The sequence below is a fragment of the Budorcas taxicolor genome, chromosome X (genome assembly GCF_023091745.1).
Source record: "Budorcas taxicolor isolate Tak-1 chromosome X, Takin1.1, whole genome shotgun sequence".
NCBI classification, from domain to species: Eukaryota; Metazoa; Chordata; class Mammalia; order Artiodactyla; family Bovidae; genus Budorcas; species Budorcas taxicolor.
In genome coordinates this window covers 24,046,500-24,190,678 of record NC_068935.1, presented here as the reverse complement: position 1 = coordinate 24,190,678, position 144,179 = coordinate 24,046,500, and the positions used below count along the sequence as shown (strand labels likewise).

Below are 144,179 nucleotides of genomic sequence, written 5' to 3'. Positions count from 1 at the left end.
CATAGCTTTTCTTCCAAGCAGCAAGTGTCTTTTAATTTCATAGATGCAGTCACCATCTGCAGTGACGTTGGAGCCCCCCAAAATAAAGTCTCTCACTGTTTCCATTGTTTCCCCATCTGTTTGCTATCAAGTGATGGGACCAGATGCCATGATCTTAGTTTTCTGAATGTTGAGTTTTAAGCCAGCTTTTTCACTCTTCTCTTTCACTTTCATCAAGGGGCTCTTTAGTTCTTCTTCACTTTCTGCCATAAGGGTGGTGTCACCTGTGTATCTGAGGTTATTGATATTTCTCCCAGCAATCTTGATTCTAGTGTGTGCTTCACCCAGCCTAGCATTTTGCATCATTATTAATATCAAATTTATGACTATTTTATTTTTTCCAAAATTCATGGTGCTTGTCCTTCAGTTTATCTTTATTGCCTTCATTTGTAAATGAAAATTTTCAGTATAGCATTTGGTTTGTATTAATGATATAGTTTAAATTTTATTTTCTTAGTAACTATACTAGGACTTTCTGTATTCATATTAACTTGTTAGCTCTACTTTATATTTTTACTAACTTAATGACAGTGAGAATAATCATCAACATCCTCAGTAACAGTGAACTAAACTGGACAGGAATAGGTGAATTGAATTCAGATGACCATTATATCAATTACTGTGGGCAAGAATCCTATAGAAGAAATGGAGGAGACCTCATAATCAACAAAAGAATCCTGATATGCACTACTTGGGTGCAACCTTCAAAATGACAGAATGATCTTGGTTCTTTCCAAGGCAAGCCATTCAACATCACAGTAATTCAAGTGTATACCCCTACCACAGATGCCAAAGAAGCTGAAGCTGATCAGTTCTATGAAGACCTAGACGACCTCCTAGAACCAACACAAAAACAGATGTTCTATTCATCAATGGGGATTGGTATGCCAAAGAAGGAAGTCAAGATATACCTGGAGTAACAGGCAAGTTTGGCCTTGGAGAACAAAATGAAGCAGGGCAAAGGCTAACTGCGTTCTGCTAAGAGAATGCCCTTGTCAGAGCAAATACCCTTTCTCAGCAACACAAAAGACAGGTTTACTCATGGACATCACCAAATGTTCAATACTGAAATCAGATTGATTACATTTTTTGTAGTCAAAGATGGAGAAGCTGTATGCAGGCAGAAAAAAAAAAAACAAGACCTGGAACTGACTGTGGCTCTGTTCATCAGCTTCTCATAGCAAGTGAAGTGAAGTTGCTCAGTTGTGCCCTACTCTTTGTGACCCCATAGACAGTAGCCTGCACCAAGCTCCTCCATCCATGGGATTTTCCAGGCAAGAGTACTGGAGTGGGTTGCCATTTCCTTCTCCAGGGAATCTTCCCGACCCAGGGATCGAACCCAGGTCTCCCACATTGTAGACAGACACTTTACTCTCTGAGCCACCACAGAAGTCTAATAGCAAAATTCATGCTTAAACTAAAGAATGCAGGGAAAACCAGTAGGACAGCCAGGTATAACTTAAATCCAATCCCCTATGAATATGCAGTGGAAGTAACAAATAGATTCAAGAGATTAGATCTAGTTAACAGTGTGATTGAAGCACTATGGGTGGAGGTCCATAATACTGTACAGGAGGCAGTGAACAAAGCCATCCCAAAGAAAAAGAAAAGCAAGAAGGACAAGAGGCTATCTCAGGAGGCTTTAAAATAGCTGAAGAAAGAAGAGAAGCAAAAACCAAGGGAGAAATGAAAAGGTACATCCAACTAAATGCAGCGTTCCACAGAAAAACACGGAGAGACAAGAAGGCCTTCATCAATTAACAGTGCATAAAACCAGAAGGAAACAAGAGAAGGAGAAAGAAGAGAGATCTCTTCATGAAAATTAGAAATATCAAGGGAAAATTTTGGCCAAAGATGGGCACAATAAAGGACAGCAATGGTAGAGACCTAGTAGACGCTGAAGAGATCAAGAAGAGATGGAAAGCATACACATAAGGACTGTACGAGAAAGATCCTAATGAACTGGATTATTATGATGGTATAGTCAGTCACCCAGGGCCAGACATTCTGGAGTGTGAAGTCAAGAGGGCCTTGGGAAGCACTACTGGTAATAAAGCTAGAGAATGCAACAGCATTCCAGTAGAACTGTCCAAAACCCAAGAGGATGATGCCGTCATGGTGTCACATTCAATATTTCAACAAATCTGGAAGACCCAGCAGTGACCACAGGACTTCAAAAGGTCAATCCTCATCCCAATTCCCAAGAAAGGTAGTACTGAAGAATGTGCTAACTATCGGACAATTATACTCATCTCCCATGCTAGTAAAAGTCAGGTTTAAAAACTTGCATGCTAGGCTTCAGCAATATTTGAACCAAGAACTTCCAGATGTCCAAGCTGGGTTTAGTAAAGGAAGAGGCACCAGAGATCAAATTGACAGTATTTGCCAGATCACAGAGAAAGCAAAGGCATGCCAAAAATCATCTATGTCTGTTTCATTGACTATGCTAAAGCCTTAGACTGTGTGGATCATAACAAATTAATGAAAGCTCTTAAAGAGATGAGAATACCAGACCCTCTTACCTGTCCCCTGAAACACCTGTATATGGGTCGAGAAGCAACAGGTAGCACCCTGTATGGACCAATTGATTGGTTCAAGATTGAGAAACAAGAGCCTCAATAAGTCATACTGGGAAAACAGACAGCTACATGTAAAAAAAATGAAATTAGAACACTTCCTAACACCATACACAAAAATAAACTCAAAATGGACTAAAGACCTAAATGTAAGACCAGAAACTATAAAACTCTTAGAGGAAAGCACAGGCAGAATACTCAATGACATAAATCAAAGCAAGATCCTCTATGACCCACCTCCTAGAGTAATGGAAATAAAAACAAAAGTAAACAAGTGGGACCTGACTAAACTTAAAGCTTTTTCCAGCAAAAGAAACTATAAGCAAGGTGAAAAGACAACCCTCAGAATGGGAGAAAATAATAGGAAATGAAACAACTGACAAAGGATTAATTTCCAAAATATACAAGCAGCTTATACAACTCAATAGCAGAAAAAACAAACAACTCAATCAAAAAATGGGGAAAAGACCTAAACAGACATTTCTCCAAAGAAGACATACAGATGGCTAACAAACACATGAAAAGATGCTCATTATTAGAGAAATGCAAATCAAAACTACAATGAGATATCACCTCACACCACTCAGAATGGCTATCATCAAAAGGTCTACAAACAATAAGTACTGGAGAGGGTGTGGAAAAAAGGCAACCCTCTTGCACTATTGGTGGGAATGTAAACTGATACAGCCACTATGGAAGATAGTATGGAGATTCCTTTAAAAAAAAAAAAAACTAGGAAGAAAACCACCATAGGACCCAGCAACCCCACTCCTAGGCATATACCTTGAGGAAACCACAATTGAAAAAGACACATGTACCCAAATGTTCACTGCAGCACTATCTACAATAGCTAGAACATGGAAGCAACCTAGATGTGCATCAGCAGATAAATGGATAAAGAAGTTGTGGTATATATACACAATGGAATATTACTCAGCCATAAAAAGGAATGCATTTGAGTCAGTTCTAATGAGGTGGATGAATCTAGAGCCTATTATACAGAGTGAAGTATGTCACAAAGAGAAAGATAAATATTGTACACTAATGTATATATACAGAATCTAGAAAGATGGTATTTATTTGCAGGGCAGCAATGGAGAAACAGACATAGAGAACAGACTTATGGACAAGGGGAGAGAGGAGAGACTGAGATGTATGAAGAGAGTAACATGGAAACTTACATTGGCATATATAAAATAGATAACCAATAGGAATTTGCTTTGTCTCAGGGAACTCTAACATGGACTCTGTATCAACCTAGAGGGGTGGAATGGGGAAGGAGATGGGAGGGAGGTGTAAGAGGGAAGGGAAATATGTATAATTATGGCTGATTCACCTTTAGTTTTGACAAAAAACAACAAAATTCTGTAAAGCAATTATCCTTCAACTAAAAAATAAATAAACTTAGCAAAAAAACAAAAACAAAAACAAAAAAACTACACTGATTTAGGGCTTCCCCGGTGGATCCAGAGTAAAGAATCTGCCTGCAAATGCCAGAGCCATGAGTTTGATCCCTGTCTGGGAAGATCCCACATGCTATAAAGCAATTAAGCTTGTTCTCTGGAGTCCAAGAACCACAACTACAGACACCATGTGCCACAACTACTGAAGCCTGCATGCCCTAGAGCCCATGCTCCAACAACAAGAAAAACTACCACAGTGAGAAGCCTGCACCAAAAGAAGAGAGTAGCCCTGCTTGCTGCAACTAGGAAAAAATCCTCAAAGCAACAAAGACTCAGTAGAGTCAAAAATAAATAAATTTAGATTTTAAAAAACTTAATTGATTTAAACATAACAGAGAAGGGCCATTAGAAGTAATATAAAGTCTGAATTAGATGATATGGTTAGATAGCATCATTGATTCAATGAATATGAATTTGAGCAACCTCGGGGAGATAGTGAAGGACAGTGAACCCTGTGTGCTACAGGTCATGGGGTTGCAAAGAGTTGGAAATGGCTTACCAACTGGGCAACAATAACAAAGCCTGACTTGTAGGATACTTTTAGAATAACTATGATAAAGCAAATGCAAATAACTACCACTAAAAAAAAAAATTGAGAAAGGAGTACAATAGGGTTGTCTGCAGTCACCCTGTTTAACCTATACACTGAGCACAGCATGAGAACTGCCAGGCTGGATGAGTTACAAGCTGGAATCAAGATAGGCAGGAGAAACATCAACAACCTCAGATATACAGATTATAGCACTCTAATGGTAGAAAGTGAAGAGGCACTTGATGAGGGTGAAGGAGGAGAGTGAAAGAGCTGGCTTAAAACTAAATATTAAAAAAACTAAGTTCATAGCATCCAGCCCCATTACTTCAGGGCAAATAGAGGGGGAAACGGTGGAAGTAGTGACAGATTTCCTCTTCTTGGGCTCTGAGATCACTGCAAATGGTGACTGCAGCTATGAAATCAGAGGGCAACTGCTTCTTGGTAGGGAAGCTATGACAAAATTAGACAGTGTGTTGAAAAGTAGAGACAATACTCTGCCTACAAAGGTCCGTATAGTCAAGGCTATGGTCTTTCCAGTGGTCACATATGACTGTGAGAGCTGGACTGTAAAGAAGGCAGAACGCCAAAGAATTGATGCCTTCGAACTGTGGTGCTGGAGAAGACTCCTGAAAGCCCCTTGGACAGCAAGGAGATGAAATCAGTCAATCATAAGGGAAATCAACTCTGGATACTCATTGGAAGGACTGATGCAGAAGCTGAAGCTCCAGTCTTTTGGTCATCTGATGTGACGAACCGACTCACTGGTAAAGTCCCTGATGCTGGGAAAGATTGAGGGCAGAAGGAAAGAGGGCATCAGAGGATAAGACAGCTGGATGGTATCACCAATGCAGTGGACATGAACTTGGCAAGCACTGGGAGATGGTGAGGGACAGGGAGTCCTGGCATGCTGCAGTCCATGGGGTTGCAAAGTGTCAGACACCACTGGGTGACTCAACAACAACAATGACAGTGAGATATAGAAATGTTACTCCTATACAGCTCCATCTCTTCTGCATTTTTGTTGTTTCAGTTCAGTTCAGTTTAGTCGCTCAGTTGTGTCCGACTCTTTGCGACCCCATGAATCGCAGCACGCCAGGCCTCCCTGTCCATCACCAACTCCCGGAGTTCACTCAGACTAACGTCCATCAAGTCAGTGATGCCATCCAGCCTTCTCATCCTCTGTCGTCCCCTTCTCCTCCTGCCCCCAATCCCTCCCAGCATCAGAGTCTTTTCCAATGAGTCAACTCTTCGCATGAGGGGGCCAAAGTACTGGAGCTTCAGCTTCAGCATCACTCCCTCTGAAGAAATCCCAGGGCTGATCTCCTTCAGAATGGACTGGTTGGACCTCCTTGCAGTCCAAGGGACTCTCAAGAGTCTTCTCCAACACCACAGTTCAAAAGCATCAATTCTTCGGCACTCAGCTTTCTTCACAGTCCAACTCTCACATCCATACATGACCACTGGAAAAACCATAGCCTTGACTAGACGGACCTTTGTTGGCAAAGTAATGTCTCTGCTTTTGAATATACTATCTAAGTTGGTCATAACTTTTCTTCCAAGGAGTAAGCATCTTTTAATTTCATGGCTTCCGTCACCATCTGCAGTGATTTTGGAGCCCAAAAAAATAAAATCTGACACTGTTTCCACTGTTTCCCCATCTATTTCCCATGAAGTGATGGGACCAGATGCCATGATTTTCGTTTTCTGAATGTTGAGCTTTAAGCCAACTTTTTCACTCTCTATTTTCACTTTCATCAAGAGGCTTTTTAGTTCCTCTTCACTTTCTGCCATTGTTTGCTCAGCAGCAAAACCTGCACTTCTTACAGCACTCTTAAACTTGAACATCTTCAGTCTCTACTCCAAATAATGTTAGTCTCTTCAGGAGAGCTATGCCGCTCTGTTTTTATGGCCTGACTCTCACCCTCTGCAGAGTCTCTGTGCTACTGCTCCAGAGATGGAACAGGAACTTTTATTCTTGCAGTGTTATTCCCATACAAGCAAGACTCTAGGCTGGGTGGTGGGGGCAGGAGGGTCTTCTTGGTTTGTCTCTCCCAGTATGGAATCTCTGCCCTACAGGGAACCTGGTGTGAAGATTATTGAAGCCTAGTACTCTCAGCTTACTGTGCCTAGGACAGAGTTTCTGTGTTATGGAAGTAAGCTGGGTAGAGGAAGGGAGTCTTGGAGCTCTCTTGCCTGGAAAGAGCTTTTGCAATAAAGCTGAGAAGGATAGAGAATGCTGGAGCCAACCCCTTATGGGGAGAAATCATTGTCTTGAACTGAAGTCTGGAAAAAGAGCAAGTCCTGTGTAATTAGCTATAACCACGTGGAATAGAGCTTCTGTTGCACAGAGCTGGGCAAGGTGGGAGGTGGGGAATAGGTCATAGTTCAAATGTCATAGACTCTAGCTCATCTTACCAAGATTTACTAGATTTTACTGAATAAATGTTTCCCCAGGGCCTTCCCTGGTGGTGTTGTGGATAGGAATCTGCCTGCCAATGCAGGGGACATGGATTTGATACCTGGTTCTGGTCTCGGAAGGTTCCACGTGTCATAGAGCAACAAAGCCTGTGCACCACAACCATGGAGCCCCTGCTCCAGAGCCCATGTACTGCAGCTACTGAAGCCTGCATGCCACAACAAGATTAGCCACCATAATGAGAAGTCCAAGCACCACAACAAAGAGTAGTCCCTGCTCGCTGTGACTAAAGAAAGCCCTGGCACACAATGAAGACACAGCCTAGCCAAAATAAATAAATAAAGTAAAAATAAATAATTTCTTTTTTAAAAATGTTTCTTCATTTGCTGTAGGCTTTAGAGTAATTTCTAGATATATTAAATATTTTCTTAATTGCCAGTTATTGCTGTTTTGCTGATAGAGGGGATCCATGGAGCTTCTCATGCCATGATTCTAGAAGTGCTTTTTCAAATAACTTATTTGTAGAGTGAATGAACCTAGGACTGTTCTGAGCATGAAAATAACAATGAGTTCCCATTCTAGTTTTAACACTTTGAATGTATTACTTAACCTAACTTTTTCCTCATTTATACATGGGCACCTTGTATACCTCTCAGATTTTGGTGAGGATTGAAAGACTACTGAAATAGTGTTATATAAAGCACCAAGCATAGACAGTGACTCACAGTAATCACTTAATAAATGTCACTTCTCTCCCCTTCAAGTAAATGACTGTCTCAGGCTGGATAGCTATTTTGGGGACTATCACAGTGTCTCTGCTTAGTCACTCAGTCAAGTGAAACTCTTTGTGACCCTATGGAGCCCTCCAGGCTCCTCTGTCCATGGGAATTCTCCAGGCAAGAATACTGGAGTGGATTGCTATGCCCTCCTCCAGGGGATTTTCCCAACCGTGGGATCAAACCCAGGTCTCCCTCATTGCAGGCAGATTCTTTACAATCTTAGCCATGAGGGAAGCCCTCACAGTGTCTAGAATATGGTCTCTGTGTTCATATATACTCTGAGTTCAAAATAAAGGCTAGGGCAGACCTAGATGGCAGGAGACAGATGAAGGGGGCCACAGGTATTGTGTATATACCAAGAATTTGGGAAATATTCAATATGCTAAAACTCTGTCATAATGCAAAACAAATTAAAAAGGTGATTAAAAAATTCAATTTTAGAAAATTTAGGATGACTGCAGTTGGTGACTAGGAAATCAGAAGACGATTACTTTTTGGTAGGAAAGCTATGACAAACTTAGTGTGTTGAAAAGCAGAGACATAACTCTGCTGAAAAAAGTCCATATAGTCAACGCTATAGTTTTCTCAGTGGTCATATATGGCTGTGAGAGCTGGACTGTAAAGAAGGCAGAGTGCCAAAGAATTGATGCCTTGAACTGTGGTGCTGGAAAAGACTCCTGAAAGTCCCTTGGACAGCAAGGAGATCAAACCAGTCAATCCTAAAGGAAATCAGTCCTGAATATTCACTGGAAGGAATGATGCTGGAGTTGAAACTCCAGCATTTTGGTCATCTGATGTGAACAGCTGACTCACTGGTAAAGTCCCTGATGCTGGGAAAGATTGAGGGCAGAAGGAGAAGAGGGTGTCAGAGGATGAGATGGCTGGATGACATCACTGATGCGATAAACATGAACTTGGGCAAACTCTGGGAGATTTTGAGGGACAGGAAGGCCTGGCATGCTGCAGTCCATGGGGTCAGAAAGAGTTGGACATGACTGGGTGACTGAACAAGAGCAACAAGTACTTCATATAAGTGGAATCATATAATATTTAAAAATATTTATAGCCTTTGTATATTGTCACCCTGCTTATTTAACTTAGATGCAGAGTATCTCATGCAAAATGCCAGATGGATGAAGCACAAGCTCCCGGAATCAGGATTGCCGGGAGAAATATCAATAACCTCAGATACGCAGATGACACCACCCTTATGGCAGAAAGCAAAAAAGAACTAAAGAGCCTCTTGATGAAAGTGAAAGAGAAGAGTGAAAAAGCTGGCTTAAAACTCAACATTCAGAAAACTAAGATCATGGCATCTGGTCCCATCACTTGATAGCAAACAGATGGGGAAACAATGGAAACAGTGAGAGACTTTATTTTGGGGGGCTCCAACATCACTCCAGATGGTGACTGCATCTATGAAATTAAGACACTTGCTCCTTGGAAGAAAAGTTATGACCAACCTAGACAGCATATTAAAAAGCAGAGACATTACTTTGCCGACAAAAGTCCGTCTAGTCAAAGCTATTGTTTTTCCAGTAGTCATGTATGGATGTGAGAATTGGACTATAAAGAAAGCTGAGCACCAAAAAACTGATACTTTTGAACTGTGGTATTGGAGATGACTCTTGAGAGTCCCTTGGACTGCAAGGAGATAAAACCAGTCAATCCTAAAGGAAATCAGTCCTGAATATTCACTGAAGGGCTGATGCTAAAGCTGAAGCTCCAATACTTTGGCCACCTGATGCGAAGAACTGACTAACCCTGATGCTGGGAAAGATTGAAGGTGGGGGGAGAAGGGGATGACAGAGGATAAGATGGTTGGATGGCATCACCAACTCAATGGACATAAGTTTGAGTAAGCTCTGGGAATTGGTGATGGACAGGGAAGCCTGGCATGCTGCAGTCCATGGGGTCACAAAGAGTCAGACACGACTGAACGATTAAACTGAACTGAACCTTTTTGTCCAGCTTATTTCACTTAGCATACATACTTATTCAAGCCCAGGGCTAGGTCATGAGGATTAGACATCATTTGTCTCTGAGCCATCACACTAACACAGCAACCTGAGAGTCAACTTCTAGAGGATGCAATTAACCAAAGAGCCACATTGATTTTTCTAAAGTAGAAATCCATAAAATGAAACCAGGACACAAGTAAATATTTGGATGTGGAGCCAGAGTATGGTCAATAAGGTTCTAAATAGACAATGGAAAGACCATGTTCAAGATCAAATGTTGTACCAACAAAAGACAGCTGCGTTTGTTTGGAGAGCCTATCAAAGTATATAGGCTTGGTGATAAGGAAATGCTCAAATATAGGAATGCCAAAACAGCAAAAAGTATCCCTTTGGAACTTCATGTATCCATTGGCCTGTACCTGGTGGTCAGTGTACATGTCAAAAAAGAGAGGGGGCAAGGAATGTGGCCCATTGATACCAGAAACAAACAGAGAGATACAACAATGAACAAGGGGTTGACCTGCATCAGAAGAAAGAGTTCTTTAATAAAAGGGACAGCAGTGGATGGTATGAAAGGTGAGATAAGCAAGTATGCCAGGAAACCAAGGTCCAAAGAGGCTAATTGCATTTGTCGTTGTGAACCAGGTTTTCACATGATAAATTCACACATGTGGGGTACTCATGCTTCAAATTAATTGCTCTCTCCATGCTATAAATGGACTTTTAATTTCATTTCTTCTACGTTTCTAGGCTCTTCTGGCTGTTTTACAAATTAAATTGGCATGAGACAGATTAATAGGAGAAAATCAAAGATTCATAATATATTCATTGGAAAGACCCAGAAAAACTGAAAACTTCACTAAAATTGCTGAAACCCTCAGATTTAATATCATCTTCAGCTAAAAACAAAAGAGAATGTTTGGGACTTCAAAGGGGGGATGGCAATTCACATGGAGCAATTCACACAAAAAGCAAGTGTTTGGTAAATAAATGTATGCTGGGTCAGGCAGAGACAACCAGACACTGAGAGGAATTTTACCAAACAGACTTGGCTAGGTTCCTCCCTGTCTAGTCCATTTTATAATTTTCTATGGTCATTCCCCTTCCTGGAACAGATCCTCTATCCACATTCTTTACAGGAAAGTCAAAATTTCCTGAGTCTTTGAGGTCTTCATTTTTTTCAGCTCAAAATAATCTGCAGGCCAAAGAGACATTTGGGGTGGCAAATTTTGTTCCCCTACAGAGTGGAGACCAACTTGACCTGCAAACTTTGTAACACTTGATACTTCTATTAATAGACCCCAGCCTCAGCTCCAGCTCCAATTTCCCTTCTCTGGGTCCACCCAGTTTCAACGCCAACGGAAATGAGTTTAGTTCCTTTCTCAGCCACAGGCCAGAACCATCCTGACCTGATTTCTGGCTTGCTCCTGTTCTCTCCAGTTTTGCCTCGGCTCCGGTTCTCGAATATTACTTCCCCTCAGGGTTTCTGCTCCTGCCTGTGGAAGGATTTTTATTTACAAGTTCAATACTCAGTGCATCAAGCTTACTCCCCTAGTCCCTGCATTCCCTGGAACTCCACAATTCTCTCTGGCCTTCTGGTAAGATAGGAGATGGATGGGCTCCAGGTTAGACATTTCCAACCAGCCTCCTGTTTATACTTTGAGACAGGAATAATAATAGCAACCAGGTAAACAGGTAGACTTTGTCTCCTGAGGACATTGTAAGATAACAGTAATGGCAGGGGCAGAGAGGTGTTAAGCCTTGCTTGGATAAAAGATCAAGAGGTCACATATTTCTGATCCCTGGAGTTAGGGAGACCTCAACTGCACATGCAAAGAAAGGATCCTTGGAGGTGATGAAGGAAGCGGACACCAGACAATGGTAAGTCTTGCTAACTACCCAAAGGTCCCTAGGCTGAAATTCATCTTGGCTAAAGGATGTGTGTGCACATAGGGAAGGCCCTGAGGCAAATCAGCTATTTGGTCCAAACAAAATGATTGGCCAGAGGAAAACAGAGACCCAGAAGACGGCTCCCTTATAAATGATTTAAATGTCCCAAAGTCACGACTTCTCTGAGTTCACCTGTGTGTCTGTCAGCATGTATTCTGTTTTCTTAATAAATGCCTTTTCTTGTCTACCTTCTGTCTTTTTGTCAATTTTTTTCAAGGCAGACAAGAACTGGATTGCAGACTCTAGTCTCTGGCCCTCATGGTCTAGTGGCTATGATCTCGGGAAGCCTCACCCTGCAGCAGCTTGTAGCAGGGTTTCTCTTCCCAGCCAGAGACTGAGGTCAGGCCGCAGCAGTAAGAGCACCAAATCCTAGCCAGTGACAAGGCCTTCCTTGGCCCCTCAGCTGTATAGAAATGAATTTCCATAGAGATGGAAAGTAGTGAAAGAAGCAGTTCATTAAGAGGAAAAAGAGTACATGTGGATAGACACACAGGCAGGCTCAGAGTGAGAGAGAGACGCGCCCTTGTGGTGGTTTAAATTACTTTTATGGAGCATTTCTTCTGGGTTTCCTTTGGCCAATCATTTTCATTTCTCTGGTTCTGAGCCTGAATTTGGTTTATCTCAGGATCTTCCCATGTGTGCATGTGTATCTTTTCAGTTCAGTTCAGTTCAGTCACTCAGTCGTGTCTGACTCTGTGACCCCATGAATCGCAGCACGCCAGGCCTCCCTGTCCATCAACAACTCCCGGAGTTCACTCAAACTGATGTCCATCAAGTCGGTGATGCCATCCAGCCATCTCATCCTCTGTCGTCCCCTTCTCCTCCTGCCCCCAATCCCTCCCAGCATCAGAGTCTTTTCCAATGAGTCAACTCTTCACATGAGGTGGCCAAAGTATTGGAGTTTCAGCTTCAGCATCATTCCTTCCAATGAACACCCAGGACTGATCTCCTTTAGAATGGACTGGTTGGATCTCCTTGCAGTCCAAGGGACTGTCAAGAGTCTTCTCCAACATAGCCAAGATGAATTCTAGTGAAGAGGCCCATGGGGAGGTTAACATCACTGACTATGAGGTGACAGCGCCCCCTCCCTTTTGACCTCCAAAAAGCCTTTCTGTGCCTATGTAGTCAGGAAGGTCTTCAAGAATGAGGAATATATGGTCTTTTATCTCTTATCTGGGCAGGGCCCAGCCTCCCCCATCATCCAACTTTTATGAAGTTTCTGTCAATAGGGGAGAAACTGTTCAGCCTGGGCCCATCTATAATCTGCCTCAGTTAGGATTCAGTACTGTCACCACTGTGACCAGGGTTCAATATCTGCTCAAGGAACTAAGGTCTCACTCTAAGCTGCTGCTCACTGCTATCTCCCCAAAATCATTGGGATAGAAATTGTGGCCCCTTCATGCTTTCTGCACCCTTGTAGGGGGCAGGAGAGGCCTAGGCTGGCAAATATTTTTCCTGAAATCTACATAATTACCTATTTTGCTCTCAGAATCTTCCTGCCTGAAATATATCCCATCATGATTTCAAGATAAATACCCATGTGCTAAGTTGCTTCAGGGGTGTCAGACTCTTTCTGACCCCATGGACTGTAGCCCCCCAGGCTCCTCTTTACATGGGATTCTCCAGGCAAGAATGCTGGAGTGGGGAGCCATTTCCTCCTCCAAGGGATTTTCCAACCCAGGGATAGAACCCACGTCTCTTACTTCTCCTGCATTGGCAGGCATATTCTTTACCACTAAAGAAAGTGAAAGTGAAGTCGCCCAGTCATATTTGACTCTTTGTGACCCTGTGGACTGTAGCCTACCAGGCTCCTCCATCCATGGGATTTTTCAGGCAAGAATACTGGGGTGGGTTGCCATTTCCTTCTCCAGGGGATCTTCCTGACCCAGGGATCGAACCTAGGTCTCCCGCATTGTAGGCAGACGCTTTACCGTCTGAGCCACCAGGGAAGTCCTCTTTACCACTAGCGCCATCACAAATACCTGCACACATGGTCATATGTAGCTAGGATTAAAGGGAACCTCAGCTTCAAGGTCAAGTCAAAATCCTTCCCTTATTTTTCTTCTGAAGACGTAATATTTCCCCAAAGTTTAAAGCTCTCCTTGCCTTTAGTTCAATTTTTAAATAAGCAAGTTGCATTATGCAATTTAACGACTAGATGGCAGGAGCTGTTCAAACTGAGTATAACATTAACTGCTCAGAACAACTTCAGGTGGTCACAGGGGGGCGCCCCAGACAAAGCAAAAGGAACTGACCAAGTTTGGGTGAAAGAAGCTTTTCCCAAGCATATCTTGATAATGTTAGCAAGTGTAATTTTTATTATTAACCTTATTTCCACATTGGTAAATCTGTCCTCTTTACATGCTCTCTCCACATTTAAGAACTTTTTTAAAGAAAACCACTTTAATCAGGAAAGAATATCTGAAACTTTTAATGGAAATACAGGACAAACACAGAGGCTCCAGTTTTGTTGAAAATGTATTTAAAAGGAAGTCTGTAGGAATCCACAGCAAGCTTGCTGAGCAGAGGTCCTTTCAAACACAGAAAAACTAATCCAAATTTCATTCAGTTATTCACAGATCTTTAAAAGTAGTTTCATGTTAAGTACTTTGAGCTCTTTCTAGGGGTGAAGTAGGTGTGTTGCAAAATTATTTTCCTCTTTTTTGAAAATAAAGCCAGAGGAAATAAGGCAGTGGACTGAAGGAAAACTGGAGACAAGGACACCAGTTCTGGGTATGTGAGTAGAAGCAAAACTTAAATGCACTTTCTCACTCTCCTTGCAAACAACCTGAAGATGGAGGCTGTTGCTTCCTACATTAACGAACACTAGGACCATCCATCCTTGTAATGAAAAAAAAGTGAGATTTCTTATTTATTGAAGAAACCATGGATGACCTCCATAAATGGTTGTAAGAAATGACTTAATATGGGGTTTTAATGTGTATTAGATGGTTTACAGAGGATTGAAAGAATCCGTGTTTTGTTCTAGATTGTATGCTGTGATATAATAAAAAATAAATATTTGGTCCTGGTTGTTGGCACACAGATTGTAAAACTCTTGGAGGGAATTCCCTGGTAGTCCAGCGACTGGGACTGTGTACTTTCACTGCAGGGTGTGTGGGTTCCATCCCTAATCAAGGAACAAGGATCCCACATGCTGCACAGCACAGCAAAATAAATAAATAAAGTAAAAAAATAAAACTCTTGGAATCTCTCAGGGAATAAGAATGTGTTTTTTATGCTAATGAGATGACTGGTGTCTGGGGGCTGGTCTCAGAAGGATGAAGGCATGATTAGAGGGTAAAACTTTTCAGTCCCATCCTCTGACCTCCAGGGAGGGGAAATGGACTGGTGATTGAGTTCAATCACCCTCACTAGTGTAAACTGGCACCATCTAAATTGTTGAGGGCCCAAATAGAACAAAAAGGCAGAGAAATGGGGAATTCTCTTGTCTATCTCTCTCTTTCTCGAGGCAGGACATCCAGCTAATCATGCCCTCAGACATTACAGCTCCTGGTTCCTGGGCCCTGGGACCAGGACTAACAGCAGTAAATCATCTCTCAATCTGAAACCAAGCAAGACCTGTGGGCCTAGGCACAAAAAGCTTTCTGTGTTCCCCCTCCCCCTATTCCTTGTTTGTAGGAAATAGGCTTCATTCAATCTCCATGACCCTCCTTGAGTTCCAAAGTGAAAGTCTCTCAGTCAGGTCTGACTCTGCTGTCCATGGAATTCTCTAGGCAAGAATACTGGATTGGGTTGCCATTCCTTTGGACTCCAAGGGATCTTCCTGACCCAGGGATCGAACCCAGGTCTCCTGCATTGCAGGCAGATTCTTGACTGGGGAAGCCACTAGGGAACCACTAGGGCAGGTTCAAAGAGTTGTTTATCAGGGAACAGAGAAGATTCAAAGACAAGAGAGGAACAATCAAGAAACAACAGTGCAACCTTGAGGCAGAGCTCTGATTCCCTTTCAAGGGATATATTAGGATGTACATAATTATCACATTTAGCATCAAACTTCATACCCTCCCCCCTCAGTTTAGTTCAGTTCAGTCGCTCAGTCGTGTCCGACTCTTTGCGACCCCATGAATTGCAGCACGCCAGACCTCCCTGTCCATCACCAACTCCCGGAGTTCACTCAGACTCACGTCCATCAAGTCAGTGATGCCATCCAGCCATCTCATCCTCGGTCGTCCCCTTCTCCTCCTGCCCCCAATCCCTCCCAGCATCAGAGTCTTTTCCAATGAGTCAACTCTTCGCATGAGCTGGCCAAAGTACTGGAGTTTCAGCTTCAGCATCATTCCCTCCAAAGAAATCCCAGGGCTGATCTCCTTCAGAATGGACTGGTTGGATCTTCTTGCAGTCCAAGGGACTCTCAAGAGTCTTCTCCAACACCACAGTTCAAAAGCATCAATTGTTCGGCCCTCAGCTGTCTTCACAGTCCAACTCTCACATCCATATATGACCACTGGAAAAACTATAGCCTTGACTAGACGGACCTTTGTTAGCAAAGTAATGTCTCTGCTTTTCAATATGCTATCTAGGTTGATCATAACTTTTCTTCCAAGGAGTAAACATTTTAATTTCATGGCTTCAGTCACCATCTGCAGTGATTTTGGAGCCCCCAAAAATAAAATCTGACACTGTTTCCACTGTTTCCCCATCTATTTCCCATGAAGTGATGGGACCGGATGCCATGATCTTCATTTTCTGAATGTTGAGCTTTAAGCCAACTTTTTCACTCTCCTCTTTCACTTTCATCAAGAGGCTTTTTAGTTCCTCTTCACTTTCTGCCATAAGGGTGGTGTCATCTGCATATCTGAGGTTATTGATATTTCTCTTGGCAGTCTTGATTCCAGCTTGTGTTTCTTCCAGTCCAGCGTTTCTCATGATGTACTCTGCATAGAAGTTAAATAAGCAGGGTGACAATATACAGCCTTGATGTACTTCTTTTCCTGTTTGGAACCAGTCTGTTGTTCCATGTCCAGTTCTAACTATTGCTTCCTGACCTGCATACAGATATCTCAAGAGGCAGGTCAGGTGGTCTGGTGTTCCCATCTCTTGAAGAATTTTCCACAGTTGATTGTGATCCACACAGTCAAAGGCTTTGGCATAGCCAATAAAGCAGAAATAGATGTTTTTCTGGAACTCTCTTGCTTTTTCCATGATCCAGCGGGTGTTGGCAATTTGATCTCTGGTTCCTCTGCCTTTTCTAAAACCAGCTTGAACATCAGGAAGTTCACAGTTCACGTATTGCTGAAGCCTGGCTTGGAGAATTTTGAGCATTACTTTACTAGCATGTGAGATCAGTGCAGTTGTTTGGTAGTTTGAGCATTCTTTCGCATTGCCTTTCTTTGGGATTGGAATGAAAACTGACCTTTTCCAGTCCTGTGGCCACTGCTGTTTTCCAAATTTGCTGGCATATTGAGTGCAGCACTTTCACAGCATCATCTTTCAGGATTTGAAATAGTTCCACTGGAATTCCATCACCTCTACTAGCTTTGTTCATAGTGATGCTTTCTAAGGCCCACTTGACTTCACATTCCAGGATGTCTGGCTCTAGATGAGTGATCACACCATCGTGATTATCTTGGTCATGAAGATCTTTTTGTATCACAATCACAGAACACTAACCAAACTAATCACATGGATCAGGCCTTGTCCGACTCAATGAAACTATGAGCCATGGCATATAGAGCCACCCAAGATGGACAGTTGTGGTGGAGAGTTCTGACAAAACGTGTCCACTGGAGAAGAGAATGGCGAACCACTTCAGCATTCTTGCCTTGAAACTCCATGAACAATATGAGAAGTTAAAAAGACATGATACTGAAAGAGGAGCTCCCTAGGTCGGTAGGTGCCCAAAATGCTACTGGAGAAGAGTGGAGAAATAGCTCCAGAAAGAATGAAGAGGCTGAGTCAAGTGGAAACAATGCCTAGGTGTGGATGTGTCTGGTGGTGAAAATAAAGTCCAATGCCATAAAGAACAATATTGCATAGGAATCTGGAATGTTACGTCCATGAATCAAGTTAAATTGGAAGTGGTCAAACAGGAAATGGCAAGAGTGAACATTGACATTTTAGGAATCAGTGAACTAAAATGAACTGGAATGGGCAAATTTAATTCAGATGACCATTTTACCTACAACCGTGGGCAAGAATCCCTTAGAAGAAATGAAGTAGCCCTCATAGTCAACAAGAGAGTCCAAAATGCAGTATTGGGTTCAATCTTAAAAATGACAGAATGATCTCTGTTCATTTCCAAGGCAAACCACTCAATAGCACAGTAATCCAAGTCTATGTCCCAGCCAGTAATGCCAAAGAAGCTGAAATTGAACAGTTCTATGAAGACCTATATGACCTTCTAGATCTAACACCAAAAAAAGATGTGGTTTTCATTCTAGGGGACTGGAATGCAAAAGTAGGAAGTCAAGAGATACCTGGAGTAACAGGCAAATTTGGCCTTGGAGTACAAAATGAATCAGGGCAAAGGCTAACAGTGCTTTGCCAAGAGAACGCATTGGTCAGAGCAGACACTCGCTTCCAACAACACAAGAGATGACTCTACACATGAACATTACCAGGTGGTCAGTACTGAAATCAGATTGATTATGTTCTTTGCAGCCAAAGATAGAGAAGCTCTATACAGTCAGCAAGAAACAAGACTGGGAGCTGACTGTGGCTCAGATAATGAACTCCTTAATGACAAAATTCAGACTTAAGTTGAAGAAAGTAGGGAAAACCGCTAGGCCATTCATGTCTGCCTAAATCAAATCCCTTATGATTATATGGTGGAAGTGACAAATAGATTCAAGGGATTCGATCTGATAGAGTGCCTGATGAACTATGGACGGAGGTTCATGACATTGTACAGGAGGCAGTGATCAAGACTATCCCCAAGTAAAAGAAATACAAAAAGGCAAAATGGTTATCTGAGGAAAGAAGAGAAGCTAAAGGCAAAGGAGAAAAGGAAAGATATATCCATTTGAATGTAGAGTTCCAAAGAATACCAAGGAGAGATAAGATAGCCTTCCTCAGTGATCAATGCAAAGAAATAGAGGAAAACAATAGAATGGGAAACAATAGAAATTAAAAGATGTTTATTCATTGTAAGAAAAGCTATGACAAACCTAGACAGCCTATTAAAAAGTAGAGACATTACTTTGCCAACAAAGTTCCATATAGTCAAAGCTATGTGTTTTTTTTTAGTAGTCATGTACAGATGTGAGAGTTGGACGATAAAGAAGGCTGAGCGCCAGCCAGAAGAATTGATACTTTTGAAGTGTGGTGTTGGAGAAGACTCTTGAGAATCCGTTGGACTGCAAGAAGATGAAACCAGTCCATCCTAAAGGAAATCAATCTTGAATATTCATTGGAAGGACTGTTGCTGAAGCTCCAATACTTCGGCCACCTGATGTGAAGAGCCGACTCATTAGAAAAGACCCTGATGCTGGGAAAGATTGCAGGAGGAGAAGTGGTCGACAGAAGACAAGATGGTTGGATGACATTACTGATTCAATGGACATGAGTTTGAGCAAACTCTGCGAGATGGTGAAGGACAGGGAAGCCTGGCGTGCTGCATTCCATGGGGTTGCAGAGTCTGACACGACTGAGCAACTGAACAACAACATAATGATATGCTCAAAGATATCATGGAGAATTAAAAATCCCCACCAAAAGGAAGATGTTAACTACTCGAAGAAGCATTCTTCATTCCAGAGAGACGGTCAAAGTTCAATAACATCAAGAATCACAAAAGCCCATCATGAGACCATCTGATACCAGATGATCTCTGTATTGAAAAAATGCGAGCCCTGCATGTACCCTTATCCTTATCATCAACTCCACTCCTTGGCTATAAGACTCCTCACAACTCCTTCCCACCCCAGGTTGGGACACACAGTTTTGAAGGCATTAGCCCACTCTTGTCCCCTTTGCTTGGCAAAGCAATAAAGCTATTCTTTTACATTTAACCCAAAACTCTATCTCCAAGATTCAATTTGGTACTGGTAAACAGAGGGTGATTTTCGGTATCAACCCCTACCCTGGGTTCTTAGGCCTTTGGACTGAGAGTTATACTATTGCCTCCCCTGTTCTTCAGGTCTTCAGACTTTGAATTATGCCACCACTGGCTTTCCTGGGTCTCCAGCTAGCAGATGCTAATTAGTGGGGTTTCTTGGTTTCCATAACCACATGAGCAATGCCAATTCTCATTGGTTCTGTTTCTGTAGAGAACCTTGCTTGAATAATATAACCACCAATGGCCAATGATTTAATGAATTGTGTCTACATAATAAAATCTTCATAAAATCCCTCATCCATAGAGTTCAGAGAGCTTCTGAGTTGGTGAACACATCAGGGTGCTTGGAAGGTGGCATGCCTGAAGAGATCATGAAAGCTCTGCATCTCCCTGCCCCCGCATACGTGTCTTCCATTTGGCTATTCCTGAGTTGTATTCTTTATAATAAAGCAGTAGGTATATGCATTTTACTGAGTTCTGTGAGCTGTTCTAGTAACTTAACAAACCTGAGGAGGGGTCATGGGAACCTTTGATTTATAACCAATTGCTCAAAAGTACAAGGAGTAATCTGAGACTTGTGACTGGTGTCTGAATTAGGGGTAGTTTTTTACATTAGCGTTCTCTAGGCTAGCAAACTGATAAACATTATTTACAATTTCTAAAATTCATGTACTTTCTTATAGAAAACGTATCAGTATGGCACCAAACATATTTATTAAGAGTCCTAAATATCTTTAGTTTCTCTGTAAAAGGAAGCCTATGTTCATTAACTGTTTCAGTAGCTTATTTTGGAATAATACAGATATTCAAGAAACTTCCACATTTAACTTAATATAGCAAAACTCAATATCTGGAGAAATATTTTTAAATAGATAGAATATAAAACATTTATCCTTAGAGTTCACCTAAAAACTCTTATTTCATTTACATTTAATTTACTTATGAAAATAGCATACCAAGTTATTTTTCTTGCTAACAAATTATATAATAAATGTGATAAGATGTTATTTGACTTCTATCAAACCTAGGTATAATAAAGGTATTATATATTTAATGTTTATAACTCTAAAGACATGTCCATATTAATTAAAATCAAACTAAATTTAATACCAAATATTACTTTAATCTGAATGTTTCCAGGATCATGTGACCCTGAAATTCATTTGCGTTAGTTTCTCTATATTTCTGAAAACTTACTTTAAGCAAATTAAATAGAGCTCATTTACAAATTAATTTTGGCAATACCATTTGGAGATAGAGGCATATCATATCTATAATGTACATACAGACACACACTAGAGATCTCATAGCTTTGTTCTGAAACTGAGTCATGAATCAGATATTATAACATAAACTCACTAGTTTATAAATAACTTGCCTGACTTCAGAAAGTTTCCCCCTACTATGCAGAACAGTATAGAGATTCCTTAGAAAACTAGGAATAAAACTACCATATGACCCAGCAATCCCACTACTGGGCATATACCCTGAGGGAACCAGGATTGAAAAAGACACATGTACCCCAAAGTTCACTACAACACTATTTACAATAGCTGGACAAGAAATCAACCTAGATGTTCATCAGCAGATGAATGGACAAGGAAGTTGTCGTACATATATGCAATGAGATATTACTCAGCTATAAAAAGAAACACATTTGAGTCAGTTCCAATGAAGTGGATGAACCTAGAGCCTAAGTCAGAAAAAGATAAATATCATATATTAATGCATATATATAGAATCTAGAAAGATGGTACCGATGATCCTATGTATGATCCTATGTGCAGGGCAACTAAAGAGACACAGACAAAGAACAGATTTTTGGAGTCAGTGAGAGAAGGAGAGGCTGGGATGATTTGAGAGAATAGCATTGAAATATATACATTATGATATGTAAAACAGATGGCCAGTGGGAGTTCGATGTATGATACAGGGAACCCAAAGCCAGTGCTTGGTGACAACCTGGAGGGATGGGGTGGGGAGGAAGGTACGAGGGAGATTCAGGAGGGAGGGGACACATGTATATATATTGATGTATGACGAAAACCATCACAATATTGTAAAGTAATTATCCTCAAGTAAAATAAGTAAATAAATCTTAAAGTTTCCCCTTTTTCTCCCCTCAGTCTCAGAACGTAGAGATGGTCTAGGCAAAAGTAAGGTAAAAGCTCCTGAGAGCCTTGGTAGAACATTTACCTCTCAAAGGCACAGGGTTTTGTTTGAGTTCCTCCTAGAAGTCCTTTGTTCCTGTAGCATCAGAATTTTGAAAAGAGGTTTTATCAAGCTGGCTTTTTCTAGTTGCATAGAAAAAAACCAGTTTTGGAATGTCAAAAAGAGCCCCATCTTGGCCATTGAGGGGCAGAATTTCCTAAGTTCCCAACTAAGTACAGACTTCTGTAGAGTGGCCAAGATGGTGAAGTGAAGACCTTGAGCTCACCTCCTCTCACAAGCACACTAGAATCACAACTATCTTCAGAACAATCATCAGTGAAAAAGACAGGAACCTACTGGAAAAGATCTCCTACAACTAAAGACATAAAGAAGGAATCACAATAAGATAGGGGGGATAGGAGGGATGGACTTGTGATATAATCAAATCCCAAACCCCCTGGGTGGGGGACCCACACACTGGGGAATTGCAGAATATTGTAGAATTTCTCTCACAGGAGTGAGAATTCTGAGTTCCGCATCAGGCTCCCCAGCCTGTGGGTATAGCACTGGAAAGAGGAGCCCACAGAGTATTTGGTTTTGAAGGCAAATGGAGCTTAATTGCAGGAGCCCCACAGTACTGGAGGAAAAAGAGGCCCTCCTTCAAGGGTAGATATGAGGGTATCTGTAAGGCCATTAACCTGGCAGACTTGAGTCCCTTCAGAGTTGAATGAATTGATAGAGGATTAGTAGACTGGATACTCAGGTAAAGGAGAATAGAGTAGTAGGAGTCATGTCAGTCTTAACAGTCTTGTTTTAGATACTTCTTGTGTCTTTAATGTTTCCTGGTCTTCTGCAATGAATCATCCAAAAGCCATTTTGGAATTCTGAGGCCTTTTGGAGGCTTCTACATGCCAGTTAAAATAGGTATCCCATTGTGTATGTTTGACTTGGGAACTCTTACTTTCAAGTACACTTCTTAAATGAATGACCTTGTCTAATTGAAGTGTACCCCACAATGACCACTGTGATTCTAGGTGGTCTTAGTGAGATTCTGCCATTTTTGTAGATAGTGATAGCTTCAGAAGGGAGCACTTTACTTAGACACAGAATTAGTAGGTGTGCCAGAAGGTGGTGTGCTTAATTCTTTGAAACTTGAGGATGCCATTTCTTTAGCTAAGTCTTAGGTCTCTCAGAGCCAAATTAATATCTAAGAGGAATGTGCTACTGGGTTGGGGATTTTGTGGTGTTTTACAGCATACCTCTTTGTATAGACCTTCACCTGCCTGCTAATGCAGGAGACATAAGAGATGCAGGTTCGATCCCTGGGTTGGCAAGATCCCCTGGAGGAGGGCATGGCAACTCACTACAGTATTCTTGCCTGGAGAATCCCATGGAGAGGGGAGCCTGGTGGGCTACAGTCCATGGGTAGCAAAAGTTGGACATGACTGAAGCAACTGAGCATGCACACGCTTCTTGAGGTTGGCAGGTAAGGTTAGAGTTAGGTAGCAAGCACTCTTAACAGCTTTTTAAGTGCTTCACCTGTAGTCACCAATTTTGTGGCTATGGTTTCCAAGATTCGCATTAGCAATAGATCTATTTTTCCTTTCACAAGATTTCTTTACCGTGGCAGACATCCTAATGGTTTTAAATAGTCCAACATGTGCCTGCTTAGATTCCGATGTACCATTGGTCAAAGCAGTTAGAATTTCTTATCTTAATTTGTTTCCCCAAGTCCTCCTGTGGTTTATGCTGTGGACTTCCCTTGAAGATTTGCAAAGCCCCTAACAGTGTCTATCTTGCTTTCTTAGATTGAAGAGTATCCATTATTTTCCCTTGTCGAAATAATCCTCCCTAGTTCAATGAGACTTATTGTTCTGGCTGCCTGTGCATGGCTCATGAGACCTATCAAAACCTCCTGAAGCTGGCTTACGTGGTAGGTGAAGTTGGCAACAAACTCAAATGTTGTGGCCCAGTAAGTCTCACCTAGAAAAGTCTGGAGTCTTTCACACCCAAATTTTCCACTCAGAAGGATTAGGACAAACTCCCAAAACTCAGAACACAAAATAAGCAGGGATAAACCTGAGACAAGCTTACCAGAGATCCCAGAGAATGGCTGAAGAGGCAGCAAATCAACAGGGTTTTGTGAGTATCTTCACCCATGTTTTGGAGCGGTTCATGAAATCTTCAGTAGCTCTTTTCAGGACTCAACTCATTGCCAAAACTGTCAGTTGATGAAATAAAACAACTTGGTTACGAGTTCGATGTCCATTATGTAGGGGAAAACCGTCCCTGGATGGGGAAGTACAATGCCTCACAAACAATGAAGCACTCTTCCTGAGGGATTTTGGGAAGAGCAAGTTTTATAGAGTTAGACGAGGCAGTGCCAAAAGAAGGCATGATTTGCTAGGAGGTCGGGGATTTCCTTCTAAGGCTAGTAAGCCCTGTTTTCTAACGTAAATCACTAAAGCAGAGTTGGTGCATAGTTATCAGTGCGTGAGGATTCCTTGACAGGTGTTTCCTATAAGTGCCTGCTGATTTAGGTTTAGATTTGTGATGTGGGCCTGGCCACTGGGGTGGGCTTCACTTTGTGGGTCCTGATATATAACTCACCTTTATCAATAGGTATAGCAAGGAGTGTTTGCCATAGCGTAAATTCCACTTTGGCTGGTTAAGACATTATCAAGGCCTGCATGATTGTCCATAGCAATCCTGATGGGTTTAGACTAGTTTGTCTTTCAAAGTTGAAATTGGATTACTTATGATTTATTAGGGTCTAAGGCAAGTTTCGGGCCATGCTTGTCAGTGATATTACCCCTAAGAGGAAATTGCCACTTATAAAGTATGCATTTAAACAGAACTTCTGGAGGGGTTATTTTTTAATGAGCCTTGGTGCACTGCATTTTGCAGGTTTCTAGGTAGTATTTTTTTCCACATGAACCACAGGAGCAATGGTACCTTTAAATACGTAGAAGTGTCTCATAATTATCCTGCGTACACAGAATAAATCAGTGCGTGGCAGATTGGTGGAAGCCTATCCATGCAAAATGGAGTACCCTAGTTGGAAGTAAACTATACTGGGAGTGTAAGTATCATTTATCACAAGGGGAGGCCAGCTTGGTATCCTTTGAGGAAGATACTTTTTTTCTTTCCAGAGTGCATTTTTTATTTGTAGTTGTGGTAGAATATGCCTAACAAAATTTACCATCTTAACAATTTTTAAGTGTATAGTGCAATGGTATTAAGTACGGAAGACATAGCTTTTGAGTGGAATTAAATAGGTCAGCAAAGCAGGGTGTTTTCTGAAGAGGGTGAACTGACTGTCATGGTCAAGAGGCCTCTACTACTGACTGGCAGGTCTTGCTGATGGTATTATAAAAACCTTAGCAGAAGTGTTCTGATAATGTAAGGTCAAGGTACAATTTTATAAGGCTGAAGAGTGGGATTAATATGAGGGAAGCTTAAGTGCCAAAAGGGGCTTATAAGAGCATCTTCCTTCCAAGATGTTTAAAGGAATTTATATTAAATTAGTGTCCCCAGGGTCTGGTGGAGGATATTAGATCTAGCAATCAGATAAATTCAGAGCAGCACCTATGACTGGGAAAAATATATAGGAGAGTTTTGTTTTCCCTAAAGTAGCAGAAGAGGGCAATAAGGGGTTTAAAACTGACTGGATGGTGATAGAGTATCTAACAGGAGATAAAATATAATAGGATGAAATTTAAAAAAAAAGATTTAAAAAAATTTTTAAAGGATAAAAATAATCGGATGAAGATAAGCTTTAAAGAATACTGAGTGCTGAAGAATTAATGCTTTTAAATTGTGGTGCTGGAGAAGACTCTTGAGAGTCCTTTTGAGAGCAAGGAGATCAAACCAGTCAAACCTAAAGGAAATCAACCCTGAATACTCATAGGAAGGACTGATGCTGAAGCTGAAGCTCCAATACTCTGGCTACTTGATGCAAAGAGCTGACTCATTGGAAAAGACCCTGATGCTGGGAAAGATTGAGGGCAGGAGAAGAGAGTGACAGAGGATGAGATGGTTGGATGGCATCACCGACTCAATGGACATGAGTTTGAGCAGTTTGAGCAATCTCCAGGAGATAGCAGAGGATGGGGAAGCCTGGTGTGCTGCAGTCCATGGGGTTGCAAAGAATTGGACATGACTTAGTGACTGAACAATAGAAGGGAGATCACAATAGTGTTCTGGAGGGTGTAAAAGTGTCATAATAGGTAATATTAGTAGAAGGGTAAAGGGACAGAAAGAGTGTTAAAAAATGAGAAAACTAATCTCCATTCTGTCATCTTGGGTGTAACCTATCCAGTTCTGAAGACAGAAGCTTTTGTTTTCTCAGGCAGGAGCTGCCTACTTCTGCAGTTAGCAGCTTCTGGAGGATTCCTACAAATCCTCAGTTTAAGGTCTTCTGATGAAATGAATGTCCAGTAGTGTGGGAGGAAATGATGTATATCTTTTAAGGTAAACATTTGATATACTTTAAAAAAGTCTAAGTATCAGTATCTTGGAGTTTTACTGATATATCAGTTGTTAACAGTACCAACTAGATACTTTTCACTAAGGCTCAATGAAGTTTTATCTCTGTTGCCTATTTCAGAAGACCAAACTTCCAGGTGGCAGATCTCACAGAAGATGTTTAGGTAAGTATTTTGAAGATGTGCCTTATGTCCATTAGTCATAAAGTTGGAGATATTCTATAAGTTTCCTGGAGTACCCAGTCACATTAGTCTGTAAATAAAGTAGAATCTGGAATTGGAAGTGAAATTCCCAGATGCACAAGGCAGCTTTTTATGAACATACAAGGATGAAAATTGTGGAACCTTGAGTGGCCTGAGTTTATCATCATAGGGCTAATGGCAATAATTTAGGCCTGGGAAGTCCAAGGGTTTTTGAGAGTTTTAATAACTAAAATTCTAGAATTCTCTTAACTTTATTTTTTGAGATTGAATATGGTATGTAGAGAGGAATTTCTGAGTAAAGTGTTAATAATTTAAAGGATTTGAAAATAATGATATTAGTAAAATGTGTGTCCCTGTTACTAGAGACACCTTGGGATTTCTGACATCAGGAGTGGGAAATCATTTCACCTGGCTCTCCAGCAGAGAGGCTTCAACCCACCCCAAGAATATACAGTAACCAGAACCCAGTCATTGCCCACTTGGAGATGTTTAAAAGGGACCTTGAAGCTTTGGTTCCTATTTCCTACATTTACAGACTTTCAGGATTTGTGAAATGGCAGGTAGGACATGCCCTGAAAACACCCTCAGCAATACTTCTGACCATGTCCCTGACTGTTAGTTCAATGTTGTGGTCAAACTAGCTCTGCTACTCAATGTGATACCATGAAGTATTTTTGCTAAAATCTGTTTTTATCAAGGTTATCTTCTTAGATAATGGCCAAGTATCTCAAGGTCTGTTAAGTCATTGTTAATTTTATAGGGGTTCCTGGAGAGGTCAGGAAATCTTTGTTTCTACACCATGTATACATCATGTAATTAACCTAAAATCACCTGTTTACTCTCAATATAAAATATCCTCTTAAACATTTTGTTGGTTAGTCTGAGCACAGACAATTAATTGAGCCATAAGAACTAATTTAATTTCTATGAGAAGTTTTCAACATTTCAAGAGGATATTTAAATCTGTAATAGCAAATAGGAAAAGGAGTATGTCAAGGCTGTATATTGTCACCCTACTTATTTAACTTATATACAGAGTACATCATGAGAAATGCTGGGCTTCACAAGCTGGAATCAAAATTGCCGGGAGAAATATCAATAATCTCAGATATGCAGATGACACCACCCTTATGGCAGAAAGTGAAGAGGAGCTAAAAAGCCTCTTGATGAAAGTGAAAGAGGAGAGTGAAAAAGTTGGCTTAAAGCTCAACTTTCAGAAAACTAAGATCATGGCATCCGGTCCCATCACTTTATGGGAAATAGATGGGGAAACAGTGGAAACAGTGGCTGACTTTATTTTTTTGGGCTCCAAAATCACTGCAGATGGTGATTACAGCCATGAAATTAAAAGACGCTTACTCCTTGGAAGGAAAATTATGACCAACCTAGACAGCATATTAAAAAGCAGAGATATTACTTTGCCAACAAAGGTCCATCTAGTCAAGGCTATGGTTTTTCCGTGGACATGTATGGATGTGAAAGTTGGACTGTGAAGAAAGCTGAGTGCCGAAGAATTGATGCTTTTGAACTGTGGTGTTGAGAGTCCCTTGGACTGCAAGGAGGTCCAACCAGTCCATTCTAAAGGAGATCAGTCCTGGGTGTTCATTGGAAGGACTGATGCTAAAGCTGGAACTCCAATACTTTGGCCAGTTGATGTGAAGAGCTGATTCACTGGAAAAGACCCTGATGCTGGGAAGGATTGAGGGCAGGAGGAGGAGGGGATGACAGAGGATGAGATGGTTGGATGGCATCACCGAGTCAATGGATATGGGTTTGGGTGGACTCCGGGAGTTGGTGATGGACAGGGAGGCCTGACATGCTGCAGTTCATGGGGTCACAAAGAGTCGGACACAACTGAGTGACGGAACTGAACTGAATAGCATATCTTATGTAGCAATTTTTTGGTTTTACTTTTTCTGTTGACCCATTAACAAATACAACTGCATCACAGTTCTTTGAGTCTCTATGAGGTGTGTCCAGGGCACATAGACAATCTCCTAAAAGCTATAAGCAACCATAGAGGTTTTCCGTTTCAGGTGAAGGAAGGCATGTGACTAGCTCTGAAATATTGCAATATTTCTTAGGTGACTAGCTGAAAGGTGGTGAACGCTTTTCTTTCATGGAAGAGTGTATACAGCACTAGAGCCATTACATTTAGTGAAGACTTTAGAACTAAGTTATTGAAGTTTTCACATATTTTGTTGTTGCTGTTACACCTTGCAAAGTGGGTATATCTTGGTTATTGAATCTAAAAAATAGACTTTTTACAAATCCTATGTAACTGAGTCAGTACCTCCAGTGCCTACCCACAAATATTTTGAACAAAAAAAGAAAAATAATCAGTGAATCCAGAATGGCTGAAAAAATACTTGGCAGAGTCAGTGCATCATTCTTGTGCTTAAATGTATGTTTCTTTTAACTTGAAATATATTCAATCATTGAAAGACATAACTACCATACTTTATACAAAATTAATATAGGAATATAAACTCTTAATTTGTCAAGTTTATCATCACTATTATTTTTTTTTACGGTTTGGACTTGATTAAATGGTAGAAAAATTTATTCTTATATAGAATTGAGACTCAAATCTTCATATTCTCTAGTGGCCACTTCAGGACAACCAAAGATTTTTTAGGCATAAAAGATGTGTTAGTAATTTTATGATTCTGAATTTGGAGCCTGGACTTGAGAAAGGCAAAATCAAGGCTAGTTGTCAGAGAAGACAAGGTGTAAGTCCTAAGTATCTAAAGACAAGAAAGATTTATAATCAACACCATAAAACCACACTAGATTTTATCAAGGCTAAAGCTGTATTAGAGAAAAGATAGCAGCAGTACCTCCTATCAGCGAGGAGAGGATGTTTGTTCATTACTGAGACTTAGAGGACATTCATGTTTTGTCTGTGTTCAGACAAGATTACCCAGTGGTCTTATCTTGGTCTCACTTTGTCACCACCTCAGAGGGGCCTTGTCGGATGTTGGCACGTGAATTTTTCCATGCTCAGGAGAGAACAGACTGAGCCGTGAACGCTAGGCCCGCTCCCATAGGCCAGGGGCTATTTTCCTCTTTCTCATCGGTGACACAGACTCTGAGAGGACTGTCTTATCTGTATTTTAAGTCTCGGCTGTCAAGCCTTACAAGGAGCTCCTTCCATAAAATCCAGCGAGTTGTAGCAGTTTTGAAATTAAGATTTTGAAACCCAGGAGTTAAATATAGGTCAAATCTGAACCTCAAGTAGGATTTCGAAAAACCTATCTGGGACCCTTTATCTCCCATCAAATTTGCAAGAAATAAATCAGCAGCTAAATCAGCACTTTGCTTTGTGGATTTTGCCAAGTACCATGACCCCAAGCCACACACATTGTTTACCCGTCCAAATTTACCCTTTTTGACTTTGTGCTCTGGATACAAACTTCCACAGTCACACTTTGACATAGTGGTAAGTGTTCATATCCCAGATCTGCAACTGTTAAGCTCAAGGAAAAGAACGGGTCTCATTCATCTTATTCAGGCCTTAGACAAAAGCCTGAAATTAAGCAGTTGCTCAGTATTGTTTAACTGACCGTTTATGAAAAATATTTTAACAGAAGACTCAAAGTAAAATGTAACTTGGAGAACTTCTCTAGGCATAGGAAGTATGTTAATAAAAGGTGACAAAAGAGGAAGACTGAAGTCCTAAGTTCTTCCCTGAGGGACATTTCACAAAGTGGACAAAATCTGATAAATTTCTCATGAGTTGCTGCAAGTTCCCTTACCTAGTGTTTAATGGTTTTACTTAAAAACCTTTTACCAATATTATTTGCTTTCCAGTAAGTGATTGTCATCCCCATCTTGCTGATCCTTGAAATAAACCTTCCCATGCAGTGTTTCTGGGAAAGTATATGAAGGACAGAGGACCACTTCCCATTAATTTAGCAATGATTTGTTTTTATCTTTAGGAACACTTAACATGAGATCTACCATCTTAACAAATTTTTGCTGATGACATGATTTGTCTATGTAGAAAATCCCAAAGAACTTAGCCAAGAACTCCAAATAAAATGAAATACTTAAGTATAAACTTTAAAAAATGTACAGAATCGGTATACTAAAAAATTTTTAATGCTAATTAAATAAAGAATACCTAACTAAGTGAAGAGATAAGCTATACTAAATGTCCAGTGACAGAGGAATGGGTAAAGAAGATATGGTATACGTATACAATGGAATGCTACTCAGCCATAAAAAACAATGACTTAATGCCGTTTGTAGCAACATGGATGGACCTAGAGATTATCATACAAGCCAGACAGAGAAAAACAAATATCATATGATATCACTCACATGTGGAATCTAATTTTTAAAAAGATACAAATGAACTTGTTTACAAAATAGAAACAGACTTACAGATATTGAAAACAAACTTATGGTTACCAAAACAGAATCGTGGCAGGGAGGGATAAATCAGAAGCTTGGGATGAACACATACACACTATTATATATAAGATAGATAACCAAGAAGGACATACTTGATAGCAAAGGGAACTCTATTCTTCAATATTCTGTGATAACCTATATGAGCAACGAATATAAAAAGAATGAATATATGTATAACTGAATCACTTTGCTGTACACCTGAAACAAATACAACATTGAAAATTAACTATCCACCAAGAAAAACTTTTTAAAAGATACTTTTGGAATCATCTGGAAAGTTTTAATTTAGACTTTGTATTAGACATATCTATGTTATATTTTGGAGATATCATGACAATGTTGTTGTAGCATGTGGGAAAATGTCCTTATTCTCAGATTTATGATGAAATATTTAAGAGTAAAATGTCACAATATCTACAACTTACTTTCAAATGGTTCAGCAAAAAACCACACAGATATAAAACAACTATGTCAAAATGCTAACAACTGAGGAATATAGGTAAAGAATATATACATGTTCACTGTAACACTCTTAACTTCATTGTAAGTTAAAAAAGTTCTGTTATTTGACTGATTATGGTAATAGTGTATTTTAATCTTAACCTTCTGATATTATAGAAATATGTAATATAAAAAGTAAAAACCCCTTGGTATCACACTCCATCTCTCCAAGTATAACTATACAAATATATTTATGGAATTTCTAACACTTTTATCTATCTATCTATCTATGTATATATATACACTACCATTTATTTTTCTAAAATGGGATTAACACAGGGCATCTTTCCTTGTCATTATAGAGCCACAGCCATCTTTTTTTTTTTCAACTTTTCATTGGAGAATAGTTGACTTACAATATTGTGTTAGTTTCTGCTGTACAGCAAAGTGTATCAGTCATACATATATCCATTCTTTTTTAGAGTCTTTGCCCATACAAGTCAGCACAGAGTATTGAGTAGAGCTCCCTGTGCTACACAGTAGGTTGTCATTAGTTATCTATTTTATATATATAGCAGTGTGTAAATGTCAATTTTATATATAGTAGTATGTATACGTCAATCCCCTCCTTTCCTCCGGGAGTTTTTGATGGACAGGGAGGCCTGGCGTGCTGCAATTCATGGGGTCACAAAGAGTCGGACACGACTGAGCAACTGAACTGAACTGAACTGAACTTCCTTGCAGTAACCAAAAATTTGTTTTCTACATTCATGACTCTACTTCTGGTTTGTAAATATTTGTACCCCGCCTTTTTTTTTTCAGATTCCACATAGAGAACGGACTTTTGGACTAAGTGGGAGAAGGTGAGGGTGGGATGATTTGAGAGAATAGCATTGAATGTATATTACCATATGTAAAATAGATGACCAGTGCAAGTTCTGTGCATGAAGCAGGACACTCAAAGCCGGTTCTCTGAGCCACAGCCATCTTTTTAATAACTACATAAATATTGCACTGTGTAGATGGACCACATTCATCTCACCAGCCCTTTATTGTATTACAAGATGTATCATGGCACACTGCTGTACTGATGGCTGCAGAGTTGAAGGATATGTTAGTTTTTGGTTTCTCTATAATTACCAAATTGCCCTCAACAATCTATAAACGGATCACTCTTCCATCTGTGGTGTCAGAGGATGCTTGTATGCTCATACCTTCATCAGCATCAAATACTTTATCAATTACATTTCAAAAAAATCAATGGCAGGCAGTTCATAAAACAGGCAGTTCTATTAAATGCCTATTACTCAGTGAAAGAAAACAATCTCAAAAGGCTATAGTGTATGATTCTGACATTCTGGAAAAGGCAAAACTATGGAGATCATAAAAAGATCAGTGGTTTCCAAGGGTTAGGGAATAGGGAGGGATGGCAAGGCAGAGAATAGAAGATTCTAGGGTAGTGAAAATCCTATATATTTTACTATAAAGGTAGATTTATGTCATTACACATTTTTAAAAATCCATAGAATATAAAAGGTAAGCTATGGACTTTAGGTGATTATGGATGTGTCTATGTAGGTTCATCAACTATAACAAATGTACCACTCTGGTGGGGGATGTTGTTAGTGAGGGAGGCTCATGCATGTGTGTGGGCTGGAGGTATATGGAAAATCTTTGTACATTTTACTCAATTTCACTGTGAACCTAAAATTGATCTAAAAATAAAGTCTACTAAAAAAGGCAGCTCTTTGTTGGTTGGAACTACATAATCCTTGTTACTTTTTGAGAATCAGCATTCCCTTTTAATGTCCTTTGTTTAACTATAGGCTTTGAATTGGATATTGATCTCCTTTGCTCATTTTTCTAATGGAACTTTCTCTTTTATAGATTTGTTAGATTTCTTAATATATTAGTGATTTTAGCCCTTTATTTGGAGGAAAGAAGAAATGGTGTGTTCAGGCCAACTGTTTCATGTGAACACTTAAGTAACCAAAGGTGCATTCCTACAGATGGTGGGCTCTGTACAGTGAACTACCCAAGAAACTAGCCCCTGTTTTGAATAAAGGGCAAGATGGAATAAGTCTTTTTATTACTATCTTGCTTCAAAGCACTTCAAGGCATTACTTACAGTGAATTTTTGTACCTGGAAGGAAACAAATGTAGATAAGCATAGGAAATACAAAGTAGGAGACAGGTCATAAGATACAACTGTCCTGTCTTATCAGTTACCCTGGTATATATTTGCAGAGACTCATCTTTTAGCTTTATATTAAGAAAATCCATCATACGGGTACTATAGACTAAATGTTTCAGGCTCCTCCAAAATTCGTATGTTGAAACATAATCTCCCAGTGTGATGGTATTAGGAGGTGGGACATTAAGTTATAAAGGTGAAGTCGTGAGTAGGGTTAGGGCCCTTATTAAAGAGACTCCAGAGCTTCCTTGTCCCTATCACAATGTGAGGTTACAGCTAAAAGACAGCCATCTATGAACTAGGAAGTGTGCTCTCACCACACAGCAAACCTGCAAGTGCCTTGATCTTGGACTTCCAGACTGCCTAAAATAAATAAATTTGGTATTTATAAATCACCCAGTCTATGATACCATGTTACAGCGGCCTGAATGGACTAAGACAATGGGACCAAACTTTTTTTCTTAGTCATCTATATTCTGACTTTGCTTACTCATTTATTGCAAAAGCAGAATTGTCACATTTATCTTTCTTTTATGTCTCTGGGGTTCATATCATATTAATAAAGGTTTTTCTTATTCTTAGGCTATAAATAAAAAGTATTTTATAGTTATCACCATGTAGTTCCTTAAAGGACTGCATTTCATATTACTCACTCACACAAAACGTTAAAATGTTACCATAAACAACAGTTTGTCAACTAGAGATGATTTTGCCCCCATCTTGGAACATTTGGCTAGTTCTGGAGACATATTTGGTCTACACACTGGGGGTATGCTACTGAAATCTAGTGGATAGAGGCCAGGGACACAGCTAAATGCCCTGCAATAATACACAGGACAGCTCCCTCCCACCTGCAACAAAGAATTATCTAGCCCAAAATGTCAATAGTGATGAGGCTAAGAAAACCTGTCATAAACCACCTCTCCTCCCTGGTTGGATCCCCATTGTTTTGACCTTCTGTGTATCATAGAACAGGCTTCCCTGGTGGCTGAGCAGTAAAGAATCACCTGCAATGCAGGAGTTGCAGGTTCTATACCTGTGTCAGAAAGATCCCCTGGAGAAGGGAATGACAACCCACTCCAGTATTCTTGCCTGGAGAATCCCATGGTCAGAGGAGCCTGGCAGGCTACAGTCTATAGGATTGCAAAGAGTTGGACAAGACTGAAGTGACTTAGCACACATGCAAACACATATCATGTCATTACTGAACACTGAAAAGATTGAGTGACATGAAAAAGAAAGAAAAAGGGAGAAACTGGATAAGGAAATTTTAGTAAGTTGGAGAAAACCATCTTACCTCATTGATGATTATAACCTTAATCTGTCCATCCGTGTAATTCAGCTCCAAAAGCATAAATTTAACAAACATCATTTTATAAAGTACATCAGAAAATGAGTTAGAATATTGGAGAAAAAAACCTGGCAAACATTATAGGCATACTATGAAGGGACAGAGGCGTGAAGAGACTAATTATGTAAATGCCTTTATTTGAACTAATACATTGCTACCAGATTACATCACTTTTCAGAGTTAGAGTAACATTATGATCTTAAAAACTATAGCAAACAGCTTGACAAAGCAGAGTACATTAGAGTACATTAAGTCCTACATACATGTTTATTTTTTAGTGACCGCATCTCCTCATCTTAGGTGTAAAATTAGAAAATTTAATATACACTTAGCATACTTGGCCTACCATATCCTTCCTAAATTCTGAGCCCACTCTCTCCTCAAAAGTGTCATATTCAACAGCATTTTAAATCTAAAGAGAGAGTTTGATGGTACATGTTTTAAAACAAAGAAGCATATATTGAACCAAGTGTTTCAGGACAAAATATGTCAAGTGTTTACAGCTTTAGTGTGGGAGGGAAGATGGAAATTCAAGGTACATTTCCCTCTACCTATACTGTATGTTTTTTACTTACTTGAAGACCCCTTAAAAAAAGTAGCAAAATCAGCAGTCTTATTTAATGTAATCAAAATATTCTTAAATGTACAAAAAAGGATCATGTAGAAAGAATACTGTAAAAAGATACTGATTTTAAGAATAAAAGAATATGAAAAGCTTCTATTACATTCTGCACAGCCAGTTACTTCTGTCAAGTTTCAGTACTAGAAAGATAAGCAAAGGATACTCATATACAAATACCCTCTGACCACAGTTCTTGAATAAGAACTAGCATACTGGATGGAAAGCAAATTATTGTCTAATACCAATAATATTCATATTCAATCATCTAAGCAAGTCCCAGGAGGTGGACATTCTAAGAAAAAAACAGATACATAGAAATAGGTACAGCAATGGGAAACGTCAAGGGCAGCGATCTAGGAGCGAGTAAATGATTTGACTATGGGCACATTTCAGGTGGGCCTGACAAATCCACCTTGACTATGGGAAAGAGGAATTGTTGTTACTAAAACTCTTTCACCTGAGGGCTCCCATGATGAGCTTAGTCTTGTTAAAACTAAAAAGTCCTTTCAATAACCAAAAGTTTCTTAAGCCATGAGCACTTCAGCCAGAAATTGCTGTACTGCTAATCATGCACCTGGGAGCAAGGTTGTTTTTTATTCAAATTGGTTATTTTACACTCTCTTCATACCCCTGCCCATCAAGCATGCAAACACAGTCATGACCATCTTGGGCTTTACTTCCACAAGGTCTTCTGGTAGAGCATACACCCTGGCTCCAATTCTTCTAGCCATCGACACTGCATACCTATTTTTTGGAGGAAACAAAAATTGAGGTTCAATTCCCGTTAGCCAAGGGCACAACATGAGGCATCTATTTCCTCTCATATACTCAATTGTCTGGGATACAAAACTTCTACAGCAAGAGTTCAAATCAGAATGGCTTCATTTTTCATTGTTTTCTCTTTTATTTTGTGAGGTCACTCATAAGTGATACCAGATTTTTAAGCTCTACTATTTGGGGCTGATAATATTTATTCACTCCTTTTCTACAATGTAAAATGAGAACAATTTAGGAGCACTGATATGAAAAAACATTTTTCCAGAATATGTGTGTGTATGTGTGTGTATATATATATATATATATATATATATACCCAGATGTTGAAAATATGTACGTATACTCAGATGTTGATATTCTCATTGAGCATGTAATAAGACAACATTGGCTATCACGAGATCTTAGAGACACAGTGGAAAACTGTGCCATACGCAAAATACAATTTCATAGATACAGTGAATACTTCCAAATATTCAAGGGAAGAGACAGAGTCTATCTGGTACATGCCAGAGTGGCTGAAGCAAGGAAGGAAAAGGGTAGAGAAAGGAAAGGAGTTAAGAACTGACATTTCCAGCTGAGGAAATTTGTAGGAGCACTCTTCTATTAATATGCAAGGTATTTCTATGTGTTCTGTAACAGGAATCTTTAAATATGATCAAGTTTCTGGAAAAATAAGTTTAAAGAGTTCTCTATAAATCTTTGTCATCAGATCAGATCAGTCGCTCAGTCGTGTCCGACTCTTTGTGACCCCATGAATCACAGCACGCCAGGCCTCCCTGTCCATCACCAGCTCCTGGAGTTCACTCAAACTCACGTCCATCGAGTCAGCGATGCCATCCAGCCATCTCATCCTCTGTCATCTCCTTCTCCTCCTGCCCCCAATCCCTCCCAGCATCAGAGTCTTTTCCAATGAGTCAACTCTTCGCATGAGCTGGCCAAAGTACTGGAGTTTCAGCTTTAGCATCATTCCCTCCAAAGAAATCCCAGGGTTGATCTCCTTCAGAATGGACTGGTTGGATCTCCTTGCAGTCCAAAGGACTCTCAAGAGTCTTCTCCAACACCACAGTTCAAAAGCATCAATTCTTTGGCACTCAGCTTTCTTCATAGTCCAACTCTCACATCCATACATGACCACTGGAAAAACTATAGCCTTGACTAGACGGACCTTTGTTGGCAAAGTAATGTCTCTGCTTTTCAATATGCTATCTAGGTTGGTCATAACTTTTCTTCCAAGGAGTAAGCGTCTTTTAATTTCATGGCTGCAGTCACCATCTGCAGTGATTTTGGAGCCCCCCAAAATAAAGTCTGATACTGTTTCCACTGTTTCCCTGTCCATTTCCCATGAAGTGATGGGACCAGATGCCATGATCTTAGTTTTCTGAAAGTTGAGCTTTAAGCCAACATTTTCACTCTCCACTTTCACTCTCATCAAGAGGCTTTTTAGTTCCTCTTCACTTTCTGCCATAAGGGTGGTGTCATCTGCATATCTGAGGTTATTGATATTTCTCCCGGCAATCTTGATTCCAGCTTGTGCTTCTTCCAGCCCAGCGTTTCTGATGATGTACTCTACATAAAAGTTAAATAAGCAGGGTGACAATATACAGCCTTGACGCACTCCTTTTCCTATTTGGAACCAGTCTGTTGTTCCATGTCCAGTTCTAACTGTTGCGTCCTGACCTGCAAACAGGTTTCTCAAGAGGCAGGTCAGGTGGTCTGGTATTCCCATCTCTTTCAGAATTTTCCACAGTTTATTGTGATCCACATAGTCAAAGGCTTTGGCATAGTCAATAAAGCAGAAATAGATGTTTTTCTGGAACTCTCTTGCTTTTTCCATGATCCAGTGGATGTTGCCAATTTGATCTCTGGTTCCTCTGCCTTTTCTAAAACCAGAACATCTGGAAGATCACGGTTCATGTACTGCTGAAGCCTGGCTTGGAGAATTTTGAGCATTACTTTACTAGTGTGTGAGATGAGTGCAATTGTGCAGTAGTTTGAGCATTCTTTGGCATTGCCTTTCTTTGGGATTGGAATAAAAACTGACCTTTTCCAGTCCTGTAGCCACTGCTGAGTTTTGCAAATTTGCTGGCATATTGAGTGCAGCACTTTCACAGCATCATCTTTCAGGACTTGAAAGAGCTTAACTGTAATTCCATCACCTCCACTAGCTTTGTTCATAGTGATGCTAAGGACCACCTGACCTCACATATTATGCTGCAAATATTTTTTTAAGGAGGGAAGAAATGATTTGACACGTATATGATGCCAAAATGAAGTTTTGCAGTAATGCATCTTATCTATCTTCTGAAGCCCTGTTGGGAGCTGATTTTCAGCGTATACTAGGATAGCTTTCATGAGTTGCCCATGAAATCAGATCACAGCCTAGGTCTTTGGGGAAGAAGGGAAGAGGCAGGTGGAAAAGATCTTCTCAATATTGCCAAAATGCAGGAAACTTTCAAGGCATGGTTTCAGCTGAGGGTTTAGCATCCTGCCCACTTAAGGGACCAATATAATAAACTCAACATACGTAGTAAGGTGGGCTATGCACAGTAAGTTTTAAAAATGTTTAAAAAGAGTGTGACAAAAGAAAACCGTATCAAAGGCATGCTTATCCTTTACCCATTTTCCCCTTGTTTTAAGTTGGCAGCTAAGTTGCTTTAACACATACATTATTTCTATAACCTACAAACCAATGGCTGACCGAGCACCTACCTACTAGGTCAGGTGCAACAATGCTAGGCTCTTACGTATTTTACTCATTTCAAAATCTCCAAGGTAAGTATTATTGCTCCCATTTTGTGGATGAGGAATCTGAGGCTAGAAGACGTTTCCCCCCACTGACACCATTCTTAAGTGGCAGAACCTGAATGATAATGCAGATCTGCCTGCCTACAATGCCTATGCACTTATCAGGATATTAGGCAGCATCCCTTACTTGGCATTATTGTGCTTGTCATCTTCTGTCAGAGTGCCACTCTTAACAAGGTCGTAGTTTATGCAGCCTGGCTGGATGGCATCAATCAAATCCACAACTGCCAAACTGGAGCTGATTGTCTTATCCTAGAGTAAAAGGACAATACATTTGAGAATTTCCATGTGTACAAATTAATGCATGATCACTTATATAAAGCTGTCAAAAATAAAGTCTAGGGAATTAAAAAAGAATCATGTCATTAGCCCCACAACAATCTCACTCACAAAGAAACCAAAGGCTAGCCTTCCAAACTATAGATACTTTCTATGGCAAACATAACATTTAATAGTCAAAAATGAAATTCTTACCTTAAAACTCTGAATGGAGGTTGACTTTCCAGCTTCATTCAATGTTCTGTTCACCCAGCTTACAATGATGTCATCATTAGCTTTCTGACCATCACCAAGATCTTCCAGGACATTGAGGGTATATCTAAATGAATCAACAGAAGAAACAGGTGACTAATGAGAAGCTACTGTATAGCATAGGGAACTCTACTCAATGCTCTGTGGTGATCTAAATCGGAAGGAAATCTGAAAAAGACGGGATATATTTAAACATATAGCTGATTCACTTTGCTGTATTGCAGAAACTAACATAACATTGTAAAGCAACTAAACACCAATAAAAATTAATTAAAAAAAAACAGAACAGTTTCTGTTCTGGTTTATTAGAAAAAATACAAATATTAGAAAGATGCTTTATCTTTCATTTCTTTTCCTTAGGTTTGAGAGATTAAAGAAAAGATTTCACGATAAGACATTCACACTATATGGAAAAAAAATTTCAAGTAGTAGTGGCAGGAAGATTTTCAGTGCTCTAAAGAGTAAGTCCACCAGTCTACTGCAGGCTCACTGTGTACTAGGCCAACCAATGGTAACAACTTAAAGTAAGCTGTGCTTTGGCTGGTACCCAGTTATAATGAATTGCTTTTCAGCATTACAGTTAAGAGATCTTCTTTCTCAAATGTATACATGTTCATAATTTTTGCTGTTTTTATTCATGAACACTAAATCTGTCACGAACACTAAGTCTGTGTCAGGCATATTATGAAAAAAGGGAAATATTCACAGTTCTGCTGCCTCACTTTCAAGAAGACATTTCCCATTGACCATCCAACATATATTCATTACTTAAGCTCACTTCATAGTCTAAACACAAAAATTTCAAAGGTAGTCATTGATACGTTTCCTTAGAAATAGTAAAGACTAGATCACAGATGTGTATGATAGTGAAGCTTAAGCAGTTAAAATTGTGTACCATACCTTCTCATCAGCTGCCAGACCAAAGCTAAAGTCAGGGTTTGATTTCCATCATTCAGGTCTTGCCCTCCAATGCCGACCAGGGAGAATTTGGCAGGATGCTTCCCTAATTCAACAGCATAGTTGCAGTTTTCTAGCTGCAAACAAACAAAAGCAAATATTTAAAGATTTTCACTTGTTTAATCTGTATATGCAGGTGCGCACAAAGTAAGACACAGTTTATGTCCTCAAGAAGCTCAGAGTCAAAGAGTTTCCTAAACAAAAACAAATTGAAAATAAAAACAGTCTGTAACAAATATGCGCAGCAACTTAATTTGCTACCTTTTTCATGTTGGCTCCAAGTTTTGGGTATGGAGGTTTATTCACCTTACTCCAGTCAACAGGAACTTTAATTCGTTCATATAGCTGTAAGATTACCAGGGCATCTTGCAGGTCACTGATGATTTAAAAAGAGTTTGATCAGTATTTTCTGAGAGCAGGACCTGTTTCCTTAAAAACAAGGACACTACACTGTCAAAAGATGCATGCATTTTATTAATCTGTGCTAAAAATAGAGCTAACACCATCCAGTTCACTTAAAAGTAGTTATTGAGAGCTTATTGTTTGCAAAGAACTGTTCTAAAGGCTGGGCTCATAGGAAAAAAATCCCAGTCCTTTAGAGTCAGAGAAAGAAAGAGAATAAACAAGTATATGGATAAACGGGTTGCTGCTGCTGCTGCTGCTAAGTCACTTCAGTCGTGTCCGACTCTGTGCAACCCCATAGACAGCAGCCCACCAGGCTCCGCCATCCCTGGGATTCTCCAGGCAAGAACGCTGGAGTGGGTTGCCATTTCCTTCTCCAATGCATGAAAGTGAAAAGTGAAAGTGAAGTCGCTCAGTCATGTCCGACCATCAGCGACCCCATGGACTGCAGCCTTCCAGGCTCCTCCATCCATGGGATTTTCCAGGCAAGAGTACTGGAGTATGGTGTCATTGCCTTCTCCATAAATGGGTTAGGGGAATGTATTTAATTGCTATGAAAAACAAAAAGAACAAGGTTAGGAGTTAGGGAGTGGTACGTGGCGGCGGTTAGAATCTGAATCAGCGGCTTGAATGTAGCAAGGGAATAAGGCATTTGATGTGGAAAAGAACATTCCAGGCTGAGAGAACAGTGAGCACAAAGACCTCAAGGAATCATGGATGGTCTACTTAATGTACTTTCCGGTCTCCATTTCAAAATATAAAGTCTCTGTTCCCTAGGGTGTTAGAAAGATATTTACACATTCTTTCACTTAATGACCATGTAAAGAAATAATCTGGGCTTTTGTGTATTTGGGAAATGATAATGGAAGTCACCACATTTTCCAATAAAGTAATGACATTTAGAAAAGGTTTAGAGCTATAATTATTTATGCAGCATCCATTCGTGATGTTCAAAACTTTACAATAGCATTGGAAGGCTTACGCATAGAGATGGTTTACATGGGGATTAACACCAAGAGAGTTCATCCAGTTACGGAAGGTTCTTTCTTCACGAGTTTCTCCTATTAAAAATATTCACAGTGTTTATATAATCATTAAACATCTTGCATATGTGCATATAACATCAACCCACAATTAGATTAGTTTATTTTTTTTCAGATCTAGAGGCTTTCTCAAATATGAATCTCCAAGCAGTCTCTCTGAATACTCTCTCTTGTTTTTTAAATTGGATGACTTTATTTTAAAAGTAAAAATATAACCTTATTATAATCAGCTAAGAGGTATATGAACTTTTTATAATTTCTTCTCCATCTCATCCTTCTCCAGTATCTCCCCAAATCCCCATACTTCTAAAGTAACTGATATTATCAGTTTAGTTTTTATTAGAAAAATCTGCCATGGTCATACAAACCTCTATACTCACATTAATTTACATATTCTCTCTACCCATTTAAAAATATTGATTCTAAGTTACATATATGTACTTTTTTTACATGCCTATATTAAAGCAACAAATTATTTGAAACTTCAAAAGCATAAAATTTAAAGATTTTATAGTAATCCTAGTATATATACAATGAGCTGCTAATTGAGAGTTCAAAGTATTAGTTGCTAAGTTGTGTCCTGCTCTTTGCGACCCCACGGACTGTAGCCTGCCAGACTCCTCTGTCCATGGATTTCTCAGGCAAGAATACTGGAGTGGGTAGCCATTCCCTTCTCCAGGGGATCTTCCCAACCCAGGGATTGAACCCAGGTCTCCTGCACTGCAGGCAGATTCTTTACCATCTGATTTCATAATAATGCTAGTGGATATGTAATGAGCTACTAATTACACTTGTTAATTTTTAAGTACTATACTTCATGAATATATAATCTGGCAAAGGTATACTCTGCTTTTCCCAAATTAAATGAATATTTACATGCATTTTTTTTTTTGAGTAGGTTAAAGGTGAAAGGAACTGAGAGCAGTTTCAGTTAGTCTGACTATGGAAGAATGAAACAAATACTGCAGATTTATATAGGTCAAATTTTATGCACATGTGCATTTTTTTGGAGGGACGTTTAAAAATAAGTGACCTAAATATAAAATATGAAAATAAAACATTGGTTTACTAAGTGGCCTTATACTAAGTGATCCTAGGCTAGCTTACTTTAAAAGTTCCCACACTTCCTGGGTGGTACAATGGATAAAAGTCCTTCTGCCAAAGCAGGGGACACAGGTTCGATCCCTGGTCTGGGAAGATCCCATATGCCATGGGGCAATGAAGCCCAACTCCTCAACAAGAGAAACCACCCCAATGAGAAGACTGAGCACCACAACAAAGAGTAGCCCTTGGGTGCAGCAACTAGAGAAAGCTGGCATGCAGCAACAAAGACCCAGAGCAGCCAAAAATAAGTAAATTAAAATAAAAGTTCCCTTGTTATCATCCCTTTCTATCAGGTGTCACTTATTTCTCAGCCCTTGGGACTACTTCTAGTAGACAGCTGCTAAATGGATAAGGAAAGTTATTAAATCAAGATTATTAAATAATCATGGCCTATGTATTTCCACTGTGTAGCCCCAAACATAATTTAAGAAACCTTCAGTTACCTTCTAATAGGGTCCAATCAATATCTTGGTTCTCTGGCTTAGTGAGTGCTGGGTATTTATTAAACAGGTTAGCCACAAAGGCTAAGTTCAGTTTAGGGTTCCCACTGACGACATCAGCTGGGGTAACAAACTGTCTGCAACCTAATTTGTCTGCTTGCTGAAGCATACTCTCAGCTCTCTTCAAATCATCTGTTTCCTGTTGAAGTAAAATAAGAACACTTTTTTTAAAAAAAGGTCATACTAAAAATATAGAAACTTTGCCCTACAATGATAGGCTGGGTATACAATTCTATTTTCTCTTAGCCAGCACATGGTACTTATGTTACTGTTTTGAATACAAAAAAAAAAAGAAAAAAAAAAAAAGTTGGCTGTGCTGAATATGCAGTACCTTGAGAATACCCTAGATGGCACCAGATCATGTATCTAAGGACAGAATAGATTTCACTCAATTGAGATTACTTCTCTCATGCCAAAATTCATTTAGAAAAAAGTGAAATCTGTTCAGATTTTAAATTTAAGCCCTAAAGAGGGCGTAAGGCTGAAAAAGATGAAGGAATTATGGGGAAATTTTTTTAAAAAATAATAATCAAGGATACCAGGCTCCAACAATTTTGAGGTTTAAATTGCATATTTCAAATTATCATCTTTCTCTTAAACTATTTTTTGTTTTTACTTTTCCATCCAGGAAGCAAAGTTGTCTATTTCAGTGTAAAATACTTACTTTCAACTAATTCCTAGGACTCCTAACTTCTTCGTTTTGTCTTCTCCCCACCCCAACTTCTTTCCTTTTGGAAAGATGCATGCTGATTTCTTGACTAACATACAGTTTGGTGAGGATTATAAACTATAGATCTTATAATTGCAGACAAAATTAAAAATAGTTTCTCAAGTGCTCACCATTCCCACCTCCCAACAATAAAAGTCAAAAACCTGAAGCTGCAGGAGGAACAATTGCTTTTGGATTATTCGTTTCTAGTGACCTGCCCCCTCCAGACTTCTCTCGGCAGCTACTATAGACATGGCCACCCCAGTATGCCCCAGGGTAAATGTAGCTCTTCTGGAAAACAGTGTCAGGTAAGAAGGGATTTTTATAATAAGGGGGAAATAACAGATAAAGGAAATTTGGGAAATGTTACTTATAAACCAACATAGTTCGGATTCTATAATTTGAGAGTCTTAACTCTGTCTTTAATGGGTGATGCTATCTTTACTTTTTTCATCTCCAGTGAGGTGTCTCGATCATCTAGGTCTCCAGAAGAATGGGTATTTACTGTGTTACCCTTCACTGTTACCATTGCAGAGCAATCAGTAACCACCAGCAGATAGGCAATTGACTGGGATTCAGCCTTTGGGATTCTCCATGAGCCTAGTGAGTTCATCTCATAGAGCCTATTCTACTTCTTTCAATCTGTCACTTGTTACTTTAATGCTTCTGGTTCGTGCTTTTTACTATCCTTATTTTTAAATCCCGTATTTTTTAAATCATCTTGGCATTCTTAAACAAAAAGCACTGATGATATTGGAGGAGAAGGAAACACTGAAATAGCAACAATTTTTAAAAATTAAGATATAGAATAATGAAACAAAAAATAATCAAATGAAAATATATATATGCCCAAAACAACTTCAGCCCATACCTCACATCATATTCAAAATTAACCTTCAATACACACACACATGTAAATGTATGAACTCAAAACTATAAATATAAAGCTAAATATAAAACCCCAACTATAAAACCTCTAAGAGGAGACATAAGAAATGTCTGTGACCTTGTGTTAGGCTAAAATTTCTTAGATACAACATCAAAAGCATGATTTGCCAAAGGAAAAAAAAAAAAGACTAAATCTGACTTTGTCCAAATTAAACAATGTCTGTTCTTGGAAAAACACTGGGACTAAATGTCTGCAAATCATATATCTAATCAAGGACTTATATCCAAAATATATAAAACACTCAAAACTTGATAAGAAAGCAAACAATGCAATTAAAATGGGTAAAGTGTTTAAACAAAGATGTATAGACAGCAAATAACTACATGAAAAGATGTTCAACATCATTTGTCATTAGGGAAATGCAAATTAAAATCACAATGAGACACCTCTACCACTGTTAAAATTCTTAATGTTTAAACTAACCACATGAAAGTGTCAGTGAACATGTGGATGAACTGGAACCTTCATGTGCTACTGGTAGCAATGTGCAATGGTATAGCCATTTTGGAAAACAACTTGGCAGCTGCTTAGAAAAGTTAAATGCACATATACCATTACCCAGCCATTCCACTCTTAGGTATTTACCAAAGATAAATGAATGCCTAAACTCACACAAAAACTTGTATATGAATGTTCAGAGCAGCTATATTTGTAATAGCCCTAAACTGGAAACAATCCAAATGTTCATCGTAGTGAATGGATAACAAATTATAGCATATCCATCCACTGGACTTTTATTCAGCAATAAAAAAGGAACGAATTTCTGATTTATGTAACAACACGGATGAGTCTCAAAATAATAATGCTGAAAGAAGCTTGATTAAAAAAAAGAGCATCTGTTATATGATTCCATAAAATTCCCACAAATTCAAACTAAATTGAAAGAAAGCAAATCAGTGGTTGCCTAGGATTGGAGGAGTATGGGGGCAGAGAGGGATCACAAAGGATCATGAGGAAACTGGATGTTATGATGGAGATATATATCCCTAAATAAGGTATAAGACTGACAAAGATGAAGGACACTGAAAAACAGGGGAAAAGCATGATGAAAGACTCAACAGTAAAATGAGTGTGTGGACAGAGCAGTAGGAAATTGCCCTGGCTAGAAGAGATGGAGCAAGATGGTGTAGCAGGCCTTCACATGCTCAGCAGAACATTTCAGACTGAACTCTTGAGTCAATGGGGAATCCTTAAAGGATTCTGAGGAGGATAGAGACAATGAAGGGAGTGCTTTAAGATCAACCAGGGAGAAGTGACTGGAGAAGAGGTGTATCATAATCAGAATCAGTACACTGGTGTTATCTACCTAGGCATAAGATCACCCGACTAGCCATCCCAGAGAGCTTCCTTCATGCACAGGAGGGTCCCTCATTTGTGCCAAGAGTGACCTGAACTGAAGAATTTCACATTTAAAAACAGACAGAAATATAAGTACTACAAGTCAGTGACAAATTCAGTTCTGGTAAGGGCAGCATAAAAGGTTTAGCAAGTGTAATCCACTCAATCTGAAGTGGATAAGAAATATGCTAGAAATGTGCATTTTTTAAAAATCAGTAGAATCCGTTCCATATCTAATGAGTACAAAGAACAACAGGATCCTAGAAAGTTGAGACTCAATAGTCTAGGCCAACTTGTTACTTCATGTATGAACAAAGGAATTTGTCCAAGGTCATTGAGCAAATAAGTGACGTAACAAGGGAACATGGTCCATGACAGTAATTCACCAAACTGGATTTCAGGGATCAGGAGTTTGTAAACACATTCACATTACTCTCAATATAAGAATATTACAGATGCATATATGAATATGTTTTCATTAAATTTATCATTGTGATTATAATCTAAAAACTCAGAAAAGGTTAGCCTTTCTAGTGCTTATTTCCCCACACTTAATCTGAATATTTTATGCCATCCATAAAAACCAACACCACCATAACTACAGAACTCACTAATAAACTATTAACATAAATCAAAGCTAGTCTTTCTGTCTACAAATTATATCTACAGTAATAAAATTTAAGATAATACTTAAAACTGCCAACATCATAACATGCAATTATAAGCATTCTTGTTATTTATAAGAAATTGACAATTTTGTAAGCTTGTAGAATTCACAAGAACATCTATACTTACATTGAAACCTGACATGTTAATATCTATCCGTGGTTCACCTTCCTTTTGTCCTTTTGGTGCAATTTGATTGAGAAGATGAAAATAGGCTTTGGAATCCTAAAAATGAATTGCAAATATCAGTGAGATCACATTTACAAAGAATGAATGTATCCTATTGTCCCATGTGTGAAAGGATATTTGAATTGGATTTTGTAAGAATGTGACACAAATCTCTATCTTCTAATTTAACAGTTCCTTTTCCCAGAAAAGTCCACCTATCTGGCCTTATGTCTGCCTTGAATATGGATGAACTGGATTTTGTCAAGACTTTACAATTTATTGAAATCATCAATACAATAATGCTAGAAAACATATAACTAGTTCTGTACCTTCACTGAGTTACTGAAGTCAATAAGCTTGACAGATAAAACAAGCACGAGAAACAAGTAGGATAGGAGAAATCCAGGAAGCATAGGGAAAGAGAAGATAAACAGGTTATATCATGACAAAGCATAATATGTATATACCATAACCTATGGAGAAGAGATTAGTTAACAATGCATTAAATTATAAATTGAGATGACAAAAATTTTGAAATGAGTTCTACTTGAGGTGGTAAAATAACAGTAAACCCTTAATCATCTGAATACATTTACCCAAATGAGCTTCTCTTTAAGCCCTTGACCTCTTTCAACACTTGAACACTTTTACTTGGAATCCCAATACCTAAAACAAAAATGGCATTGCTCATATGGGATGTGGGCTGGGTGAATTCAGGCTATGTGGATGCTACACAGAACAAAACCTGAAAACCACTGTATTACTGTAAACATTTAATGAGGGTCTTCAACACACGTGTCAAATACAATTCTGCCTCTCTGGAATACCAGAGGACAGGAACTGGAGTGAAGTTTCTTTATCATGTTGAGGCAGGACATACAGGGGCCCCAGGCTGAACAGTTTCTCCCCTGTGGACAGAAACTCCATAATATTAATAGCAGAAACTCCAAAAAAGCTGGACGATGGAGCAGGCTGGGCCCTGCCCAGATAAGAGATAGAAGAGGTAGCATTACGGTGATTTTGGGTAGCCTCAGTCCACAGTGCCTTGAAGCAGGGCTTTGGTTTCCAGCCAGAAATTGAGGCGACCTCCCTTTTGACCTCCATTGAGCCTTTCTGTGCCTGTGTAGTCGGGAAGGTCTCCTTGACTTCAAGAATGAGGAATACATGTTCTTTTATCTCTTATCTGGGCAAGGCCCAGCCTCCTCCACCATCCAGCTTTTATGGAGCTTCTGCTATTATAGAATTTCTGTCCACAGGGGAGAAACTCTTCAGCCTGGACCCATGTATCTCCTGTCTCAAGCTCATAGTAAGTGATGTCAACCTACCCATAGGCCTCTTCACTAGAATCCATCTTGGCTAAGAGATATACATGCACACATAGGAGGATCCTGAGATAAACCAAATACGGACTCGGAACCAGACAAAGCAAGATGACTGGCCAAAGGAAACCCAGAAGAAATGCTCCATGAAAGTGATTTAAACCACCATGAGGGTGCAACTGTCTCTCTGAGCCCACCCCTGTGAGTCTATTCACATATACATTTTCCTGCTAATAAACACTTGTTTTACTCATCTCAATCTCTATGTGGAAATTCATTTCTACACAGCTGATGGGCCAGGGCCTTGGTCCCACTCGTCCCTGGTGGCCTAGTGGCTAGGATCCAGTTCTCTCACTGCTGTAGCCTGACCTCAGTCTCTGGCTGGGAACAGAATCCCTGCTTCAAGCTGCTATAGGCCAAGGCCACCTGAGATCAATGTTATATCCAAAGATCACCTTCCCAGCTTTGGAAGTTTTCTATTACTGGGCCTTGACAATCCAAACAGATTATAAAGGAATGTTTCCCATGATAACTCCTATGGATTGTGTACATCCTAATCCCCCAGGGAAGTTGCTTAATATGGGGATGGCCAGATGTAAGCTCTGACCTGCCAAGTACAGATCTCTGGGAGAGGCCTAGAAAGCTGTATCTTCAATGAGCCAACTAGGTACATTTGATACAGTTGCCAGAAATTATTCTAAGAATGGGGAGAATCAGGTGAGAGTGAAAGCCACTGCAGAGCAATTCATGGAATGCAAACCCAGATCTTACCATTAGTGGCACAGGGGTTATCTCCTAAGGAGTAGTGCATTACAGTTGTGAAAGTGCTTTCACTTACAACTACCTGCTAAAGGTACAGAAAGAATTTGTATGTGCCTTCTCCCTATGCACTTGAGAAAGACGGGTAAAGAGTAGACCCCAAAGAGCCTGTGACTTACTACCCTGAAAAGGGGCTTTAGGTGAAAATTTGAACTTGAACATAAATTGGAAGTTCCTTTTCACATTACCCAGCAATCCTCTGCTTTTTAAAAATATTAAAAGCAGAATATGTTTTTTAAAAAAATATCAAAGGAGAATTTTTAAAATATTCATTTAAAAATAAGATTCCCTTTCCAAAACAGCAGAATACACTTTTTTCTCAAGTGCACACAGAACACTCTCCAGGATAGATCACATCTTTGGTCACAATCATCAGGAAATTTAAGAAAATTGAAATTGTATCAAGCATTTTTTCTGAACTACAATGCCATGAGACTAGATATGAATTACAGGGGAAAAAAAAAAAAAAAACTAAAAAAGACAAACACATGGAGGCTAAATGACCTGCTTCTAAATAACCAACAGGTCACTGAAGGCATCAAAAAGGAAATTAACAAGTGACAATGAAAACATGACGACCCAAAACCTATGGGACACAGCAAAAGAGGGAAGTTTATAGCAACACAAGCCTACCTCAAGAAATGAGAAAAACATCATAAACAACCAGACTTTACACCTAAAGCAAATAGAAAATGAAGAACAATACAAACAAACAAAACCAAAAAAAACACAAAGTTAGTAGGACAAAAATAGTAAAGATATAAATGAAAAATACATGAAGGAAACAATAGCAAAGATCAATAACTCTAAAAGCTCATTTTTTGAGAAGATAAAATTGACAACCCGCTAGCCAGACTCATCAAGAAGAAAAGGGAGAAGACTCAAATCAATAAAATTAGAAACAAAAAAGAAGTTACTACAGAATACAGAAATACAAAGGATCATAGAAGACTACTGTGAGCAACCATATGCCAATAAAATGAACAACCTGGAAGAAATGGATAAGTTCTTAGAAAAGTACAACCTTCCAAAACTGAACCAGGAAGAATTAGAAATCACAAACGGACCAATCACAAGCACCAACATTGAAACTGTGATTTAAAAATCTTTCAGCAAACAAAGGCCCATGGCCAGATGGCTTCACAGGTGAATTCTACCAAAAGTTTAGAGAAGAGCTAACACCTATTGTGCTCAAACTCTTCCAGAAAATTTCAGAGGAAGGAGAACTCCCAAACTCGTTCTACAAGGCCACCATCACCTTGAGAGCAAAACCAAACAAAGATACCACCAAAAAAGAAAATTACAGGCTAATATCATTGATGAATATAGATGCAAAAATCCTCAACAAAATTTTAGCAAACAGAATCCAACAACACATTAAAGGATCATACATCATAAACAAGTATGATTTATCCCAGGGATGCAAGGATTTTTCAACATATGCAAATCAATCAGTGTGATTAACCATATCAATAAACTGAAAGATAAAAGTCATACAATCGTATAAATAGATGCAGAGAAAGCTTTTGACAAAATACAACACCCATTCATGATAAAAAAAGCTCCAAAAAGTAGGCACAGAAGGAACCTACCTCAACATAATAAAGGCCATATATGACAAACCCACAGCAAATATTATTCTAAATAGTGAAAAACTGAAAGCATTTCTTCTAAAATCAGGAACAAGACAAGGGTGCCCACTCTTGCCACTATTATTCAATCTAGATTTGGAAGTCCTAGCCATGGCAATCAGAGAAGAAAGAAAAAGAAATAAAAGGAATCCAGATTGGAAAAGAAGAAGTAAAACTCTATTTGCAGATGACATGATAACATAGAAAATCCTAAAGATTCCACCAGAAAATTACTAGAATTAATCAATGAATATGGTATAGTTGTAGGATACAAAACTAATACACAGAAATCCCTTGCATTCCTATACACTAACAATGAAAAATCAGAAAAAGAAGTTAAGGAAACAATTCCATTCACCATTGCAAAAAAAGAGAATAAAATACCTAGGAATAAACTTACCTAAAGGGACAAAAGACCTGTATGCAGAAAATTATAAGACACTGATGAAACAAATCAAAGATGACACAGATGGAGAGATATACCATGTTCTTGGATTGGGAGAAATATTGTGAAAATGACTATACTACTCAAAGCAATCTACAGATTCAATGTAATCCCTATCAAACTACCAATGATATTTTTCACAGAAATAGAACCAAAAAAAGTTACAACTTTTATGGAAACACAAAATACCCTGAAAAGCCAAAGCGATCTTGACAAAGAAAATCAGAGCGGAAGGAATCAACATTCCTGACTTCAGTCTATACTACAAATTTACAGTCATCAAGACAGTATGGCACTGGCACAAAAACAGAAATATAGACCAATGGAACAAGATAGAAAGTCCAGAGATAAACTTACACACACCTACGGGGACCTTATCTTTGACAAAAGAAGCAACAATATATAATGGAGAAAAGACAGCCTCTTCAAGAGGTGGTGCTGGGAAAACAGGACAGCCACAAAAGAATGAAACTAGAACACTTCCTAACACCATAGACAAAAATAAACTCAAAATGGATTAAAGACTTAAATATCAGGTCAGAAACTATAAAGCTTAGAGGAAAATATAGGTAGCCTGCTCCTTGACATAAATCACAGCAAGATCCTCTGTGACCCACCTCCTAGAGTAATGGAAATAAAAATGAAAATAAACAAATGAGACCTAATTAAACTTAAAAGCTTTTGCACAGCAAAGGAAACAATAAACAAGATTAAAAGATAACCCTCAGAAAGGGAGAAAATAATTGCAAATGACACAACTGACAAAGGATTAATCTCCAGATTATATAAGTAGCTCATATAGCTCAATATTAGGAAAACAAACAGCCCAATCAAAAAATGGGCAAAAGACCTAAACAGACATTTCTCCAAAGAAGACATACAGATGGCCAAGCAACACATGAAAAGATGATCAACGTCATTAATCCTTAGAGAAATGCAAATCAAAACTACAACGAGCTATCACCTCATACCATTCAGAATAGCCATCATCAAAAATTCTACAAACAATAAATGCTGGAAAGAATGTAAAGAAAAGCAAACCCTCCTATACTGTTGGTAGGAATGTAAACTGATACAGCCATTATGGAGAACAGTATGGAGATTGCTTAAAAAACCAGGAATAAATCTACCATATGACCCAGCAACTTCACTACTGGGCATATACCCTGAGAAAATAATAACTGAAAAAGACCCATATACCCCAATATTCACATGTTTAGTCACTCAGCCGTGTCTGACTCTTGCAAACCCCATAGAATGTAGCCAGCCAGGCTCCTCTGTCCATGGGATTCTCCAGACAAGAATATTGGAGTGGGTTGCCATTTCCTTCTCCAGGGGATCTTCCCAACCCAGGGATTAAACCCAAGTTTCCTGCACTGCAGTCAGACTCTACCGACTGAGCTACGTGGGAAGCTGAATATTCATAGCAGCAATGTTTACGACAGCCATGACGTGGGAGCAACATACATGTTCATCAACAGATGAATGGAAAAAGAAGATGTGATACATATACACCATGGAATATTACTCAGCCATTAAAAAGAATGAATTTGAGTCAGTTCTAGTGAGGTGGATGATCCTAGAGCCTGTTATACAGACTGAAGTCAGTCAGAGAGAAACAACTATAGTAGATTAACACATATATATGGAATCTAGAAAAATGACACTGATGAACCTATTTACAGGGAAGGAATGGAGACACAGATGTAAAGAATGGACTTATGGACACAGTGGGGGAGGGAAAGAGTGGGACAAATGGGGAGAGTAGCATCTACATATATACACTATCAAGTGTAAGATGGATAGCTGGTGAGAAGGTGCAGTATAGCACAGGGAGCCCAGTCTGGTGCTCTGTGACGATCTGGAGGGATGGGATGGGGAGAGGGGTAGGAGGCTAGAGAGGGAAGGGAATGCATGGCTGATTTGCTTTGTGGTATGGCAGAAACAAATACAACATTGTAAAATTATTTTAAATATATTTAAATTTTTCAAATGGGGCAGGGCTGAGGTGGGAGATACAGACATATATAAGAGTATATAACCACCTCCAAGAACTGAATGCCTGAAGGAGGCAGCACATGACAGAAGCGCTGCCAAATAAGAAAGGGGATGGGGAATCCTGAGGCCCTTTCTCTTCTAGGCCTTACTAACACAGGTACACTGAGGACTGGGAAAGGCAGTTAGGAACAGAAGTCATGACTGCCGATCTTTTTGTACAGCATGTTGAACGGTAGGCAGAATAGAAAATGCTAGCACTATAATACTTAAACCCCTTTCCACAAAAGGAAAGCTAGACTTAGTGCTGGTGCTCTTACTTGGCTCAGTCTCTCTACTGAAATCTTCCATCAGGGCCTAGAGGCAACAAGGCTGGGTGATAAACTCTTAGCATATTCCCTCCTTTAAGCTGGCCTGAAGTCTCCATGTTATTATGTCCCCCTGAAGTAAGGCTGTATATTGTCACCCTGCTTATTTAACTTCTATGCAGAGTACACAATGAGAAATGCTGGGCTGGAAGAAGCACAAGCTGGAATCAAGATTGTGGGGAGAAATATCAAGAATCTCAGATATGCATATTACACGACACTTATGGCAGAAAGTGAAGAGGAACTAAAAAGCCTCTTGATGAGAGTGAAAGTGGAGAGTGAAAATGTTGGCTTAAAGCTCAACTTTCAGAAAACTAAGATCATGGCATCTGGTCCCAACACTTCATGGGAAATGGACAGGGAAAGAGTGGAAACAGTAGTTGACTTTATTTTGGGGGGCTCCAAAATCACCGCAGATGGTGATTGCAGCCATGAAATTAAAAGACACTTACTCCTTGGAAGGAAAGTTATGACCAACCTAGACAGCATATTCAAAAGCAGAGACATTACTTTGTCAACAAAGGTCCATCTAGTCAAGGCTATGGTTTTTCCAGTGGTCATGTATGGATGTGAGTGTTGAACTATAAAGAAAGCTGAGCACTGAGGAATTGATGCTTTTGAACTGTGGTGTTGAAGAAGACTCTTGAGAGTCCCTTGGACTGCAAGGAGATCCAACTAGCCCATCCTAAAGGAAATCAGTCCTCGGTTATCTTTGGAAGGGCTGATGTTGAAGCTGAAACTCCAATACTTGGCTACCTGATGGGAAGAGCTGACTCAGTTCAAAAGACCCTGATGCTGGGAAAGATTGAGGGCAGGAGGAGAAGGGGACAACAGAGGATGAGATGGTTGGATGGCATCACCGACTCAATGGACATGGGTTTGGGTAGACTCCGGGAGTTGGTGATAGACAGGGAGGCCTGGCGTGCTGCGGTTCATGGGGTCGCAAAGAGTTGGACATGACTGAGTGACTGAACTGAACTGAACTGAATTGAACTGAAGTATTTAACTAAACAGTTACCTTGATGTCAGCACTAAAATTGTTGATTTTCTGCCAGCCTGAGTTTTCCAAATGAAAGTTTGCCCATCTAAGCAGAAGCTCTTCTGGAGATAATTTCATAAGCTCCTCCAAAGTCTCACCATCTCGAAGTAAAGCAGCCAAGGCTATAAAGGTAAAAAAGAAAAACCCAACCGATATATTACATGGTAACAGTCATTACATGTTTATTGAGTCTTTTGACACTCTGTTAAGTAAGTAACAGAGGTACAAAAAGTACTGTGACCTAGTTCTTGGTTTTCAGGTACTCATAGTCTAATAATAAAGATAAATAAAAGTATACAATTAGTTATAAGATGATACTGATAGAAACACTTAATTACGAGAATACACAGTATTACATATTTTAACATCCTGATTATTCTTCACATTCCAAATACCAAGTAAGTTCTAGCTTTTAAGTTGAACATTGTCACATTATGTCATATATTTATATAAACTGTTCTTAAATAATATTAAAATCAGAGGCTTGGGGGAGTATGTTTAAAACTTTGGAGCCTTTTGATTAAAAGAGTATTCAAACCCTCTGGTATTTATATTTAAGCATAACTAACTCTTGAAGTGTTAAACCTGTTTTTTTAAATTAATTAATTTATTTTAATTGGAGGCTAATTACTTTACAATATTGTAGTGGTTTTGGCCATACCTGTTTTTAAAGAAAAATAATTCAACATTACATTTTCTATAGCACCTAACATGTAAAGGCTTTTTTACAATTTTTTGTTGTTGAATTGAATATGCAGAAGAATCCAAGGGTTTTTGGGTAAATATCCCCAGAGGTAAGAGGTAGAAGCTTGAGCATCTGCACAGAGAACTATATAAATCTAGGCACTGTTTTCATGGTGAAGTTGTATAAGATAAAAGGAGATTTGTATAAGATAAAAGGAGTCCTTGTTCAATGGACTTCAACTCTAACAAGATAAATACTGCTCTGAAGAGACCAGCAACTAGAAAATTTTTATTTGTTCAAATACAGGCCACTTTGAGTGGGCTGAAAATTGTAAGTGTCATAAAGTCTTGGATAAATGTGCAGAATAGAACTGCTGACAGGTATTGTGAGACCCAGAAATACTGAGAACTCCCAATTTATATTCTTCCCCCAAAGTAACTGAAGATTGATATGGTGATTTCTGGAAGAAAATGTGAATATTTGGAGTGATGCTTAATATTTTAAACTTCAAAAGGAGAGGACAATGTAGCACTTCCTAGGACCTTAGGACAATTGTATCACATATGCTTATACATTCTACAAGTCTATGATGTGATATCAAAACCTATGCTATAAAAATGGTGCTTCTGCTAATTCAGGAAATATGAGACCATCAAGGGCAGGTTAGAATATTTTTGAAGAGCCCTAAATCTATAATAGAATAGAAAAGGTATTAAAATTAATAGGAGATGGTGTGCCTGAGGGTGGTAATGGGGTGGGGACTATGTGAGCAGAGCAGAAAAGAACGTTGCACAAATTCCTTAAACTCTCTGGGTTTTCATGTCTTTATTGTGAAATGAATTCTAAAGAGCCAGACAAATGTTAATTACTACTAAAGAAGAAAGTTATGATTAGGCTGTTTTCCTGAATAACACTATAACATTACCTTCTGTTAATTCTAGTTATCATCTAATCACCTCAATTAGGTGAAAGCATGACAGTCTGCATGACTAGAAAAAAATAACCAATAAACAATTTTCAAGATCATGACTGTGTTTCATTACCTTCATTCCTGCTTAATTCAATGTCAGCAAACAAACCGATCTTAATGATCTGCCACAGCAGTCCCAAAACCAGGTGAGGTTTCCCAGCCCTCAAATCCTCTGCACCAATGTTCACAACATGACATCCAATGGCAGAAGCCGAGTTCAGTGCCAAGTTCAAGTTTTCCTGCAAGACAGCCAATTTATAATGCTTGCTTCTTGACCTTTCTGTTTTTTTAGTCTTTTTCTCCCTTCACTGAAATAGCAGTAATGAAATTATGTATTAAGTTTACCCATACATGATCCACAGAAAGCAATATCCAAGCTTTGGTATTAAAAGCATAGCTAAAACAAATCTAGCCTCATTTTTATAGTCTTTTTCAGATTTCCAAGGCAAGTTAAAAGCATTTTTAGTTAGTCCCTATTGAAAGATACCAACCCTAAAGGAAAAGGCTGAGTTAGTAGAGTAAGTATATCCATGTGGGTTATGTGTTAAATTTCTTAAAATGCCTAAATGAGAGGTCTACTGAATACACATGAGAGTTCTATCAGTTCTGAATCTCCTCATCCCAAGAGATGGTCTTGCATAAGGAAATACTGCTATATAACACCCTAATACTAGATGGAAAATAAAAGCTTTCTATTCTTTAAGCATGCTAATTAACTTAAGAGCTTAAACGTGCTTGCTTATTTCTGTATGTTTGAACGCAAAATGTAATAAAAAGAATATAGGGCTTTGCAGTTAGACCTGGATTTGGATTTTAGTTCCAGCATTATTAACCTTGGTATAGCTCTGAAATCTTTCTGCATCTCAGCTTCTATGAAATCTGGAAAATAATCCTCTACTCAGAGCTGTTGTAAGAATTAAATGAGAAGATGCAAACTGCAGAGCCTTCAGTCTGTAAAACAGGTCCTCAAATAATAGTTTCATGGAAGGAGAGGAGAAGAGTGCATACCTGAATGATGAATGGTGTGAGTTTCTTCTTGTTGATTGCTCTCTCATCAATTGTATCAGGAACTGAAAGGTTGATCATTTTACTGAAACAGAAAAATTTAAATATTGACTTATTTTTTAAATACTCCATAAATATTCACAAATATTTTAAGGCTTATTATAACACATATCTCATGTAATCTGAAAAAAAAAGCAATGTATGACTTTAGTCAGGTTGATCAAAAAAACGCATGCATATAAAAATGCAAATAAAGGAAAGACCAAAGTGTTTATAGTAGTTGAATATTTCTGAGTTGGGGATTAGGGCATATTTTCTTATTTAATGTTTTGTACTTTTCACATTCTTTTACAAGAACAAATTACTTAGATATTAAAAACTTTGTTGAGTAAGCGTTAAAAACTGATAACATCCCACATTGAAGCTGAATATCTGTTAGATTATATAATGTATAATTAAAATAATTTCATCTACAAAGAGTGAAAATTAGTTAAGCATGAGATTCTTTCATTCACCAAATATTTATTGAGTAACTAGATGACACACAGGTACTATATTTGGTGCTAGAAATACAGTGATAATATCAATAGAAAGAAAAGTATTAATTAGGGCAGGATCTGACTTAGAACAACCTCATTTGGTAAAATTTGGAGTTAGACTCTAACATTTTAGATGTTTATACTACTGTCCTAAAACAAGTTATTTTTAGAGAAAACCATACTTATTTCCATGCAAAATTTAAATATTAAATAAATAGTATCATGTGAGTCTCTCTATTAAAATATGTGGGCAATTATTTCTTTACAGCCTATAAGTGGCAAGTAAAAGCGTATCTCACATTTTTAGAAATCATCTTTTTAAACAATCAAAATGACTGTATTGGAAAAAAAAATGAATTTTATATATTGTACACTGTCATCAGAAATATACCCACTGCACTGTTCTAAGTGTTCCAACATGTACTTACTTAATGCTCACAACAACTTTCTGAGCAAGCACAATAATATGGGGATCATAATGGATGGATCCTGAAATGCAAAGCAGTCAAGTACCTTTTTTTTTTTAATAATTCTTCCCTGCTATGGTTTATTACTAGAGAAGGAAATGGCAACCCACTCCAGTATTCTTGCCTGGAGAATTTCATGGACAGAGGAACCTGGTAGGCTACAGTCCATGGGGTCACAGAGTCAGATCCAAATGAACACACATACATGGTTTATTACAAGATATTAAATATGGTTCCCTATGATATACAACCTAGATAGTATATTCAAAAGCAGAGACATTACTTTGCCGACTAAGGTCCGTCTAGTCAAGGCTATGGTTTTTCCTGTGGTCATGTATGGATGTGAGAGTTGGACTGGGAAGAAGGCTGAGCGCCAAATAATTGATGCTTTTGAACTGTGGTGTTGGAGAAGACTCTTGGGAGTCCCTTGGACTGCAAGGAGATCTAACCAGTCCATTCTGAAGGAGATCAACCCTGGGATTTCTTTGGAAGGAATGATGCTAAAGCTGAAACTCCAGTACTTCGGCCACCTCATGCGAAGAGTTGACTCACTGGAAAAGACTCTGATGCTGGAAGGGATTGGGGGCAGGAGGAGAAGGGGACGACCGAGGATGAGATGGCTGGATGGCATCACGGACTTGATGGACTTGAGTCTGAGTGAACTCCGGGAGATGGTGATGGACAGGGAGGCCTGGCGTGCTGTGATTCATGGGGTCGCAAAGAGTCGGACACGACTAAGCAACTGAACTAAACTGAACTGATGATATACACTAGGACCTTGTTTATTTTATATATAGTGTATGTCTATATACACTATAAAACACTATAGTGTTTTACATATAGTGTATAGTGTACTTTATATATAGTGTGTGTCTGCTAATGCAAAACTCCTAATTTACCATCCCCCTTTTCCCCTTTGGTAATCATAAGCTTGTTTTCTATGTCCTTGAGTCTGTTAGTTTTATGAATAAGTTCATATTTTAAAATTTCACATATAAATGATATCATGTAGTACTTGACTTTCTCTGACTTCACTTAGTATGATCATCTCTAGGTCCATTCATGTTGCTGCAAATGGCATAATTTCATTCCTTTTATGGCTGAGTAGTGTTCCATTCATCTTCTTTATCCATTCCCCGTAGACTGACATTTAGGTCATTTCTGTGTCTTGGCTATTGTAAAACAGTGCTGCTATGAACACTGCGGTGCATGTATCTCTTTTAGTTTTCTCCAGACATATGCCCGAGAGTGGGATTGCTGGATCATATGGTAACTCTATTTGTAGTTTTTTAAGGAACCTCCATACTTTTTCCTATAGTGGCTGCACCAATTTACATTCCCACCAATAGTGTAGGAGAGTTCAAAGGGGTCAGTGTCTTGATTACAGTTATACAGATACTGAGAGGCAGAGCCTGAAAAGGAACCAGGTAGACTGACTGTAGAGCATGCTGTTAACCACTGTGCTCCACTACCTCAAAAAAGAGGTAAATCTACTGACAAGCTGTTGATAATCTTTTACCTTTTTGGCTGAGACACTGTTGGGTCTAAGGCAGCAGCACTGACAAACATATTTTTCAGAAATAAGTAACTGGAGATTGAAAAGTGACAAGTGGCCTGTTTTTCTTTTTTGGAATTTATGGTACTTGAGAATAAAGAGATACTGACATAAAAGGCTTAACAAAGTTGAAATGCTTAGCTTGCTCAGTGATGAGAAGAAACTGGAAGCTGAAAGCTCCTCTAGAAAGAGGTGTCCAGTCTGAATGACTGAGTTTTAGATTCACCTTTGGTGGCACTTTCACAGACAGACCTGAAGATGAAATGGACAGAACCTAGACAACTTTCAATTCTAGTTTTTCCCCAAGAAGAATCTGTCAGGCATCCAGAAACGACTGTATCAATTACATGGAAGACTACTCTTGGAAATCTTACCAAAGCACAATTCCATCACCAACAGCTTTGAACAGGTCATCGGTATTTGGGTTCATTGGTATGACATGCCGGCAATCTGGATCATTTTCCAAAGCTTTGTTTATCCAGTTAACAAAAGCATATTTTTCTTCCTCTAAAATTATGTGGAATAAGAAGACATTAGTTTATACTTTAGGTTAAATATTTGACTTCTAAAGCCTGAAATAGCTGTTCATGAGCACAGCAGTTAGTGTGTCATAAGCCTGTGTTATCCTCTTTGGAAACCCAAACAATTGAATGCAACACAATAGCTCTTAGGAGCTATAAAATTAACAAAGAAATAGAGCAAGGTTAACTGATCTTTACAGAAATTACAAAATTCTTAGAAGTTAGTTACAAAATTCTTTAAAAATTCTATTTATATTACCATAGGTGGTGCTAGTGGTAAAGAACCCACCAGCTGATGCAGGAGACAAAAGAGACGTGGGTTCCATCCCTGGGTCAGGAAGATCCCCTGGAGGAGGGCATGGCAACCCACTCCAGCATTCTTGCCTGGAGAATCCCATGGCTAGTGGAGCTACAGTCTATATGGTCGTAAAAGAGTCGGACACGACTAAAGCGACTTAGCACACACTGCTATAATAAAGCCTATTATTGTATCATATGTTGTATCATATCAGTATTGTGTACATATTGTATCATGGCTCTTACAAGCTAACAAAGCTATATAATAAATACCTGTAATGCTTTCATGGCAAGTATTAGCCCCAGTCCAAATACAGACCACAACAACTTCAACTGTATTCTTACCTAGGAGGCAGGGTTTTTCTAGAGCCTCTCCTTGACATTGTAGCAGGCACCTTATGTAGTTCACTGTGTTAACCATTACCTGAGTAAGAATGCTGCGTTCCTTCACTGGACAGCTCTGAAGTTCCTCCCAGAGCACAAATCCCTTCTTTCCTGTTGATGGCTTTGCGGAAGGTTTTGGCTATATCACTGCTTTTTACCTCTTGGAAAATCTATTAATGAAAACATGTTGCTGATTCACAATTTTCAATCTGGCACAACCATAAGCATATTGATCTTCTTTTATATGCTGGTAACCTACATTCCCCCCACAGGTGATGAGTGTTAAAAGATAAGGCAAAACTAAGCATGAGTTTTTAAAATGCTAAACAAGTACTTCAATACTGCTACCAAAAATGAAGCACCAGAAATCAACTGTACACACTTGTCAAAAACATTAAATGCCACATGCATTGAAATCTGCTTTAAGCCAAAAACTAGCATAGTTCAAAGGCATAGGTAAATCTATAAATTTCCTAGAACAAGAAAGACTCTGTTCTTTTCCTGCAAAGAAAAGACTGAAGGATTTTCCCCTTCTTTAAGCACGATACACAGTGCAAAGAAATATGGAAATTTTATAGTTCAACAACAACAACAACAAAAAAAAACTATTTCTTATCCTGGAGTAGCTTGGTAACAGCTAGAACAGAATAATAAGGGGGGAAATATGCTTAGTTGGCAGCAGGAGATGAATAAACCCAGAAAAGAGGCTTTTCAGTGATTTTCTCTTCACAAGAAGGCACAATACCAGGATGGAACAAAGCAAATTTCACACCCTACTCTAACCGATTGACTGAATGACTGGACATTTCAAAGGTCTGCCTATGTAAGTCTGAAATACTGGAATTACCTAACCTCCAGTGTGTTCCTGAGCTATCATTGTGCGTGGCTAAATTAGCCACCACCAGAAAAACAAGAGCAAGATGTAGTATTTTGATAAAAACTCTTTTAAAAGTTGTTTGGAACACACCAGGCTTATTGAAAGAAACTTAGAACCCTAATGGAAAAGTCACTAAGCAAATAGAAGAAAACTCAAAGGCCTTTAGCATTATTGACAAGTACATACTCATACACACACCTCAGGAGGGGTAGCCTATATGTGAAGGTCACAGAACAGAGTCGTGGTATTTAGCAGTTCAGGCTGTGTCTGTGACAGCAGGCATGAGCAGGCATGAAATACAGCCCACACTTCCCTAAGCAGGCCTGGGGTCTTGTGCAAGACTGTGGCAGGCAGAAACACAAGTGCCTTTTCACATTTAGTCTTTCCAGGAGGACACCTATTTGTAATTAATTGACCAAGAGAGTGACTTTTGTAACCAGTAGGAAAGTTGCTGTAACCCTGTCACAAAGTCATCTTTTCCTGTTACCATCCTTAAATCCTGGTCTTCCTTGGACTTATAAACACAATTATTTTATTTAGGAAAATGGTAAGCACGAAGTTTTACAAAATCAAGCTAATTTACTTTCTATAGCTGTGATTTTATGCTATGCCTATAATTTCAGAGGTGGACTTTTAGAATGGGTGTGTGTGTTTGTGTGTGTGCACGCCTCCATCTATTATGTATAATATATAGACACACATAAACTGACTACCAATGAAATCACTCTTGTTTCTCTCTGGCCATTATACTGACTCCTATTAAGTATCAATAGTGTGGAGCTGATTCATGTACTCTGGGTAATTTTCAAATTATTAAAATCATTTTTACTCACACTCTGATTTCAATTGGAATTTCATTTATTTCCCTGTACCATCCAAGCCAAGGTTATACAACAAAATGGTTGCTTGGGAATATAGCAGTTTTCATTGTGATACATTTTGTTCTAACAGGTCTCTTTTTGGTAACTATCCATCTGCTCAGTGAAAAAGCAATATTCACTATCCCACCTCATTCTGAACTCTACTTCATTTAGTAGAACAGTGTCTAGTAAATTAAAATCCAAAATCTAAGTCTTTTCCTCAAGACTGAGATACTATAAATCACTGGAATGACAAAAAAAAAAAAAAAGCTCCCAATGTGACTGCCTTGGAGCTACTGCCTCAGAATAACATATGAAAAGTTAATTTTCTTATTACAATTATTTTTGTCTTAAGGATCATTACCTTCTAAAATTAGGTTGCTTCCGTGATCACAATTTCAGCTGAAAAAATCCAAGTTTGCATATATCATGCAAAAGAGGAGTAACACAAATAATAATCATTTAAAAAAAGAATCTCTACAGTGTTCTAATACAATTACATAGCTCTACTTAAACCCTTGATGCTTGAGAATGACATGTTGAATGCAAAGATGCAATTAAATTAGTTACATTTTCAATTGTCTTACAAAATTTACATGACCTTGCTTTTCTAAATATCTTTAAATTCTTCCAGCCAAGTGCAAATTTGCAGTTTCATAGTATTTTCATCTGTTCTTTGTATTTTAAACAAATGTTAAAAGATAGGAGATGACTGAAGATTTACGTATTTGTTCAATGGATTCACCAAGTGAGAATGAACACTTTATTTTCTACTTTAGTAAAGAAATCTCTCCAGTGGATGATAAGACAATTTCAGTATAAGCCTTGGCTTAACAAAAATCTCTGAAATCAGAGAAAACACCAGGCCAGCTACTGTGCTGGAGAGTTGTCAATGAATCTATTCAAAGCTGCCTGTTGTGATACTAATGAGCTCACTGTTTCACGCTGTTTTCCCTCCAGGAGGAGGGACTTGCTTTATCATGTATGAACAAACTCCTGGTGTACACTGCTCTCTCTGGTTCTATACATCTTTTCCAGTCTCTTTTATGAAACATATATGTCCTATACTCCTTTTGAAAGTGTCATCACCTTCCTAGATGAACACTAGTGGTCAAATCAAAGCAATGCAGAGACATAGAGTTTAAGAAAGAAAGATTTCAGAAAGAGTTGCAAAAAAATATGACTGGCTTCCAGTGTTTGAGGTTTGTTTCCAATATAGTAGGTTTGAATTTTTACTTTTTGGAAATCTGTTGTAGGCCTAAACTTAGTAATAATAGGAAGAGGACATTGCTTGTTTAATAAATAGAAATAACTACCAACAACTAATACTTCTATAGTATTTGCTATATACCAGGCCCAATTCTAAGCACTTTGCTTATATGAAGTTATTATCTCTATGATATACTGGTCTTTTTATAGATGTAGGAAAATACCTTACTACAATCTAAGAAGTATAAAAATCTAGTAACTTGGTTTTGAAATACTCAAGAGAAACAAGATCAGCTAATATATATTTAATTTTAATGTGTGAAGTTTACATATAATTTGGGGACTCTTTTCTGCCATATATATATATATATATATATATCTCCTTCTCCAAAATTAATATAGACATTTTGTTGGTAGCCTGGTTTGCAATTAGTACCTTTTAAGCAGCAATTTAAATAAAAACCAAAAATCTAACATGCAAGAACATGTTTATTTCTATTTCCTTATGTTAATCCCTGACAGGAATAATGTGCTTCTGTTAGGGGAAGCACACTGACTGAAACCGCCCACCCTGGCCAGGCACCATAATAACCATTTGCATGAGTTGTTTTATGATAGGAGGTCCTGGTAAGGAACAGGGAACTAATAAGCCACCACCAACCGGAAGAGTTCAGAAAAGGTCAAAAGGAGATACCACATGTCCGACCACCTCGCAGAATCCTTCTCTCCGGCATCCATCTTGACTGAACAAGGTGTGCACCACCAGGAGGGACTCTGAGTCAGAATGATTGGCTAAAGACAACCTGGAAACTAATCCCATCACCATAAAACCCAAGACTTCGAGCCAGGTGGCAGAGCTGTCCTCCTGGGTTCCCTTACCCTACTGTTCTCCACCCAGGTGCCCTTTCCCAATAAAATCTCTTGCTTTGTCAGCACATGTGTCTCCTCGGACAATTCATTTCTGAGTATTAGACAAGAGCCCAGTTTCGGGCCCTGGAAGGGGTCCCCCTTCCTGCAACACTTCCTTTTTCTCAGATAACTAAGATCTACCATATTTTGCCTAATGATTTGTAAGAGGTTTCATTGATGACAAGGCAGATGGGAATGGACAGATGTCTGCTTGGTTAATCATACACCCATCTTTCTTTCAGTACAGTCATGGTGGTGTCATTCTGAAACTTCAGGTGAGTTATTTTACTGTCTTCCTTTCCAAATTTTTGAACAAAGAGGGGTAACTGACAAAGCCATCAGTTCCCTGTGTAATGCTGGGCAAGTCACTTCCTTTTTGAGAAATTTAGGCTTTTTTTTTTAATTTGAGAAATGAAGGAGTATAAACATATTGATTTCTTCCAATTCTCAAACATATATATTTTAACCAACAAGGTTCTCATTAGTATTTTATTTTTTAAAAAGTCCCGGGTGATGCCAAAATTATGAAGCTTATTATTCACTTTTAAAGAAAATATGAGGTTAGTCACAGCCACAAACAGCTGTGTGGAATCAGCAACATTTCAAAATATACAAAATTAAATATTTCCCTAAGATGATTTTTCTCAAAGACAGTTTCATAACCGTCTCCTTAAAAACACTGGCACACTGCACATCTTGATTATTTAAGTCTGTTCTTCCCAGTAGATTAAAAAATTCTGAGCAGCAAACTGTATCAAAAGTAAGCAATCGTAGTTCACCACCACTCTAAGCTGCTTTAAATTCACAATTAAACATGCAGTTACAAGAGGGGCAAGTTATACATCAGAGGACATGCAAGTGCTCACATTGCAAGTCAATTGCAACTTACTATTGAACACAGGATTTAAAACAAAAGGCTTTGGCAATAACTGGAGGCAAAAAAATGGTGGGGAGGAAATCAGTATTGCAAAAGAAGATAGCAAGAACTATAATAACATTATAATTCTGAACCTTGTGCATTTTAAAACAGTAATGCTCCCTTCCTCCCTGCCCCACCCCCAGGCAAATGCTATCTATCAGAAGAGCAGACATCATTACTTAGTCAAATTTGCTTCTGGAACTTTCCAGGTGTTCTAAAGGGGCTAATTCTAATAGGCGAAAATATATCAGAATTTCACTTGCTATATTGAGCTGTGGTTACTGATGGGAGTATATGTTATCATTTCAGGTGTCTTGGGGCAAAAACAAACCTTAGAAAAGATAGGAGTGCTAGAAGTTTGTGATAATATTAGGCACTAATTACTATCTGTACTACACATAAGGAATGCCAAATAAGATCTAGTCAAACTCAGTCTTAAATCAATAATAAAATGATGAAATCTTAAGAGTGTTCTTATTTGAGGAAACAGCTATTCTTTAATATCTATCTCAAATACTTTGTCAATGAATATGGATGGAAAATGTCCTATGTGCAGAAAAATTTTGACCCCACTAGCTAGCAGCTAAAAGCATTAAATTTCAATAATGAGTACCACACACACACTCTTCTAAGTGCTGAGTATGGAACACTAGGTGCTTGGGAGTAGAATTAAGAAATCAGCCCCTAACCTTGAAGAGTATTTGATGATACTAGAGAAGAAAACAAGAACTTTAACTGCTTCTTCCAATGGATTAAAAAGATATGTTTCTAACTTTTAATTATCAAAATCATCATCCTAGGGAAAATGGTACAGTTAACTACTACTGCCACAAGATTAGCAAACATATTTTTAATCAGAAAGTTGAACTCAGGAAGCTTCCAAGACTGTGAGTCAGGGTGTATCATTAACGTTTGGGACCACGCTGTTCACCTATAGAAAGAGCACTTAAAGCATGTGATTTCACACCTTGAAAAATGTTCTTTAATTATGCATCCCCCTAAGGAGACTGTTCACCTTACACAGCAAGCAGAGTGTTATATCTTTTATTCTGTCAGTGTTTTTTTCTCAGTTTTTTTGTTAAGATATTCTAATGGCTAAAAAAATGAGCTAAATATAGTGGGTGAGATGAGAGAAATTTTATTAGTTATAACAATACTACTATGATATATTTAGGAACTTAATAGGACTTATTACTAAGAGACCCCACAAGACAAAGAAGCAATCACTACTTCTAATAAATGGTAGGTTTTCACATACTTACATAAACAAATTCGTCAAAACTTATCTTCCCATCTTTATTCCTGTCACCATCCAGCATGAGTTTTTGAATAATTTCTCTCACTTTATATCCAGGTAATGGCATATTAGCTTCCTTGAAAAGCTCATGAAGTTCATAGTCACAAATGAATCCATTGCTGTTGAGGTCTTTTTGATAAGGGAAAACAAGCAAAAAAGGAAATAAATTAACCTATAGAATATTTTTCTTCATTTTAGACTCAGTTCTTAAAGCTTAAAGTTTATTAGCTCACCTAAATACAATATTATCCTTTCTTATTGTTTGCTACCTAAAGAGGTCTGAAAGGGAAATGCAAATTTTAACTGAAAGGGCATGGCTTGTATCATGTTTCTTGTATTTTGAACTGTATAAGTAGCTTTGCTTAAAAATAGCATCCCTCATATTAGGAAAGCACAGTTATCTAATAAAATTATCATTAAATCATAAAGCTGAGAGACTTCAGAATAGATTATATACCAATAAAACACTGCCATGCTATAAAACAATTCTTACTGTAGCTATTTAGAAGTTTTATGCCCCTTATTCTCCCCTTTGTCAAAGATAACAGTTTGTGATTAATGCTAATTATATTATATAGAACACCTGAAATATGCTATCCTCTTGAGTGCCAATTTTTTCAAGAGTTAATGTAAATAAATGTTAATACAAAACAAATACAGAGTTCATAAAAATAAATGCAGTCATAAGTAATGCAAATGTTTAAATGAAGTCTACAAATAATTTTAAAATTTTTGTGCTTTCATAATTTTAACAGGGTATCTAAGTGCTGATAATGCTTATTCGGAAACAATTAAAAATGGAAAAAAATGATCAATGACTAAAAGTTAATTTATTGGAAAAGAGGGCTAATGTCCTAAGGTGTAATTTTTCAGTAAAGACTGTTGGACTTTGACCAGCTATTTCATAAACTTAAATGTTCAGAAATGCTTTTGATTCCTTAGCTCCTACACTGATTTTCATATATAAATTTAATTATAATAGAGGGAAACAATCTGAATAGAGAAATGACTCAAGATGATGCCAACACCATTTAAGAAGATATACTATGAAGTTAATCTGTTTGATATATTACTTAAAAACTGTACCAAAACAAAAAATAAAACAAAATTGCACCAGATACTGTTCCTAAGATTGGAGATACTGCAACCAATGAAACAAAGCCTTGCTAGACAAAAGCTCACCTTCTCATGACAACTAATAAGCAAGTAACATATAGCATAAATGCTATGAAGAAAAATAAAGTGGGGTAAGGGGTTAGAATGGGGGCTATTTTGCCCTCCAGGGAACATTCAGTGCATAAAGGCCAAGAATGCTACTAAAAATCCTCCAGTGCATATGACCCCCACTCCCACTCCTATCCTGCAACACAGAATTGTGCAGCTCAACATTTCAGTAATGCTGAAGTTGAAGAACCCTGGGTTATAGTGACAGGTGGGGCTATGGGTGATGGTGGGAGTGCTATTTAGAGAGAATCATCAAGGATGGCCACTTTGACGAGGTAATATTTGAATGAAGACTTAACCTGAGGTAAGAAAGTGAATTATGTGGCTATTTGTGGGGGGCAGATTTTAGGTAGAGGAAAGAGCAAATGCAGTCTGTGATGTGGAAATGTGTCTGACGTGTTTTGGGGACAGCAAAGATCCAGTATGACTTGAGCAGAGTGAGCAAAGGACAAAATGAGAGATGAGGTCAGGGAACTGATCATGGAAGCTCTTTTAGGGCATGATACACAGTCTGGATTTTCTTCTAAGTGTGATTGTGAAGCAAAATTGATATTAGCCAATGTAGGCCAAATATTAAAATATTAAATCCCCTGTGTGAAACCATTTCCCTAATAAACTGAAAGCTGATGAAATTGTTATGTTTAGTTTTAATGAAGTATATGATTCTAGAGTCAAATATTCTTAAGCATAGATTACCATATTTTAAATCTATCAATTAAAATATTCATACTTTTAAAGCATCATCACCAAAGTACCCAACACTTCTGAAAATAGTTCACTAATAGTTCCTTCAAGGTAAAGTACTTGATTCCTCTTAGGGCACATCTTCACTGTTTTTGCTTTGAACGTATAAAGCCATACATCAAACACTTTATTAGTAAGTGTTTATATGCAGAAATCAATCCAGCAACGACATCTGCATTTGCTAAAAAGAACAAAGTAATCCACATGGCACTGTGGTAGGATTTTAGCAACTTCTGATGAATGAAATTCTTGGGTTTAAATATACCTTTCCCCACGCACATACCAATCTGTTTCTCCCATTTTCTTTAAAAAGCAAAAAGACCACTCAGTTCTAGGGAGTGTGACAAAGCGAAAGATACACAGCATACACAAGAGGGAGTAATGTGACACAAGCTCTAACTACATTTAATTTGCCTAAGTCATCTCTCCAGATCATAGTTTTCTCATCTGTAAAAGGGGGGCTTCATTTGATCTTAGAGAAGATCCCCTTTTAGCTCTAAAAAAACTGGAGATAAAAACCCATCATACATATGAAAAACAAATATAGAGTAATAACATTCTGATCATTATTAAACCTTAGTATCCAACCACCATATTCCTTCATTTTATTATATCTATGGAGAAGGAGACGGCATATTCCTTTTGACTATTGAAACTTTGTCCACACAAGCAATTTCTGATAGAAAGATATTTTAAAACATACTCTATTTTCCTCTGACTTCTGAAATGACATATCAGAACATAATTTAATTGTGTTACTTACTCCACCTTGGACCTAGCATGTTGTTCTTTTTGTATTCTCAGTGATATAATAGAAGTGGAAGGCAGAGATGTTTATTTTTTTATCTATTATGCTGGAGAACTATAATGAATTCAAAACTACATGAAACTGACAAAGGCACTGAGTCTAGTCTGTCCGGCAGTTTCTTTGCTTTAGGTAGAAGAGAGGTGCAGGCAATGGGGGAACTACCACTTGTGTGCACCCTCTCTGAAATAACCTCTCTTGAGCATTAATTAGAAGCTCACTGATGTGATTAAAAGATGCCAGGAAATAGCCACCCTAAAATATAACTAGCATAAAATAACCACATGTGGAAATACCATTTTGAAGTAAGAGAAGTAATAACAGATGCTTTCAGCAATGGACAGAAATGTTTTAAAGGGGGTCTGGAGGAATATGAATTTCTCATTACCTGACAATCTTATGAGATTGTAAAAATCTCTTGATAAAGATTCTCCTAAATCTTTCTCCAACCCCAGTATGTAGCACAGTTTCTTGCACAGAATAAGCAGAGGGAAAAATTATTTTTGTTGAACCAGTGATCCTGAAGTATTTTTAAATTAATTTTTATTGGAGTATACTTGATTTACAATGTTGTTGGTTTCTGCTGTACAGCAAAGTGAATCAGTTATACATATACATATACCTACTCTTTTTTAGATTCTATTCCCATGTAAGTCATTACAGAATATTGAGCGTTCTCTGTGCTATACAGTAGGTTCTTATCAGGATCCTCAAGTATTAAACCAGGAAAATAATGCTCTAATCTAATGAGCATTTTAAAAACATAAATAAGCAAACAACAATGAGCAAAAAATGAAGAAATAGCACTGATAGACTGAATGGCACTCCATCAGGAAACCCTGAGGACAAAAATATCCCTTAAATAACATTCAATCTCATTCCCTTTGTTCTAATTCTGTCCCCACCCAGCAGCCTTCAGATCTGTAATTTGGTTTTCTAAGTGAACACACCCACCAAGGAGTATCCAAGTAGACTACCAGTGATGGCTGGCAGGTCAGGACCTCTCTCTCATTCTAAATGTAGAAACCTGCTTTGACTTTATTAAGAAAAACTGTGTACTTGCATAGCATGAATCAACCTCCAGAGCAAATCAAGTACCTATTCTGTGGCAGGCACAGGGCTAGACACCAAAGATACAGAATTAACCAGACAGAACGTTTGGTTCTTACTTGAAACTGTGGCTTCAAAATCCTTATAAAGTCTGGAGTTACTTGGAATCTCTCTCCTGTATCTTTCCTGGTATGGCAAAAGAATAGTTGACCACGTGTCATCTTCTTCTACATATTTGTAAAGTTTTACCTTTTACCTACTCTGTTTCTCCATATTTTAAAAGCAGAGCAAGCTTGTACTACCTCCTGAGATCAAAGGCATTTTAGTGTTAGTACTAGTAAATTACTGCAAGGCTTTCTGTCTCTAAATCATACCTTTTGAAGAAAACAATTTTAATTTCAATAAGAAGGCAGAGGGAGCCTTAAAAGGCAGCTTGAGATTAATTTTAGAAAATCTCCCAGCTGCTAAAGTACTTGAAAGACAAAATAGGGTGCAATTACTTTAAGAGAGTTTTAGGCTAATTTTATTCCCAATCTCCAGCCAAAACACACACAAAACAGTTTTAACAACTGGAAATCACAACCTCCTGGCATAATGGTAGTCTTTTATTTTCTCATTAAAGCTGTCAATATTCTGGAGGCCCTTTCTGGCTCATTTGCCCCTTCTTCATTAACTACTCATTGGCATGGGGTGGAACAAGTTTTGCATTTCGAACACTCTTCTGTTCCAGCATTGTATTTTTGACCACAGCCTATATTATCTAGAGCATTTTCAATGTTTCTGTAAGCATGGGTCTCAACTTTTTGGTTCAGAAAATATGGTCAGTGTGGGTAGACACTGACGGGCTAGAGAGAGGAGGGGAGAAGAAACTCCACCTACCTATTGAACAAAGTTCCCACATAGAGTCCAGAGCTAAATTTCAAGAAATGAATCAAGTGTTCTATTTTTAAAGAAAAATTGCTATACTTAAAAACACACACACACACACACACACACACACACACACACAAAGATGCTCCCAAGGGTGTACCAGAGAGGCCTCTGTCTTTTATACTGGCTGCTAAATTCATCAGAAAGGAATCAAATGTTTTTATCAACAGATTCTGTCTGTCTGTCTGTCTATGATGACACGTGTAGATTCACATCTGCACTTAAAAAACAAAACAAAACAAAAAAAAAACACAAAACCTTACTATGCTCTTAAGAAGTATTATTTTAGATGTCAGTTAACTCTCCCCAAACCCTCCCCCCAAGTAACCTTAAAGTAAATAAACTTATTATACAGCCATGTTCCTGCAGAAGTTTGAATCACACCAAGAATGCATATCCTTAAAAGGAAATGTTTTCCCTCCCCTTGCATCCTGTTATTTAAGCTATTTTAAGTACTTGTCTGGAGAAAGCTGAGCCAGAATTCAAGTGGTTTTGATTTTAGCTGCTGTTTTACACTGCCCATGTCCAGGTGGAATGTGGTGCAATCTATCACTTCAAATGCATCTTTTGGGGTGCTACTTTGTCTTATAAATCTGACAGTGAGAAAAACCAGGATTTCCCTTGACTCTTAGGTTTTGTGTGTGTGTGTGTGTGTGTGTGTGTGTGTCTGTGTGTTGCTTTATCCAGCCTTGATTCTGTCTAAATGTAGTGTCTTTCTTTATAAACAGGTCACATGTTTGTGTCCTCATCTGCAATACATATGCAACTTCTTTACTAACCCACTGCGGACAGTGCTCATTAGGACTTAAAGAAGAAAACCAATCAAGTGCAGATGCACATCCTTTACAAAATGCTGTGTTTAAAAGTTCCATTTAGTTTAACCAATAAACTCCACAATTTTTTTGCACTAAAAAATGACAAAAGGAATTGATGTATCTAGCAATAATGGATTTACACACACACACACGATCCTGACCGCCTGTGAAAGCACACAAAATATTAATTTAAGACTCAGCCAAGAAATTTGTGCAGAAGAATTTAGATTATATTCCATCCTCAGATCTAAGCAATAAAGTTGAGCTTTCATTTGCCATTAAAACTTTAGAAAAGGGAGATGCTAAACATCTCCAGATGCTTAGATAAACACGGATTTTGTCTTTCACAACTTACACCTTTTGAGGTAGCTCATTCCAGCAAATACATAAAAGAGGCAGTTTAATGAGTCCCAGCTAACAGTAGAATAGAGGTTGCTACCAAAGAGTTCATCATAATAGTGGATCCCCAAAGGTGGAGGTCAAGTACAGCTGAAGGCTGGACAAGATTAGAGGGCTAGAGACCAGGCAATCAAGAATGTTGTGTATCAACTGTTTCCCAACTCAAAATTTCCAACTCAAAATTGGCCATGATTTCCCACCTGCTGCCACTGGGAACACTTTTAACATGTTTAAGTGGGAACACTTAAAATACACACACACACACACAAGAACACACACACACATATGTATGCTCCTGTTCTTACCCAACACACCTATAATCTGTACACCTATCTTCTACACAGTCAAAACATGGCTATCAGACTGTCCTGAGAACTTAATTTCCAACCAGTTCAGTTTACTTCAGTCACTCAGTCATGTCTGACTCTTTGCGACCCCATGAATTGCAGCACACCAGGCCCCCCTGTCCATCACCAACTCCTGGAGTTGACTCAGACTCACGTCCATCGAATCAGTGATTCCATCCAGCCATCTCATCCTCTGTCGTCCCCTTCTCCTCCTGCCCCCAATCCCTCCCAGCATGAGTCTTTTCCAATGAGTCAACTCTTCTCATGAGGTGGCCAAAGTACTGGAGTTTCAGCTTCAGCATCATTCCCTCCAAAGAAATCCCAGGGCTGATCTCCTTCAGAATGGACTGGTTGGATCTCCTTGCAGTCCAAGGGACTCTCAAGAGTCTTCTCCAACACCATACTTCAAAAGCATCAATTCTTTGGCACTCAGCTTTCTTCACAGTCCAACTCTCACATCCATACATGACCACTGGAAAAACCATAGCCTTGACTAGATGGACCGTTGTTGGCAAAATAATGTCTCTGCTTTTAAATATGCTATCGAGGTTGGTCATAACTTTCCTTCCAAGGAGTAAGCGTCTTTTAATTTCATGGCTGCAGTCACCATCTGCAGTGATTTTGGATAATTAACCAGACAGCACAGTGAAAGAGCACTGGTCTGTTTATTTATTTATGTATTTATTTGGTTGGGCTGTAGTTTTTAATTTTTCAATATAAATTTATTTATTTTAATTGGAGGCTAATTACTTTACAATATTGTAGTGGTTTTGCCATACATTGCCATGGATCCGTCACAGGTGTACGTGTGTTCCCCATCCTGAACACCCCTCCCACCTCCCTCCTCATCCCATTCCTCTAGATCATCCCAGTGCACCAGCCCCGAGCACCTTGTCTCATTCATCGAACCTGGACTGGTGATCCATTTCACATATGATAATATACATGTTTCAATGCCATTTTCCCAAATCATCCCACCCTAGCCCTCTCCACCAGAGTCCAAAAGACTGTTCTATACATCTGTGTCTCTTAGCTGTTACACATATAGGGTTATCATTACCATCTTTCTAGATTCCATATAAACGTATTAGTATACTGTATTGGTGTTTTTCTTTCTGGCTTACTTCACTCTATAATAGGCTCCAGTTTCATCCACCTCATTAGAACTGATTCAAATGTATTCTTTCTAATGGCTGAGTAATACTCCATTGTGTATATGTGCCACTGCTTTCTTATCCATTTGTCTGCCGATGGACATCTAGGTTGCTTCCATGTCCTGGCTATTATAAACAGTGCTGTGATGTACATTGGGGTACACGTGTCTCTTTCAATTCTGGTTTCCTCGGTGTCTATTCCCAGCAGTGGGATTGCTGGGTCATATGGCAGTTCTATTTCCAGTTTGTTAAGGAATCTCCACACTGTTCTCCATAGTGGCTGTACTAGTTTGCATTCCCACCAACAGTATAAGAGGGTTCCCCTTGCTCCAAACCCTCTCCAGCATTTATTGCTTGTAAACTTTTAGATAGCAGCCATTCTGACTGGTGTGAAATGGTACCTCATTGTAGTTTTGATTTGCATTTCTCTGATAAAGAGTGATGTTGAACATCTTTTCATGTATTTATTAGCCATCTGTATGTGTTCTTTGGAGAAAAGTCTGTTTAGGTCTTTGGCCCATTTTTTGATTGGGTTGTTTATTTTTCTGGAATTGAGCTGCAAGAGTTGCTTGAATATCTTTGACATTAATTCTTTGTCAGTTGCTTCAGACATGACTGAGTGACTGAACTGAACACCTATCCTACTCAAACTCTTCCAGAAAATTGCAGAGGAAGGTAAACTTCCAAACTCATTTTATGAGGCCACCATCACCCTAATACCAAAAGCAGGCAAAGATGCCAAAACAAAACAAAACAAAACAAAACAAAACTATAAGCCAGTATCACTGATGAACATAGATGCAAAAATCCTTAACAAAATTTTAGCAATCAGAATCCAACAACATATTAAAAAGATCATACATCATGACCAAGTGGGCTTTATCCCAGGGATGCAAGGATTCCTTAATATCCCCAAATCAATCAATGTAATACACCACATTAACAAATTGACAGATAAAAACTATATGATTATCTCAATAGATGCAGAGAAAGCCTTTGACAAAATTCAATATCCATTGATGATAAAAACCTTCTAGAGAGCAGGAATAGAAGGAACATACCTCAACATAATAAAAGCTATATATGACAAACCCACAGCAAACATTATCCTCAATGGGGAGAAATTGAAAGCATTTCCCCTAAAGTCAGGAACAAGACAAGGGTGCCCACTCTCACCACTACTATTCAACACAGTTTTGGAAGTTTGGGCCACAGTGATCGGAGCAGAAAAAGAAATAATAGGAATCCAGATTGGAAAAGAAGTAAAACTCTCACTGTTTGCAGATGACATGATCCTCTACATAGAAAACCCTAAAATCTCCACCAGAAAATTACTAGAGCTAATCAATGAATATAGTAAATTTGCAGGATATAAAATTAACACACAGAAATCCCTTGCATTCCTATATACTAACAATGAGGAAACAGAAAGAGAAATTAAGGAAACAATTCCATTCACCATTGCAACAAAAAGAATAAAATACTTAGGAATATATCTACCTAAAGAAACTAAAGACCTATATATAGAAAACTATAAAACACTGGTGAAAGAAATCAAAGAGGACACAAATAGATGGAAAAATATACCATGTTAATGGATTGAAAGAATCAATGTAGTGAAAATGAATATACTACTCAAAGCAATCTATAGATTCAATGCAATCCCTATCAAGCTACCAACGGTATTTTCCACAGAACTAGAACAAATAATTTCAGAATTTGTATGGGAAATACATAAAACCTTGAATAGCCAAAGAAATCTTGAGAAAGAGGAATGGAACTGGAGGAATCAACCTGCCTGACTTCAGGCTCTACTACAAAGCTACAGTCATCAAGACAGTATGGTACTGGCATAAACACAGAAATATAGATCAATGGAACAAAATAGAAAGCCCAGAGATAAATCCATGCATCTATGGACACCTTATCCTCAACAAAAGAGACAAGAATATACAATGGAGAAAAGACAATCTCTTTAACAAGTGGTGCTGGGAAAACTGGTCAATCACTTGTAAAAGAATAAAACTAGAACGCTTTCTAACACCATACAAACAATAAACTCAAAATAGATTAAAGATCTAAATGTAAGACCAGAAACTATAAAACTCCTAGAGGAAAACATAGGCAAAACCCTCTCTGACATAAATCACAGCAGTATCCTCTATGACCCACCTCCAGAGTAATGGAAATAAAGGCAAAAATAAACAAATGGGGCCTAATTAAACTTAAAAGCTTTTGCACAACAAAGGACACTCTAAGCAAGGGGAAAAGACAGCCTTGAGTGTCTTTTATTAAAACCAATACAGTATTGTAAAGTAAAATAAAGTTAAAAAAAAAAAAAGACAGCCTAAGTGTCTTTTAATTTCATAGCTCTTCTCTAAATTTTTGGTAGAATTCAACTGTGAAGCCATCTGGTACTGGACTTTTGTTTGCTGTAAGATTTCTTATCACAGTTTCAATTTCCATGCTTGTGATGGGGTCTGTCCAGATGTCCATCAGCAGATGAATGGATACGAAAGCTGTGGTACATATACACAATGGAGTATTACTCAGCCATCAAAAAGAATACATTTGAATCAGTTCTAATGAGGTGGATGAAACTGGAGCCTATTACACAGAATGAAGTAAGCCAGAAAGAAAAACACCAATACAATACACTAAGACATATATATGGAATTTAGAAAGATGGTAACAATAACCCTGTATGAGAGACAGCAAAAGAGATGCAGATGTACAGAACACACTTTTGGACTCTGTGGGAGAGAGAGAGGGTGGGATGATTTGGGAGAATGGCATAGAAACATGTATAATATCATATAAGAAACGAATCACCAGTCTAGGTTTGATGTAGGATACAGGATGCTTGGGGTTGGTGCACTGGGATAACCCAGAGGGTTGGTATGGGGAGGGAGGTGGGAGGGGGCTTCAGGAGTGGGAATTTATGTACACCTGTGGCGGATTCATGTTTATGTATGGGAAAACCAATACAGTATTGTAAAATAAAAAAATAAAGATCAAACAAATAACATGCAAAAAAAAAAAAAAAAAAAAAGATTTTCTGTTTCTTCCTGGCTTAGTTTCGGAAAGTTGTAGTTTTCTAAGAATTTGTCCATTTCTTCCAAGTTGTCCGTTTTATTGGCATATAGTTGCTGATAGTAGTCTCTTATGATCCTTTGTATTTCTGTATTGTCTGTTGTGATTCCTCCATTTTCCTTTCTAATTTTGTTGATATGATTCTTCTCCCTTTGTTTCTTGATGAGTCTGGCTAATGGCTTTTCAATTTTTTTTTTTATTTTCTCAAAGAACCAGCTTTTAGGTTTCTTGATTTTTGCTATGGTCTCTTTTGTTTCTTTTGCATTTATTTCTACCCTAATTTTTAAGATTTCTTTCCTTCTACTAACCCTGGGGTTCTTCATTTCTTCCTTCTAGTTGCTTTACGTGTAGAGTTAGGTTATTTAATTGACTTTTTTCTTGTTTCTTGAGGTAAGCCTGTATTGCTATGAACCTTCCCCTTAGCACTGCTTTTACAGTGTCCCATAGGTTTGGGGTTGTTGTGTTTTCATTTTCATTCATTTCTATGCAGATTTTGATTTCTTTTTTGATTCATTCTGTGATTTTTTGGTTATTAAGCAGCATGTTATTCAGCCTCCATACTGTGGAATTTTTAATATTTTTTCTCATGTAACTGACATCTAATCTTACTGTATCGTGGTCAGAAAAGATGGTTGGAGTGATTTCAATTTTTTTGAATTTGCCAAGGCTAGATTTATGGCCCAGAATGTGATCTATCCTGGAGAAGGTTCCCTGTGCACTTGAGTAAAAGGTGAAATTCCTTATTTTAGGGTGAAATGTCCTATAGTTATCAATTAGGTCTAACTGGTCTGTTGTATCATTTAAAGTTTGTGTTTCCTAGTTAATTTTCTGTTTAGTTGATCTATCCATAGGTGTGAGTGCAGTATTAAGGTCTCCCACTATTACTGTGTTATTGTTAAATTCCCCTTTCATACTTGTTATCATTTGCCTTACGTATTACGGTGCTCCTATGTTGAGTGCATATATATATTTATAATTGTTATATCTTCTTCTTGGATTGATTCTTTGATTATTATGTAGTGTCCTTCTTTGTCTCTTTTCACAGCCTTTGTTTTAAAGTCTATTTTATCTAATATGAGTATTGTTATTCCTGCTTTCTTTTGGTCTCTATTTGTGTTGAATATCTTTTTTCCAGCCCTTCACTTTTAGTCTATATGTGTCCCTTATTTTGAGGTGGGTCTCTTGTAGGCAACATATATAGGGGTCTTGGTTTTGTGTCCATTCAGCCAGTCTTTGTCTTTCGGTTGGGGCATTCAACCCATTTACATTTAAGGCAATTATTGATAACTATGATCCCGTTTCCATTTAGTTTGTTGTTTTGGGTTCAAGTTTATACTCCCTTTCTGTGTTTCCTGTCGAGAGAAGATCCTTTAGAATTTGTTGAAGAGCTGGTTTGGTGGTGCTGAAATCTCTCAGCTTTTGCTTGTCTGTAAAGCTTTTGATTTCTCCTTCATATTTGAATGTGATCCTTGCTGGGTACAGTAATCTGAGTTGTAGGCTTTTCTCTTTCATCACTTTAAGTATGTCCTGCCATTCCCTTCTGGCCAGTTTTTATGTTTGAAGCCGTAATTAAACAAATATGCACTGGTGTCATTTTATTGAATACTAAAAGTAAATGAAACCACTGTAGTTTTTGTCACATCATCTGGATGTGATTTTTATATACTAGAGAATATCAAGTAATTTGAAATCACTTAACTTCCTTAGATGAGAAAATCTGGTACAGCTACAATCACCATAAACAAAAAATTTTGGCTTAGTTTGGTGGGCAGCCTCAAAGGAATATACCCACAGTATTCCTAGTCACTTATGAAGCCCCATCATTCTTTAACTTCAAAAGTGTAGAATTCCTATTTTGTTTTGTTTTGTAAAGCAGAGTGGCTACTGCTTAGGAAAGAAAAAAGTCAGATGTAAGTGTTTGCAGGACTAAAGCCAATCTGAGAATTTCTACATTACATGAATTTACCTTTATGACAAGTAATCTTTCAAATGACCTCTAGCTTCCCTAACAAAATTAAAGTTTCATAATGTAAAAGACATTTTATACTTGGTAAAATATTTGCTTCCTAAGTGTTCTGAAAATCTTGATATATTCTTCTTTAGAATGAATTGATGTAGCCTTACAGCATTTAAATTAAAACAGAAACATCATGATGTAAGACAAAAATGAAAGCCAAGGCTTCTGTTATCCCATTGAGAAATACTGGAAACAAATATTGAGAAAATGAAAATAATTAGATGAAAATATACTGCTTGGAACTTAATATTAAGCAGGTGCAGAAAGTGAGTGAAAGGAGAACTTTAAGTCTTAGTACTCGATTTTTATTGCTAATAAAGGGAATTTTAAAGAACTATTAATTGATTGAACAAAACCCATGATTAGTGGTAATTACAGAGATTTTCTCCATACACTATGATTTTGCTGAATTTCTAAAGAGATAATCAAGGCTATTATTGTTAATAGATGGGAAAAATCATATAATGATTTCCATATTTTGTCACAATTGAACGGAGATAAAGTAGTCTTCCCTTCCTTCCCCATAAAAAAGAATTGTCCTTGTCAGGAAAATAAGTTATGGAGCTTGTTTTTAAAAACAAGTTTCCCTGAAGGAAGAAAAAAAAGGGATTTCCATAATACCTTTGATAATTGCCTAAGGGCTCTGTAAATAAGAATAACTAAAAACTACAAAGATTTTAAAAGAAAATCTAGATTCAGTTGGGTCTTTAAACACTTTTCTGAAAGACTATACACAGCTTCTAATATGCTGAAAAATACAAATTTTATGTTTTACACTGTAATGGCCAAATCCTTCGGCAATAAATTCTACCATGATGAAAATCTTCATAACAAAGACCCTTTGTGATAAAGTCCTAGGACATGAAAAGACTATGTATAATTCCTTAGAATGCAATTATTTATGTATTGAAAACTAAACGTGTACAACAGTGAGCTAGATACTGAGGGGAAATACAAAGAATACTATGTGGATCGGGTAGAAATTTTGGACTCCAGAATTCCTGTTTATAGCAGACAGAGTGATAAGAGTCTACATATCACAGGAATATATGCCTGGTAGGGCTTCAGTAACACACATGGTCCAGTCTTTCAGCTTTGAGAAGGTCTTTGCCTACCCTAAACCCTCCAAAATATATGATTTAAAGTAAGACAGTAGTTCCACAATGACCCTTTCTTGCAGTCGAAGTTCTAATTGATTTCTCATTAGCCCAATTTAGCCTCATTTCTTCCTTGGAGATAATTGGTCAACCCTTTTTTATATCATTAAGCTTTAAAAGAGCAATTAAGCTCTTTTACTGACAAAACTATTCCAGTGCCATCAGGTAAATGATATATGAATTAACTTTAATTTTTTAAAATATTTCACACAAATATTTCTAAGATACTGCACGTAAGAACAAAACCTGTATTCAACAATAAACATAGATTTGAGGAGGTGAGGCCTTGAAGATTAAGTAATAGCAATAATAAGGTATCCACACCAAAATTCTAACAATAAAAAAGCAAATTAGGCAGAAACCAATACAACATTGTAAAGCAATTATCCTCCAATTAAAAATAAATTCAAAAAATAAAATGGATAACCAAAAAAAAAAAAATTAGGCTGTCCCCAACACTAAGATGAATAAAAATAAAACAGAAAGTTCAAAGGAAACAATGATTAAAAAAAAACACAATTTCTATAGAATAATGTGATTTAAACAGTCTTGCAGCCAAGAATCCACCTGCTGTTTTCCATAATCAATCTAATATTAAACTGAGTAGTACATTAAGTAGTCCAGTAAGTGGTATCTATGGCAAGTTAACTGGCTTTTTTTCATACAGACACATAGTCATGTTAACAATTCAGGACTATTTTTCCCTAGTTAGAATTCTGATGGGATTATGAATAGTCACTCTGGCTGTTGGAGTGGGGGGCTGTCATCACCTTTCCCAAGGCATGTTGTTATTACCAAATGCCTTCATAAAAATACTCACAAATATATTGGAATATAGCAAGGAGATCAAACCAGTCAGTCCTAAAGGAAATCAACCCTGAATAGTCATTGGAAGGACTGATGCTGAAGTTGGAGCTCCAATACTTTGGCCACCTGATGCAAAGAGCTGACTCATTGGAAAAGGCCATGATGCTGGGAAAGATTGAAGGCAAGAGGAGAAGGGGGTGACAGAGGACGAGATGGTTGGATGGCATCACCGATTCAATGGACATGAGTTTGAGCACATTCCAGGAGATAGTGAAGGACAAGGAAGCCTGGCATGATGCAGTCCATGGGGTCAACAAAGAGTCGGACATGACTGAACAACAAGAGATGTGTATTTCCTCACTTTTCACTAATGGGGTTTCCAACACAGGTCAAAGAGTAGATTCTGGTTTAAATAACAAATTATTATGATTTAACTTCATATCAAGAAGATATCAAACAGTAATACTCTCCCTCTGAAAGCTCCTGTTGAGTACATACATCAATAGTCAGGTCTTACCCTGTTTTCTCATTATCTTTACTGACTTGACCTGAGCACTGAAATAATGGAATGTAAATACTATAAATCACTTCCATAGCTGCTAAATTTGAAGACATGTTAAATGATGTTAAAGGATAAGCCAAATGGTATGCTAATCCTTTCCATCTTATACATATGCTAATTCAAGAAGGTAGAACAGTGTGCATTATCCAAAAGCACAATACATCCATGAAAAAGGCAGCAAAGCCATGTTAATTACAAGTAAACTATCATCCCGGCTTCCCAGGTGGGTCAGGAAGATCACTTGGAGTAGGAAATGACAATCCACACCAGTATTATTGCCTGGAAAATTACATCGGCAGAGGAGCCTGGTGGGCCATAGTCCATGGGGTTGCAAAGAGTCACACATGACTGCATGACTGAGCATGCACACGCACACATGCGTGCATGCATACACACACACACACACAACATCATCTGATGTTTCTTAACATTTTGGGGGCCAGTTGGCTCTTTGAGAATATAGTGAAAGCTTCAAATCCTCTCCTCAGAAAAATATGGTAAAGCAAAATTTGTCTACAAATTCCAGGAGCCACAGCAGCCCCCAGTTAGACTGGGACCTTGGACTAAAAACCTTTCACCATATTAGATACTAGCTATAATTAGCAATGACACAGTTTAAAGTGTGGCTTCTAGAACTTTATTCCATAGATTTTAACTAGTTTCCTGATTAACCATTCACATAATTTTTCAGAGAAATAACTTTCATTAGTGCCAAATAAACACCGCTTTACCATAGTTACCCTACAAAAAAACAACTCACCAACTTTTGCAAAGGCCTCTTTGAGTTCATCAAGCTCATCTTTGGAAATCTGAGTGGTAGCCATCTCATCCATTTAAAGATCTAAAGAGAAACCAAAAAGGGTTAAGATTTGAAAACAGTCACAGATAAGGAGAACAAACAGGTAGATGCAGGACGGGAGGGGAGAGGGGGAGGTAAGAAGTGAGGAAGGTGAAGAGGTACAAACTTCCAATTATAAATTGAGAAATAACTGAGTCACAGGTATGAAATGTACAGTACGGGAAATATAGTAAATAACTAATATCTTTGTGTGGTGACATAATTAAAACTAGACTTATCCTGGTGATCAGTTTGGAATGTACAGAAATATCAAATCACTATGTTAAGTAACAAGAACTAACAGTGTTGTGGGTCAATTATACTTCAAAAACAAACTGACAGAAAAAGAGATGAGATTGATGGTTACAAGACACAGGGGGTTACCAGAGGATAGGGAATTGTATGAAGGCAGTTAAAAGGTATAAACTCCCAGTTATAAGTAAGTAATAGGGATGTAATGTACAACATGATAACTATAATGTGAAAGTTGTTAAGAGAGCAAATCCTAAGAGTTCTCATCAAAAGGAAAAACATGTTTTTCTTTTATTTTGTATCTATATGAGATAATGCATGTTTAATAAACTTATTGTGATAATCCTTTCATGATGTATATAAATCATTTTGCTGTTTACCTTAAACTTCTACAATGCTGTATGTCAATTGTATCTATAAAACTGGAAGAAAAAAATTTTAAGACAAAAAATTTGTGATGAATATATTATAAGCAATTCTGTAAACTCTCATTTTAGGGATAATTTAGACAGAAATGCAAACTACTAGAACTATCTCAATAGGTTCCCATATTTCTAGCTACAGTCATAATGAAGAAAACAAATGAGAAATTATCATTGGTCAAAAGCTTCTCAGACAAAAATACTTCTCAATTTTCCTTTCAAGGACAAAGTCTTACGCTGCATTCAAAGAATGCAAAGAGGGGCAAGGTAGCAAGCAATGATAGATTCTTGGTTATATGAGCCAAAATGAAGTCAAAATTATGTGACTAAAGATTCAAGTAAAATATAACTTTTTTAGGACTTCCCTGGTGGTCCAGTGGTTAGGTCTCTGTGCTTCCACTGCAAAGGGCACAGGTTCAATCCCTGGAGGGGGAACTAAGATCCTGTATGCCACATGGCATGGCCAATAAATAAATAAATGTTTAAAAAATAACTTTTTCAATTAACATCTATCTATCTTACTGGCTAGTTCCATTTTTTTCCATCTTTACTGAGATATGTGACATAATATTGTGTAAGTTTAAGCTGTACACCATAACAACTTGATATATACATATATTGTGAAATATATAGTAACTTAACCACAATAAGGTGAGTTAACACATCTATCACCTCACATAGTAAACTATTTTTTCCCCTTAAGTCATTTAAGAGTCATTCACTGTGGAAAACCTTATGTTCAAATAGGAGCATACTAACAGCTACCAATCATCCCCATTAAAGAATGAATCAACTAAAACAAATTATTTTTGGGTTTGATACAGAAACACACATAAGAGCATGCTTATCAACACATCTTTGTGTACACAAGTTATTAATATTATTTGAGTTTATACTCTTCCTGCTTTGGCCCTATTTTACCTATTTAACCAACAAACAGGGCTTGGCAAACTATGCTCTGTGGGCCCAATCTGGACCACTGCTTATTTCTGTATGGCCCCAACCATCTGTATGGTTTTTTCAGATAAACATCTGCTGTCAAATGTTTGAACTTCAATAAAATGAAATGTTATCCCAGAAAAAAAAAAAGAATTCCATCTTTTCTCATCAGTACAGTTGTAATACCAAAAAAAGTACTCAAATAGTTATTATTTTTTGAATTTTGTCAGTAAAAAATTGTGGAAACAATATTTAAATCCTTCACATTAATAATATAATATTCATATTTGCCTCTTGGCATACAATATTTATGAGTGGACCTTTACAGAAAATCTTGATTGATTCCTGCAGTAGAGAAAGGAGGTCTGTACTACAATGGAAAATCCCCACATACAAACCTATTAACAACTTTCAGACAGAAAGAAATGCACATGATTATTTCTTGTCTTTTTTTTTTTTTTCTCATTTAATCTTTTTAACTCCTGGAGAAGGAAATGGCAACCCACTCCAGTATTCTTGCCCAGAGAATTCCATGGACAGAGGAGCCTGGCAAGCTACAGTCTAAGAGGTCGCAAAGAGTTGGACATGACTGAGCGACTTTCACATACACAATCTTTTTAAAGAAATTTACTTTTTAGCAGAACTGAGCAAAAAGCAGAGAATTTAGTTTCCATATACCCCCTGCCCTAACACTCTCACAGCCTCCCTCATTATGAACATCCTTCATCAGCGATACATCTGTTACAACTGATGAACCTTCTTTGACACATCATTGTCACCTAAGTCAACAGTTTACATTAGGCTCACTCTTTGTGTTGTACATACTATGCATTTTGTATATACAAAATGGATACCATTATAGTACCATACAGGATAGTTTCACTACCCTAAATGTGTTGCTTGTTAAAGTTCAAAAACTATATGAAAAGCAAATTTGAGATCTTATATTTATCTCTTTTAAACATTTTTATTAAAAGTTAAAAAATTACTTGCCAACTCTTCTGTCTGCCATGATGCCTAATATTTAATACAGAAGAGCTCAAAAGAGAGTGAACCACATCTGTCTTTTGCACACCCATCATTGTCACTTCTAGAACTAACCACAGTCCCAGTCATGTAGTAAGGGACTCAACAAAATAGTACTTTCATAAATTCATCCATTCAACAACTTTGTACCAAGCCCTACATCAGATAAATTCATATTCCTACTAATTCTCTGAACCCTCATAACAGCCTTTTGAGGTAAATATTCTTACTCCTTTTAGAATTCAAACTCAGGTTTCTCAAATCCCTGCAAAGATTTAAAATGATCATATGATACTATTCACTATGTTTACACCCTAATACAACACACATTTATAATGACTCATATTTTTAAAAATTAAATAAAAGCAGACTTTTCAAAAACTTGTCTGTTCATAAAACTTTTCTTACCTCTAGTACTAAAATGTCACTAAAGATGGACAACTTCTCAGTAGATAAGCTGTGTAAAAAACACCTTTCAGAGCAGTCTCAGGATCTATAGGGTAAAGAAAGATCTTCAGTTGTATACGAAGGCAGTCATTTTCAAGATTTGGAGAGTAAAAAATGATTTCGCCTAAGTTAGCCTGCAACCTGCTGATGGTACTTTTAAAAATATTCTATACTTTACTAATATGATGTTCAACATTTCTGATTACCAAAATACTCTACAGGTTTCACTCTAATTTTCTTTACACATATTTTAAGTAATCATGTTTTCAATGTGAAATAATTGCCCCTCTTTAGTAATGACATCACACAGAACAATGGCACAGAAAGTTTGAAAGTGAGACTGTCTCAGAAAATTGAAAACACGTGGCCTCTCCTTCATTTCTAAATTTTCTATCTAGTTTGGGCAATTTGTGAGTCAATAATAATCTAAAATATATGTTTTTTTAAGAACATATTATTCTTTGTTGTGCAGAAGCTTTTAATTTTAATTAGGTCCCATTTGCATATTTTTGCTTTCATTTCCAATATTCTGGGAGTTGGGTCATAGAGGATACTGCTGTGATTTATGCTGGAGAGTGTTTTGCCTATGTTCTCCTCTAAGAGTTTTATAGTTTCTGTTCTTACATTTAAATCTTTAATCCATTTTGAGTTTATTTTTGTGTATGGTGTTAGAAAGTGTTCTAGTTTCACTTTTATAAGTGGTTGACCAGTTTTCCCAGCACCACTTGTTAAAGAGATTGTCTTTAATCCATTGTATATTCTTGCCTCCTTTGTCAAAGATAAGGGGTCCATAGGTGTGTGGATTTATCTCTGGGCTTTCTATTTTGTTCCATTGATCTATATTTCTGTCTTTATGCCAGTACCATACTGTCTTGATGACTGTGGCTTTGTAGTGTAACCTGAAGTCAGGCAGGTTGATTCCTCCAGTTCCATTCTTCTTTCTCAAGACTGCTTTGGCTATTTGAGGTTTTTTGTAGTGATAGGGATTGCACTGAATCTATAGATTGCTTTGGGTAGTACACTCATTTTCACTATATTGATTCTTCCAATCCATGAACATGGTATATTTCTCCATCTATTAGTGTCCTCTTTGATTTCTTTCACCAGTGTTTTACAGTTTTCTATATCTAGGTCTTTAGTTTCTTTAGGTAGATATATTCCTAAGTATTTTATTCTTTTCGTTGCAATGGTGAATGGAATTGTTTCTTAATTTCTCTTTCTATTTTCTCATTATTAGTGTATAAGAATGCAAGGGATTTCTGTCTGTTGATTTTATATCCTGCAACTTTACTGTATTCATTGATTAGCTTTAGTAATTTTCTGGTGGAGATTTTAGGGTTTTCTATGTAGAGGAAAGAGTCAGACACGACTGAGTGACTGAACTGAACGGAACTGATGTAGAGGAAACTATTCGCAAGGTGAAAAGACAGCCTTCAGAATGGGAGAAAATAATAGCAAATGAAGCAACTGACAAACAACTAATCTCAAAAATATACAAGCAACTCCTGCAGCTCAATTCCAGAAAAATAAATGATCTAATCAAAAAATGGGCCAAAGAACTAAACAGGCATTTTCTCCAAAGAAGACACACAGATGGCTAACAAACACATGAAAAGTGTTCAACATCACTTATTATCAGAGAAATGCAAATCAAAGCCACAAAACCACATTTCAAGCCAGTCAGAATGGCTGCAATCCAAAAGTCTACAAGCAATAAATGCTGCAGAGGGTGTGGAGAAAAGGGAACCCTCTTACACTGTTGGTGGGAATGCAAACTAGTACAGCCACTATGGAACAGTGTGGGGATTCCTTAAAAAACTGGAAATAGAACTGCCTTATGACCCAGCAGTCCCACTGCTGGGCATACACACCAAGGAAACCAGAATTGAAAGAGACACGTGTACCCCAATGTTCATCGCAGCACTGTTTCTAATAGCCAGGATATGGAAGCAACCTAGATGTCCATCAGCAGATGAATGGATAAGAAAGCTGTGGTACATGTACACAATGGAGTATTACTCAGCCATTAAAAAGAACACATTTGAATCAGTTCTAATGAGGTGAATGAAACTGGAGCCTATTATACAGAGTGAAGTTAGCCAGAAAGAAAAACAAATACAGTATCCTAACGCATATATATGGAATTTAGAAAGATGGTAACAATAACCCTGCATGCGAGACAGTGAAAGAGACACAGATGTATAGAACAGTCTTTTGGACTCTGTGGAAGAGGGAGAGAGTGGGATGATTTGGGAGAATGTCATGGAAACATGCATAATATCATATAAGGAACGAATTGCCAGTCTAGGTTCGATACAGGATGCTTGGGGCTGGTGCACTGGGATGACCCAGAGGGATGGTACGGGGAGGGAGGTGAGAAGGGGGTTCAGGATGGGGAACACGTGTACACCCGTGGTGGATTCATGTTGATGTGTGGCAGAACCAGTACAATATTGTAAAGTAATTAGCCTCCAATTTAAAAAAAATTTAAATTAAAAAAAAAGAGAAGCAAAAGGCAAAGGAGAAATGGAGAGATATACCCATCTAAATGCAGAGTTCCAAAGAATAAAAAAAAAGAATATATTATTCTTATACTGTTATATCACTTCTATAAAAGAGAAAATTAGGCAAAAGTGGTTCTGGACATATATACCTCCCACCCACCCCATATCCACCCCCAACCCCAACCTGCAGCACCTTTCATTCTGGCTAACCAGCGGGTTCTGAATCAGTCCTTCTCTCCCAGTTCTCCCCTTTGCAGGCAGCAGGGCTAACAGGGTAGAAATCTCTTCCCTCTTCTTTATACCCCTCCCTTAACACAAATGCACTTCTATCCTCACACAATTTTACCCAGGTCTCTGTTATATGTCTAGTCCCTGCCCTCAAAGTATTTATAATCTGGGGAAGACAAATATGTAGATAATAATAATTTGACACAAAATGAATTAGTGGTTGCAGTAGAAGGTAGAAATGGGGGAAAGACTCTGAAGACTTTAAGGATTATTAAATTCATCTCAAGCAGGCCAAGAAAGTAGCACTTTTGTTCATCCTGCAAAATTAGGATATACATACATCTCATAGAAATGATTTCAAGGCACATGCTTACTTAAAAAAATTAATAAAACACATCATTAAAAAAACCCCAAAATACACTTTCAAGTTTCCTAATTTCTTATTCTTGTCTAAATACCATCATGAAAGCCTAAAGTGACCCCTTTTACACTGATAGCTCAGATTCTTCAGCTACAGGAGACAAGAAGAGGCACAACTAAGAATTAAAAGAACTGTAACATGTATATATTACCCAAAGAATATTTGTTTAGTTCAGGATAACAACATAGTTTAATTTAGGAGTCTCCCACTTAAACTCCATTTTGTTTATTTATGATTATTTAAAAGTAAATAAATGGTACCCTAAAGCACCTGAACTAAAACTAAGAAATCAATGTAAAGTTTAAAAGCCTCACAATATACACCTCAGTTGACAAAAATCATAATATTTAAATTAACTATTTAATGCAGATTTTTTCCCACTATGAATTAAAAAAGGTTTGTCCTTAAGATTACTTATGGGTACTTGGGTAATTGATCCAGCAATTAAGTACTATCCTAGAAGAAAATACCACATTTAAATAATTTAGGGAAGACTGCCAGGAACATCAGATTTTTAGAAACTGTACAAATTAAAATTACTGAAAGCTCTACCCTCTTTATAGGACATTCATTGTACTCTTTCTCTCAAAATAAGTAAAACATGCCAGATTGGGGTTTAGGAAGCAAAACAGATGATTATTGCCCCATAAATACCTTGATTGAATCCTGAATACTTGCAGCAAACTGTTGTTCCATACCCAAGGATGTAGTATGTTAACACAGGAAGACTGAGTGATGTGGAATCAGAAGACATCAATCAGTGTCCCGGCTCCACAACCTCCTAGCAGTGTGTCTATGAGTGAGTTTATTTAATCTTTCTAAGCCTCAGTTTCCTCCTTTGAAAACAGCCATAATAACTACTTCCCTAGGGTCCTGATGAAGATTAAAGATGGCATGTGAAGGCACACTATAAACCATTAAGCATTATACAGCAACTTCAAATCCTTAATGAAAGAAAAAGAGAAACAAATCAATTCCTAAGTAATTAAGAGGCTATATATAAATATAAGGCATGAGGTCTACTAAGAACCTTTTAAATAAAATATATGAAAAGTTATGTCTTTTGCCCTATAATTATCAACTGCAGAGTATGATAGATCTCCTTCATATATAAAAACTATAAGCCTTTAAATCAAAGTAATTTAAGAAGGCTGGGACTAATGAAAATTTGTCAGCCACTTTTTACCCATGAGTCAATTTGGCTCCTGCATAAGGCCAGTTTCTAAACACAGCTTGAAGAATGGCCAGGAGAGTTTTGCTTTTTTCTTTAAATCCAATTTTTACTTTATATTAGGACCACTTAAAAAATAGTTAACAGCTTGTCAATACTGTCACATTCTTCCTACTTTGCAGTTCTTTTTTTCCTGTGAGCAATGAAAAATGAAATGTGAAGAAGTAAAAGGTAAATATTATCGCTGAATAAAATTTCACAGTATGTGACGGGTAGGCAAAAAGAAAGTCTGACTGTTGAAATATGTTGAAATGTGTCATTTTCCCCAGTCTATCTTCCCACAAAAAAAAAAGAACTTTATTTATATGGAGAGAGAGCAGGCACTGATATTAAAAAAAAATAAAGAAATATATTTATATATTTTCCCTCCATTTCAATTTAGCCAAATGAAATACCAAACAAAAATAAAAGCTTCCAGGGTCTCTCCATTTTGCTGAATTCCGTCATCGGCAGAGCACTTTGTCCCAAATTCTGTTTTCCTCCCTAGCTCCAGTGCTGACCTTTTCTATAAAGGGAAAACAGCAGGAAAAAAAAGCAAACCTTCTCTCTCCTTAAACATCAAGAGACAGGAAAACAGATTTTTAAATAAGGGAATGAAACAAAAGCAAACAAAACTTTGTTTGTTTGTTTTTTCATAAAAGGATATGGTATACAACTGAATCTGAATTCAGGGCGTCACCCATAGAAGAATCTTATGCCTATGAAGTCATCCCTAATTACAGCGTTTGACTAACAATACAGCAATTACGAAACCACTCCACTGGCTCATTTAACTATACTTAAACCCAGAATACAAATCTTTGCTGAGAAAGGTGTACCTACAACCAACTACCAGAAACAATTACTCAAATTCTGAAAAGCATTTGATGGGGGGGTGGAGGCGGCAGGGGTTGGGGGTGGGAGACAGTGCCTGTTTTTATCCCCTAAAGCGATTCACTTTAGGAATGCAGAAGACTAAATTTACTAATCTGTGTCAATCACAACAAACCGTGGCTCAGGCAGCAGGGCACACACAGTGGGAAAATCAACCATGGATAATCAAGAGTTGATTATGAATTTTGTATTTTTTTCTTGAAATTGAAAGGAACTAAAGATAAAAGCAGGAGCTATTCATCAGCCACTAGCAGGTAAACAGAATTGGGCAAGTGAGGCTGATGACTTAAAATCAGCGATTTGGTCACACACACACAGTTAAGCTGATAAGTTCAAATCATGAAGAAGAGAAGGTGGATAAAACATGGAAGAATACATTATTTGTATTTGTGTATTTGTCACCTTCCTCTGTCCAAAACAGGCAATGCTTCAGAACACCCACACTTCACATACCTAACTGTACCAACAGAAACTGCCACCCTGCCTCCTCCCTAACTGGTAAGTCAACAGCACTAGTCTCCAGGTCAGATGGGCATGCAACCCTATGAGTTAAAGCTCACCCACTCTCACTCTGATTACTCAAGCTCTAGTGACATGTTTCCAAACGACTTGAGAAGATTTCAGCTTGAATGTCTATCATACTCACCCAACTTATTCATTTATATTCAACCTTAGGTGAATGTTTAGTATGTACCAGGCACTGTGTTGGGTACTGCATATATAGAGATTTAGGATCCAAAGTATCCTCTCAAAGACTTTACTGTCCAGAGGGGACAAAGATGGAAAACAAAGACATAGTATTAATGCCATCATGCTAGTCACTGAGTGGTAGGGTGACAGTGATGGGCTTCAGGAAGTTTTCCAGAGAATGTGACTTTTGAACGTCATCTTAAAACATAAGGAGGACATCCTCAGACAGATATCACTGGTAAAAGCACTCTAGGCACAGAGAAGATGATATTCTGGCGCTAGAGAAAGATAGTGTGGTTGGAGCACTGTGCCTAGGGTTTGTGACAAACACAGTTGGAGCAGAAAGTCAGGGTCTAATTTAGAAGGCTGAGACTCAAAATCTGGACTTGACCTTCCGGCCAAGGGAGAAGGAAGGTCAGAGAAGAAAACCCCAGTCAGGAAAGTCTAAGTGTCTACATTTGAACTTTCCATGTTATTTCTCCCCTTTTCGAACACCCCTGCTGTCAAATTCAGTCTCTTTTTCAACTTTCCTCAATCTCCAGGTTTATAAATTCAAGAAGTTTGGTCACAAGAAACAAAGGGAGATTGAGGTAAATCACTAAGCCCTTTGGATTATCATAGCCCTTTATCACTTCATGTCTAGCTTTTTCTAAAGACCTTTTAGTCTATCTACAGTCCTATCTCCCTCTTAAGTAATCTTTATGCTGCTAACTTCCTGAAGAGCAGATCTAAGGTATATTCCCTATGAAAGCAAGTCCTAACTTTTCGGCACAACATCCAGGAACCCTACATACTTTTCTGTATTGATACCTATCTTTCCAATGTTTCTTCCCATTACATGCACTGCACACCCTGGAATCACACTCTATAAAGATAACCTCTGCCCCAATCAGGGCATCTACTCTCCCATCTACTCTTCAGAAGAATCTTTGAGAAAGCCTCTTTGGATGGTCCCCACCTGAGGGAAAAATTCTCTTTTCCCAGGACTCTCACAGAACTGTTTTCTTCTATTACAGCCAGCATGAATCCTTTCAGGTAGCTCTAATTTTAAATATCTTACTGTCAGATCATATGTACCAATTTTTGAAAGGGAAAATACAGTCACAAAAGGATAATATTTAATACTATTATACAAAAGCTTTTTGATGGAAGGGACTGCTTCTCCTTCATCCTCGTATTTCCAGCCCCTCTCACAGTAGCTACAGAGTAGGTAATAATCATAATTAAGATAATATAATAATATATCATTGTAAGCTTATAACAGTTAACATTAATGGAGGATTTATTATATAAATGAACTGTGCTATACATTATGTAAAGTTACTTCTCAGAAAAACTCTGTGAACCACGTAATACTGTTATTTCCATTTTACAGTAAAGCAAACAGGCTTACAGAAGTTGAATAACTTGCCCAGTCACATGGCTCAAGAGAGGGAGACCTAGGTCTCAACCCAACTCCACCTAACACCAAAGTCAGCATTCTCAATTGTTATACTATATTATAGCTTTCTCAATCACAGTTTAGTGAATGAATTTATTTCCCCAACAAGACTATAAACTTATTTAAATAGTAACACACCTTACTCATCTCTGTATTCACCACAGCACTTAGCACAACACAGGGACACAAGTGTATTCTCAATAAATCTTTTATTTTCTTTTTAAACTTTTTATTTTGTATTGATGTATCTTCCCTGGTGGCTCTGACGGTAAAGCATCTGCCTAAAATGCAGGAGACCTGGGTTCAATCCCTGGGTCGGGAAGATTTCCTGGAGAAGGAAATGGCAACCCACTCCAATATTCTTACCTGGAAAATCCCATGGACGGAGGAACCTGGTTAGGCTACAGTCCATGGGGTCACAAAGAGTCGGACACAACTGAGCGACTTCACTCATTCATAGCCAATTTAACTAGTGTGATAGTTTCAGGTGGACAGCAAAGGGACCCAGACATTCATTTACATGTATCCATTCTCCCCCAAACTCTTCTCCCACCCAGGCTGCCATGAAACACTGAGCAGAGTTCCTTTTGCTATATACAGTAGGACCCTCTCAGTAAAAAGGTCCACATCTAGGATTCACAACCATTTTGATCATGTCAGTCTCATTTCAGGAAGCTATAATTATTATGTTGAAATGGCTTGTCTAAACTTTGCCGGGTATTCTGGGTCTTCTGGCATTCCTACTAGTCACATCTAACCAGTTTAACCTTTCAACAACACTCAAAATTAGCTTTTTGATCACTACCACCCTCCTGTGGAGAAGGAAATGTCAACCCACTCCAGTATTCTTACCTGGAGAATCCCATGGACAGAGGAGCCTGGCAGGCTACGGTCTATAGGGTCGCAGAGAGTTGGACACAACTGAAGCGACTAAGCACACACAAGCATGCACTATCCTCCTGAACATGTCCTACTAACTCCAACCTCAGTACCTTCTGTTTTATCCTGACCCCACTACCTCTATCTCTCCCTCCTAGTAAGAACTCCCTCTCTCTGTTTCTATCTTTCAGACTTAAAATGCCCTCTGCTTTATTCCTCTTATCTCCTTATCCAAATTCTACTCATCCTTCAAGTTTCAGCAGAAGCCTCATCCTCTCTCAAACCATGTTTTCCAATGACTACACACCCCTGCTGATCTTTCTCTTCAACTCCCACAGGATTTAGAATGTCACCACAAAATTTGGCAATTTAATCACAGACATCCTCCTATAGTTATATAAGTGGGTGAGGACAGTCTGGCTGGGACATCCATTATCCTACTAGATTCAGTTCATCTGCCTCCTCCACACAGATCCTCAAACTTGGTCAAAGAGAATAATCTTCCCCCATTAAAGACAACCATTCTTTCACCATCAGCACACAAATACTTGTCTAATTACTTGTTCTGATGTCTTATTTCAAGATTGTTTGTTTCTCAGGAGCAGAATCTAAACTTCATCTTCCTCTCGGATATTCCCACAATGATAATCTTTTGCTGGACGCTGGGTACAGAAGTATGTCTCAAAACATATTTCAACCGACTGCAATGTTTTGAGTGTGGTGTTAATTCCCAGTATTCCCAATATCCAATGATTACTGAAATTAGGGAAGAAACAAAAACTTAGGGTAGTTAAGTGACTTTGCCCAAAACAGAGCTGTGCAGTAAATGTAAAAAAAACAATAAAGTAAAGAGCATGTGAGAGAGAAGGTAACTAACTACTCTTACCATAAAAATGAAAACGTAGAGGCTACACAGTGCTTTATGGAAAGAAGGCACATGCCTATTATATCCTATAGAAGATAATTTTAAAATTACTAACCAGGAATTCACTACCTGTCCAGTGGTTGGGACCCTGTGCTTCCACTGCAGGGGGCATGGGTTTGACTCATGGTTAGGGAACTAAGATCCCACATGCTGCCAGGTGCAGCCAAAAAACACAACTTTTAACAAATGTCACCACGATATTGAAAAATATAAAAAGTTGCCAGAAAATGAACATAGGGACCCTTCTAGCTAATGCTAATTGATTTTCATTATTTAAAGAAGGGATTCAATTAATCCTTGAACTGAAATCACCAAAACTGTAACTGTGTAAAATACAGATTATCAGCAACAGGTACACTAAGGACTATATATGAAAGCGTTCTAAACGTTCTTTTTCCCAAACATTGGTGTTAAGTGGGTACTGACCAAAAAACAGGTCAGACTTTTTAAAAATAAGGACAAGAATGCTGATCTTCTCTTGTGGCACATTCATTCCTATATATGACACGTTTCTGCTTCCCTGTATTTCAGTTCAGTTCAGTCGCTCAGTCGTATCCGACTCTTTGTGACCCCATGAATCGCAGCATGCCAGGCCTCCCTGTCCATCAACAACTCCCGGAGTTCACTCAGATTCACGTCCATCGAGTCCGTGATGCCATCCAGCCATCTGATCCTCGGTCGTCCCCTTCTCCTCCTGCCCCCAATCCCTCCCAGCATCAGAGTCTTTTCCAATGAGTCAACTCTTCGCATGAGCTGGCCAAAGTACTGGAGTTTCAGCTTTAGCATCATTCCTTCCAAAGAACACCAAGGGCTGATCTCCTTCAGAATGGACTGGTTGCATCTCCTTGCAGTCCAAGAGACTCTCAAGAGTCTTCTCCAACACCACAGTTCAAAAGCATCAATTCTTCGGCACTCAGCCTTCTTCACAGTCCAACTCTCACATCCATACGACTACTGGAAAAACCGTAGCCTTGACTAGACGGACCTTAGCTGGCAAAGTAATGTCTCTGCTTTTCAATATGCTATCTAGGTTGGTCATAACTTTTCTACCAAGGAGTAAGCGTCTTTTAATTTCATGGCTGCAGTCACCATCTGCAGTGATTTTGGAGCCCAAAAAAATAAAGTCTGATACTGTTTCCACTGTTTCCCCATCTATTTCCCATGAAGTGATGGGACCAGATGCCATGATCTTCGTTTTCTGAATGTTGAGCTATAAGCCAACTTTTCCACTCTCCTCTTTTACTTTCATCAAGAAGCTTTTTAGCTCCTCTTCACTTTCTGCCATAAGGGTGGTGTCATCTGCATATCTGAGGTTCTTGATATTTCTCCTGGCAATCTTGATTCCAACTTGTGCTTCTTCCAGTCCAGCGTTTCTCATGATGTACTCTGCATATAAGTTAAATAAGCAGGGTGACAGTATACAGCCTTGACACACTCCTTTTCCTATTTGGAACCAGTCTGTTGTTCCATGTCCAGTTCTAACTATTGCTTCCTGACCTGCATACAGATTTCTCAAGAGGCAGGTCAGGTGGTCTGGTATTCCCATCTCTTTCAGAATTTTCCACAGTTTATTGTGATCCACACAGTCAAAGGCTTTGGCATAGTCAATAAAGCAGAAATAGATGTTTTTCTGGAACTCTCTTGCTTTTTCCATGATCCAGTGGATGTTTGCAATTTGATCTCTGGTTCCTCTGCCTTTTCTAAAACCAGCTTGAACATCTGGAAGTTCACAGTTCACATATTGCTGAAGCCTAGCTTGGGGAATTTTGAGCATTACCTTACTAGCATGTGAGATGAGTGCAATTGTGAGGTAGTTTGAGCATTATTTGGCATTGCCTTTCTTTGGGAGTGGAATGAAAACTGACCTTTTCCAGTCCTGTGGCCACTGCTGAGTTTTGCAAATTTGCTGCCATATTGAGTGCAGCACTTTCACAGCATCTCTTTCAGGATTTGAAATAGCTCCACTGGAATTCCATCACCTCCACTAGCTTTGTTCGTAGTGATGCTTTCTAAGGCCCACTTGACTTCACATTCCAGGATGTCTAGCTCTAGATGAGTGATCACACCATCGTGATTATCCTGGTCGTGAAGATCTTTTTTGTACAGTTCTTCTGTGTATTTTTGCCACCTCTTCTTAATATCTTCTGCTTCTGTTAGGTCCATACCATTTCTGTCCTTTATCAAGCCCATCTTTGCATGAAATGTTCCCTTGGTATCTCTAATTTTCTTGAAGAGATCTCTAGTCTTTCCCATTCTGTTGTTTTCCTCTATTTCTTTGACTTGATCACTGAAGAAGGCTTTCTTATCTCTTCTTGCTATTCTTTGGAACTCTGCATTCAGATGCTTATATCTTTCCTTTTCTCCTTTGCTTTTCACTTCTCTTGTTTTCACAGCTATTTGTAAGGCCTCCCCAGACAGCCATTGTGCTTTTTTGCCTTTCTTTTCCATGGGGATGGTCTTGATCCCTGTCACCTGTACAGTGTCACAAACCTCATTCCATAGTTCATCAGGCACTCTATCTATCAGATCTAGGCCCTTAAATCTATTTCTCACTTCCACCGTATAATCATAAGCGATTTGATTTAGGTCATACCTGAATGGTCTAGCGGTTTTCCCTACTTTCTTCAACTTAAGTCTGAATTTGGTAATATGGAGTTCATGATCTGAGCCACAGTCAGCTCCTGGTCTTGTTTTTGTTGACTGTATAGAGCTTCTCCATCTTTGACTGCAAAGAATATAATCAGTCTGATTTCGGTGTTGACCATCTGGTGATGTCCATGTGTAGCGTCTTCTCTTGTGTTGTTGGAAGATGGTGTTTGCTATGACCAGTGCATTTTCTTGGCAAAACTCTATTAGTCTTTGCCCTGCTTCATTCTGCATTCCAAGGCCAAATTTGCCTGTTACTCCTGGTGTTTCTTGACTGCCTACTTTTGCATTCCAGTCCCCTATAATGAAAAGGACATCTTTTTGGGGTGTTAGTTCTACAAGGTCTTGTAGGTCTTCATAGAACTGTTCAACTTCAGCTTCTTCAGCATTAGTGGTTGGGGCATAGAGTTGGATTACCCTGTATTTAATATCGCTTAATTTCAGCCTCTTATATGCTATTATAAACATCTATTCTCATTGTATCAGTGCTAATAATTTAGTATAAATATAAGCACACACTCAAGTATCAGTGTGATTTGAGTATATGATTTTTTTTAAACACACAAGAGCCATCACTGTGGTACCCATAGTTTCTTTCTTTTTTTTAGTGATTAGTTTTTAACCTTATAGCTTATTTTCTCCAGGTGACTGCAGCTTGGAGTTTTCTTTGCTTCCTTTTAGAAAACTTTAGTGGAATCTTGGTAAAGGAATAGCTATAGCAGTTTCAGAGTTAATATGATCTTTCTCAATCATCTGTTGCTTTAATATGATCTTTCTCAATCATCTGTTGCTCTGAAAGTCACAAATGAGTTACTCTCTAAATGGTCTCACCTGTGTCACAGGTTCCCTGTTTTGAGTCACAGGTTCCTAGCCCTGAAAGTTTAGGAAAGGTGAAAGCAGACAGAATAAGTGGTGAAATATGTTACTGTTTATTATTCCAGCATTTATTCCAGCATTATTAAAAGTTGCTCACTACAGTCAAGTAGAGAACAAGCTTCTAGGATGAAAGCAAAATTCAACAAGTAGAGCATATTTTGCCTAGCTAGGTTTCTTTTCTGCCTACATCCTCTGGTAATTCTACTTGACATTTCAGCCACAAATTGGTAAAAGTACACAAGAGGACATTGCTAGATAACTCCCAATAAAACAGATAGTATTTTCCCATGAAGCACTGTTATATATGGACTTTCCTAGTAACACAGTGCTAAAGAACCTGCCTGCCAATGCAGGAGATACAGGTTCAATCCCTGGGTCAGGAAGTTCCCTTGGAGAAGGAAATGACAACCCACTTCAGTATTCTTGCCTGGGAAATTCCATGGTGAGAGGAACCAGGTGGGCTACAGTCCATTGTGTCCCAAAGCGTCAGACATGAATAAGCAACTGAGCGTGCACACACACGCACACATACACTTATATGCTGTTAGGCTGTACAAGAGTCGGAACTAGAGAATAAAGCAGCTGACTGATTTGGATACATTTAACAACGATGTTTCTACAATTCCTTTAGATCCTAATAATACAAACCTGAAAACCTCATTTTGGTGACACAGCATACCATTTCAGGGACATTTGTAAAGTGACCTTAAAAAAAATCTTACCTACTATTTACATGACAAATACATTTCAAATTCCAAATCAATTGAGCAATGAACTTTGGAAGGTTCTATCAGAGACTGAAGGCTAACTCTCCCTTGTATCCAGCGCCAAGTAACTGCCTGCATATAGCTGCAATTTTGTCTTGGTTGGATCCCAAAACATCAAGGACACTTAAACATTAGCTTACTAGTTGATGTGAAGAAGAGATTGCTATCTTCTGCATGTATGCTGCTCCACCAAGGCCTGGGGATGCAGGAGAGAAGGGTGAAGGTTTATTAAGAGGGGCAGGGGAGCCAAGGAGGCTGTTCTTTGCACAGTGACACATGGGGGCAGGGGCACACAGACTTAAACTGAGCCATCTTAGTCTTCTCCCTATTTCTCCAATACCTACAATCAATTAAACCACCTCAACTGTTGTATCTGTGTTATTTTAAAGGAGACACAGCATAGGGTTCTGGTTGCTGACCACTGACTCCCCTTCCCCCATTCTGGTACCCTCCTCAGTGTGTGATAACCATCTGCTTCTCTATCTCCTCTGCTAGGCTGTGAGTTCCTTGAAAGCAGAGCTGGTATCTTATTTGACTTTGTATCTTGGCTCACAATAAGCCCTTACAAAATGTTTGTTGAATAAATTGATGTTGGCAAGTAGGGAAAGGAAACAAACATAATGCAGGCTAAATAGCTGTCTCGCGTGGTTTCAAAAATGCACACTCTGTAAAGAAGGCCGGGAACAAAACACTTTAGACATAATAGTGCACCCACATTCTTCACATGCACTTGGCCTGTTAGCATGGTTTAATTGTCTACTCCTATTTAATACTTCAGGATACTACAAAACTCTTCAAGATGTTTGCAACCTGTCCTTTGAATTTAACTGAAAGTCAAACAGAAAGTTTTTTTTTTTTCTTTCAGAAACAGTTTTTGCTTGGCAACAATTTTGACAATCAAGCAGCACATTTCACCTTTACAATAATACACATCATGTTTTGACAAACCTGCAATTTACAGATAAAAGTATCATTTAGAAATAGATGTAAATTGCTGCAAACTAAAGCTATACTTAAATTTTTTATTATGATATACGGAAGAGAAAATTGTACATCACTCACAATCCTATTATCGACATTCTACATTTATCAGGATTTTCCCATTGATTCTCTTTACCTGTCCTCTCTTCAGCTGTGTGCTCTCCCTCTCTCTCACCCCCTCTCTTTTCCCTGAATTATTTTAAAGCAAACGCCAGACATCTAGTGAATGATTTCACCCTACGTAGCTATTAAATGAGTTCACTTTCTGGAAATAAACTTTCTTCTACTCTAGAATCTAGCATAAGCTAGATTCTAATTGATCTTTTTTTTTTTTTTTTTCAAGTACCGATATCTATGAGTCACTTAAACCCCAAAGAGTGCCCAATCCTGTGTCATTTCCTGGAGGAATATCAAATACTTCCATTTTAAGTAAAAGTTTCCTTTCTAAGATGTTTAAGCAATGACTATTTAAAAATAAGTTAATAATTTTCCCAACAGAAACAGTCAAATCAATAGTCATATTGAAGACATTCTTTAAATTCTTGCCAGACAAGAGTGTTGTACTCATTTAATGTACATCTTAAACATAAACTCACATCATATTTATTCCATTTACAATGAATCTTTCTCCCATTTCATATTCTAAATGTGTTTTATTTCCTAGCTCTTCTTAACAAAAAATAAAATATCTATGCCAAATTTAAAAAAAAGCCCCCATTTCTTGTTATGAAGAATACTGTATCAAACCCAAAGATACAACAAAGTTATACCTCTCCTCCATTTTTACAAAGCTAAGAATTATTAAGTCCTTGGATTGAAATAGCGTATTCTTTTTTAAAAAGGTCCAATCCCTTCCTCATTGCCTAAATAAACTTTGACACTTTCCAAAAATATCTGAATGATTTATGAAAAAAATCATATCTGCTTCTAATGAAATTAACTAACCTGCATACCTGAGGAGTATTTCCATTCTCCTATGAAAATTAACACTGCAGCCAAGGGCAACCTTTAGATATATATCTCTCTCAAGGCAAGATCAGACTAGTTAATTCAAAACAAAATATTGTGATGTACAGCTCAGAATCACTAGAGATAAAATTTCAGCTTAGACTTTGAGCTAAGCTGAAAGTTTATTCTATTAGTCATTGAAATTGCCTCCTGTAGTATAACATACTTTGCTTATATGTTCTCAAATAAGGTACCTATTAATCAAGAAAGCTAGATTCTTTTGTTTCTTCACTTTTTACTTCATTTGAGTTGTAGTAAGAACAACTAAGAGGTTACCCTTGATTCAGAGTCAAGATTTATAGAACCAACTATTCTGAAATAAGAGAAATAAAGCTTATATGACCACTATGTGATAGAAAACCCTGGTGGAGTCTGTGAGCATCAGAAATCAGTATCATTACCATGTTATTTAACACCACCAAAATCTTATCACCAATGATTTTCAATGTATTTTGGGAAGTATGAATAAACACTAGATCAACTGCTGTCATATTCTGTCGGGATAGCTGCCCTCAACTTCTAGGTCACAGATTTTTGAAAAACCATTTAACACGGCTCAAAGGCATTTGTAATTCCATTCCCTGTTGCCCCACCTCCAAGATATAAAGTAAGGATCTGTCATTTAAACCTTTGAGCATCTGACTAGATAGATACAGCTATATAATTAGGGTTACAAAACCAACTTTTAAAAACATTTTTAAAGCATGTATTGAATTTGTTACAATATTGCCTCTGTATTATGTTTCGGTTTTTTGGCCATGAGACATGTGGGACTTTAGCTCCCCAGAAAAGGATCGAACCAGTACCCCCTGGCATTAGAAGACAAAGTCCTAACCGCTGGATTGCTAGTGAAGTGCCTACAAAATCAACTTTTAAAAAGTAAAAGTCCCTAAAATATTCCCCAAATAAAGAAAATACAGAATATACATATATATTTAGAAAATGTCAGATTCTAAACTTCAAAATTTTCTTTTAGAACAAATTTGCTTCTATTTGAATACATAAGATTTAGAAAGCGTCTCCAAATGTATAACTACCCAAACACATAATATGGATTTTGAGATTTTTCAATTTCTGCTTAAATATTCCATACTATAAAAGTTAGAGCCTAATGAAATATTAAAATAGTTCCCCTTCTGGGACGAGAGCAAGCCTGTTTCTCACAGTACTAATAGAAGGAACCTCCCACGCCCAGAACTGCCAATCTGGAAACCCAACATTCTTCTTACAACTGCAACTTTACAGAGCAAGTCATAACACTTCCTGCTAGAGAAAGAATATCCTGACAAAGGAATGATACAATACTTATGAATCCCCTTCCTATCAGCCTTATAGTATTTTGCCAAGTATTAATAAATCTGAACTTCACAACATTTAGAGAAAAGTGAATTTTTTCAGCTCTGCTGAAATCATGCAAAAAACACAAAGGAATTTTAAGTTGGTTCAGGTCAAATAGCTGCAACCCACATACCTATTTAAAGTTTAAACATTAGCCAAGTAACCTGCTTATTTTAGAACACAAGGAACCAACTTCTCCCCCAGAGGCCAAGTCAGTCGTCCTTAGGAAAGTACATTAGAAAGGCAAATTAACTGTCCCAGACCATTTAACGTTCCATTATTCATCTCGAGCCATACTTATTCATGTCTTCATACAAGGCTTACATGCCACATGCTAGATGTCAGAGCATTTACTGTGATTATCTACATCTTGTTTGCTGTTGAAAATGTAACCTATTAAGTATAAAAATTGTATTTTCTACCAGCCTAGCATATAGGAATGGAGAAGGCAATGGCACCCCACTCCAGTACTCTTGCCTGGAAAATCCCATGGACAGAGGAGCCTGGTGGGCTGCAGTCCATGGGGTCGCAAAGAGTCAGACATGACTGAGCGACTTCACTTTCACTTTTCACTTTCATGCATCGGAGAAGGAAATGGCAACCCACTCCAGTGTTCTTGCCTGGAGAATCCCAGGGACAGGGAAGCCTGGTAGGCTGCCGTCTATGGGGTCACACAGAGTTGGACACAACTGAAGCGACTTAGCAGCAGCAGCATATAGGAAGTGATTTCCCTGGTGGCTCAGAGGGTAAAGAATACACCTGCAATGCAGGAGACCTGCGTTCAATCCTTGGGTCTGGAAGATCCCCTGGAGAAGGGCATGGCAACCCACTCCAGTATTCTTGCCTGGAGAATCCATGGACAGAGGAGCCTGGTGGGCTACAGTCCATGGGGTCACAAAGAATCAGACCTGACTGAGTGACTAAGCACAGCACAGCATATAGGAACTAAGCTAGCACTTGCTGAACTGAATTTTCTATTGAGAGGCAGTACTGTTGAGTAGCTCAGCATTTTTGAGCCAGACTGGTTCAAATCTTGTCTCCACAATTTTCTACATTGTCTTTGGGCAAACTGCTTAAGCTCTTGTGCCTGTTTTCTCATCCAGGGATGATAATAGTAACTATGTCACTTAATAATAACTTTTGTACATTGTTGTGATGCTTAAATGATTTAATCTGTGTTTAAATTTTAGATCATAGCCTGGCACATGGTAAGCATTAGATATGTGGTGACTGCTATATGTTTATTATTGAAAATTTTTTAACTGGTCTAGCAATTCTAATCAGTTACTTGCTCAATGAAGAAACTGGTGAGTTGTGAGTTCTTGCCCTTTATGGGAGACAACAATAAATCAATACGAGTACTGACCTAGGTTCCGGAGACCATGTCTAAGATGGACATAGAGCAAGTGAGTCACTTGAAAGGAAATGGAGTGCAATGGGAGCATCTGGGTCTTAGGAATCAGACAGACTTGAAATCTGTGTGACCTTGATCACACAACTTAGCTTCTCCAAGCCCCAGGTTCATATTTATAAAAGTGGAGCTAATTCCACGTACTTCAAAGGGTGTTGATGATGATTAAATGAGATAAGTACATAACAGGGGCTGGTTCCAGCAAGGTGCTCAGCAAGTGGCAGCCACTGTTATCATCTATCTGGTATATTATATGCATAATACCATCTGCTCTATCTACTTAACAAGTATGAAATTGAGATAATAGATCTGCCAGTCCTTTGTAAATAATATAAAACAAAGTGAAGCATTTTAAGATAACATATTGAATTCTCAGAATAAGGACACAATTCGTGTTACATTCGCTTATAAAAAGGATAGGGACACACCACATTAGGAGGCAAGAGTGTGCTCCTATTCTCATCATTAACCACCATTAGTAGATATTGGATTATACTCTGTCTCCTTAATGCAAGCACTTTATTTCACCAATCACAAAAACTGCATGAAATATCAAAAGACAACACAATCCAAAACAGAAGACATAGAGCGTCAGAGCCAGAGGACGTGTTTTTCCATCTGTTTTCATTGCTGACTCACTAAAACAAGCCTCTCCAGCTTTCCCGGTCTCAGTTTCACCGTCTGTGAAACAAGGATAGCTCTAGCTGCCTATGGCCAGTCAGGGATTATGTGGGGTAGTAAGCTATGCTCAAGCGCCTTGAACTAACTAGAAGAAAGGGCATACGTGTATATAATCAGGCTTTTCCAGGGAAAACTGGGGCACAGGTAATTGCCTCCACTTAAAAAACGGTATCAGTGTCAGGCCAGAAATGTTGGGTTTTCCTTGCCTTACCTTTTCTTTGGCTACACTTATCACTTTACAACACTGTCCCAAGTACTATGAACTTCAATGATCATGCTACCCAGAAACAGATCCCTTGCCTTTTGCTTTCATGGTCATCTGAAATGTATATGCTTTCTAGCTTTCTGAACTCTAAGGCTAATCTTTGATCACAGTGAAATCTGTCAACACTCAAGCGCTGATTTTAAAGTCTATTCATCGGAGAAGGCAATGGCACCCCACTCCAGTACTTTTGCCTGGAAAATCCCATGGATGGAGAAGCCTGGTAGGCTGCAGTCCACGGGGTCTCAAAGAGTTGGACACAACTGAACGACTTCACTTTCACTTTTCGCTTTCATGCACTGGAGAAGGAAATGGCACCCCACTCCAGTGTTCTTGCCTGGAGAATCCCAGGGACGGGGGAGCCTGGAGAGCTGCTGTCTATGGGGTCGCACAGAGTCGGACACAACTGAAGTGACTTAGCAGCAGCAGCAGCAGCATCATAACAATAGAATTCATTTCAACAGCAAAATATTGTGACAAAAGTTCTAGGAATGGATACTCCTTTTAAAAAACGATTGTCTTCTACCTAGGGGCTTCCCAGATAGCGCAGCAGTAAAGAATCTGCCTGTCAATGCAGGAAAAGTGGGTTTGATCCCTGGGTCAGGAAGATCCCCTGGAGTAGGAAAAGAGTCGGACACAACTGAGCAAAACTGAGTACGCACTTCTTGGTAAAATACCAGGACATTTCCTAAGACTGTTGTATCCCATCAGTAGTTCAGCCAGTTTCAGTAATTTTCTAAATGTCTCATCATAAGAGTTATGCACAGGTGTGCAGGGCTGATGGAGGGATGGTATCAGTGTTTGTGTTTGTGCATGTGTGTGACTATACGTGAAAACAGCATTTATTTTTACTATGGGTAATGATAACTGGTTTGGAAATAGACGATGGTGGCAAGAGTTGTGTAATACATTTCACATTTTTATAGGCAGGCCACAGAATGAAACAACTTTTATACTTCATTCCAAATCCATCATGATGAATGCTGGGGAAAGCCAATGGAAACCAACCTGTGTTTTATCTGTACACATAAAGCTCACGCTCTCTCTCAGATGTTACCAACAAATCCATAAAGTTAAAAGTTCACACACATGCACCTGTGGACCTACACACCCTCCTGGGTGGAAAGGAAGGAAAGAGGTACACCCAAATTTTCATGAGTTTCATAGTTGGGTTGGTGTAATCCACAGTTAGGACACAAGACCTAGATGTAGTATTTTTAAAGTCCCTTCCTACTTTCATTCAAACGTCATCCTCTCTCCACCACACCCAGTACTGGGTATATTCTTTCCATGTCTGACACATACAATGGAGGCCTCTCCCACTGTACTTAATGCCACACCTCAATAACACTCATCTATTGTTCTTTAATGGAATAGGACTGTACCCATCTTCATGAGTTATAAAACAAACAAACAAATAATGCAAAGGGATCTAACATAAAACAGGTATCAAATTAAGATGCAGGATATTGCTACTGTAATTTTGGGCTATATCAGAATGTTTAGGAAATTTATACTAAGAACAGTCTTAGGTACACAAACTTCCTGTTGAGTGGATGTGTCAGTTTTAGCAATCAAGTAGATCTGGTTTACGTGATGATTTGAGGGAGAAATAAGCCATAAGAACATCTTAATTTCAATATTCCAAGAGGTATCTCTCCAACAGAAAATATTTGTTGGCTCTGTATTTGCATAACAAAGTAATCAGCATTTAAAAACAGGATGTCTTATTACATATTAAATTATATACCTTATCTTAATGTCCTAAAACAAAAGGTTGAAATAAATAAAAGGATTTAAAGCACGGGTCCTCCAGATTATCAACTGAACTACACATGGGATAAGGAACTGATCTGGAAGACATCTGTGGTGACTATACACAGTTAACAATACTGAATTGTGTATTTCAAAGTTGCTAAGCAAGTATATCTTAAAAGTTCTCATCACAGGGGAAAAAAAGTGAAACTGTGGGGTGGTGGATGTTAACTAGACCTGTAGGAAACATTTCACAATACATACATACATTAAATCATCTCACTGTACACCTTAGACTAATACAATTTTATATGTCAATTATATCTCAATGAAATGGGGGAAAGACATCTGTGTTCTGTTCATAGCTATTAAAATCATATAAAGAAATAAGTCAGGTGCTCCAGATCTTCCTATTCTGAGGGTCTCTCATTCAAAAAAAGGGTAGGGAAGGAAAGGAAACAGGAAAGGACAGGGAACAAACCAAAAAAACCCAATTAACTCACCATCTCCTAAACTTTTTGGCCTCAGGACCTGAGGATCTCAAAGAACTTTTGAATATGTGGGTTAAATCAGTGTTTATTATCATATTAGAAATTACAACTAGGAAATTTTAAAGATATTTATTTAGAAACAACGATAAACCTGCTGCATCTGAATATAAATAACATTTAAAAATGAAAACTACCTTAAAAAATCAATGGGGGGAGGCAGTGCATGCGGCACTCCTATAGATGCTTCTTGCTTCAACAGTGTTTGGATGCAACAGATCCAGGGACGCCCCCTTTCCCAGACTCTGGTCACCCTCAACCTCTTTCCCAGTCATAATCTTTGGAATCAACCACTCTGCCATCCTTGGCCTCTGGAATCAATCAACACCTTTTTTTTTTTTTTTTTTTTTTTTGAGGTTTTGCTCCTTACTTCTCATCAACCATGAGCTCCCAGTTTGGTCAGAATTATTTCACCGAGATGAAAGCTGCGGTCAACCACTAGGTCATCCTGCATCTGGGTCCCCCTACACCTACCTCCCTCTGGGCTTCTGTTTCCACCATGAAGATGTGGCTCTGGAGGGCGTGAACCACTTCTTCCATGAGTCCACTGTGGAAAAGGGCAAGGGTGCACAGTGTCTCTTGAAAATGCAAAACCAGCACAGTATCCCATGCTCTCTTCTAGGACGTGCAGAAGCAGTCCTCAAGATGAATGGAATAAAACTCTGGACAATAAGGAAACTGCCACGGCCCTGGAGAAGAACCTGAGCCAGACCCTGTGGACCTGCATGCCCTGGGTTCTGGCTGCACAGACCACAATACCTGTGACTTCCTAGAGAGCTGTTTCCTGGAGGAGTAAATGAAACTCGTCAAGTAGATTACAACCACCTGATCAGCCCCATCCCCAACCCCCATAGACTGGGGCGGGGTGGGAGGATGTGAAGCTGAACCAGTAGTTCTTCCAAGGACTCACCCTCAAATACAACTGGAGTCTCTAGAGCCCAGTGGTCTTTGAGGGGCGCCTCTGCATCCCCCTGAAGTCAGGGCTGCTGCCTGAACCACTCCCTGCAGCCACTAGGCAGTTTTTTTTAACCATCCTGGGGACCTCACCCAAGCCCTGAACCAAAAAGAAATAAAGATTTTGCAGGAAAAAAAAAAAAGTGAGAAGAGGATATTGTTTACATTTTTGCTTAATTTAGGCTGGATTTTCGTATCTGCTTCTGCATTCACCTGTTGCAATGTTGTTTTGATTCAAGTACAGGAAGAAAATGTGGCCTCCTACAGATACATTGTTTGGAAAAAGGAAGTGTTTTAGGAGTCTTTCCGGATAACTATAGATATTCTTCTTAATATCACGCCAAAACTGGGGCAGCTATAGTTTCTTAAATGTTAGTTGCAGTGTGGAATCCGATACCAAATCAATGACTTTTTCGTACTGTTACACTAAAACCCATTGGTTTGTCTTGTAGTTTAAATGGACCTTTTACTTGATTGATGGATTTTAAATGCTTGATTTCACATCATGCATGGATCATATGGAACTAATACAGATCATCCAAATGTCACACTTCATTTTACAATATCTAACAAGTCACTTTCATTAAAAATACCCCCAACCTCATTAGAAAAGTCAAAGTATTGATTGCATGATGGCTGATGCAAGTTTTCAAGAATGTAAATTTTTGTTTGAAATGTTTATCATTGGCAACAAATACCCTCAGTCGTCTCCCTTTCAGTGACTAGCACACGATTCATTTTTGATAATATATCTGCCAAATATTCAGCTCTGAATAATCAGTTAATGCATCATCCACTCTTTTAAGAAAAATTCGTTTTCTGTTTTTTAAAAAACGCGGTTAGTTTAGCTTGCAATTCAAACAACTGCACAAGTGCTTTTCCTCAGGGCAATCACTGTACATCCACATGCAGCAGAAATTTTTTTATGTATTCCCATTTCATCAAACACACTATTGAAAAGATGTATACCCAAGAGTTGAGATTTAATAAAATCAATTTTTCCTTCTTAATCAAGAATATTCATTAATGAACTACATGGTGTCTGTCTTTTTCTAACAGGATGGGTATGGTGTTGAATACAAAGACTACTAATACAGTGTGGGGCCACTGCCTTGAATGCTAAGGCACCAGCAGTTTTACCCACTATTGCTTTTGTCAGTACACTGAAAAAGCAAAGAACATCTTAGTGTTACTAAATAAGTAAGTTAGATCTCCTAGGGACTCTGTGGCATACTTCTTTATTGATAACTAGTGCTTTATTTACTAATATTTATGATGGAGTCATCCAATTTTAGAGAAACAATAAAACATAAAATCCATAGGTTTTTAACAAGACTTTTCAAAACTGAGAATGCAATTACTAGAATAAGTTTTAACATGTGTTCTGTGCTGTTTAATTGTTAAAAGAAAAACTAATTCATTAATATCAATTCTGAACATTTTGCAGAATCAGGTTCAGGTCCCTGAGACAGGGGCTTATCACGATAATGTAGTTTTTACAAACTTTTAATATGTTTTTTAAAAGATTAAGAAAGGCAATATATTTGTTACAAAACTACTTAAAAATATCCAGCTTGTATGTAGCAAATGGATTTTTCTTCTTATAATCAATAGGAGTCTCCTTCTCTGGCACATACACTAGAAAAGAAAGGGTTTGAAAGTTAAACTCTGTATGAAATGCAGAAATTATTACTACTTTAAAATATTAAAAAATGAAGAACACTATAGTATTTATGTGTGAAGTAATAAGTAGGTTATTTTAAAGCAAATCCCAAACAACAATAAAGACGAAGGGGAGGGACTTCCCTGGAGGTCCAGTGGCTAGGAGTCCAGGCTCCCAAAGGAGGGGACCTGGGCTTGATCCCTGGTCAGGTAATTAGATCCCTCATGTGACATCTAAGTGTACTCATGTCTCAACTAAAGATTCCAAATGCCACAACTAGATTTTGCATGCTGCAACTAAACGTTCCCACATGCCACAATGAAGATCTAAGATCCCACATGCCACAGCTAAGACCTGATGCAGTCAAATAAAGAAAATAAATATTTTTTAAAATCACTAAAGAAAAGAAGGGGAGAGAAAGAATGAAATATAAGACATCAGATATTGATAAACTGTTAAAACTGAGGGGGTTCCTTATGCTATTTTATTTTGTATGTTTAAAATTTTCCATAATAATAAGTAGTTTAAAAATTCCTTGAGCTAATAAAGTATTTGGTATTTTGGAAAACAAAACTAAAATTCCTGGCTCATATTCATTCATTGCACAAACACTGAATGAACATCCACTCCATAAAAGGCACTGTACTATTTGGCATCAGGAAATAGAAAGATTTATGAAACCTGCATTTTACACCCAAGGAGCTCAGGATGTCTATGTCCATATATGTAATCGATTGCCTAAAGTGGGTATAATGTCTCTACTGTGACCATTCTAAGGGGTGCTTACAGTATTTCAAAGCACAACTTGACCCAATGAATTGCAAGTTATGATAATGCAATTTTAAGGGGAAAAAAGGAAAATGGCATGAAAAGAAAATACAAAAAGGAAACTTAAAAAAATAAGAAATGAGACTGTCTTTGGTTTTCCTCTATAAAAGGAAATGAACAAGAGATGTGAGCAAATATGGGCATGACCACATCATTTTTCCACCACAACCCCATCATCTTATTTCACTTCAGGACAGGAACCATCATGTCATCTCCTTTGAGTCAGCTCTTGTACTACTCACATAGGCAAAAATAACTGAGTAATACATCCACTTTCCATGGTGAACATTAAATATATTAAGTATTCTATAATTCTTCCAATGAGTGAAGATGGTGTTTATAAATGCCGTATTTTAATTTTCAAGATTACTATGTTTATTCACATCCCCTTGTATAAATTAAGACCATCCTAAAGAAGAAATTCACAAGTTAAATCAGTAACATTCCTCAGTTACTCAAGGAGTCTAATTGTAACACTGATAAATAAAAAATAAAAGCAAGAATCAAAAAAATAATTTGCTTTAATTATCATCTTCCAGCTTATTGCCATATATTCCAGCAAATGGTCAAATTTTCCCTGTTCAAACTTCAGGCAAAATGTGCAAGAGTTCTCAAAACTCATTCAATGTATGTCTTCAAAATCTGAGTGACAGATTAAAGGATTTAAAAATTATCTATTTCATCTTTAATATTTATTAAGCTCTATGAGGGCAGTGATTTGTCTTTTCACCAATCTATCTCTGGTATTGAGTACAGTGCCTGACACACAGTAGGCACTCAATAAGTGTCTGTTAAGGAGGGTGGGGGAGGAAAGATTGGATGAAAGTAATCAAAAGGTACAAACTTCCAGCTCTAAAATTAATAAGTACTAGGGATGTAATGTACAATATGAGAAATAAACACTGCTGTGTGTTATATACGAAAGTTGTTAAGAGAACAAATCATAAGAGTCCTCTTCACAACGAAAAATTTTTTTTCTTTCTCTTTTATATTTATCTATATGAGATAATGGATGTTCACTAAACATACTGTGATCATCATTTCATGAGGTATGTAAGCCAAATCATTATGCTATACACCTTCAACTTAAACAATGCTGTATGTTAATTATGTCTCAACAAAATGGAAGAAAAAATTCAGGAATAAATATTTACTTTCAAATGAAAAAAAATTATGTTAAATTATATGTGATAGTAACATTGCATCCTAAAGGAATTAAATTCACTGCCATTGGCTGTGTGGTTTTGCATAATCAAGAACAAACGTGTAGCACTTTTAATGCAAATCATATAAATAAACATAAAAGACATCTACTCCCATTGGGTAAACTACAAAATAGAATGATTCTTTAGAGCTAATCCAGCCAAAGAAATGGTACGTTACATCTTTCTAGTGGCACTGAATCCATTATCATATTTGGCAGCTGAAATGATTTTTTAATTCTCCACTTTAGAAAATAAAGGCATTTCAGAGAAAAGTGGAATAGAATGTATAAAGAACTCTGAATTTTATCAAGTTTTTCTTCCAAGTTGCCATACAAAGAAAAAAAAGTCTCATTTTGCTGTCATGATCTCAATGCTTTAGCTTTAACTTTAAAACAACTACTTTTTGACCTCACAAGCAATCACAAAACCTTCAAAGGGAAGAGCTGCTTCAGCATTTCCTGCCTGCCTGCCCTAGCCCAAGATTAACCTTGCCAGTTCTTAGGAAGACTTCTAAAACCCCCTTAAATGACTAATTCAGATAAGTGGTAATGTGAAGCCAGAGTTTATAAGATGCTGGTTTATACTTGTTACCCGATGAAGCTATCACTTCAAAGTGTTAAATACATTCACAAAGAGGTTCAGATATATTTGCATGTGGAATACTTTCTGACTTCTGCTATTATTGTGGAGACATGTTTCCAGAGGAAAATTGTTGCCTTGTTGTCTAACAAAAGTCTTTAAAGTAGCTAATGGTCACTTCAACGACCACTAGGCACTCTGTCAGTCTAATTCTTTCCTTAATTCTTGCAAACACATACATATACACTTTCAAAACACACCACAGATAAATTCCATTTCTTTGGGAGCTTGTCATGAAACAGCCACCTTAAAGATCTATCAGAAAAATCCAAACGTGTGTGTGTGTTTATAGTTTTGAAATTGCCTTTTTAGATAAGGAAACAGTCACTGGCTTCACATACTTTAGGGTTCCTTTGCCAGGATAACTCAACAATTGCATTAGGTTTTCTGCTTCTATCCACTCTTCTCTGGTTATGTTAATTTCTTTGGTTATGTTGCTATTAGGGTTTTATTCAGTTCAGTTCAATTCAGTCACTCAGTTGTGTCCGACCCTGCGACCCCATGAAATGCAGCATGCCAGGCCTTCCTGTCCATCACCAACTCCCGGAGTTCACCCAAACTCACATCCATCGAGTCAGTGATGCCATCCAGCCATCTCATCCTCTGTCGTCCCCTTCTCCTCCTGCCCCCAACCTTCCCGGCATCAGAGTCTTTTCCAATGAGTCAACTCTTCGCATGAGGTGGCCAAAGTATTGGAGTTTCAGTTTTAGCATCAGTCCTTCCAATGAACACCCAGGACTGATCTCCTTTAGGATGGACTCGTTGAATTGCCTTGCAGTCCAAGGGACTCTCAAGAGTCTACTCCAACACCACAGTTCAAAAGCATCAATTCTTCAGCACTCAGCTTTCTCACAGTCCAACTCTCACATCCATACATGACCACTGGGAAAACCATAGCCTTGACTAAATGGACCTTTGTTGGCAAAATAATGTCTCTGCTTTTCAATATGCTATCTAGGTTGGTCACAACTTTCCTTCCAAGGAGTAAACGTCTTTTAATTTCATGGCTGCAATCACCATCTGCAGTGATTTTGGAGCCCCCCAAAAATAAAGTCAGCCACTGTATCCACTGTTTCCCCATCTATTTCCCATGGAGTGATGGGACCAGATGCCATGATCTTCGTTTTCTGAATGTTGAGCTTTAAGCCAGCTTTTTCACTCTCCTCTTTCACTTTCATCAAGAGGCTTTTTAGCTCCTCTTCACTTTCTGCCATAAGGGTGGTGTCATCTGCATATCTGAGGTTCTTGATATTTCTCCTGGCAATCTTGATTCCAGCTTGTGCTTCTTCCAGTCCAGCGTTTCTCATGATGCACTCTGCATGTAAGTTAAATAAGCAGGGTGACAATATACAGCCTTGACATACTCCTTTTCCTATTTGGAACCAGTCTGTTGTTCCATAGGGTTTTATTAGGTTAATTAAAAATGTTTTTTAATCTCCAGAGAAAGCTTAGGACAACAACAATGGTTGCTATTTTCTACACATAATAGCCATTGTTAAGTTTGGCTCAACACAGCATCCTGAATACAATGTAGATTTATCCTTAAGATTGGCTGCAAAAATAACCACGGTCTTACACAGTGTTATATGCCCTTGCTATTCAAATGTCTGGGAGATAGCTCGTAACTTTTATTTTTGCTGAGATACCCCAACTGTATTTCAAAGATGAAGCTGAATCCATAAACATAACACTACTGCTGGCTCAGATTTCTAGAGACTGAATTGTAACTGACCAGTCTTGCTTGCTCAGTATTTTATTTGGCAGTCTGGTAACCCTGGTCCAGCTAAAAAGTCTCATTCTAATTAATTCTGCCATAAATCAAATGGCTTTTGTGGTCCTTGCCTGTTAAACGTCATTGTTAGCAAAAAGTCGTCCATACAAAGTAACTTCTTACTTCTCCCAGTTTATCCCCCTCCTAGGTACTGTTACCTCAGAAATTGGCTAAAGCCATTAGCAGGGTTCTTTTGATGGGGTAGACTATAGTAGGCTCACTGGCTCTGAGAGTTCTTGGCTTTAGAGAACGAGCATTAAAGAGTCTCTTATTAGACAAAATTTTAAAAATGTTGATAAGCTATATGGGAAGAAAGAAGTTGGAGTATCTGTTTATGGTGAGTAGTACCACTATACTGCATTTTTCCTTAAATTACACTTTCTTTCCATCAGAGAATAGTTTTTGCTATAGTGTGACTATTACCTAAACAAAGGAGTAGGTGAGAAAGAAAAAATCACTGATATTAGTAGTACTAATTTTTTTCAGTATTAATTCTGTATTTAAATAGTTTGAACGATCATCACACATCCTTTTACCAAGACTTCTCAATTCTTAAAATCTTAATATTGCCCTATTTTTCAATTGGCTGAATTTCACTTTCAAGAATTTCTCTTTTCTATTAGTTCTTTTATATTTTCAGGAACTGCCTAACACCTTTATTTTAAAATGATGTCTTGGCTTACTACTCTTGGATTACACTTTTATCCTTTCAGAACTCTGAAGACAATACTTAGTAGTAGTAAATTTCACTGCAATAATTATATTAAAACTATGAGCTACATTTTTATGATATAGATAAGTTTTCCTTATTGAGAAGTAATTGTGTTAATTGTGTTTAAGGTAGTATAACTGGACTGTGATTTTCAAATTCCTGCTTTCTGAGTGTAACCACTTATGTTTGTAGGCTGCCAGTGATATATTTATTAAAACAATAAAAGCCAATTTAGAATATAAACAGGATGGGAAAGAGAGCCAGGTTGCTTTTTTTTTTTTTTGGTGCTTCCACCCTGAAACATGAAGCAGAAAGAAGGGTGGAAAAGCTTATCTTGAGAAAGCAAGACAGAAATGAAAGCATGATCTCATTCCCTTTTCCCACACCCAAAAGCAACAAGGTGACATTTTCTCTTCCTCTCATCAGTTTAACAGTCCTCTTCTCTTTTTTTTAAATCCCTAATAGTAAGTTTTCAAGTGCTTTTTTTAAAATTAAGAGGTTTACCAGATTCTTTTTGTAATTTTTAAGATTTTAGTTTTCAGAATCAAAGATCAAAGGATGAGAATGCACAAAAGTTCTCATTTAAAAACTTTTGCTTTGCTATTTATGACTAACAAACACATCCTGAGCTCCAATAACCTAAACCCCAAAGATTTGGAGGCATGTTCTATTTTGCTCTTTGGGGAAAGGTATTTGTTTAAAACGACAGAAGAGGTAAACCATACTTTCCTTAAGGCAGTAAGTTTAGGAGTCTTGTAAAGAGAAATCTAATGGGGGAGGGTCTTTTAAAATTCTACAAAGAACTCTTCAAATAATTTTAAAATTCAAAACCACAACAATGATTTAGAACTTGAAAGTTATACACCGAAATCAAGAATGTGTTATTCCTATGGAAAAGAAGTTTCAATTTTGGCAATGAAAAAAAGATGTCCAAGTTATATCTGAAGAAAAATGACCAATTAATATTTGTTCAGTGATTTAAAAATCATAAACATGGCCATCACTTTAGGAAATAAGACCTAGAATGAGGCTACAAAAGAAATTAAATTGTCTTCTTTAAGAATGCCATTACCAGTTTTAACTAAATTAATATTACACATGCAATCTCAAAATTCTAATTTATTCATAATTCATGCAATTTCTATCAACAGCAGAGTTTTTTTGTGGTCACAGTCCAGCTTATTCTAAAAATGTCTTGTGGAAAGGAAGAGGTCTTAGAACAGGTAAAAGATATTTAAAAATTAAAATGGGTGGGCTCTCTCTGCCTGGTGTTAAGTTATTTCTTACAGCTACAGCAGTCAGGATAATGTGGTTACAGAGCAACACATGCAGATCAATGCAACAGATCAGAAGACTCAGAAATAGGCCTACACAAATAATGCTCAACTGATTTTTGACAAGGGTACAAAAGCACATCAGTGGAGGAATGGTGCTACAGGAACTGGACACCCATAAGAGAGAAAAAAATAAGAACTTTGACCTAGACCTCATTTTTTATAATTTTGTGTAAAGATTTACACACAAAAAAATGAACTCAAAATGAGCCATAGATTTAAATGTGAGACATAACGCCATAAAACTTTAGAAAAAAATTGAAAAATTCATCAGGAAGCATGTTTGGTGAAGGGACCTTAGATGTGACTCCAAAAAGACAGTCTATAAAAGGAAACATAGATCAATTTGGGCCTTGTCAAAATAAAGACTTTTGTTCTGTGAAAGACCTTGTTCAGAGAACAGAAAGACTAGCTACAGACTAGGAGAAAAGAGTTGTACACCACTTATCTGATAAAGGATTGTTATCTAGAATATATAGTTCAGTTCAGTCACTCAGTAGTGTCCGACTCTTTGCGACCCCATAAACTGCAGAATGCCAGGCCTCCCTGTCCATTACCAACTCCCAGAGTTCACCCAAACTCATGTCCATCGAGTCAGTGATGCCATCCAGCCATCTCATCCTCTGTCATCCCCTTCTCCTCCTGCCCCCAATCCCTCCCAGCATCATATTCTTTTCCAATGAGTCAACTCTTCCCATGAGGTGGCCAAAGTATTGAAGCTTCAGCTTTAGCATCATTCCTTCCAAAGAACACCCAGGGCTGATCTTTAGAATGGACTGGTTGGATCTCCTTGCAGTCCAAGGGACTCTCAATACCACAGTTCAAAAGCATCAATTCTTCAGCACTCAGCTTTCTTCTAAATCCAACTCTCACATCCATACATGACCACTGGAAAAACCACAGCCTTGACTAGATGGACCTTTGTTGGTAAAGTAATGTCTCTGCTTTTCAATATGCTATCTAGGTTGGTCATAACTTTCCTTCCAAGGAGTAAGCGTCTTTTAATTTCATGACCTCTCAAAACTCAGTATTAAAAAAACAACCCAATTAGGAAATAGGCAAAAGATATGAAAAGATACTTCACCAAGGAGGATAAACAGATGGGAAATGAACACATAAAAAGATGCTCAGCATCATTAACCACAGGGAAATGCAAAATGAAACAAAATTGAGTTATCTCTACACTAAATAAAAAAGTGACAAAACCAAATGATATCAAGGATGTGGAAAAACTGGACCATTCATATATTGATGGTAAGAGATTAAATGGTACATTTACTATGGAAAAACATTTTAGGATTTATAAATTTAAATTTGTACTCTTATATGACCCAGAGATTTGTATTCTTTGGGCATTAATCTCAGAGAAATGAAAATGTACAGTCACAGAAAAACCTGTACACAAATATCAATATTTGTAGCAGTCCAAACTAGAAATGGCTAAAATGTTGTTCAATGTGTGATTGATTAAATAAACTATGGTACATTTACACCATGGAATACTACTCAGCAATACAAAGAAAGAAAGAATCATTACACACTACTTGAATGAACTCTAGACAATTATGCTGAATGAAAAAAAGCCAAAAGATTGCATATAATTCTGATTCTGTTTATATATTTTTGAAATGACAAAATTATAGAATAGGGGAACAGATTAGCGGTTTCCAGAGGTAGAAAGAAACGGGGCAGGTGCAGGGGAGGGAGGAAGAAGTGTGTGCTATTACAAAAGACTAACAAAAGGGCTTCTAGCAGTGAAAGAACTGTTATGCATCTTGTCTATATCAATGTCAACATTGGCTTTAGTACTGTACCAAGGTCCTGCAAAAGGTTATTATTCGGGGAAACTGGGTAAATGGTACAGATCTCTCTGTGTTATTTCTTACAAGTACATGTCTACAATTTCTGCTAAGTAAAAAGTTCAGCTAAAAAAACTAACAGAATTAAACACAGAATATAGTATCATTAAATTGATGGGGATAAAAGAAGAAAGTTCCATATCTTATTTTAAACATTTTTTCCACAAAGTTTTCCAAAACACTATAGACATAACTACAACTATTTTGGAAGAAATATGAGTGATAAATCCTTCAATGTATATCCAATATATTTGCATTAGAGTTTTCAAAATTCTCTGGATGCAATACTATGTAGAAAACTCTTTAAGATCAGTGATTAGGACTGCAGCTTTGTAAGTATAAGAATGCCTTGGTTGAAGATATAACCTAGAAAATAATTTACCACTTTAAAGCTATAACCAATGAATTCTCATTAGCTATGGAAGAGTTGGTCAAGTTAAATAATGCTGCTTAAGTCATAGGTGAAGTGAGTTTCGGAGAATTACGTCAACTTTTAATGACACGGCATTCCTCATTATGTTAACATCTGAAAGAAAACTCCAGTTACTATAACTTGACTCATGGAGGAAGAGGAAGAGGCATTCCTAATAAACAAAGTTGCATTCTGGATGTGATGTCTAAATTTATGGTGAGAAGCGTGATGGATTAGGTATCAGGAGACTCTGTCCCCCACCACCGCTCTACCACTTCATGATGTGGCAAGTCAAAATCAATTTCTCCGTTGCTCATTTGCAAAAATCAGTGGCTGGATTAGACTCTGAGCTCTTCAAATAACGGCACATTATTTTATTTATCTTAGTGATAACAGTGCCTAGCACACTGTTGATCATTAATAAAACCCTGTTAAATGAATTAAGTAATGGAGTAGGAAATGTCAACACACTCCAGTATTCTTGCCTGAAGAACCCCCATGGATGGAGGAGCCTGGTGGGCTGCAGTCCACAGGATCGCAAAGAATGGGACACAACTGAGCGGCTAAACACAAAACAAATGAATTAAGTAATGAAATGCGTATGTGCATGCTAAGTCCCTTCAGTCATGTCTGACTCTTTGCGAGTCTATGGACTCTAGCCTGCCAGGCTCCTCTGTCCATGGGATTATTCAGGCAAGAATACTGGAATGGGTTGCCCTTTCCTTCTCCAGGGGTTCTTCCCAACTCAGGGAGCAACCCACATCTCTCACATCTCCTGCATTGGCAGGCAGGTTCTTTACCACTAGTGCCACGTGGGAAGACCCAAGCAATTAAATAGGAAGTTCAACAGAAAGTTCTAAATGGGTCTCCTGGAAATTATATCTTTTCTTGACTAAACTACAGCCCTTCTCTCTCAGGGAGGCCTATCCTTTCCTAGTAGGCTTTCAAGGTGCTAGCTGCCCAGAAGAAGAAGGAAACAAGGCCCAGGAAATTCTCTGTGGGTTGAATATAGGAGATAATGGCCAAGATTGGTTCTAGGCATCATTAGCTATTTTGACCAGAAGGGTTCTTACAAGAAAAACTGTAACTGAAAGTGATTCTTTTTCATCATCCTTGGATGATACTCCCTCATTCTCATGTTCATCCCTAAAGAGTCAAAAGGTAAAGGCTCCTTCAAATGTAATGCTGCACTTTCTAAATGTAAAACACCAAGCTCTTCTGAAAATGTCAAGTGTCAAATGTATTCAATATTATTTCTGGGTAGATACACAAGAGACTAGTACTAATGGTCACCTGCGAAGGGAAATGGGGATCAGAGTCAGAGGCACATTTCTTTTCTTTATGTCCCTTTATAGCATTTGAATTTTGTTCTGTGTTTATATTTCATATTTAAAGAATAATTTTAAAAAATAAATATATTATGTATGCTCAATAATGCTTTAGGCTGACTGAAAACCACTGTATTTCAAAGCATTTTTCATTTACTTCTGCAATAGTTAATACTGCTTACTTTTGATCCTTATACTAGGTGTTTAAGAAATGTGTTTAAATAAGGCATATTGGATAAATCTATTATATAAAAAGTTTTTTAAAATGTGACTATACAACTTTCACAGATTTTCCATTATTCAAGTAAAAATATTAAGGAAAAAGTTAGTATTGGAAACAAGTTGATAATAAGCTACTAAGCTTCAGGAAACAGGAAAAAATAGCTTCACTTAGATATAGAAATCAGTACTGCTCAGAGTGAAAAGCAAGGATGTGCATTAACAGCAGAGTAGTGATACATGAAATATTATCTGTCAGTACCACTTCTAATCCATTAGCTGACCTGTAGTTAGACATTTAATATTAATATGTCCCATTATTCATAACAGCCAAAACAGTGGAAACAACCCAAAAGTCTTATCAATGGATGAACAGATAAACAAGATGTCATATATCCATACAATGGACTATTATTCAGTCATAAAAAGGAATGAAATGTTGATACATGCTACAACTTCAATGAACCTTGAAAACAATATTCTAGGTGAAAGAGGTCAGTCAAAAAAGACTACATGTTCCATTTATATATGAAAGTCCAGAACTTGGAAACCTGTAGAGACAGAAAGTAGATTAATGACTGCTTGGGGTTGGAGAGATAGGTGGCTGGGGAGAGGGATAGCTTAAAAGTATGGGGTTTCTTTCTGAGGTGACGAGAAGATTAAAAAATTGGTGATGGTCGTACACATCTGTGTATATACTAAAATCCACTCAACTATACAGTTTACATGAGTGGTAGAGAATGTGAATTCTATTTCAATAAAACTGCTTTAAAAATGAAAAATATTAATATGTCACAATTTCCTTTTTGATCCTAAAGTTAAGCAGTTCTCATAATGAAAGTGCTATCTGTAACATTCATTCCTGACCAATTAAAACAAGTGAGAGGAAGAAAACCAAAGAAGCCCTTTGCTTAGTCTTCTGATAGGTTCACATCATGATGTATTTTATTCAATTACGATTCATAAGCTATCAATTTGCTGATTAGGTTTTCACAATTTAATCTTTATTAGCAAAGTCCTCTTTCAAATGTATTTATGGAGACATGCTATGTGCCGGGTGTTCTGTGAAAGAATCAGGAGAATGGGTTTATTTTCCTTTCTCCCTAGAAGAACAATGTTTTCCATTGTATATGGCAGGAATTTAGTGCTATCTTTGAAGCAAACCATATACACAGGACATAGTACATCCAGATATACTGCATCCATTTGATTCTCTCCCATCAAACAGAACAATGACCACATTTGGAATCCTGGGTCATTTCAAAGTCTGGGACAATCAAGAAGTTCAAGGCAGAAAATGAAGGTGTCGGTTATACCTGTGTATAGGGCTTCCATGGTGGCTCAGATGATAAAGAATCTGCCTGCAAATGCAGGAGACCCAGGTTCAATCCCTGGGCCAGAAAGATTCCCTAGAGAAGGAAATGGCTACCCATTCCAGTATTCTTGCCTGAAGAATTCCATGGACAGAGGAGCCTGGCAGGCTACAGTCCATGGTGTCGCAAAAAGTCAGACATGACTGAGTCACTAACAATTTTATACCTGTGCACATGTGCTCTGCTCAGTTGCATTGACTCTTTCTGACCCCATGCACTGTAGCCCATTCAATTCAGTTCAGTCGCTCAGTCGTGTCCGACTCTCTGTGACCCCATGAATTGCAGCACGCCAGGCCTCCCTGTCCATCACCAACTCCCGGAGTTCACTCAAACTCACATCCATCGAGTCAGTGATGCCATCCAGCCATCTCATCCTCTGTCGTCCCCTTTTCTTCCTGCCCCCAATCCCTCCCAGCATCAGAGTCTTTTCCAATGAGTCAACTTCTCACATGAGGTGGCCAAAGTACTGGAGTTTCAGCTTTAGCATCATTCCTTCCAAAGAAATCCCAGGGCTGATCTCCTTTAGAATGGACTGGTTGGATCTCCTTGCAGTCCAAGGGACTCTCAAGAGTCTTCTCCACCACCACAGTTCAAAAGCATCAATTCTTTGGCCCTCAGCCTTCTTCATAGTCCAACTTTCACATGCATACATGACCACAGGAAAAACCATTGCCTTGACTAGATGGACCTTTGTTGGCAAAGTAATGTCTCTGCTTTGGGAGTAAGCGTCTGCTACACCTTTTCCCGACCCAGGATCAAACCCAGGTCTCCAGCATTGTAGGTGGATTCTTTATCAGCTAGGACACCAAGGAAGCCCCATTCTACTTGTAGTTACTGGCTATTATCCTTGACTCAGATAAAACTTAACAGAATGCTGTACTATAGAAAGTATGAGAGCTGCATGTGGAAGTAATGGTGAATCAATGTTTTTTAAGGCTTCTGCATACATGGATATTTCCACAGCTGCAGAACCAACTACTGCAGAAGTACATGCTGTGCACAACATCTACAATTTAGTAAAGCTGGAAAGAATTTTATTTTTGTAAAAACTAAATGGGGAGTGGCTCACTTTCTTGCCAAAGGGCTATTTTATTCCAAGACACTGGTGTCTGCTGACCTTCATTTATAGGCTGAGCAATGTTCTATTTAAGTAAAATTAACTCATGGTGGGCACTTTTTCTAGGATGCAATAATTATTGCAAAGAAATAACAATGTTTAAACTTGATTTGTTCTTAGTTTAGATTTGATTATATTGGGTTATACATGAATGTCTTTGTTCACACAAGGTTTAAATTTAGAAATTATTTTATGTTGAGAAAAAAGGCCATATTTAAGTTCCTTCTCTACATGTAAGAATATTTTTAGGTTTTATGAAATCCAGTATTATGTCTTTTCTTCTAGACTGCAGGAGTATCTTACCATCTTTGTAGCCCTAGCACTTAGCAGCTTTCATTAAACTTATTTTAGTTGAATGATGAAAGAATTCCACAAATAGACTAATTAAGGCATTGTCCATGTTACTATATTTGGCTAACTCTTACTCCATCTGTAGTTTGTACTATCGGCAATATATACCTTAGAACTCTGGGCATATTTTAAAGTTTCCCTGAGTTTTACATCTCTTTGTAAATGCCTTATAGGCCTGCTTTTATATAATCCTTACACGTTTCGAAGTACTTGACATAGCAATATTCCCTTCATCTTTACACAAACCCTCTCTAGATAGGGAAGTTTGCCATGATCTGCTTGCTCCTATAAATATATTGTAGTTTGTTTTCATTTCAGGAGGGGGGGCAACTAATGCCAGAAAACTTTGATTTAGGAAAAGATAGCAAATGTATGGGTTGGCTTATATCTTTATACATGTTATTCTATCAGTATTACTTTTTGGCTATCTATACTTAATATTAATTTGGCTATATTGCTTTTTAATTATTATAAGACAAAATATAAATTTTTAATTATTCATAACCACTTACAAAAGCTATTCAACTGTAGCTTTAAACTGGAGAGCCACAAACTGCTCAAAATATTTGTTGAATGTGTCAATGTCCTTCATCATTTCCTGGTTTTAGCTTTTGAAAACTTCCACTAGAGGAAATAATAGGCATCGTAAATTTAAAATGAATATGTTTTGGATTCACCCATGACTAAGATTCTGATTTAATTTATAACTCTCTGCCTTCCCCAGCATTTTAAGTTTTGACTAATTTAATTTCTCTTTTCTCCTATTTTTCAAAGGCAAACTTTTAAACACTCATGTTTATACTATTTCTACTATTGTAGAAACAAACACTTAAGAACTTGAGGCTTTTTTTCCTACCCTCCAAAATAAGCATCAACATTACCTATTACCTTCCATCCTGATCTAAGCTAAATTTGTTAGTAGCAATGAGTTTATAGTGGTGTCTGTAATATATTAAAAGAGTATCATTTCCAATTTTCATTTGAGGGTGAATTTAGGCTGCTGGATTGCATATCCTCATAAAAAGGCAAATGGTAAAGGGTTTCTAGCTAAGTCAAGAGGCTTCTTCAACCTGGAACATTGTTAAAATCCTCCACATGTGTAATGCAAAGCATTAGGAAGTCATATTTTCACAATACCATTAAATAAAACAAACAAAAAAAACACCTATCTTATTTATCTTCAGTGGTGATACTTAAGGGAAAAAGAGTAAATCAGAGGAAAATGAAGAGGTAGCTACAGACACCTGATAAAGATCACCTAAGGCAACATTAATTGACCTATAAATTGGCATGCCACATGGCTTGTGGGATCTTAATTCCCTGACCAGGAATCCAAACCCTGCTCTCAGCAGTGAAAGCATGGATTCCTATCCATTGCACCGCCAGGGAAGTCCCCACTATTTTCTTTACAAATGTTCTCCTTTAATTTTAAGGACAACACTAAAACAAGTCATATCATCCCCATTTTATAGATAGTAAAATTGAGGTTTGGAGGAGTTACAGAACTTCCCCAATATCACAGAGATATAAAACAGCAAAACCATGGGAACCCACATTTTATACTAAACTCCAGTCTGACTATGAAATATAGCATGTACATTATACCTCTGAGAACAAAAAAGAGAGGTGATGAGAACGAGTTGTCTGGTCAGACATTTTCCACATCACTTCTGGGTCATCAGATGATGTCCAGAACAACATGGTCCTTAGTGCCACCGATGAACTGGTGGAAGGAAACAAACATCCGGGAAGGGTCTATGAAGCAGCATGGGATAAGTTTAGAGAGAGAGATGCAGTGTACAATGAGACATTTAAATATACAAAATATTTGTTAAGTGTTGTAATTGGGGGATTCACTATACATGGAATCTAGGCACAAATTAACTGATGGCACCAGGAATTTTACCACTATTTGATCTCAGTTTAGCTATTTAAGCAAGTTGAATGAAATATATAACTGAGTTTATTGAGTAGTGTCAAAGTACAGGCACACCTCATTTTATTGAACTTTCCAGATATTTCACTTTTTACAAATTGAAGGTTTGTGGCAAGCCTGCAACAAGTGAGGAATCTATTGGCATCTTTTTCCCAATAGCATTTTCTCATTTTGTGTCACATTTTGGGAACTCTCACCATATTTCACAATTTGTCATTATCATTATATTTGTTATAGTCATTGGTGATCAGTGATCTTCAATGTTACTAGGATACACTGAAGCCTCAGATGATAAACTGGTATTTTTTAAACAATAAAATATTTTTAATTATGTACTTTTTAAAGACGTAATGCTATTGCACACTTAATAGACTACAGTATTGTATACATGACTTTTATATGTGCTAGGAAGTCAAAAAAATTGGTGTGACTCACATTATGGTGGTAGTCTGGATGTAACTGATGTATCACTGAGCTGCAACTGCACAACCTGAGATAAAAAAAAAAGCCTTTCGACAAACAGAGCCATTTGTATGTCTGTGAGTCTATTTCTGTTTTGTAAATAAGCTCATTTATATCATATTTTAGATTCCACGTATAAGTGATTATCACATATTTGATGATATTCGTCTTTCTCTGTCTGACTACTTCACTTAGTATGATCGTCTCTAGGTCCATCCATGTTGTGGCAAATGACATTATTTCATTCCTTTTATGGTTGAGTAATATTCCATCACATATATACACACATACACAGCACATATTCATTCATCTGTCAATGGACATCTAGGTTGTTTCCATTTCTTAGCTATTGTAATGGAGAAGGCAATGGCACCCCACTCCAGTACTCTTGCCTGGAAAATCCCATGGACAGAGGAGCCTGGTAGGCTGCAGTCCCTGGGGTCGCTGAGGGTCGGACACGACTGAGCGACTTCACTTTCACTTTTCACTTTCATGCATTGGAGAAGGAAATGGCAACCCACTCCAGTGTTCTTGCCTGGAGAATCCCAGGGATGGCGGAGCCTGGTGGGCTGCCATCTATGGGGTCACACAGAGTCGGACACGACTGAAGCGGCTTAGCAGCAGCAGCAGCAGCTATTGTAAACAGTGCTACTATGAACATCAGAGTATGTGTATATTTCCAAATTAGAGTTTTCATCTTTTCCAGATATATGCCCAGGAGTGGGATTGCTGGATCATATGGTAGTTTATGGTTACTAAAGGGGAAGGGGGAATAAGTTTGAGATTAACATATGCATACTGCTATATATAAAATATAAAACAAGGACCTACTATATAGCACAGGGAACTACACTCACTATCTTGTAATAACCTATAATGGAAAAGAAACTGAAAAAGAATACATATGTATAAAATTGTATCACTTTGCTACACACCAGAAACTAACAACATTGTAAATCAACTATACTTCAGTAAGAATAAATTAATAAAACAAAAGAACCTCCAAACACAGCCATTTAATCAACTTCACGATTAAAAGTTTCTTTAGGATACTGAAAGTTTCTGGTCACAAATAAGGTTTCCATACTTGAACAGAGTTTTACAGCAATCTGAAATCTAAAGGCTAATTAAATACAAACCTGTCTCCCTTCCCCCATTAACAGTTCCATTTCAAAAAATAGAACTTCCTAGGATTGTGCACCCCACAGGATTCTACTTCATCCTGCTTTGCACCTGCTAACTAGATCAGAGGAAACCACAATATTTCTAAGACATATACTTTACCTAAACCAGCTCCAGTTTAGTCACATACAAAACACTATATAAAGAATGGCTTGTTGTTTTCCTGAGTGTTGTTCTTTGAAATCAAGGCTCTTTTTGGGTAAGCCAGTGTTTAAACTTCAAAGATTGTCAAAGGAATTCATCTTTAAAAACAAAAATCTTTGCAATTTTTCTTCTAAATACCTATCCCAAAGAAATACTCAAGAGTCACAAAATGCTTTTTGCCCCAGGATGTTCACTGAAGTATTATCTATAACATATGGAAAGAAAAAAAATTTCCAACAACCTGGAATTAGTGAAATAAATTATGAAATCTCATGCAGTAATTTTAAATATTTTCAAAAATATCTTATTATGTGAAAACATTTTCACAGTATAATAAGTGAAAAAAAAGAGATACAAACTGCATATACAACATGATCCCAATTTTAAAAATATTTAACTTTCTATACAGGAAACAGATTTAAAAAATATGAACAAGTGGCATGATTATGAGTAATCTTTACTTTTATTCTTTATAAAAATTTTTGCTTTCTTTTAATACTTTTACAATGGCCTTGTATTTTTTAATCCAACGCAAAGTGATTAAAAACATCTGAAGTACACACTACTTAAGACACTTTTCCAGCAGATTAGCTAAATATACCTATTGACTATTATAGCAATAGGATATACTGAAGGAATCATCTCTTGTCACTTTTACCTCTGAGAAAGCAGTCTGAAATGGAAATTCTCCCTCACTGAAATACAAGCTCCAAAATGTCAAAAAGACATAAAGAAATGGCAAAAACAGGGACATATAAGCAAGTAAATAAATACAGAAAAAAAGCTTAAAAATTATATTAATCTATAAAGGACAATGTATTAGTATTATAATTCAGTGTCAATAGCAGAATGTCAATCTGAGCACAACACTATGTAATTAGAGCATATAAGGTAGAATGCAATAATATGAATATTCAAAGCTATTTTACTGTCCTCACAAATTCTATTTTATAGAAAGTATTTATATTTTATATAAATATATATACACATATAAAGTAAAAACAGCTTAAGAGAATCAAAATTTTATTTTCAATGACTAGGTTACAAGGTTACAAAAAATGATTTGCTATTTTTTAAACCAGAGATGGTAGAAATGAGATCAGATTTTACAAAAGAAAACGATTTATTTTAGCAAAAAGAACCTTTTCTTCAGAACTAGCCACACGCTACCAGGTAATTTCAAAAGTTCTTTCACTCAGGGCTTTCTGCTTATTTCATTTTCATTAGGTACTGTTACCTCACAAATGATATTTTAACAAATGTTATCAAACATAATTTTAATAAAATAAAACATATGATAATGCAAAGAATGACAGAGTTAAAGAACCATTATGTAATTGGCAAGATGACAACAGACATTGAACATTAATTCCAAGTTAACAATTTTGAGGGTGGGGGTTGAAAATGACCCCTCAGAAGTTTACCTAGCCCAAGGTTTGTTTTTCAAAAGAAAATCTACATTCACTTCTCACTTTTCTGTGTTAATGATGGCATGACACTTAAACATACAGATTATCTCCTTCATTATACACTTTTCCATACTTCACATATGCAATTTAGAGTGCAATTACACAGAGAAACATTTGATTTTTCATGCGAAATTTTACACAAAACCTCCTATAACAGGCAATCACAAAACTAAGAATGAAGTATGATAAGCCAAAGTACTTTGTAAGCTCTAGCAATGAACACCAAAATACTGCTCGATAGTTGCTTGGGAAAAGTAAGAAAAAAAACCCACACCACATTAATGGCTTTAACGGCTACTTGGCACAATATTTGAGGGGAAAAAATATAACAAAGTATTACATGTATAGGGCTTAATGCTCTTGTTATAAACCATTTCTCTTATTTTTCATTATATTATGTCTGGCTTTATTTCTCCTTAGCTTGTAAAAGTGGATGGTTGGAGACTATTACAGACAAGTAAAAACGTGGCAAGACTTAAGTGATGAGAACTCTATTTCTGTAAACTCTTGTTAAAACTTTGGTGCTTCTATGATATACTACTACAGTGCTTTGAATTTATATAGCACCTGTCTGCTGAAGAGCCAAGGCTTACATAGTTCATTTATCCTTTCAGCATCCCTGTGAAATACGTAGATCAGAAACAGATGGTTTACAAATAAAGTAAAATCCAGATATGAACACAGAGAACTTCCATAATTTACTTAAGATGGCCTATCTGTGCAAACTGTAGAGGATTAAAAGACCCTGGATTTTTTTCCAGTAAACAATACTACCTCCTTATCATCAAACCAATTTCTAGACTGCTAAGAAAAATTAAGCTTTCTCATAATATAAAATCAAAAAGTTTAATGTGCCAAAAATCTCTGATAAGGAATGACAGAAATGGTCTATATTTTAAAGAAATAACATTAGTCACTGCGTAAGCCACCAGTGATCATCTTCCTGTATAGTCACCAATTTTCCAACAAGGTATTTAGCTTAAATACAGTTGCTTCTCAGGTGGTGCTAGTGGTAAAGAACCCACCTGCCAATGCAGGAGACATAAGAAACTAGGGTTCGATCCCTGGGTCGGGAAGATCCCCTGGAGGAGTACATGGCAACCACTCCAGTATTCTTGCTTGGACAATCTCATGGACAGAAGAACCTGGCACCCTATAGTCCATAGGGTAGCAAAGAGTTGGACATGACTGAAGCGACTTAGCATGCAATATAGTTGCAATACAATTGGTAAACTAATCAACCGATAAATAAAATTGAAATAAGCAATACTATTTCTATATAAAAGACACAACAAAGTCCTTGAGCCATGCCCTCTGTTTATAAACGAGAAAATGTGTGGTGTCTGGCACATGTATGTACTCAATGTTATATAATAATGTAATAATCTTTAGTGACTTTCTCAAGGTCAAATTATGAGTCAGTGGCAGAACCATGTCTAGAATCTAGTTCTTCTGCAGGAAGTCCAACATACTTCCCCCTTACCACTGTAATTTTCATTTAACAGCAATGCTTTTTCATCCCTAAAACAGTTTATACTCAGCAATATTTGTCTTTCAAGTGCTAAGAATAAGGCAAATTCAATGTTATTAAACTTAATAAAATTTTGGAAACTGTCACCTCCATAACTACCAGTTGGCCCAAGTATTATCAGATCTTTTCCTGAGACTGACATTTCATGATTAGACTGTTTTTAATATTTCTAGACCATAATTTTAACCAAAGCTCTCTCATAACTAAAAACAGCGAGTCGTGACCACTGGTATCTAAAAGACCTTCCAACAGTATAATGTATCCAAAAAACTTTTGAAACCTCCAACACATTGAACATACATTATATGGTATGTCATTCTCTAGAATAATTATACAGACTCAAAATGTGATCTAGCTGTTTTCTTCTAAACTGAGTTTTATTATTTTCACACATCAAACTTTCCCCCCAGATTACTTTTCACCAAAACAGCATGAGCAATTACAAAGTGATTCCAACAACAGATACGCAAGTCGTCATGTATTGATAGATGTTGGATGTTTGTTTTCAATTTTATATCTGCTACTTCTGGAATCTGTACTAAACAGCAAAAACAAACAGTTTGGCATATACATTCCACCTAGATTATGATAAATTCTGATAAGGAATGACAGAAATGGTCTATATTTTAAAGAAATAACATTAGTCACACAGTACCAAATTCACAAATTTATCATATGTGCCAAGAATATTATTACGTCAGTATATTTCTTGGATAGGCAAGCAGAAATGCCTAAAACAGAATATGGAAAAATTGCAAGCGGATTTCCTTCCTTTTCTCTCTCAGTTTCACCAAAAAGAATCTCCTTAGTCCTCAAACACCGTGGTGAAGCTACTACCCACTTCTTTTCAGTAACAGTCACACTGTTTACCTTGGAGAGACATCGACTCAGTGGACATGAATTTGAGCAAACTCCAGGAGACAGTGAAGGACAGGGAAGCCTGACTTGCCACAGTCCATGGGGTCGCAAAGAGTCGGACATGACTTAAGAACAACAAAAATGTCCATGTAGTTCCTGATAGTGCCCTGGATACTGACATTCTGCCAGTATAAATAGTCACAGTTAAGTCTAATGTACTTGTAACCATTTGTAGAAGAAACTTAATCTCAACCCAAATATTACTCACTAGTTGTAATAATCCTTTTACCCAAAATGTATTAAGTCTAGACATTTTTAGCAATTGACCCTAAATGATGCCATCAGATTGGATTCCTTCGACCTGAGTGTTAATTATCTGTGTAAAATCAAGTTGTTGTTTAGTCGCTAATTAGTGAGTGTCCCACTCTTTTGCGACCCCATGGAGGCAAAGCATAATTTATTTGGCTCTCCCACCCCAGACAAAGAGTTTGATCACTTTCTAGATCTAACAATAGAAATTAAGTATTAGACTCGTAATTCTCTAATTTTGATGAAAGCCTGGGTTCATTAGATCATACCACTGAAAAATGAAGTCAGTAGTTTTAAACAAGTGGACACCTCTGAGACAAAAGACTGTGGACAGAGAGCCTAGTGAGGATCCTGTTTTGACATGAGTTAATATTATTTTAAAAAGAACTTAACTCCCTATCACTTTAACCTAGTTGGATAGTTGTACTCTTTCCTTTTTTAAGGTTAAATATTTATTAGTTCAATCTAAAATTATATTATCACCTCACTTCCACTAGGGGGGGTCTATCTAGCAGTGTGTCCTTAACTCCCAATTAACTCAGGTGCAGCCTGAGTCCGCTTCCAGCTAATCTGTGCTGCCAGGTTAAGCCTGGCAGTCAGAGCTATGTGCTTTAAAGTTGTTCTAGTTTTAAGGCTCAGAAACCCATGCACAGCATAAAAATGGAGTGCTCAAGTCATTCAGAGGTTGCTGCAGTACGTAGACAAAGGGTTTCTGGCTAAAGCATACAAAGCCAAAATCTCTTAACTGTTCCCAGTTTCATTTTTAGCTGCCCTAGTTGTTTTCAAGACTGAATATGTGTCAACTGGATCCATTTTTGTAAATAAGTAAAGCTTTTAAACTCTTGACCTCAGAGGTTCTGCTGCCCATTTCTGTACTCTGCAATACATACTCTAAATCACAAAAACCGTAAAGTTTTTCCAACAGTAGTCTTAATTTGGGTCACTTGGGTGGGTATTGGTCATTACAGAAGTTGTTTCTGTGGCATCTCATTATTCTGCTAAAGTATTGAGAGGCACAAACCCAATCAGCTCTATTTCTCAAATTTAGTGTCCACTGTTTTTGTGCCTTATTTCTGATCCAATTTCAAACCACAGTAACTGATGGTTAATTTTAGCCAAAAGATTATCCACCACTTTCAAGCAGATGCCTAATATAGAGAACAGTTCAACTGGAATATAGGCCAGACCTAGGTACATGGACAAAGCCTAATTTTTTAAAACACTATCTTATGGGATATGGCTTCAAATCAATCATTTCAGAATGAAACAGGGCATGAGTAAAAGGACAATTTTCCCAGGAAATAATTAGTAAGATATTTTTAAAATTTAGAAAAGCCATAACTAGATTGAAGAGCCACAGGGGAGACATATATCCCAGCACAAACATATTTCAAGCCCTTATTTTAAAAACAGCTTCTGTTTTTCTTCTGGATAAAATCTGAGCACCAAATTCCCTTTGTGTTCCCCTCATCCACATCCAAGTAGAATTCCCTTGAGTAGAGGCTAGTTCACACCCTCTCCCCTTTCGGTCGAGTATTTTTGGGAAAATGGACTTCAGCCATTACATTCCAGTTTTAAAGTCAAAAGAAGTCATGTGACCATGACCCCAGGGGCATCAGAGACTTGGGGCACGTGATGCCAATTGGCATGTGTGGGGCTTCCGCCAGTATGTTGGAATTCGCTCTAAATTGCATCCTCAGGATCAAGTTTAGGTGCCCAAATACACTGTGACATCTAATAAAGCGGACTATCTGCTTATTTCTCAGTAGTTTTTCACTTCACCTAGGTACCTACTGTGCGGCCTGCCAGGCTCTCTTCCCAGTCCCCACCCTCATCCCCGGAAACAAGTCAGGCACCCCCAGCATCCTGTCTATCTGTTCCTAAACGGCGAATTAATTCTAAACTCAACCTTGAGCACCAACCGGGATGTCGTGCAGATCGGGTGTGGAGCAAGAAGCATCGCGTACGGGAAGTGTCATAAAGCCTTAAGTCCACTCCACCTCCCAGGCTGGGATCTTCTGCCCAGAAGCCTGGCGGTCGGAGTCGCCAGCACATTAAAGCCAGGAGCAGCCGCGGCGACGGCGGCGGCGGCAACTTTGGGACTGGCGAGAAGCCAGGGCGCGGGTGGTCGGCGTTCCCCGCCGCCCCCCCCCCCCCCCCCGCCTCTCATTAGGGCGCTAAGTACTGCGGGTGCGGAAAAGTAAACACTGGCAAGTGCAGCTGTGTGGGAGAAGGGGGATGTTGCCCCTCTCCCACCGTCCCTTTCGACTCTGTCTCCCGAGCCGCCGGGACCGTGTGCGCTGGAGGGTGCGGAGCCAGAGGAGCTGAGAAAGGAACAGACCCGGCGGCAAGGAATCGGGAGCGTGAAGAACGGAAAGGTACTGTCCTAACGGCATGGGGATGTCCTGCTACTGAAAGGAAAAAAGTGCTTACTCATAGGGAGACGCGGTGCGATCGCTAAGCGATCGCTACTGGCCAGGGAAGCAGGCGGAAGGCAGGCAACCAGAGCCTCGTTCTCTCCCTGGGCCACCGCACCCCGAGGAGCCGGGGGCCGAGGTGAGCCTGAGAGGTCACCGGAGGCGGGCGAGCCGGGGCTGGAGGCGTAGCAGGCGGCGGGCTCCGGGATTTCCTGAGTCCAGAGCCGGCGGAGGCGGGGGGGAGGAGGGTGGCAGTAGCTGGAGAAGGACGATCGAGGGAAGTTTAGAAGCTGGGTTGCTACTTCGGGGCCGCCGCCGGTAAAGGGGAGAAGGGCAAGGGTTGGCGTCAAGGACTCCAGCCCAAGGTTGGCAACAAGTTAAGAGCAACGATTGAGAAAACACCATCTCCCCCAGTGAGCGTCAGAAAACGTGTCTGAAGCGGGTAGCGGTCATGGGGAACACTCGGTCACTCCCACCCATCCCTGCTGCGAACGGTCGCTTTGGCGCCCAAGGCTGGGACAGAAATCTCTCCAGCCTCCCTCTCAGGCCCCCGCCCCCCGTGCCAGGCATGTTCCCGCCGAGGTTCCTGGAGATGCTCTCCTCTGGACCCACTCCTGCCCACGCTCAGGGACCCTGCTCCTCTCGTGCCCTCCTGTACCTGCAGAGCACTTACAGAAAGTCGCAGAGTACCGGATCTGGCCCAACTGCCTCCGTCCGACGCACTCAGACAACTTCTGCCGCTCGGAATCTTTGCGGCTGTGGTTCTAAAGCCAGCGCTCCCGCCCCTTCTGCCAGGCCCTCCGCCCCTCGGCCGCCGCCATTGGCTCGGGTGGTGCTAGCAGTCGGCCTGGGAACCAGGAAAGGGATTGGGCCACGAGCCTGTCACATCATCTGGGTGGGGTTTTGGGACAAAAGGCACAGGGATGGGCGCCCTGGAGGGATGGGGAGCGGAGATTGGTCCTCTGCTCCCTTTCTCCCCTTCCCTAGCTCCGAAGAGACTAGAAGTCCTCAGAGCCTGGCTGGGGTACCACTTTCTCAAAAACCGTGTAGAATAAATGAAAAGATGAGAATGTGGGAGCGAGAGTTTGAATGTTACCAAGACCCTATTTAAGTCTGGAGAGTACAGTTTCAACCTAGAATCATAAAAAGAATCTGGACGTGGGAAGGGACGTTAGTAGTACGCATCAGTAGTCTCTTCGGCTCCAATCAGCTCAGGTGCGGAGCAACGCAGAGGGAAAATCTCAGCAATCTTCCCTTTCTAACTAGTTCTCTGGAACAGATAAATGGACAGGACGAGGCTCTCATGTTTTGGGTTTCATGCCAAGTAAATTGTTGGCCAAAGTCACCTGTGTGGTCTGTTTGTCCATACGGAAAGGAGTGAGAGGTGGAGGTGGGGAGGGACGTGAAAGTTACGTGGTTCCTGTTGGTTGACTGTAAACGGATGTCAATTCTCATCAATCTCCTTTCACCAGAGAAAACTTGGAGACAGACTCCTGCTTCCTAGAGTACCTTTCCTTCTTCTTGGCCTCTGTGTCATAGCTGACCTCTTTCATTAACATGCGCTGAGGTTTTCCCTGCTTATCTGCATTCCAATCTTTGGAATCAAGAGACTGGCTTGTGGCACAAGAAGCGAAAGGAAACCCTTTCCCGTTTCAGTCGCAACCATTTTTTTCAGGCAATGTGTGCTTGGAAATTTTTTTTAAGAATTTTAAGTTGGTTCAACTCAATCTCATTTTATATGCACTAGGAAAATCTGCTAAATTCAGAGTGGCCTGAAACATTGAATGGTCTTGTCAAGGAAACCTCCCTTTATCTGCTGTTCTGGATTTCTTGAGAGAAATTAATCTATAGTGAGTGTCCTGGCTTCTTAAATGGGCAGAGAAGGAGAGTTCATATACTGCCTAAAGGCTCTACAAGCAGAGAAGGAATTGGCATTGTGAAAAAGCCTTGTTAAATATTAATTAATGATTAACCAGCTGGAAGAACATATGAAAGGCACAGAAAGGTGAAAAATAAATGAGAGGGCAATCATCAGGCTTTCAGAAACATTAAATTTCTGGTGTGAGAGATTTTGCACTGGGTCAGGCTAGGGTCAGCATAAAAGTACCGATTTTAACATGTTCACGTTGTATGAACTGTGCACTATATCGCCACACACATTTACAAGAGGCTCCAAAATGAGATTTCTAATTTTCAGTAATTAGCCCAAGGTTTGGTATGGTTTCTGGAATTCTTTACACAAAATTTCTAGATACACTGATACAGTACTTTAGTTTTCTACATTTTATGTTGTCTGTAAATCACTCCTGAAGAGCTTCCAGTCTCGATTAATTTTTTTTAGAGTTTGGTTGCTTTACAATGTTGTGTTAGTTTCTACTGTATAGCAAAGTGAATCAGCTATACGTATATGTATATCCCCTCTTTTTTGGGTTTCCTTCCCATTTAGGTCACCACAGGGCACTGAGTAGAGTTCCCTAGCTTTACAGTCCACCTGCTTTAAAACTTGGGAGAAGGCAATGGCACCCCACTCCAGTACTCTTGCCTGGAAAATCCCATGGATGGAGAAGCCTGGTAGGCTGCAGTCCATGGGGTGGCTAAGAGTTGGACACAACTGAGCGACTTCACTTTCACTTTTCACTTTCATGCATTGGAGAAGGAAATGGCAACCCACTTCAGTGTTCTTGCCTGGAGAATCCCAGGGATGGGGGAGCCTGGTGGGCTGCTATCTATGGGGTCACACAGAGTCGGACACGACTAAAGTTACTTAGCAGCAGCAGCAGCTTTAAAACTTAAATTTACAGACTTAGAATATCTTATGAAGGGACTCAAGCTAAATTTTCAAGAATAGGTATATTTGTCTCAATTACTTACCTTAGTATTCTATTTTAGTATATTTTTCAAGTGTTAGAGTTTAGAATAAGTCAAAATATTAAGAATCCTAAGGATATGCTATTTAGGCTTTCCTGTTTTGTTTTGTTTTGTTAAAAAAAAAACTTACATAGGAGCTTTAAGTGAAGTGAAGTTGCTCAGTCGTGTCCAACTCTTTGCGACCCCATGGACTGTAGCCTACTGGGCTCCTCCATCCATGGGATTTTCCAGGCAAGAGTACTGGAGTGGGTTGCCATTTCCTTCCATAGGAGCTTTACATAAGCTTTAATTTACTTACTAATACTAAGGATGTCAGAATTCAACAAGAGTTTGTAGTCAAGAAATGTCACTTTAATAGAAGTCCAGTGGCCATAATTTCAAAGCCATGGGGTGCCCAGACAGTAGCACTGCATCTTACTGCCTCAGTAGTTTCCAACAGATAAAACATGCCCTATTTGGATGGTGGTTGAGATTCCTGTTTAACAAGCTCAACAATAAAATCCAAGTAGAACTCCATTTTAATGAAAATTCCTAAAATAGCCATTTTGATGTAACTAAGCTACTTTTGTGTTACCCAAAATCTAAAAGTCCTTTTCAGAGGTTAGTGTTTTGCTTTAGGAAAGGGGCCTTGGACTCAAAGCTCTAATAAAACTGCATTTCATTCTGATCTTTCAAACCGTCAGTTTAAGACATAGAGAATCATTCACAAAGTAACCCAAAGTTGGTAGTTTTTTCTGTCTATATAAAAGAATCTTGCACAGATGATCTTCAGGGTCTCTTTCAGAAGCTCAAAGGCAGGTTTTTTACTCTAATTCATATTTTAAAATTGATTTATAATTAAACAAATTATAGTAGTTTCAGGGGTACAACATGTTGATTTGATACTTTTATACATTACGAGATGATCACAAGTCCAGTTACCATCAAAAGTTGTTATAATATTGACTATATTCCATACATGTACATAATAACTCCATGAAATTTATTTTATAGCTGGAAGCTTGTACTTCTTATTCCTCTTCACCTGTTTCACTTATTCCCCCATGCCCCTCCATTCTAGCAACCACTAGTTCTCTGTATTTCTAAGCCTATTTCTGTTTTGTTTGTTTGTTCTGTTATTTTAGATTTCACATATAAGTGAAATTATATGGTATTTGTTTTTCTCTATCTGTCTTATTTCTCTTAGCATAATACCCTCCAGGTTGATCCATGCTGCCACAAATGGTAAGATTTCATTCTTTTTCATGGATGAGTAATATTCCATTGTGGGCTTCCCTGGTGGCTCAGCGATAAAGAATCTGCTTGTAGTGCAGGAGATGTAGGAGACATGGGTTTGATCCCTGGTTTGAGAAGATTCCCCTGGAGAAGGGAATGGTTTCCCTCGCCAGTACTCTGGCCTGGAGAGTTCCATGGACAGAGGAGCCTGGCAGGCTACAGTCCATGGGGTCATAAAGAGTCGGACATGACTGAACGACTTTGACTTTCACTGGGTTCCTTCCCATATCGTGGCTATTGGAAATAATGCTGCAATAAACATACGAATGCATGTATCTTTCAAATTAGTGTTTTTGTTTTCTTTGGATAAATACCCAGAAGTAGAATTGCTGGATTGGATGATAGTTCTATTTTTAGTGTTTTGAGGCACCTCTATATTATTTTCCATAGTGGTTGTACCAATTTACATTCCCACCAACAATGCACGGAGTGCCCTTTTTTCCACACCCTCTCCAACACTTGTTGTTTCTTATCTTTTAGATAATATTATGAGTTCTAACTCACCTTAACAGTACCATGCATAGCACCTAGCACACAGGAGTTCAGTAAGTGGTTTTGAACTAATGGATATTTTATGTTTCTATTCTTGTAAAAACAAAAACAAAAGGCTCTATACCTAGATCTCTTACAGATCCTTTGAATTAATAGCGTAAATGTTTTCCCTTTGCTTGCATCTCCAATTGTCAGCCCCTCATGTCTTTGTAATAACTTAAAAGCAACATCATAAAATTTTAAAAATTATTTCTTCTTCCTGTATTCCTTTGATATCATAGGAGGATACAAGTTTCCCCATGGGTTTTATCTTTATCCAGTCTACCTTTCTTTCCTCATTTCCACCAGCACATCCTTTCTTTGCTCTTTTTCCTATAGCTCCGATGAACACTCTGCCTAGTGAACAACTTATGATGTGCACATAGTCTGAGTTTTTTCCAGAAATTTTCTAGGGTAAATTATATTTTTTCCTTTTTCTCCACTTCTTTTATATATAAAAAAACCTCCTTTTATGGTCTACTAAAATGTGGCCTTACTATACAACCATTGTATAAGTAAGAAATAAGGATTCTTGTTCAATTCAATACTAAATAATTTCTTTGAATTCATCTGTTTTCTCAGTGTCTAAATGTATGATTGTGTACCAATCTATTTTTTAATTAATTCTTAATGTATCGTTTCATTTCCAGGAACCAATCTATTTTTCTTTCATCTTATGGTTTATATGATAATTGTTTTCCATGTTGTCAGATTGGTTTATTTATCTCCCTCAGTTCTTGTCTCGTCATAACAGATTTGGAATAACGGACTAATTACAGCTCAAGCAGGCAGGATTTCTCAGCTCCTGTCTTGTCATAACAAGGATTCAAAACAACAGGCTGCTTACAGCTCAGTTACAGCTCAAGCAGATAGATCTTTTATTAAACAGACAGCAGATATTACACCTCCAAGACATGGGAGTGAGCTGACCCCAAAGGAGTGGCCATGATCCCTCTTGGCTTCTCTTTTTATACTCCCCATCTCTTCCTCTTGGATCTGCCCTGTGCAAAATAGGGCTTGTACCCACCACCAATCAGGAAAGGGAATGCAAATATGCTAGGCTCAAGGTTGATTGACAAGTGCAAGTTACATAAAAACAGGCTCTATTGCACATGTCATCAATATATCAGTCCTATTACACTGATACATTAAGAAGTTGGTTTGTATCTACTGTGTGCCTAGAGCATGTGCAGGAGTTGGAAAACTCTCTGTGGTTATTTTTGTACCATATCTGTGAGGATTCCTAGATGTGTCTGGGATGGGGTTTAGAGATTGGCTTACATCCTTTTCTGCTAAGCCACCCCTCATTGCTCATACCTAACTTCCTATCTAACAGTGTTACGATATTTAGGTTCTTGGATGGATCATCAGTTATTCCTTTTATTCAACATGTCATGTCTTATTAAAAATGCAGTTTAATGTCCACAGCATAGAGTGAAATGGAATTTTTAAAAAATTAAGTGGCATTTTAAAAGGTTTTTTACCATTAAAATATTAGACATGGAGGAAATCTTGGTAGACCTGGAAAATTCTTGATATAGAATATAAAAATTTGAGCAGTTGTCTTCATTGTTTACTAAGTGAGGGGTGTTTTCATGTTTCCAACTCAAAATGTACACATATATAAGCATATGTTGATTCCTTAAATAGGTACTTTCAAATATTTTTCAAACTTCAAAGGTTACTATGAATCTGAATGTCTCCTAAAACATGCCAATCATATTACAAGCAGGTTTTCATAAATAATTGTTACATGTCCAAGGGTATTTTCAGATTTCCACTTGTTTAAAAAAAAAAAAGACAAAAAAAATCAGAATAAACAGCAAGGTCCTAATATATAGCACAGGGAACCATATTCAATGTTCTATGATAAAGCATAATGGAAAAGAATATGAAAATGAATATATATATGTGTAACTGAATCATTTTGCTGTACAGCCGTAATTAACACAACATTGTGATTCAACTATCAGTTTGGTTCAGTCGCTCAGTCATGTCTGACTCTTTGCGACCCCAGGGACTGCAGCATGCCAGGCTTCCCTGTCCATCACCAACTCCCAGAGCTTGCTCAAACTCATGTCCATTGAGGCAGTGATGCCATCCAACCATCTCATCCTCTGTCATCCCCTTCTCCTCCTGCCTTCAATCTTTCCCAGCATCAGGGTCTTTTCAAATGAGTCAACTCTTCACATCAGGTGGCCATAGTATTGGAGTTTCAGCTTCAACATCAGTCCTTCCAATGAATATTCAGGACTGATTTCCTTTAGGATGGACTGGTTGGATCTCCCTGCAGTCCAAGGGACTCTCAAGAGTCTTCTCCAACACCACAGTTCAAAAGCATCAATTCTTCGGTGCTCAGCTTTCTTTACAGTCCAACTCTCACATCCATACATGACTACTGGAAAAACCATAGCTTTGTCTAGACAGACCTTTGTTGGTAAAGTAATATCTCTGCTTTGTAATATGCTGTCTAGGTTGGTCATAGCTTTTCTTCCAAGGAGTAAGTGTGGCTGCAGTCACCATCTGCAGTGACTTTAGAGCCCAAGAAAATAAACAGTTTGTCATTGTTCTTATTGCTTGCCCATCTATTTGCCATGAAGTGATGGGACCAGATGCCATGATCTTGGTTTTTTAAATGTTGAGTTTTAAGCCAACTTTTTCACTCTCCTCTTCACTTTCATGAAGAGGCTCTTTGTTCTTCACTTTCTGCCATAAGGGTTAAAAATAAATTTTAAAAAGAAACTAACTCATACACAAAAAAGACAAAAATCTAATGACATCTTTACTAGGATTAAGACATATTTGATCAACATTAACCTATTATATAGGTCCAATGAAGATCACTATCATCACTGGAAATCCTCAAAATTAAAATTGCCCCCCCAACTTTGACTGTCTGCTAAATATATAATTAGTCAACAGTATTCTTTTAAGTGCCTATCATGTTCTCAACATTGTATTAAATATTGGGTTGACCAAAAAGTTTATTCATGTGGGGAATATATTGTTCAATAAAGTTCTTGGTGAAGATGAAAAATATCTTTAATTTTTACTTAAAACCAAATGAACTTTTCGCCCACCCAATATTACAAGCCACATAGAAAAAGTATGGTCTCAACACAAATGGAATTAATAGCCTAATAATGATTCAGTAGCAAAAGCAACATGTGAAATAATGAGAAAATAATTCAAGATAGAATATATAAAGGATGCTGTAGGAATGCTGAAAAGAATGAAAATGATTGGGCTAAAGTAATCAGAGAAGGCATCTTTTGTACAATAGGACTTGAGTTAGTGTTTAAAAGATGCATAAGACTTGGTAAGGTTAAGTGGAAAGGACAGGCATTCCATTCCTGGAGAGAAACAAAAGGGATGGCTTCTCGGGCATTTCTGGGATTGGGCTTAGGCTTCCTCATATGCAACACAAGAGCTTCAAATTTGCCTATCCTAAAGGTCCAGTGATAACCTCAACGGAAGAATATTGCTTGAGATCTCACCTATTTAAACTATTTAAGAGATAAAATATTTGTTATACTTAGAGGTTGAACAGACTTCCAAATCTTGTTTTATAATGATTAAACTGCAAATTACAGAAGGTCTTGGTTTTAGTTACAGCAGTTCTCAGTTACTTTAGACATAGCCATATTAATCTCATCCCCCATGAGGTTTACATAACTAATTGGAATATATCACATTTTGATTTTAGAGGGAAAATGAACATGCCTGAAATTATAGGGCAGGAGAGGTGAATGCACTGGCTCACGTATATATCTTGATTTCACCATTTTGTATGTCTGGGTTATAAAAGCATTCTTTTGAATGAAATACCCAACCTAAACCTTCACCAGAGTGTATTTCAAATATTGGAGGTTCCTGTGAGAAGGGCCTGGCAAAGGTATACTAGAGACTCCTTGGAATAAATTGTAAATCTCCCAATTCATAGGGATTATCCATAATTTTCCATGACACTAATCAGGCTCCTAAAGAGGCAGTAATGTCTAGCCTATTCTTTTTTTTTTTTTTGCCATGCCACAGGGCATGCAGGATCTTTGCTAGAACCCTCACCACCTGCTGTGGAAGTGTGGAATCTTAATTATTGGACCATTAGGGAAGCCCCTAGCCTATTATTCTTGTTTGTTTGATTTTCCAATAGGTTTGCCAGATTTTGGTGAATTTAAAAGTTTCTGTGTGTATTAGAGTGTGTGTATCTGTGTGTGTGTATGAGAGAGAGAATATAATAGTATTTTTAAATGCTATAAATATTTGCAGGCAGATGGGTGGATGAAGAGACTGAAAAAAGAGCTTTCACCCCATAGGTTATTGGTTAAATGCTATAAATATTTGAGTCTATGTCTACTAAACATGCAAAATGTGACTTTAAAAAGAGATTGACAGAGTTACAACATAGGTGAATTTTGAAAATATTAATATGATGCTAAATGAAAGAAGCTAGTTATAAAAAACCACATGTTATATGATTCTATTTATCTGAAATGTACAAAAAGGGAAAATCCATAGAGGCCAAGAGTAGATTAGCTGTTGCCGGGGGCTGGGGTGGGGATCAGCAGATTTGAAGGAAAATGGGGAGTTACTGTTAATGGGGTTCCCTTTTGGGGCCTTGAAAGTGTTCTAAAATAAATTGATGGTTGCATAATTCTGTACACTAAAAACCATTGAATTGTACCATTTAAGCAGGTGAATTGTATGGTATTGTGAGTTATAGCTGAATAAAGCTGGTATTAAAAAAGAGAGATTGACACAGTTAGGCTACTTCATAAGCACATGAAAACCACACTAATGAGGATATAACATGTATACAAGTATAGGAAAGATCTATGTTGCAAGAGACAAAACTAAACTCAGAAAACAAAAGGACCTTGAAAGATAAGTCATCTACATCTTATTTAGAATGATCCCTTGTCTGCCACTGTCATTGCAAGAAGGACAAAGGACAAAGTGCTTTAATTTACTACAAAAGATAGTTAAACATTGCAGAAACATTTCAACAAATCAAATAATCCAGAAACAGAACCTGGATAGCAAAAAAGAAAAAATTATGTATTTCTCCTCTGATACTTTTAGAAAGGTTAAAGTAATCCTGTGACTATATTTGATTTAGGGATTAAATCATGCAAATGTTTTTGTAACTAATTGCCATCAGGAAGATAATTTGACATTTGGTCTAAATAGCCAAGAGTTTCCTTATAAAATGTCACAGAAAGAAGTTTCGTTCGAACCAACAAACATCTTTTTGATAATTCAGGACCAAGAATAT

General features: G+C 38.0%; 1 protein-coding gene across 3 annotated transcripts; it reads right to left on the bottom strand.

Moving 5' to 3' along the window:
- Nucleotides 1–35,111: 35,111 nt before the first annotated feature.
- PLS3 (plastin 3) lies at nucleotides 35,112–134,975 on the bottom strand. Of its 3 annotated transcripts, none has more exons than XM_052662836.1 (16): nucleotides 134,904–134,943; nucleotides 83,529–83,609; nucleotides 67,630–67,793; nucleotides 61,634–61,763; nucleotides 60,766–60,898; nucleotides 57,834–57,915; nucleotides 56,899–57,064; nucleotides 55,150–55,292; nucleotides 47,516–47,611; nucleotides 43,668–43,863; nucleotides 42,060–42,138; nucleotides 40,937–41,051; nucleotides 40,619–40,752; nucleotides 39,662–39,785; nucleotides 39,315–39,439; nucleotides 35,112–36,349 (listed from the first exon to the last, which is right to left on the bottom strand). In XM_052662836.1, the coding sequence occupies exons 2-16, from the start codon at nucleotides 83,599–83,601 to the stop codon at nucleotides 36,217–36,219; spliced, it is 1,893 nt and encodes a 630-aa protein (XP_052518796.1). In that variant the 5' UTR covers nucleotides 83,602–83,609; nucleotides 134,904–134,943; the 3' UTR covers nucleotides 35,112–36,216. The 3 variants fall into 3 exon arrangements, with proteins under 3 accessions (XP_052518796.1, XP_052518797.1, XP_052518799.1); XM_052662837.1 differs by lacking the exon at nucleotides 134,904–134,943 and adding an exon at nucleotides 86,654–86,725; XM_052662839.1 differs by lacking the exon at nucleotides 83,529–83,609 and having other exon boundaries at nucleotides 134,904–134,975.
- Between the last annotated feature and the right edge of the window lie 9,204 nt (nucleotides 134,976–144,179).

Coding starts and splice junctions, on each gene's coding strand:
- PLS3 (XM_052662836.1), bottom strand. CDS start 83,601: ATGGATGAGATGGCTACCACTCAGATTTCCAAAGATGAGCTTGATGAA. Junction 67,794..83,528: donor AGAGGCCTTTGCAAAAGTTG/GTGAGTTGTTTT, acceptor CTTATCAAAAAG/ACCTCAACAGCAATGGATTC. Junction 43,864..47,515: donor TTAACATGTCAGGTTTCAAT/GTAAGTATAGAT, acceptor TTACTTCAACAG/GAAACAGATGATTTGAAGAG.